The sequence below is a fragment of the Callospermophilus lateralis genome, chromosome 1 (assembly GCF_048772815.1).
Source record: "Callospermophilus lateralis isolate mCalLat2 chromosome 1, mCalLat2.hap1, whole genome shotgun sequence".
Taxonomy (NCBI): Eukaryota; Metazoa; Chordata; class Mammalia; order Rodentia; family Sciuridae; genus Callospermophilus; species Callospermophilus lateralis.
Window position 1 is genome coordinate 85,463,688 of NC_135305.1, and position 144,179 is coordinate 85,607,866.

Below are 144,179 nucleotides of genomic sequence, written 5' to 3' on the forward strand. Positions count from 1 at the left end.
AGAAAGGAAGAAAAGAAAATTTAAGTTGCTCTTTGATAAAAGAATTAAGAGAATTTATAAATCAAATTAAAAATGAATCATCTTATGTGGCCTATAGGCTGCCTGGTAAATGTGTAGTATCCCCTCAAACAAACCACCAAGAAAGAAGGAAGGAAGGGAGGAAGGGAAGAAGAAAGGCTAATTAAGCTGATTAAGTATGCTCTCTGTATAAGATTCCCTGCATATCATGATATCATGAACTGGTCTATCATTCCTTTTCCATCATTCTTTTTATACATAAGGTTTCTATTTCAAATAAATCAAAGCTGACTTTCCTCAAAGACGAGATATTCAAAAATCTCATCACAATTGTTATAACTTCATCCTTTCTTATGGGGTGATAATCAGCTCTTCTTATCCAATAATATTTACCAAACACCTTCAGATGCATCATATGAAAAACTTTTGTTACTTAAAAAACAAGGCGTTACAACTTGATTTCTTTATTGCACTTTTCACTTACTCTTAAAGGGAGTAGAAATTCCTATTTGTGATCCCAGAAGCTCATCAACCCCTGCTGTCAGGATCAATGTCAGAATCCTTTCCCTCCATCCTCTAAGTTAAGTCATGTGATCCTTCCTCTGGCTCACTTCCTTCGTGATAAACCATCTCCCCGCAATTCAGAAACTTGCTTGTTTCAAGGATCATTAATTTTTATTGATGAGAAACATTTTGCAGATATAAAAATATAATTTTCTTATTTATAAGACATTTTCAATTTTTGAGAATTTTCTTTTCACGGATTAAAGCTCCTGACATTCTCGTTTAGGAAAATAGTTGTCTGTCAATCATAAGGATTCCACCCTTTTCCAAAGATGAATCGATTGATCATGTCAAAAGATCTCAGAGGCTGATCCAAGGGTAAAATGTGTCCTCCACCTCGAACAATTACCTTCAAGAAGAAAGACAAGAAAACTTGAAATTTAAAGAAGCAGATATTCTAAGTAAATGAAAAGTTTTAATTTGGATCAGAGTGTTTAAAGTCTCTATAAAATCCAGAAGAGGGCTGGGATGTGGCTTAGTGGGATGTGGCTTAGTGGTATAGCTCTTGCCTTGTACTAGCAAGACCCTGGGTTCAATCCCCAGTACCCCCAAAAGAAATACAAATGTGAGAACATTTTCCACCAATCTGAGCCTTTGGATATGCGGGTCATCTTATTTCTAATAGTTTTAATAATAATAGGTAACATAAAGGTAGGAAATTTTTTAAATTGTGTAATTATTTGATTTGTATGAAATTGTGTTCATCTTTCATCTGTATAATATTTGAGGATTACCTCTCTTCTTCCTCTTGGGAGTGATGTGCCTGCCCCTAGGTCCCCCCATTTGGAGGTCCTTTGCTGTAAGTCTCACCTGGTGGGGCCTTGGAGGTGGGGAGTTCCACCCCAGGCCAGGTCAGCCTGCAACGGGGTACAATGCCTGCCCAATGACACCCTCCAGATAGCCAGCCCCACTGGCCCTCACACTGAGTGGCATCTTTCTTTCTAGCGTAAGACATTCTTGTTTAGGAAAATCGTTGTCTATTTTCTACAATAGACTCATCATTTGGACCAGTGTGTGCACCTGTGTCGTCCAAGCCCTCATCAGGCTGTATGAAGCATTCTGCTAGCGTTTCTAGTTGAGGTGAGTTCAAGTGGATGTGAGTTCCACCCCTTGAACTGGGCTCTATGTAGACAGAAAGAGTCTTGTTGGTCTCTTCACTCATTGGACGTCCAGTGTGGGTAAATATCTCAAGCAGAGGGCAACAGGAAGCCTCCATGAAGACTGACACTGAGTGTTTGGAGGCCACTTCTGGGAGAGATCAGTATGGCCTGAGTGCTCTGTCACACATGGGCAATGGAGAGAAGTTCCTAGTGGGTCAAGGGAATACACCTAGGCAATAAGAGGTCATTGCAGAAACTTCTAGTTGTTAAATTATAATCAGCATGCAAAGATCACTTTCACAAGGCCCTTCCCAAGAGTCTGGGTTCTTTTACATGCATCAATATAAGGGATCCGAGGCAGAAAAAAATAGTATATTTATTATATGAAAATATCTCCACCTCTCAACACTTATCTTCTCACAATCTTGCTAAGAGGTAAGTTGGGATCAAGGTTATAAGAAAAAATCTTACCCTGCTGCTCACAGTTATCCCTATATAATTGCAGGTAGCACCATTTACAGAAGCGTGGAGGTCGTGTGGCTATTTGGGGCTTTCGAGATGGTTTGTGAGTCACGCGCTTGTAAGATAACTAGCTACAACCCTGACATCTTATACAAACACATTGCTTTAAGTCGGATCACATACCTGCACAATGATTCTTCATGTTCCAACTGAACCCTACAGCTTAGTCACAGAAGTTCAGTGCCCGTTTCCCAACAGCCCTCTAATGGAGGCAGATGCCACTTTCAGGTGTGGGATGGGCTGGTCCCTGCTTCTACAAAGGGACACTTCTGCCATATACTCATTAGCCCTGTGGTCATTGACACTCTACTGCAAGGATCATGGATCCATCCACCATTTGTGTCCATGTTTGCATCTGGAGAACCAGTATGTGCCATGTTTCGTCACAGACCAAAAGTAAACATACTTGTGACAAGAGACCCTCAGGTAACTAGAGTGAAACCTTTACTTCCCCACAACCCCAGGCTAGAATTTTCTTTCTGCAGATTCTTATCCAAACTTCCAGCCAGGGGAGGAACTGATGAGGGATTTCTGTGCGGTTTCAGCTTCGCTGAGGACACTTAATGAGTCATTTGTGTGACAAAATACAGCTGCTTCAACTAGAAATGAGTTTGGCAGCAATGGTCTGGAACAGCAATAAACCGAGTACTCAAGAGCTAAAGGTCATCCTGCCTCCAAAATCAGAGCTATGGCTAATGAGGGATAACACGGTGCTTTATAGCCAGGGCTCGGGAGTCAGAGTGCAGGAGCGAGACAAGAGGGTACAGCAAGCTGTGTGACCTTGGGCAAGTAACAGCCTGTCGGAGCCTCCATTTCTTTGTACAATTGGGAAAAGACATATTAATTCTCAGAGTCATTGTGAATTGTGAATTGTGTAAGCATATAATGGAAAAATGCCCATGGAACACTTAGTATAGTGCCTGGCCTTAGTATTAAGCACGTATTAGTTACTAGTATTAGGCTTCCAACAATAATTCATGCTAAAAATCCAGGATCAAAACATCCACATTGACATTCAGGATTCCACATATTCATCTCAATAAACTTAAAGCTGTTATTTTAAATAACAGACTCACACTTAAACCTATGTAAAAATACACAGGCTCTCCAATTCTGAAGTTCAGAGAGGGGGCTGAGAACTGCATTCCAACAATTCTGAAGCAATGCTGATGCGGCTGGCCTTAAGAATAGCTGAAGAGAAACCCCAGAGAACTGTTCCTGTTCTGTGCTGAGAGGGGACTCGCTGATCCCACCAAGGGAGGAGATAAGCTGGACCTTATCAAGCCTCCTCATGCAGTCCCCTTGGTTCATTCACTCTGCCTGGGCGTCCACGCCTGGCTCGATTCACACCTCCCTGGACCTGGCTGTGACCTCTGTGATAATCGGGTGGAGAAGACTAGCTGAAGGAGGGTGGGGTCATCGTGTTTTCCCAGTGGCTTGCCTGCACTAGCTCTGACTGCCATCTGCCATCTGCAAGGACCCAGTGACACGGGAAATGGCCTCATCGGGTCAGAAAGGGGAGCTCCTTTAGGAAGAAAGGCCGTTCACCGCCCCCAATTCCCAAGCACGCATGTTCCCAAGCTGAGACCCGAACAGCATTTTACCAACATTAGCCTCGGAAAAAATAAATTTCTGAGTGAGGAACAATAACCCACTCGGTTGTCTATTTCCAAGCCTCACCACTCCCAAACCAAGGACACAAAGCGATCGGCAGCTCTCGGAGGTGTGTGAGAAACCTGGCAGGGTCGCGATTGCGAAATTTAATTGTGACAAGACTCATCTCAAGGCTTTCTGGATGGAGATCCTCTCATCACCAGAAGCTGTGCAGTGTGGGCGCTGCTGAGCTCATGCGTTCCAGATGTTTCTGGGGGTCACAAATGTGTCATGAATCAAAAAAAAAAAAAAGGTTATGCAAACACATAAACCTTCAAGCCGTTTCATTTTTTAGAAAAGGATCGCTAATTCCCCCAGGATCTAGAGGTGCAGGCCCGGTGCAAAGGCTTCCCAGATGTGCTTTTAAGATGGAGGATTCGAAGTTCACATTGTCCTTGCCGATGCAGACTTGTCAGGGGGCACTGGCAGGGAGTCTTGGAAGAGAAGGTCCTTGGATGGGTGGGGTAGGGATGGAAGGACGCCCCGCAGAGATGAGGAACCCAGTGCAAATGCAGAGGGCGGGATACTGCATGTACAGGCAGCAGGCTGTGAGCGTCTGTGTTCTTGAAGGAGTGGAGGGAAAACAGAAGGAGTTGAACCCGCGGACACAGGGGGACCACGGTCACCTCTGTGACAATCAGGGTCGGGGGAGAGCTGATCCCTACAGGCTGTGTGTGTGTGTGTGTGTGTGTGTGATAAAAAATACACTTAGCATAACATTTTTAACTATATTAAAGTGCACAATCCGGTAGCATTTAGTACATTCACAATGTTGTGCAACATCGCCCCTACCCAGTTACAGAATGTTTTCATCAACCCAAAGAAAACCTTCCCTGTTAGCAATATCCTCTCTCCCAACTCCCACAATCACTGATCTGCTTTCTGTCTGGATGGATTTTTCTCTTCTGGATCCGAGAGGGTTTTGAGTAGTGCTAACCTCAGATTTGCATCACAGAAGTTACTTAATATGTAATGAGGAGGCTGATTTAGAAGGGAGTGATACTGGGGCAAGACCAAGATCACCAGAACAGGGAGACTCCACCACATCAATATTGACAGCAGCTCAATTCATAATAGCTAAGCTATGGAACCAACCTAGGTGCCCTTCAACAGATGAATGGATAAAGAAAATGTGGTACATATACACAATGGAGTATCAGCCATAAAGAAGAATGAAATTATGGTATTTGCCAGTAAATGGATAGATCTGGAGACTATCATGCTAAGTGAAATAAGCCAATTCCCCAAAACCGAAGGCCAAATGTTCTCTCTTATATGTGGATGCTAACACACCATAAGGGCGCGCCCACAGGGGGTGGTGGGGTTGGTGGAAGAATAGAAGTTCATTGGATTAGACAAAGGGAATGAAAGGAAGGGAAGGGGTTTAGGAATTGGAAAGACAGTAGAATGAATCAGACATGACTTTCCTGTATTTATATATGAATACATGACCAGTGTTACTACACATCACATACAACCACAAGAATGGGAAGCTATACTCTAGGTATATATGTCAAAATACACTCTAGTAACATGTATATCTAAAAAGAACCACAACAATAAAAAAGAACAGAGAGAGGTGAAGTAGGCTCCTGACAGAGAGGGAAAGCAGCTGTGGTGGAACTAATAAAATTAGAGATCAATCAGAAATATAGATTTAATGAGAACCCTCTGCTACCTTTCCATCTCAGGCTTCTAACATGAGGAGATTTGCAAAGAGTGTACTATTAAGCAGAGCAGAGGAAAGACAGCCATGGGAGATACAAGTTCGGGAGGTACAATATATAGGTTTATGGTTCCTGATTTCCACTATGGAATGATGTGTAAGCTCAAGAGAATCTTGGTACTTGCGCTTTCTGATTTATCCTAAAACTCTTTTTCCGTTTTCATTCCACGCTGCATTTATTTAAACTTGCTTTTTAGCTTTCAGCTTTTAGTATGACTAATTGTTAGTAGAAATAAATGAATATGCACTGAAATAAAATATATTTTTAAAGAAAGGGTAATTGGAAATTAGAATAAAAAACTAGCCAAAGCTTGTTAACAGACATCTGTTAACAAAGAACAAGGCAAAAACAAAACAGAGACCAAGGCAGAATTGCTCCAGCAATGCACAGGGACAACTATCCTGGGGCTTTCCCACCGTGCACTTGTAGCCTACCTGGTGATTATCAAATAGCAGGCAGAAAGAGGCTTCTAGGTGCTTCAGGAGGCCCAAGTGCTGCCATCCCTGTGGTACACATTCCTGGTGTAGCCCACAGAGACCTTCGGTGCTTCTTGATTCAGTCCAAAAGGGCTTCCTGTATGTACCATCTTATTACCAGTTGCAACAGTATTATAATTCAGGATTTCTACTTCTTTATAGTAGCCTGTACCAAACTAACCTCACATTACTGAAAAACAACAGAAGCTGAATTAAAAAGAAAAGCATGCTTTTTAGAGAGCAACCAAGATTTGAGAGGCCAAAATCACGGAGAGAATTGTAGAGAAGTGAGCCTTACATCTAGTGCTGCCTTCCCTTTGAGAAATTCACTGATTCCTAAGATTCCTGACCAAGAAGCCAAGCAACAACTGACAGATTAAAGAATAAAATGCTAAGGAGAACTTTCACCAGCTTTATGGTACTTGGGGAACCAAAAAAAAAAAAAAACAAAAGAAAGAAAACCCCCAAAGAAAAGAAAATTTGAACTTGCAGACCTGGGAAGGCCAACTGACATGGGAAGACACCACAAGCTTTTGTTCAGGTCCATGAGAGCCAACACCCTACCAGTGATGGAGAACCAGAAACAGGTGAGTCTCATAGACTTTAAAACCCAGCACTCAAGATCCTCTCAGGCCCTGCCTGAATGAAGGTGATCTGTCCCTACTCTCACTGCCTTCCAGAAGAAATTAAATTCTCTTCAGGAAGAGATAAGGCCTTTCTTCAGACACTTTGTCCAGCATTCAATAAAATCTAGTATATGTGCCAAAAGACATAATCAAATCAAAGGGTTTTTAACCTTCCCCTACTGGAGTTACCAGGTGTAGATTTTTAAATAACTGTGAACAAAACATTCAAGAAGTTAAGGGGGAAAATAGAGAATTCACCAGAGAATTAGAAAATATAAAAAAGAACCAAATGGAAATTCTAGAACCAAAAGGGCATTCATTGATTATTGAAGTGAAGAACTCCATAGAGAGTTTTGCAGTAGATCAGATACAGTAGAAGAAAAAATATGTGAACTGGAAGTTCATATTTTCTAGATCTGACAAAAATATCCAGAAAGAAGCATGGAGAATACAAGAATGGAAAATTTAGAAAAGAGAAGGTAAAACTTGAAACTACAAAACATCTCACTTACATTGACCTGAAGTCCTAGAATAAAATAAGGTAGGAATGGGGCAAAAGTAGTAGCAAATTTACAAATGCTGACAGAGCAATTTCCAAAATTGAGCAAAGTCATTCAGCCACAGTTCGGGAAGCTCAGTGAATCCTAAACAGGATAAACAAAAGGAAAACTTACTGCATTTAAACACGTAATGGTACATTGCTGAAAGCAAAGACAGCATCTTATAAGCTGTCATGGGAAAAGAAGTTGACTACTCAACAGAAACAAAGAAAATTTGAAGACAGTGAAATGATATTACTGTGTGGGAGGAAGAAATTTGGGCTGGTGCTCCAGAGCATGGACTCGGGATGAAGCTGATCTGGTTTGAGTCCATCTCTGGGACTTTGCCATAGTGACTTCACTGCTTCTATTTTTCTCATTTGTAAAATGGAGATAAGATTTAGGGTGACCAGTTGTCTCAATTTGCCCAGGACAAAGGGGTTTCTAGAAATACAAAATTTTTAGTACTAAGAGTTAAAAAACAAAAACAAAACAAAAAACCCTGCATAGTCTGGATTGGTTGATGGCTCTAACAACATTTAGTTTTCTTTCAGGATCCAAAGTGACAATGCATATGAAGCATTACATGGCGCTTAGTCCCCAAATAGGTACTAACTTTGTGCCATAAGTTAGCAGAGGCAAATAGTAAGCATTAAACCTAATCATCCCTGCACTACTATCTGAGTTTTTATGGTCAAAAGAACATTTTTTCCTTTAATTAGTGGAGTAAGAGCAGACATTAAAATGGTAATAAATATGACATTTATTACTGTATTTTTTTTTCAGGAAAAAACAATTTTAATACATTTAATACACTTATCTCCCAGGTTTCTTTGATTTCCATATTGTGAGTCCTTCCTTCCCACGGGAAAGGTCCCAATTAAAGTAGGCAAGCAGCTTGAATGAGATGGAATCTCCATCCATATTCTCCACGTAATTGTACCTACAGAGTTTTACCTTGAGACTTGCCAACAACCATGATCCAGCCCATTCTCTTCCTCACCCTTCTCCCCCTGTCACCACACACAGTGCCAAACGCCCTCTGCTCCCTCACAGAAATGTCAGGCAGGCAAGACCTCACTTGTCTGGCCTCAAGAGCAGAAAGCTGTCCTTTCTTTCTCCCCTTTTAGGAACCCACTTTATAACACAGGATTTGATGCAATTAAAAAGTAATTGAGACTTCCCTTCCTCATTTGGTCATCCTGAGTCCAGGTTTCATACTTGATACCCACAGGAGGATTAAAAAGCACAATTCAGTTCATTATTTACCCTTCCCCGGTATCTCGCTTTGGGATCTACGCTTGTAGTTTCTTTTGGAGGAGAGAATGAGAGCAAGGGGTGGGGAGGGCAGAGGTTACAGCAATCAATTCTCTCTGCCTGGGGTGCTGCAAGGACTTGGCTCCTGGCTCTGAGCCTTTGGGTATCATGGAACAAGAGCCAGCCAACCTGCTGAAGTTGTACTTCCTGCAAACAGCCATGCAGGAAAGTTCTGGCAGGGGTGTGCTGGAGTTCTCTCTCACAGGATCAAAGAGGACGATTGCACACACTGCTGCTTGACTCCACAAAAACTAGTGTCGAAGTGTTAGCTTGAAAATGGTCAAGGTGAGAGTATTTACACGTGAAGCTGACAAACAGTTCAAATCCGTGTCTCTGACAAATAGTACAAATCCTTCAGGCCACTGATTCTAAAATTTTGTCTCTCCAAAGACAGTTGAAATGTTCTGGCACTGTTTCTCCTTTTCAAGATAAACCCCAGGGTTATAGTTTGGATATGAAACCTCCCCCAAAGACCCAGGTATTGAAAGCTTGGTCGCCAGCCTGTAGTTCTATTGGGAGTAGTGAAACTTTGGGAAGGTTGGACCTCGTCAAGGAAGACATGCCCTACAAGGAGATAATAGGACCCTTCCTGTCTCTTTCCTTCTGCTTCCTAGCTACCATGGGGTGAGCAGCTTTGCTTCACCATGTACTTCATGCCATGATGTGCTGCCTCAGCACAGGCCCCAAAGCAATAGGCTGACTATGAACAGAAAACCTGGAAAGTTGGGCCACAGTAAAACTTTCCTCTTGTTAAGTTGATTATCTCAGGTATTTTGTCATAGTGTTGGAAAGCTGCCATTCCACCAAGAAATATCGGTAGAAATTGATAGACTATTGTGGTAGAGCAAAATGGAAACTTAACAATATAAGAGCTGACAGGCTGTGGTTTTGCACACTGACACATAGAAGCTCTGCTTACTGACATTTAACTATAGAAACCTGCAGTGGTTAAAAGGCACCTACAACAGATATCCATGGTAGCAGAAGTAGGAAACAATTTGGCAGAGACAGAACAATCCCCCTTTAGGTTTAATCAAGTAAAAGTCCCTAAGCCAAATGAGCTAAGAGTCCCTAGGCTGTTGATAAGTTGTACCCATATAAAGAATGTAAGATGCACACTCTAATCATCCACACTCCATGGGTGGATGATTCTTTAAATTTTAGACTTCTTAGCATTTACTCACTTTCCACAACTCTCTAGCCTTGAAATGTATCCCAAACTTACTTATGTATAATAGTAAAAGCCCTGCTGTGCTCAGGGCTCAGACTTTGGGAATTATCCTTCTTGGACATGGCACCACTAATAAATTGTTGCTTCCAGATCTCGATGTCCTGACCCTCACTTTCTGCTACACTATAAGGTCCCTAAATTATCTGAAACTGTGGCTCAGGGAATCAGGCCAGATGTCAAATAATGGCAGAAAGGTGAGGAAGGCCTGTTACCTGCTTCCATTCCTGCCTACACCCCATCCCCACCCTGAGTTCTGGTATAATTGGCGATGACAGTGTTTCAAGACCATGCCATCTCCTGCACGAGATCCTTCCATTTGTATCAGAGCATGCTGAGGTGCTCCACAGCTGGTCTGTTCAGGAAAACTCCAGGGGAGACAGGGTATTTGGATTCAACTGTATTACTGACCCATTACTGAAAAGGCTTCCCAAACCGCTAAATGTCCCCAGGTCCAGGAATTTAGAATACAGACCAGGTCTAATGGCAAGACATCTTCATGAAGCCAGTTGATGGAATAAAACAGGACACACATTCTTTACTGCCAAACCAAAATCGGTGCCAGCTAACGAAAGGGCGATGTTTGAACACGAGTTTACAACTTTACATTGCTCCTTCCCACCTCCCAGGTCTCTGTTCCACTCCACTCTCTACCTTATTTATTTACTTTTTGGCTCTGTTTAACATTCCCACAAGTGATTGTGTGAGTCTTTGGTTACACTTCAGACTAAAACAACAAAAAGTTACTGTTTAAAAAGCAAACCCCTGTTCTCTTTGTTCCAAAAATACCATTAATTTTTAAAACCTATTCTCCATGGGTGGATAATTCTTTAAATTTTAGACTTCTTAGCATTTACTCACTTTCCATTTAATGAAATGGTTCTCTTTTAAATTTCAATAGATTATTAAAAACCACTCAACAGCTAAGAGAAAATTATGCATTGTTGCCTAGCTGTTATACTTCAATAAATAGATCTGCTAGCCAATTTATATTTTAAATAATACAATAAATTAGCTCACAGAGTATTAACTAAGTGCATATTTGGGTAGCTTAATTTAGAAGCATTCTTCTTATGCTAATTGGTCTTCTCTAATGAAATAGAACCACAAGAACTAAGAAAGACTCCTGGCAAATAATCAGAGTAAAATTTGGAGTTGCTATTGTTTATTATTTCCTTTGTTTTCAGGAAGCAAGCTGGGTAAATTTTTTTTTAAGCAAAGGAAACAAAACAAAACCAAAGAATTCAATTTTTTTTTTTTTTTTTTTTTTTTTTTTTAAGGAGAGGATGCTCCTCAGTTCTGGTAACTTCTACAATCACTTCCATGAATTTGTGTTCCAGAATTGTTCTCGTTTTTTCCCTCCTTTGGAACACAGAAAGGAAATACTCTTTGGTGGATGTAAAAATACAGCCTTTATTTAGATGGAGGTATTCTAGCTGCATGTCTATTTTCTCAGCATGTCTATTTCCTAGAACACAATCTGGTGTGTGCACATGGTGAGTAGCCATGACACAGTTAGATGTAGTACTAACACACACATGTAAGCATGCACACACACACACATACACACACATACACACACTCACACACACACAGCTTGCATGCACGCACTCAGAAGCATAGGATAGTGGCTTCTACTGCAGAAGCCCCTTGGATTTTAATTCCCTGAGCACTGACTTGGTGCCAGGAGCCCTGGTAATAAAATGATACATTGTTCTTGGCCTCAACCAGCTCAGTATCAAATAGTAAGGAATACAGTTAAAGAATTAAATTATGAGCCTGGCATAGCTCAGGAGGCTGAGGCAGGAGGATCATGAGTTCAAAGCCATCCTCAGCAAAAGTGAGGTGCTAAGTATCTCAGTGAGATCCTGTCTCTAAATAAACTACAAAAAAATAGGGCTAGGAATGAGGCTCAGTGGTAGAGTGCCCCTGAGTTCAATCCCGGTACCCACCCGCTCCAAAGAATTAAATTATGCAGCCCCAGTCATGCAATTGAACCTAGTTAGAGCTGCAGAGAAGATAATCTTGTGGGCAGGAGCATAGTGGGCTTCCCAGAAGGGGTGCTGGGGCTTAGTTTTGAAAGGCAAATGGGTGTCTTCTGAATAGAAAAAAAAAAAAAAAAAAAGACCTTCAGAGGCAAGGGAGGGGAATGGGAGTGAATTGCTATTGTGTGATGGGTAAAAACTGTTTTTTTTGTTTGTTTGTTTGTTTGTTTTTTTTTTGCCTTTTTCCTTAGGATTCTAATTGGGAAGGAGGGAGAGTAAGAGTTCAGATGGGGAAATGGAGCAGAAGCCAGATCAAATAAATATCTCACTAACCCATGTTCAGTTTAAACTTCATGCTGCAGCTGTCAAACCTTTGGAAGAGGCTTTAAACAAGGAAAGACACGACCAGACTTGCCTTTTGGGAAAAAAAAAAAAAAAAAAACAGAAAGGAGGGTGAATTGAGGAGGAGGGAGTGAAGACCCCCTGAAGAGGCTACTGGAAAAGGGAACAAACTAAAGAGCAGTGACTTAACATACATATTCAGAATGTTCTTGAACAGCATCTTTCAAAACACCCCGAAGCATAAATGATTTCATTTTGGAATTTACAGCATGGGACAGCCCTCATGTTTGTTTTTTTTAATGTCCCCAAATGCTGCACTATGTTTATTGGTTTGTATAAATGCAGTGTTTTTCTTTTTAAGTAGTTCTTTGTGGTTTCTATGACGAGCATTAGGAAATGAATAAAATCAGGCTGAGGAAAAGGATACCGTAAAGCAGATGTGACAAATTCCAGCTGAGGAGCTGGGTGGGGGGTGTTTACTGATGACTATTCTTCTTAATTTTTTAGTGAAACTCATGGCAAAGGAACTGGCTAACTCACTTTTCTTCCCTGTTTCCACAGATGAGTGATGGAAGTGAGAGATATTCTGCTAGAGAAAGATTCAGATTGTTTTCCCTCTGGTCTGGGGCTTGTCTGCAAATCCAAGGCATACACTGAAATCTGTTGATTGTATTAGTTGCTTCTTATTACTGAGCCAATATTAGCAGAGTTGAATTGCGATGGTGCTACAGGAATACATTTCTGACATTTTATAAACCTAGATGATTTGGTAGCCAACTTTGGCACGGGACATCCAGAAAGAAAAAAAAAAATGTACCTGTACCCACATAGCACCACCAAGATATGGGCATGACATGTCCACACCACTGTCACTGTGTGTGTGGATATTGGAGCCCTTTGATTTGATGGTATCAGAAAAGAAGACAGGAGAAGTGAGAGAAAGAGAAAGCACACCATGAATGTAAAGATATGGGAAAGGACATTAAGCCTCCTTTCGATTTAACAAGCTCAGGTGCAAGATAACAAGAGACAAGTCAAGTGTTTGCTGAGATCTAGGGATAACCAGAACTCTTAGGCATTCCTGCAAAGATAAAATCAATTTGAAAAACACATTATCTAGTGACACTGACAAGCACAAGGAGATGAGTGCAAGAATGTTTGCAGCCCCACTATTTGTAGCAGCAAGAAGTTGGAGACAACCTACATGTCCATCAGCAGTAGAATGGGTGAATAATATAATCACATCATGAAATACCATGCAGCAATGAGAAAGAACAAAGCCCAATTGAGCTTATCAGTATGGGTGAATCTCACAAAACAGTGTTGAATAGCGTAAGTATATTATTGCAAAATACATACAAAATAATTAAGATTAACACAAAAAGTAAAATGCTGCATATATGTGTCATAAAACTATTAATATTAGAAAGGGGTGGGGTGGAAAAGATGAACTACTGTTAGGTTTTATTTCTTAAACTGGCTGATAATTACAAGGACCTTCATTTATCATTGTTTGACCTTATAACTATTCTTTGTTATGTATTCAACATTTAGTTTAAAAAAAAAATAAAAGGAAAGGAAAGGAAAACTGCCTGTTGGTGCTGCCAAACTCACAAAATTGAGTCTTTAAGAGCTTTAACATGTTCTCTGTCGGGCTTTTTTTCTTTTCTCCACATAGATGATGAGACAGGGCCTATGGTTCCATCTAGCAGGTAGACAGGACGCAGAAGCAACTGAACAGAAACAAAGGCAAAGTAGGAAGTCCCCCTGGGCCAGCAGCTCCAGCACAACAGACCTGGTGCCAGAATCCAGACCCCGGGACCCTGGTTGCTGTGTAAAAAAACCAAATATCAGGAACAAAAATAAATACTGCATCTCCAAGCCTGACAGCAGAAGAGTGGTAAGTGGCCAGATATTTAGGTCTTTTGTTTTGACAGTTTGTTTTTAACGCTCTAAATCTAATCTCTTGTGTTTCCCTTCTTCTCTGTTTCCCTATGTTAGAAGCTCAGTGTACACACACACACACACACACACACACACACACACACCAAAAAAAAAAAAAAAAAAAACCCCACAAAACTTAGAAGCTAGATGCACTTGGTTTACTGGCAACAGGGACATTTGGGATGACTATTAAACTAGAAGGGACTCACCGTCATGCAGCAAAATGTGGAACACCTCCCTAGCCCTCCCTATGCCCTCTACTCAGCAAGACTTGTTCCCTGCTGTGGTGAAGTTAAAACTGGACACAATTATAGTTGCTCCAGGCCTACTTGATAAAATGCTACAGGCCTCATTATCCTATTAGAATTTTTAAAACTTTTGGCAGTGCTGGGGATTGAACCCAGGGCCTCTCACATGCTAGGCAAATGCTCTACCACTGAGCCATATCCCCAGCTCTTCATTATTTGAACTTTTAATAAAAAATGTCTCTTGAGGACTCTGTGAACATAGAGAGACTTTCTTACCCTGTGAAGATAAAATAATGCTAGGAGAGGTCCTCAAAAGCAAGAGGAACAAATATTTATGACACACTATAGGTGCCAGGTAGAGAGGCAAGTGGTTTATAAGCACCATCCCAACTCGCCCTTGTAATTGCTCCTCCTGTGAGAGCTGTGAGTGTGGAAGGTGCTACTTCCCCATCTACAGGTGACAATCTTCTTGGAGAGTTTAAGTAAGTTGTGGTTATGGTTTGGATGTGAGGTGTCCCCCAAAAGCTGATTCGTGAGACAATTCAAGAAGGTTCAGAGGAGAAATGATTGGGTTCTGAGAGCCTTAACCCAATCAGTGAATTAATCCCCAGACGGGATTAACTGAATGGTAACTAAAAGCAGGTAGGATAAGTATGGCTGGAGGAGGTGGGCACTGGGATCATCTCTATGGGGTATATATTTTGTATCTGGCAAGTGGAGTCTCTCTCTATGCTTCCTGATCACCATGGGAGCTGCTTCCCTTTACCACACTCTTCCACAGTGATGTTCTGCCTCACCTTTGGCCCCAGGAATGGAGCCAGCTGTCTATGGACTGAGACCTCTGAAACCATGAGCCTCCAAATAAACCTTCCCTTCTCTAAAGTCTTGTCAGGTCTTTCAGTCACAGCAGTGAAAAAGCTGACTGAAACCGTTGCTCAAAGTCACACAGTTCATAGGTGGTGGAGCAGGGACCCAAGTGCAGTACAACACAATAGCTATTCTCTCAACCCTACAGTATAATGTCAATAGAATATGGTGATAGTATCACCAGGGTAATGAACTAGGGACAAAATTCAAGTCTACCTGATAGTTTAGCTCATAACTTCTGTCTGGGATCATGCAAGATGGTCTGTGGTTTGGGTTGGAGAGAGACCATAAATTTTTTCCAATAATTCAGCATAGTTTAATGCATTGGTTTTGTGTGTGTGTGTGTGTGTGTGTGTGTGTGTGTGTGTGCAGTTTTTCTCATAATATCTTGAAATTTTATAACACACACAGTTGTCTCTCCATCCTTTAGCAATTGCAGGGGATTGGCTAGAGAACCCACCATAGTACCAAAATCCAGGGATGCTCAAATCCCTTATATAAAATGGCATGATATTTGCATATAACTTAAGAACATCCTCCTGTACATTTCAAAACATTTGTAGATTATTCATATGCCTAATATCATATAAATGCTATGTAAATAATCATTAGAGTGTATTGTCTAGGGACTAAAAACAAGAAAAAAAGTTTGTACATGTTCAATTCAGACCATCATGGGTCTAGTACATTTTCAATCTGCAGTAGGTTGAACCCACAGATAAAGAACCTGTGGATATAAAAGGCTGAATACACATATATATTAGATTATAAATGAAGCTGTTATTTTGAAACAACCAACATAGTAAAATATAAAAAACTGACCCAGCTTGTGTGTGTGTGTGTGTGTGTGTGTGTGTGTATTTCTACAAGAGCAACCAGTAGGTTGATCATCACTATGGTGATGATCATAAAAGTTTATTTCAAGATATCTATGACAGCATATGTGACACTGTATTTCATGTAAAAATATCTCTGTTTTCTATTGGCAACAAAGTCAAAGGTCCAGATGCCACTGTGATTTGTTGCCTATGTTCAACATGGAAGGAAAGGCTATATTTCATAATTCAAAATGGAAGGAAATGCTATTTTGGTAAAAGGTTAGCAAAAATGAAGATGTGAATTTTTCCCCTTGTAAGTTTACTAACCCTTTGAATTCTAACCAGAGAATGCTTACTCCAGATTAAGAATGCTTATTAAATAAGGGACTAAAAACAAGGAAAAAAAGTTTGTACATGTTCAATACAGACCATTATAGGTCTAGTACATTTTCAATCTGCAGTAGGTTGAAGAATTCAGCTGGGAGCTTGGCTGGAGCTAAAGAATTACCAATGGGAAAGATAAAATTTGTTCATGATAAGACTTTACACTGAACTATTTTTTTTAATTTGACATCAATCCATTATAGTAGTTGATCAATAATTGATATCCAGGAATGAGTTTACTGAGGCTGGTGGATGGCACCTTTGTTGAGAACCACCACTCTGGTGGTACTGAAAGCTGACACAACTTAACAGAGTTGCTCTGTTGGAAGGGGACAGACACACTGCTACGTGGTAAGAGCAAATTTTAGTACAGCATGAAACTGCTGAGAAACAGAGCTAATGCTTTGAAAAGACCAAAGAGTTTTTCTACAAGGCTAAGTTACCAGTGGTCTACCGGGGATTTGAGAAAACGAAGACCACTGATAAACTGATCATGGATGGCAGGGACTGAGGTCCTACATTTAGCATAAGATTTGGGCTGAGGATTTCAGGAATCTGGAGCTGTGGACATCACTTTCTAAATGTGATGCTTCAAGATCAGTGGCTACTCTATTAAGAGCAGAACTATGTTCTCCATTTCCTGTTGGCTCTGTAAGTAAGTAAAATCAATCAAGATTTCATGTGGTCTTTAGGAATTGGAATAGAAGTTTATCCACACCACACATAAGCCACATGGGTTTCCTAGAAGATGGAGGCCAATGTCAGTGTCAACAGAAGATCAAAAGACAGCATAGTACAGAGTGTTCAATCCAGCTGCATATTAGAACCCTAAAGAACCTTAAATACCAATGCTCTAGTTGCAGGACAGGAGGCCTGGGAATCCACATCTGCAAGGGTTGAGACACAATGGTTTAGGGAAAAGTAGTGGATTAATGAGGGTTCCAAATTCTTTGCCATTCTTGCCCCCAAGAGGAGTCTGACCTTACTCTGTGATTTGCTTCGATCAAGACACTGCAATGAAAATAACATTCTGGAGCTTTTGAGTGCAGGCCTAAAAGGGACTGGCATCTTTTGCTTCTCAGTTTGGGAGACCAGCCATCATGCTGTAAAGAAGTCCAGGTCCTCACATGACATAAGAGACTACAGGGAGAGAGCACTGGAGAAGAGGGGAGCAGCACCGACACCCAGCTCCAGCCAAGCTCCGAGCTGAATGCAGTCAGCCCATTCAAGCCACATAATTGTGAGAATTAATAAACTGTTAATTTCAGGCCACTAAGTTTTTCAGTGGTTTGTTATTCCACAATCAATAAATGGGAAAGAAACATATTTACAGACAATTTTTGGTTCTTTTTCCTGAAAGATAGGAAATTCCTACCTTGTTGAAAATCAAGGCCTGATCCATCTTTCTAATGCAGTAAGACAGAATTACACTGAATTGCTTGATCTTATGTCATGTGAAGGAGGACAGATTTCTCACCTGACCTTAGGCATGTCACTAGCTCCTGTCTCCCTGCCATTCCTGAGTATATGGATTACATCATCTATGTGGCCTTCCTGGTAGACAGAGACCAGCTCCTGAGATACTTCGTCAGAGAATGCAGTGAACAGATAGCCCCCAGCTATCAGCCCCATGCAGGGTAGCCTCAGCTACAGAGAATGGCCTCTAATATCATTCTGGGACAGCCTATATTTGGTGACCAAGTGGGTACATGTTTAAGGCCTGGGTGTGGTGGCCCAAAGTGGAACATTCTATTGGAAGATACTCTCCCCAGAATTTTCCCTGCATCATGATTCTCTCTCTCTCCCCTGGTCCAATCCTAGTTCCCCATTCCTTCCACTGGTGACAATCCCTGATAATCAACCTGCATCCCAAACCTTGCCTCAGTGCCTGCTTTTGGAGAACCCTACCGTGACGCTCTGGTTGGGAGGTAGGTCATGGTCGGATTGTTATGTTCCAGTTCCCTGTTCACTGATTCCTGTCAATGGACAGAAGGACTTTCTCTAGGTCTGGGAGATGGAGATGTGGACAGGGTAAATTAGGACACCTCTCTTCACAGAAAGTGACAGAGCTGGGGGGAATGGAGATGAAGACTGTTTAACAATAGCTGTAACAAAGCCAAAGCACTTTTCCAGGGAACTAACTGTATTTGGTGATCATTGCCTCAAATTTCTGTAATAGACACTTTCCTCCATCAGATATTATTTTTATGACTCCTCATCCCCGTGGACCAGGCAAACGCCAGGGTTGCATTTCTTGCTCTTAGCTTCCTCCCATCATGTCAGCACGTTCGAGGGCTTCTGAATACTTTCCTAGAGCCAACAGTTAATGAAGTTTAAAATTCAAAAAAATGAGTTGTTAAAAGAAAATCCAAGACAGGCAGGTGGCTCTCTGTCTGTGATGCCCTCCATGGATTGTCTGTAAGAAAGTTCAAGTCCTGGCCTGACAGTCCCTTCCTCTCAAAGGGCTATGCTCATTCTTCCCTGTGTTTTTGCATTGTGTGTAGTGAAGGGAACACACTGGAGTGAATGTCATTTTAGAAAGCTGTGTCTACTGTCACTCTGTCTGCATATTGTGCTTCTCCCACCTCCTTCCTGTAAGCAGTGCTATTCTTGCCTCTGGGGAACAAAGCAGCCTGTGTGGGCACTGCACCACGCACCCCTTCTGCTGGCCACCACTCTCAGGTATTCACCCCACGGGCAGGCATGCGGCCTAGGCATAGCCAACTGGAGCATTCTGGATCCTCTTTCCTTCGCTGCTCTCATAGGTACTTAGAGATACTGTGGTGCAATGGAAGGATCGAGATTTGCATTATCCAGTTATAGATACTATTCCTATTCGACGCCTTAGGCAACTTTCTTAGGTGAACTTTCTATTTCCTCGTTTATAAATTAGTTAATACCATGCCATAAATTACAGGGTAGCTATTAGGGTTTCATGAGCTCAACACACACACAGAAGCATGTGGCAGACCACAGCCCAAGGCCTCACAAAGGATGAATAATTGGTAGCTGTCCTTAGCATCTCCTCTGAATCCCTGCCAAGTAACAGTCCTCATTCACAGTTGACAGAACCAGTAACCAACCCACAGCCAGTAAATGGCAAAACTGAACTCACACTGGGTTCTTTTACCAACTGCCTCCATGACTATTCCCCAGAACAGAGAAGCTCCAAGCACACTGTGCTCCTTTTTCTAAAAGTAGGTTCTAGCTGAGGGTTGGATTCCTGCAGGAAAACAGCGTTTGGGGAGAAGCCCCTTGGGAAAGGGTGGCAGACTTTAGGTCTGGGGGCTCTATGTGGCAAACTTGGGTCAGGGTCAGGGTCAGGCTGGGGTCAGGGTCAGGGTCAGGCCGGGGTCAGTGTGTAAGTCTTGGTGTAGGACTTGTGCTTTAGGGCCTGGAGGTTCTTACTATGGCTGAGGAGAGGACCAGGGACACCAGCATATGGTTCTCTCCTGGAGGATCCCCAGCTTTTAAGGTGGTACAGATACAGTAAGTACCATCTCTCCAACAGGGAATCCGTTACTCACAGCTTTGACATTCCAAAGCTATGTCCATGTTAGGGTCTGAGAATGCAGCAGATAGACAATCTTCTCCCAATAAAAGTCCTAACCTAATATCCCGTTTCCAGGGTCTCTAGTTCTAAATTTATTCTATTGCTTCCATTGTAAACTTCCTAAACACCAGTTGTGAAAATGTGCTCAAAAAACCTTCTGTAGCTCCCCAGTAGTGACAATGGAATATGCACCCCTGAGGCCACCATCCATCTGATCCCCACAATCCCTTTCTGGGGTGCTTTTCCAGCTCCCCAAAGCTCCCTGCTGTGAACCAGAGGATGTGCCCTGTCCTGCCCTGTGCTCTCATCCATGACTCTGCCCACCCTCTTCTCTGCTCATTTTGCAATTCCAGCATGCATTCTTTCATTATAGTACAGGTTCTTAGATAAAGCCATAACTCTCTCAGCACCAGATGAGCCTGGCCATACCACCAACGATGCTCTAGTGTCTTTTTAAAAAATCTGATATTCTGTGTCTGTAGTGGGTGGTCACCTAGGATGGGACTCAGAGCTGACCCTGGATATGAAATGTATTACTTCTCATGTCTGATTTAATTGGAGCAGACACATACACAGGCTCCAATTCACCTGTCCCAGGGTACTGCTGTGATTCTGCCATTCCAGTGGTGGGTATACTTAGGAAGCAGAAAAAGAGGGATAGCAGAACCTCATCTCAGCAGGGACATGAAATATTTCGGAAGGAGACTTTGAGAAAGTCACTTAACCTCTGAGCCTCAGAGTCCTCACCTGGGAAATGAGATCTGAGATTTGTTCTAACTGTCAAATTCTACCTCACTGAGATAATCCATCCCGTAACTACTGAATAAACCTGAATCAATACTGCCACTGAAAATCTAAAACACAAGTCCCCATGGCTCATCAGGGAAATTGGATTTGTGTTGTTGTTCTTGTGGGTTTTTGTTGTTGTTGTTGTTGTTGTTGTTTTGTTTGTTTGTTTGTTTTGGCAACTATGCTGACATCCTGGTATGGTTAACAATACAGAGCTGGCATGAGCCAAGAACACAATACCAACCAGCTGTTGACTTCTGTTTTCCAGGCCGTGTAAGGCTGGACTAGATAACTAGGAGGCTACTACAGTGCGGGTGGAGGGTTGTAGATCTGTTGTCAATTTATGCAAAACTCACGATGGCAGAAGCAAGAAGAAGGAAAACTGACCAGTGACTCCAACCTTATTTCAATAAAAATATTTTCAGTAAGATAAAGACAAAATCGGAAATGACCCTGTTGCTTTCTTTGGGACATTTAGATTAATAAGGGTTAAGCCAGAAACATGCTTTTAAAGAAATTCATCCAATGTGGCCATAGTACTGATTAAAATGTCTTATTCCTAACTGTGGAGTCAAAATATCTTTGGGGCTGATACAAGGATTCAATGACCTAGGTACAAAAATGGTCTGATTTCTAAAGCAGTGTGAGAACATCAACACAGACTGGGACACTGAAATTTGGAGAAGGGCACAGGAAGATTCCAAAAGGAGTAGGTGGGTGGCCTTGACAGTGATGGCCACGGGCTGTGAACAAGCAGAAAGGATCAGATCTCTGGGACCCAGTGATAACATCAGAAAGAGCTCAGAGTCATTGCCAGTGTGGAGGCCACCCATGATCTTGGCTCCCTTAGCCTGAGAGTTGCCTTTAAGAGATATCCTCTCTGTGGATAGGAACATAAATAGATACATATACACATATACGTAAGTGTAGAGGGAATTATGATATGACCTTGCTGAAGGTCATTCTACTCTTCCACATTTCTTGTTGACTGAGTACCTCTGAGCACTCATGAAATAAAAGTTATTAATAAAATAAAAGTTATTAATAAAGGTTTCATTAGAAGTTATTTTAGAGATAATTCGTCTGAATCCTGCATTTTACCACAGGCTCAAAGAGTCTTTAGCTCCAGATTACATTACAAGGCAGGCTCTGATTCTTAGAATGGTACCCATACCAAAGACTCACTACCTTCCAGGCTAGAACCCACAGGTGAAACTAGATTCTTCTGATCTCTGAAGCCTGATTGGAGCTGCAGTTGGCCCCCCCGGGGCATCGTTCAACTCAAAGAGGTGGGGAAATGGCTCCTGCTCTGGGCCCAGGTTCAAGAGCGCTCCTTGAAGCGGATGTCTGAGGTAACCATCCGGAGACAAGACTCCTTTCGATTAGATTTTTTAAATTAAGAGCTGTGGTTTTAAATTTTTTAAATTAAGAGCGTTCAGTTTCTTTCTTGGCAGACACATTCACGTGCTTCTGTTTTGTGTGCTTGATGTTGAAAAGCAAGTCCATGGCTGAGGTCCGTTTTTTTTCATTATCAGATGCTTGACATTTGGACAGTGTTCCCGGATCCAAGCCTTACAGAGAATGCCTTTGTTCACACGGGAGCTGTCTCTCCCCACTCCAACCTCCCATCACCACGCACCCACGCTGCAGTCCACCGCTGAGGCACTACGGGGGAGGGTCTCAGCCAACATTTTAAAATCACCTACATAAAATGCAGAGCCCTTGCTGCGTGGTAAAACACTCCCTATCGCAAACATATGTGGGCCCTGCTTCTTTTGTTACCCACTTTTTTGGCAGTCAGAGAAGTGCCATTTCATCTCTAAATGTGTTTTGCATTCACAGAAGAGTCGGCAGGTTTAGTGTGATATTTGCCACTGGTTTCTGACTGGCGTCCAATTCCTTTTCCCACCTCCATGGCTCATGCTGCCCTGAAGCAGCAATCTGGCCTTCCAAGCTGGACGTTCTGTGCAAAGAGCCCAGCACGACATGTGTGCAATGCTAGGCACTGGAGCGTGTCGTGAGGCTGATCCGGGACCTAAAATAACAGGTGTCGGTGGCAACCCTCACAGAAGCTTGAGGGGAGCCTGTGTGTTCCAGGGAGCTCCTCATCAGGACCGGGAGGTGACATGTCCATTGGTCCTGGCAGCTCAACATTCATATTTACCCTGAATGGCCTCAATATTAACATTATAACTTGCCCTGATGGTTTGGTTTTAAATAAAATATTTTCCCAGATCCTTTATATATATATTGTAAGTGATCTAGGGTAAGAAAATAGCAAATTCACTATGTCAGGTAATGTTCTAACCTTATTAACTTAGCTGAATCCTCTCCACAGTTCTGTGCAAATCCCATAAAATACCATAGACCAGGTGGCCTCCACAAAAGGAACTTATTTTTAATGATTCTGGAGACTGGGAAATCCAAGATCAAGGTGTTAGGCAATGTAGTTCCAGGTGAGGGATCTCTTCCTGGTTCATTGCCTTTTTACTGTGTCCTCATAAGGCAGAGAGAACATTAACCAGTAAGCTCTCTGGTATCTTTTCTTGAAAGGACACCAAGGACATTAAGTCAGAACCTCATCCCTGCGACCCCATTTAACCTTAGTTATCACCTGTAGATTTTTTATACATTAGGGGTGAGTCATATTAGGGGTGAGGACATTAGAATGGGGAAAGGGTTGTGTACAGAATCCAGTCCACAGCAAGTAGGTTAAATGCATTTTTTAAAATGAATAAATGGGTTAAACCATATCTTAGACATAGCAATAAGAGAAGAACAAAGATCTAAATGAAAGTTCAACAGAAAGTCTCCAAATTGAAGCATAAAAAGCTATAAGGGATAAAATGAAAAGGTCTAGCATTCGTGTGAACACAGTCTTCAAGAGAAAAGAGTAGAGCACAAGAAATATTTGAAGAAATATATCTGAAGATTTTTCAGACACTAACAGAAGATACGGTTTCAAGAAGTTCAGAAACGCAAGTAGGATACATACATATATTCACTCTTTATAAGAACAAACAGGAAAATATCTGGAAAATGAAAATCTTAAAAAATAATCAGGTGGGGAAAAAAATCCCCAAACAAAAATAAAACAAAACATGGATCACCATCCAAGGAGCAACAATAAAATGCACTGCTCACTTCTCATTAGAAACGATGCAAATCTGAGGATAACAGAGGAATATCTTTCAAGTGCTTCACGAAAGGTGTTGCCAAGCTAAGATGCTACTACACGGGGAATGTCCTCCACAATTAAAGGCAACAGAAAGACTTTTTAAGAAAAAAAAAACAGAAAAAAATGTCAACATAACATTTCTAAAATAAATGCCAATGAGATTTCTATAGGTAAGAAATGCACGAAAAACTGAAGTGCAAATTTATGGGTAACTTCAGGGGCTCCCAGTATCAAGGGCTGCAAACAGCATCTTAGCATATGTAAACTAGATACGAACTTTACAAAGAATAATACAAAAAGCAGGAGCATTGTAGGGAAGATCAGTGTTCTGAGATTCTTGAATTTGTCTGGAAAAGTGACAAAATTCTAATATATATTAGGATGAAACAAGACTAGAATTTACATTGTACTGTCTAGGGTCATCACTAACCAAGATGAAAAGAAACCACAGCTAACGAGCTTATGGATGAGAAAAGTGAAATGATGGAAAACACTTGAGTAATAAAAGAGAATGTAATAAAGGAAAAGGAAAATACAGAGCAAACAGGACAAACAAAATAATAATAAAACAACAGATTTAGGAACAACTGGTAATTACACTGAATGTGAATGGAATAGTAGAATTAAGAAACAGTGTTAGGATCCATAAAAACATAATAAAACACCACACCACTCTATGCTGCTTAAAAGAGATTCCCCTAAACAAAAGGTTATAGAAAGATCGAAAGGAAAAAGTTGAAAAAAATATGTCATGTACATGGTTTCAAAAGAAAGCTCATGTAGTTGTGCTATTATCAACAAATTAGACTTTAAAGACAAGAAGCCTCATTATAGGTAAAAAAAAAAAATCAAAAGAATAAAGATTTAATACTAATAAAGTGTAACACGTCTATAATTGTATATAATTAATTAACAATATAAAATAAGGGGCTGAGGTTGTGGCTCAGCAGTAGAGCATTCGACTAGCAGTGCGAGGCCCTGAGTCCGATCCTCAGAACCACATAAAAATAAATAAATAAAATAAAGATATTGTGTCCAATTACAACTAAAAATAAATAAATATTTTTTAAAAACACAACACAAAATAAAGTAAAAATAGATATAAAAGGAGAATAGATATATCTTCAATTATAGTAAGATAGTAAGAATTGTCTTTTTGTGTGTGTGTGTGTGTGGTGCTGGGGATTGAACCCAGGGCCTTGGACACGAAGCAAGCACTCTACCAACTGAGCTATATCCCCAGCCCCTATAGTGAGAGATTTTAACAGGACTCTTTTGTTAACTAATAGAACAAGGAGAAGAAAAAGGAAAATAAAAACCATGGTGGGCAGGGGTAAGGATATTAAGAATTGAACAAAAAATTGTTAGAAACTGTCCTAATAGACACATAAAGCAGTATAACCAACAACTGCAAAATATACCTTCTTCATAAGTATACAAGGAGCATATACCAAAAATAACCATCTTGGAGGGCACAAAGTAAATTTAAAATAAACAAAATTATAAGGAATATGTTTTCTATGTGAATTAAACATTAATTAAACTATTTAAAAAGAAAAAAAAGAATATATTTTCTGAACAGGGTATGTTTCCTTATACTTGAAATAAATGCAAAAACAAATAAAATGTTGGGATACTAAGCAATACATTTTAATTAAGCAAGTCCCCTAAGTCAAAGGAGATAATACACCATGGAAATTATGACTTTTTAAACACTAATTAATTAGCTAATATTAATGAATGTTAAAATTAATTAACATTTTAACTAAATCATAATAAAACTATGACAAATTTAAGGTGTACTTAAGGATAGACCTAACAAACTCATCCCATTGAGTGTATACTAGAAATGAAGAAAGGCTTTAAATTTATAAACTAAGTAACTGAAAAAGTTAATAAAAATAGTAAATCATATATGAGGAAAATTATAGGAAGAAGACAACGAGATAAAGGCACAAATTAATAAAACAGAAAGTAAAAATACAATAGAAAAAATCAACAAAGACAAAAATGGTTCCTTGAAAAAATAGTAAATTTGTTCCACCTCAGGCAAGAAAATAGAAAATGTCACCATATATCTTAAGAGACATGAAGTGATGACATCACAAAAGCAATTTGATGTTAATGAATTTGAAATTTCAGATCAAATACAAAAATTCCTGAAAATACAGCCTATGGAAACTGATACAAGAAGAAATAGAAAAGGTGATTGCTCCCATATCTACAGAAATTGAATCACTTCCCCTCAAAGAAACCCTCAAGCCCTGATGAATTTGAAGAATTCACCTATGAATTTTCCTGACACTGAAAGATTATGTGAGACACCTGAAAGAGCAGACACTTCCTAATTCATTTGATGATGCCAGCAGATCCCTGACTCCAAAATTTAAAGAGGACATTATGAGAAAGGAAAATCACCAGAGTAACATCTGACCCATGAAGTGGAGGTCACACAGAGGTACCATCGAGAGAGCCTTAGGGCTCCATATGGAAATATAAAAGTGGGGTCGCATATCTTCCAGGGGAACTTATATTGACCCTTCCTCAAGTGATTTGTCAAGCTCCTCTTTGTTCCCAAATGAACTGTAATTCTTTGGTTAATGATCTGTCACTTTGGGCTAAGTATTCTTTTTCACTGCTCCTTTATCTCTTGGGCAGTGCCAATACTCTGTCTGCTTCCACATCAAGTCCTATGTCCTTTAACATGAACTCAGACCCCGCTCCTCTGTGGAAAGCAGGGACAGCCACACCCAGGCCTCATTAGGATTCAGACTTTCTTTTCAGTCCTACTCTCCCATTTCTACAACCTGTATGCTGCCACGCGGTTCCATACCTGATGGAAGTTTTCCACTTGCCGGACGTAACCAGCCACTTCATTATCAGATTTAAAGATCTTCCAGACTACTCTTCTTGACTTCTTGTATTTACGGAATCCTTTCCAGTTCATGGTCATCAAGGAGCGCTCTGTCAGGGAAGCTGCCACAATAATATCCAGTTGGCCATTGTAGAGAAGAACCTGAAATGAGACCGAGCTGTCAGTAAAGGGAATTCAGAAGGTAAGGATGAAAAACTTAGCTAGGTAGACCCAAAGAGCCAGTGAGAGGGGAAAGGCCACTTGAACTTCTTTGATATTGTGCTCCAAGAGTCCAGCCCCACAGATCAGAGTTCATGTCCTTCCAAGTAGGCACACTCCAACCACCTGTAACAAATTCAAGCCCTGTTTCAACCATTGTATCCTTCCAAAAGTTTGATTCTTTATAGAAATCTGCAAAAAGGCCTCACCTGGTTGTAAAAAACATTTGAGCTGTATTAATTACCCAGAAATATATGTTTATTTTGTGCGCACATATATATACATATACATATATATATATATATATATATATATATATATATATGTACATATATGCACAGAGAGAGACCATGTGTACCTGTGTATGTGTGTGTGTGTGTGTATCTGGGCTTCACATGGATGTCTGGTTCAACAACGACTGTGATTATGTTTAGTGGAACTAAGGAATACTGCACCCTGGGATTTCAAACGGCCTGTGTTTCATTAATTAGTGCTTTCAGGCACTGCTGGAGCTGCAAACTGGGCTTTTTCTCAGGTGCTGCTGATCAGTGCTGTTCTATCTTCCTACCTCGATTGAGTTCCTTAGCAACTGTGATTCTTGGAAGCAGACAGATGCAGGTGCCTCAGCTCTGTTAACTTGCTGGAGGCAGTGATGCCGGCCATGCTGTTTCTCAGGCTTCCTCTTGTTAAATAAGATGCCATTTGCCCACAGTGGGGACTGTCCTTTCTTCCTAGAAGGCAATTTCCCCCTGAGCTGATGGACAATATAGGAAAAACAACGCTGAGGCAATGCTACTCTTTTCTCCCCAATTTTTAACTTGTGTGAAACTGACTTAAAAGTACTGAGACTCTTCTGGCCCCGCAATCTCAGTTGTGGAGTGTACTCTATGCAAATAAACTCAAAGGGATGAATGAAATTTCTATATTCATTGAGTCTCATTATAATCGAGAACTCAAAACACAATCTGAAAGTCCTGTAATTGGTGAAGAGTTAAATACATAGGAGTTCTATGGGATGCTGTAAAGCCATTTAAAACGTTTAATGGAGTCACACCACGATGCAGGAGATGGCTTGTCATATAATTTTAAGTATGAACCCTGAAATTCAAATACAAGGTCTATCACGATTATAAACATAAAACAGGTGGACACATTCACATACGTGGAAAGTGTGATAATGTTAATACAGTTGGTTAATTTAGATGGTAAAAATCAGAGTCCTTTCCTCCCCTTGTTCCTTATTCTTCTTACGCTATTGACACTCTATCCAACAAAGAGGTTTCCCTCAACTCCATTCGACCTTTGAAGTATCTGGAGGCTTTGGCTGAATCCTCAAATTGGATATCAAATGTTTCACTGCATATGTTTCCATCTCTGCCTTCATGGCACAGGCTTCTTAAAAGGCTTAAGCATAATTAAAAAGCCCAGGACTTCACACACCCCAAATCCTCAAGCAGCGGCGAGACAGGATTCAGGCTAAGATGAAAGAGTCCTGGGCCTCTCCTGCAGGAACTCGGGGCCTTTCATGTTCCTCGGTCACCATCACCACCCCCACCCTCCTCCATAGAAACCCAAGGGAAAAAAATCCTGATAGATTTAAAACCTCTTTTAAAAAAATTCAAGTCAACTACAACAATAAAATATTTGCATTGTTTATACAAAGAAAAAGTGGGCCTCAAAGACCTTGAGTCCTTACTTCTGGCCTATGCAAAACCTCTACAGCTGCGTTGGCCAAAAGTATGGAAACAATTATATATGATGGGTACCAGCGAACAAGGCTTAAATACTTCAACATTCTAGGAAGGCCTGTTTATAGCTGATTAACAAAGATAATCCTGTATAAACTAACTCCTCTTTTAGAAATCAATGAAAAGATGCTGATTAACTAGCAAATACACAAGTGCAACTATTTATATTTGCTCTTCATGGCCCCATATGCAGCTTGCATCTGCTCCCAGAAGTGTTTCTTGCAGCTACCTTTACTATCATCACTTTCTTTCATTCTTTTGGCACAATAGTGAAATCCACAGATTATGGTGAAAATGGGCTTCAATATACCGTTTATAGTATATGTTTCCTGAACTGGAAACCCAACCTTGAGCAGTTTCCCTTCTTATTCAATACTCCTCACAAATAAGAGCACAAGTCTGTGGAACAAGGCAGTGAAGAACTGAATTTGTAATCTGGCTTGTGCAATGTGTAGAGGGAGGTAAATGGAACTACTGTGGGAGGTAAATGGAACTCCTTCCTTTGCAAACCAAAGAAAACATATGTTAACTTCTAAGGAGCACATAAGCCCAATGCAACAGGAAGGAAATCAGATTAACAATTGTGATGGCTGATCTTGGTTGCCAACTTGATTGGATGAAAAGTTGCCTAGAAAGCTGGTAAAGCACACTTCTGGATGTGTCTGCAAAGGTCCTTCCAGAGGCAGTTGGCATGTGGATCAGTGGACTGAGTGGGGAGACCTGTCCTGGAGATGAGGTGCACCATCCAATCGGCTGGGGTCCCAGATGAAACAAAGGAGCAGGAGAGGAAGTGTGCTGTGTGCAGGCTCCACCCTTCTTTGGCAGGTGCATTTTGTGGCTGCATCTTCCATGGGCAGCAGACTACATCAGACTCCAGATTCTTCAGCCTTAGAATGGGGAGTTGTGCCACCAGTTCTCCAGGGGGCTTCCAGCCTTCAGCCTCCAGCTGTTGCTGCATCACTCATCCTTCTTATTCTGAGGTTTCTAGCCTCTGAGACTCAGCAGCTATTAGTTTCCCAGTTCTTCAACCTACAGCCAGCCATCATGGGACTATTCAGCCTCTGATCATGTAGGCCAATCTGATAAAGCCCCTTCTATAATCATACATATGCTCTTGGCTCTGTTACCCTGAAGAACCCTGACAAACACAATGATCAAGCAAAGTGATTTTAGACCTGGTATTACAGGTGGCCAGCTTTCAATGTAAGATTCCCAGAACTTTTATTTTATCTTTAAATTCATTTTTTTTAGTACTAACCCAGGGCCTGTTTACCATTGAGCCACATCTCCAACTCTTTTTATTTTGAGACAAGGTCTCATAAGTTGCTGAGGGCTTCTCTCACTTGCTTCTCTCACTTGCCTCAGCCTCCCAAACTGCTGGGAATACAGGCGTGCACCACTGCACCTGGCCCCAGAGCTTTTAATTTTATCTAAGTGTCATATTTACTCCTATATGCCCCCACAGAAATATTCAACTGTGTGCCTCTGGGGTGGAGGAGTGGGTGAGATATCCCAGGATCCAGTGCCTCTGAGCTGAAGTGGCACGGCATTGTAGATGTGGTCCTGAAGCCAAGGACACATGCTGGCTATTCACACCCTGAGTCAGAGAAGGTCCAGGTCAGCACCTAAGCCCAACATGTTGGCCGACTACTAAAGATGGGCACCTAACTTGCACCAACTCTCCCCTGGGCCAACTCTCACAGTTCACCTGGACTGAGGAGTTTCTCAGGATGCAGGACTTTCAGTAGTAAAACTAGAACAATCTGGGGAAAATCTACCCTTGAGGCTTGTTGGCAATTTTTTAAAAAAATATTTAGGTGTAGATGGACACAACACAATGCCTTTATTTTTATGTGGTGCTGAGGATCGAACCCAGGTCCTGCCTGTGCTAGGTGAGCGCTCTACCACTGAGCCACAATCCCAGCCCCTTGTTGGCATTTTTAATGACAAGGTCTACAGGCAGAGAAGAGGCAGAAATGAATACAGCTTTTAGCTACACTTGCCTTACCAGTGGTGATCTGAACAACAACAACAAGCAAGCAAATGAAGGGCTGGTTGGAGGTGTTCACAGTGACCTACCAGACAGAGTCCCGAATACCAACTTTCCTCGCTTTCCCTCCTGGTCAGCTCTGGGGATCCAGCCAAGGAGCCAAGGCATTCCTTTGTAAGAACTTTTCTTGTGAGAGGGCTGGGTGCTTAGCCCACTGAAACTGATGGTTATGCAAAAATGCTTATTTTATTAAAAAAACAATGGAAACCTGTGATTCTACTTGTTTGAACTCTATAATTACCACATTTTAAAAAAACATTCTTCAAACTTGGGGCAAAATACATCAAAATACTAGCAGTTACAGTATTTAAAGAGTAGTTGATTTGTTTTAGTTGCACTATTTTCTGGGAGTTTTTTTGTTTTGTTTTGTCAATGTGGTTAGGATGCTTTAATAAGGAAAAAAATTGCAAAACCAACAATAACACTAAGAGGTTGGGCGCCTCAGTTTGAGAAGAGATGAGTCTTAGGGGGGGAATAACATGGAAAAATTCAAAAACTACCAGCTCTCAATTTTTAATAACAATTAGGTAAAAAACTTGACTTTAATTTATGGACAATCTTAAAAAACTCATCCCAGATCCAAGCATTTATGAGAGATGGCATTAGGTGATTTGGATCACAAGCATCTTTTTTTCCTTTTATAAAAGGCAGAGATAAGGAAAGAATTTTTATTTTTATTTTTTAACTCTTCAAAGTGCTTTCCTGAACATGTCTTTATTCTCACATTCCTCCACGAGGCAGGGATGAAAGGGACCACAATTGCTACTAAGGAAACTTTGATGCTCTGAGTCCTGGACCCTGGACTTCCAAACTTCCACCTAGAGCTCCTTCAGAAAGAGGCTCCATTCTTTCAAACCAACATGTACTTACTGATTTTCACAACTAAATGTTTATTGCTACCAAAAGCCTCTTGTTGGCTGAGTATGAGACATGGTTCCTATTTCCAGTTCTGGACTAACCTTGTCTGTTTGTCCAACTCTGCTGACATCTCTCATTTTTCACTTAGGTTCTATGGACAAAGATTGTATAAAGGTATTATTCACTCTCTGACTACACTGGGCCTGTATTTCCACCCAGCAAAATGGGCAGATATTGTACACTAGCTGTCCCCCTTGGACATGGCCCCATCTTCCCTAGTGTCCTCACACACCACAGAGTATGCTGCGGTTACCATTTATTCAACATCTGTGCTATTGTTTTTCTTAGAAGAGAAAAATATTTTTTTGTACCCACATCTCTGTCATGGGTTTAAAAAAAAAAGAAAAAAAAGGAAGATCAATAGGTCTCGATCCAACTCTGTTCATTTATTTTATTTCCTTCCTGGACCTGAAGGCCGTGAGTGTCACTTCCATCTGAAATGCAAGGGAAGCCGCCTTTCATCTGAGTTGGCCAAGAATGCATGCTTGCTTAGGTATGCAGTGTGCTTGTTTATTTGTTTGCTTGTTTAATCAACTCATGGGAAATAAAACAAATATTTATGGAGAACCTAGGGACAAAGTCACCAGAGAAGAGATATGAGAAGAAGTGACCTTTGTCTTTCTCAGGCTGCAGATTTTTAAAAAAGAAAAAAGAAAAAAAAAACTTTTCTAAACAGTAGACACTCAGAAGAAAAAAGGAAACTTTGCTTGTTCATTCTTGAAATGTTTCTTAGAAAAAGGACCAAAAAAAGTCACTTTCTATTAAACACTTAGAAAAACCTAGTCATTTTCACAATTCAAACTATGAACATTTCAGGTTCTAGATAGACATAAAACAGCAGTTTATTCATGGATTTAACTCTCTCACCAAGAAAACCTCTCCCTGGCATAGACCTAAGGAGCAGGAGTAGATGAGGATGAGTCAGGGTGTACGCCTCTGAAGGGTCACTGTTTCCAAGGCAGGTAGAGAGCACCCAATAGTGTTGACACAGAGGAGGATCCTGCACACCCACCTAGAGAGACTCCATGCCCACTAAACTTGGATTTTCACTTCAAACAAGTTAAGGAGTGCCACCAGATACTCAAAGGTTAAAAAAAAAAAAAAAAATGACATGCATGATTTTTAACAAGAGCCTATACAGCCTGGATAAAGGGGTTTGGGACAGGATTGCACATAAATGCATTTTGATATATTTTCATTGTTACCAGTATTAAAACATAAGATTGAAGATAAACCATGTCAGGTCTGCTTACAGATCTAAACTTTACCTATCTTTTTGTTGTTGTTGTTAAATGAAACAAAATACAACATACATTACTGACAGAGAACACAACCTTTTTCTCCTTATGCTCCGAGAATACTCCTCCACTTATTAGGAAAATTACAGAAAGTGCTTCAGGAGGTAGCCTCTGTCTCTCTGTATACACAGGAAAGCAAATTGTGCTTTTGTGAGAAGCCTGAATTTTTGTTGTTGAGTTTTTAGTCGAAAGATTTATGCTTATATTTTGGCCCATTTACAATACATCATAATACTTTGCAGACAAAGTTATGCTCTTTCCCCCATGATCTAGTGACCTTAATCTCTAACATTTTGTGGTTTCCTGTTTGGGGAAATGATTGAACAGCAGCCTAAGCTATTCCAGGCTGCATGGCATTCCCAGTTGGCCTCTATCTGTCTTACTTTTGAATGTTCTCCTGTTCCCTAATCAAAAAAAGAATTTTTTTTTTTAAAAAGAAACTTTCCCTACAGATGCTAAATCAATGAAACTCCTACAACACAGTCCTCCACACTTCCTCTGCTGACTGCTTTACTTATCATTCTTCTATTACAAACTCCAATGGAGCCAGGAGATTTTTATGCTTGAAGCAATTAGCATGACCCACCGGTGCCTTTCCTCTGAACAGAAGAGAATTGATTTCACTAATATTCCGCTTCACAAATGATAATTCTCCAGGGTTTCCCAAAGCTCACTGGCAAAAGAACTTTAAATCAGCTGAATAGAAAATTTCAGCAACGTTCCTGACTGAAGGCAGAATTTTGACCCTTCCTTGGACAAGGTCTTCCTTGCCCAAGACTCAAACCTTTGACCTTCCTTCTTCTGGTGATTTGGCAGGGATTTGCAGATGTAGTACTCAGGAAGCCTGAGTCCCCAGGGCTGTTTGGAGAAGACTGGAGCAGAAAAAATTATGCAACGACTGCATAAAACAGTAGTTACTTCTGCAACCAAGGTGTTCTTAAAGTGAGATATTTTGCTTCCAAGTTTAAGCAAAAGGGAAGATAAGGCAAGAGGGAAAATGACAGAGAATAAATAACCTCAATGTACCTGCCACCTCCCTACCAGGTGGTTGTGCCAACCTGTATGAAGAAAAATGGAAGTACATAATAAGTTTGAGTGGGTGTCCAGGAATGATACAAATAATGTCTTTCAGGCAAAAGAATTACGGCTACTTTCTTTTCTTTTTTTTTTTTTTTTTTTGGTATCAGGGATTGAACTCAGGGGTGCTTTTCCACCAAGCCACATCCCAGCCATTTTTATACTTTTTATTTTGAGACAGGGTCTTTTTAAGTTGCTTAGGGCCTCGCCCAGTTGCTGAGGCTGGCTTTGAACTTGTGATCTTTCTGCCTCAGCCTCCCAAGCTGTTGGGATTAGAGGCATGCACCATCACACAAGGCTTATTGCTGCTTTCTTGGAACTTAATGCTAAAAAAAATTTTAGCTGTTTTTAGAGAGAACGAGAAGCCAACTTGAAAAGGATCCAGAAAGCAAGCACTCTAATCTAGGGATCTTTGAAAGAAAAGTTCAACTACCTGGAACAGCACACTTAAAATGACATTTAATAATGACCCAGGTAATATTTTCTCTTTAGTTTGAATATAATAGTCTTGGAGGCCCCACTCCAGGGGGTCTTTAACTCTTCTTCATGTTTCAAGGTCTATTCTCATAGCTTCTGTCCCTCTGATCCCCTCAGTTCTTAAGCATCTCCTCTGACCATCATCAATAACTGGATTATAATGAATTGACAGTACCCCCTCCCCCCCACGCCAGGCAAACCTCTTCAGGAGAGTATTGTTCTTCTGGTCAATCAGAGGTCAGCTTCAAGGTCACACTCAAGGATCATCTCCAAAGACTATAGTGTACTTGCCACAATGTTATCACCCCACTAAAAGGCTGGGAGGAACCAATTTATGTCTCTTTTCACATCATTAAGTGTTCTTAATTAACAAACATACATTTGCACACAACCCAACCACTGCGAACAGCCCTATAGAGCAAGGAACAAAAATGTTCTATTGTATACAATCTATACTGTTTGATACAGTGGCTAGTGAGTACTTAAAATGTGTCCAGTCTGAATTAAGATGTGTTATAAATCTAAGATAAACTGATTTGAAGAACTAGTACAAAGTAAGGAATATCAAATACTCCAATAATTTCTTATTGTATTGCTTGCAAATTGATGTAATAATATTTTATGTATATAGAATTTAAGGACAATATTAAAAATATTAAATCTTAAAAATATTAAGTATTAAAATTGGTTGTACCTGCTGCTTTTATATTTTTAATAAGCCTCCTAGAAATTTCAAAGTCAGGCATGGTGGTGCATGCCTGTAATTCCAGTGGCTCCGGACGCTGAGGCACAAGGTTTGTGAGTTCAAAGCCAGCCTCGGCAATTTAGTGAGGCCCTAGGCAACTCAGAGAGATCCTGTCTCTAAACAAAATATTAAAAATGGATGGGGATATGGCTCCATGTTAAAGCACTCCTAGGTTCAATCCCCGTTACCAAAAAAAAAAAAAACATGAAAATTATATATGTGGCTTGCAATATATTTTTGTTGGACAGCCCTGGTACACCTTGGGTTTGGTATATCCTAGAAAGAATCAGTCTCTTTGTCAACAGTGCCCAAAAGAGAGAGGTAACTTTCAAGGACAGTCACTCTTAGCAGAGCAGTCTTCAGGTCTTGCAGCTGAATTAATGCAACTAGAAAACATGTCACTGTAGAGGAGCAGGAGATGCTCCTGTAGCATCTGTCATTACAGGGAAGTAGCCAGGAGCTTTGGGAAATGCCCCTCCCCTTCGCCCTCGCCCTCGCCAGCAACTCCCCTTGCCAGCTGTCTGCTCTTATATCACTATCACCATCCCTCAATTTCAAAATATAATAGCAATGCTAGAAATTGAGTGGATTCCCCAAAGATTATTGGAGGGGGCAAGGATGCCTCTTCCCAACTAGAGTTACCCTCAGCACTAGCAAAGAGCAGAGAGGGCCTTGCTGCAGGAGAACTGCTAAACAACTTGCAAAAGTACATGTAGAAGCTCACAAAAGGAACAGGGACAGTGGCAGGCGAGGCCCAGAGTGTTCAGTGAGCAGCACATTCGGCAAGGTGCATTCAGTCCACTGTATATCTGGCCCATGGGATTCCCTTCTCCCATAATGTATTTTCTTTCCAGCTTGAGAAAATACTAGCTGTTTGTGCATGAAGATTACTTTATCTTCCTCTTACAAGAGCACCTGAGAGTGACAGCATGGACGCACTCATCCAAAGAGCTAGATAAAGCTACACCCAAGAGTCTAATTCCCATCTGTTGTTATCAATCCCAAGACCCCCACGCAGGTGGGTAGCAGAATTAATGAAAGGTTTCCAATCAGGTCGATTTCATAAAAGAAGGCAGGTGTCTGTGGTTGCAAAGCTTACTTTTCCTCACCAAATTGAAAAGAGAGAGAAGACTAACTGCTGCTTTAATCTTTATGTTTTTATCTACACAGGAAAACCTGGTATCAAATCAGGTGTGATTCTCCGCCCAATTCTCTCAATGACTCTATTCATCAAAGCTTCCTCATTAACTTGCAATTAGGTTTTTTGGTTGTTTGGTTTTTTTCCTTCCCAAAACACAACAACTCCCCCCTGTTTGGAGAATAAAGCATCCTTTTCCCATTTTTTTTCCAGTGAATGTCAAATAAGCACAAATGGATGGCACAAATCACTGTAACAATTATGGGTACTCTCAGAGGTCTGCAGAAACAGACTGAATACACACAGTGACAAGTGTGCTGGGGGCAGGGGCAGGGAAATCAAGGCAGAGAGGTGAGGGATACCTACCTAGAGAGCTTTCTGAATGCGTCATTGAAGCTTCCAGCTTTTGTTCAGTTATGTGTCACTCAGCAATCCTGTGCAGTTGTGTTGACTGCTCCCCAACAAGACTTGAGAACAATACTCATAACAACAACAGCAACAATAATTATAATAATAAACAAATAGATGGCACAATCACCTTGTGGAAGGGGTGTGATGGGACAATTTCTACATTATAGGCCAGTCATATCCAAAGATGAGATACTAGGAAGAGTCTAGAAGTCCTAACCATGGCTCCCTTAGGTTAATTAACTATGGAATGCTGTTTTCTCTTTTTGACCAAGAGATCAGGGCCCATTGCCACAGCATAAGTCATTCATTCTCAGATAGAAGAAGAGGAAACTATCATGAAAAGAACACTGGACTTGGAGTCAGACTAAGAGGCAAATGGTTTTAAATGATGATGGTGATGACAATGACTAGGGGCAGGGAGAAGCCTGGCTTTGCATTCTGACTGTCCCGTCTGACTTGTGACCCTCTAACATAAATAGACTAAATCAGCATCCCAGGCCCAATACATACAATAAACATGAGTAAAGTTTGAGCAAAATTTATTATTTCCTCTTTTCAAAAATTTTAAGCTAGAATTTTACTTTATCCTTCCATACCCCCACAGATGGTGGTAGGCCCACACTGCTTTGAGACCACTGATTCCCAGTGGTCTAGATCTTTAGAACATTCCTGTGTTCTTTTTACATCTGATCCAGTTAAACTATGACACGATGAAAAAAGGCCCAGTACAGACTACACTGTGGTGACATTTATTGCATAAGAAATTCTACTAAATGTATCCAGGGAGGAACGGTCCCTCCAACATTTCCAATTTTTATATTTTCAATGTAAAGTCAACTGATGGAACTGCCCGTGTTTCAAGACAGTTGGATTTCATAGCAAGTGGATTTAAATATGTATTTCTTAGCTTATTGATTTTTAGTTCTCTGGAATCTCAAAAACAAATGGTATTGTCATTTATTATCTCTCTCTCTCTCCAAACTATCCTCACTCATCCTGCTATACTTGTATGACTCCAGATTAAATTCTACTTTTTCTGCTGTCATAAATCACAGCATACTTTTTAATGTTTTGAGCAGGAGTACTTCAAACAACAAAATAAAGCCCTTGAAATTCTAATGGTGTTTACCAAGCAAAACAATGTGAAACAAAATAAGTCGTGGGGTAGAACATCTTATCGAATGGCTTAATGAAAGAAGAGAAAATAAAAATATGCACTGGCTTTCATTTTCAATGTTCCTCAGTACAAATCTGAAAAACAAACAGGAAATCAAACTCCTTTGAAAATTATGGATCTTCTCTTTTTCCTCTATTCATTAAAAGGCTTAATTTTTTTTTAATTTAAAGCCTAGAAGAAGTACGCTTCATAAAAAAATAATTAACACTACTGTTGTACTTGGGTTATAACAAAAATAAATAGGAACTCAACAAGGACCTCTACAATATAAACTGGTTTTCAAATGTACACTATTTTTATTTGCCTGTGAAGCAGCAGCTACTTATCAACAGGCTAAAAATGACATAAAACAAATGTTCCAGGATGAGCTTCCCTGTTCTCAACCATGCTTCATTGGGCACAACTTTCTCCTCCCAGAAGTTTCCCATGGAACAGTACTGGCATTGCCCCCAAGGTCTTCACAGGGCTTGGAGAAAAAGTGTAAGCAAAAGTTCAGGGTCAGTAAAGTCAGACTCTTCCTTTGTGGCTGGGGAGAAGCACAGGTTCAACTAACAGTTGAAGAATTAGGCTCATTTAAGTGTTAAATTATTCTTAGAATGCTAGGCATTTATCAAATTTGGCTTTCTGGCCACTGGTACATTAACGTTTTACCATCAGAAGATGTTCATAAGGAAAATGCCACAAGCAATTAGAATGACTGCTAAAATGAGTTGAAATTACTAGAAATATCTGCCTTTCAAACTTCTGAGGCATAGCCATTAATCAAGAAGTGCCCATTCCTAAATGAAGATCTTTTGATAGCCTTGGCTGAGTAAATAAAACTCTAATGACCTGGGTGTTAAGATTTCAGTCTGGTAGTGAAGCTGAGGAACATTAAGATCCTGAATTCTGAAGATGCAATTAGGTGGAATTTAATGAGCTGTAGAATGATAAGTGACAGGGAAATGTAACTTTATATTTACAATTTCCTGACTACATGAACTTTTAAACACAGCATACTGAGCCCTATCCCAGGGCCACTGAACCTTTGAAAGCATAAGCATGTGTCAGTAAAAATTAGCATTTGGTGATGGTACCCTCGAAAACTGCAGTAGCTTTCCAGACAACTTTGTAATAGGAGTGACATCAAATCCAAGAGCACTTCATGGCTTTGAATCCAAATGGTATATAGCCATGGCTCTTATTTGTTGAAATAATGGTTTCAAACAGGAAATACACAACAACACACACACACACACACACACACACACACACACACACAGAATCATGAACACATAGTCTTTGAAAATAAATTCCATATACTTTTTAGGAAATCAAGAACCATGACCAGAAAAAAATGGAAGTTGAAAACACGTTCGGCATCTTAAAAAAAAGAAGAAGAAGAATAACAATAAAACTCTTTTATCACAAAGGACTAAGGGACCAGGGGACCTTACAAAGAGAAATTTCAAAGCCAATAGCTCTTAAGAGTATGGACTGTGTTTTCAAGATTATTAAGATGCTCTTTCCATCCACCACCAAATTTTACTACTTTAAAAATCAAGATATATTCTTATGAAGAACAGAAGAATGTACTTATACTTGATTTTTTTAAATACTGATAAAAAGAGGAAGGAACATAATATAGAAATAAAAGCAATAGTAATTAAGGAGGTGAATTATGTGCACTTGTTATGATTGAATATATTTATTGCAAAGACAGCTTATTGTAGAAATAGATAGGCATTTTATTTATTTCTGTTAGCTCTGTCTTTTCTTTCCCTCTTTTCCTCCCTTCTTCATTCTTTCTTCCAATTTCACTGTACAGTGCAATATGCTACTTGCTATCCTAGGCAACTCAATCAGCACCTTTGGTGGAAAGGGCCCTAATTAACTGTCTTTAAATCTCCCTAGGTGCTTCTACTGCAAAAGGAGCCAGGAGAACCACAACTGCGGTGAAGTGCATTTTCAGGATGACAAGAAAAGGAAGTAAAAGGAAGGAAATCGTATTAAGCAATGTCAATTCTCTGTCAAGACTTTTATCACTTTATTACAATGCCAAGTCTTCCATTTATTAAAGATTATTGAGTGTCTTCAATGTACCAGATTCTGTGCTGGTCCATCGATACAGAGTGGTGAACAAGACAGGTAAGATAGATGCCCTTGAAATGTTTATGCTTAAGATACATAGAATCTGGGGGATTAGAAAATAAAAGGGAGACTGGGGTTGTGGCTCAGTGGTAGAGCACTTGCTTAGAACATGTGAGGCTTGGGTTCAATCCTCTGCACCACATAAAAATAAATAAAATAAAATTATTGTGTACAACTACAACTAAAATAAATAAATAAATAGATATTTTTTTAAAAAATAAAAGAAAAAGGAAACTTCAAGTTCCAAGTAGTTTGATTTCTGATACTGAATGCACTTCAACCCAGCCACCAAGGAGATGTAAAAATATATCATGGGCCAGGTCCATCATGTGGGCATGCCCACCACTAAGCATGAAGAGGCAGACTCAAAAGATTTAATAATCTTTTGATTATTAAATCAAAAAAGCCCAGTATGGTGGCACCTGCCTGTAATCCCAGTGGCTCAGGAGGTTGAGACAGGAAGATCTCGAGATCAAAGCCAGCCTCAGCAACATAGAGGTGCTAAGCAACTCAGGGAGATCCTGTCTCTAAATAAAATACAAAATAGGGATAGGGATGTGGCTCAGTGGTTAAATCCCCTAAGTTCAATCCCTGATACTACTACTACTACTACTAATAATAATAATAATAATAATAATAATAAAGTTATTTGAGCCATCTGCTATTTTGGATGATGTCATTATTTTCTATCAGAGAGGAAAAGTGGCAGGATCTGTGAGAGCAGCTCAGTTTCTTTGTCCCCGTCCCCATGCTCACAATTCTTTGTAGGATATTGAGAGACGCTCAGGGCATTGCTACATATTAGCAGTCCAAATGCTCACAACAGACCCATGAAATCTCTGCAGATCACCACAACTTGCCTCCTTTAAATTTTTATTATGTATATTTGATGCAGGGAAAAAATATATTGTAGCCTATCTGTAAGTTTGGAAGCATAATAATGAAGACAACGGCAAATGTACCACCACCTTAAAAATGGCCTGCTACTAACAGCACTAAACCCACCCAGTGTACTTCTTCCCTGTCCCCATGCCAATTGCCACACAGAGGTGACCACTGCCTTAGGTTTAGAATTCCCTTCCTTGTGAAAAAACTTTTTAACATAAATATATGCACCTCATAATGGTATATTACGCATGTGCCAGTTTCCATGCATACTTGTGTTTGTATTCTTTTGGAACATGCTTTGTTCACTCCAGACTATATTTCTAAGAATCTTTGTGTTGTTGCATCTAGTTATAGTTTATTAATTTTCACTGATGAAAACTGAGAGCTAAAACTGTCAAACTCCCAGGAGTAAACACAGAACTAAATCCTTGTTAGCTTGGGTTCAGCACTGGTTTCTTAGGTATGACACCAAAATCATAAGCAATGAATGAAAACACAGACAGATAGGACTTCATCAAAATTAAAAACTTACGGTTCTTGCGGGACACCATCTGAAAATGAAAAGACAACCCAGAGAAAGAGGAAAAATATCTGCAAATCACATGTCTGGTAAGGGACTTGAATTTGAAACATGTAAACACAACTCAAGAGCTAAAAGACAAATAACCCAATTAATAAAGGGGCAAAAGATATAAAAAAGAACGATGGAAAGATGCATGACATCATTAGTCATCAGGGGAATGCAAGTCAAAACTCAGCAGGAAGGCACTTTCCCACTCCAAAGATGGATATAATTAAGATGTCAGACAAAACCAAGAGCTCACAAGGACATGGATAAATGCAAACTCATCCACTGGTGGAGCTGTAAAATGGTAACAGCCAATTTGGAAAACAGTTTGGCAGTTCTTCAAAATGTTAACTATAAAGTTAACATATGACCCCGTAATTCTACCCCAAAGTATCTGAAAACAAATGTTTAGACAAAATCTTGTCCATAAATGTTCATAACAACATTATTCATAACAGCCAGATAGTGGAACCAAACTAAGTGTCCTTGAACAGATGAATGCATGAATAGAATGTAGTATGGCCATACTATGAAATATTATTTGGCAAATATTATTTGGTATCCTGTTTAATACAAGAACAGAAAGCTTCTTCTAAGATTTTGGTAGATTTTTATCAGATCAAGGAAGTCCCATATTGTGGTAGGCTTAATGTGCTTGCCCCCACCAAAGACTTCCCTTCCAAAACCCTAGAACATGTGAATGTTGCCTTATATGGTAAAATAGAATAAAATGAAAGACTTTGAAGATGTGATTGCATTAATGATTTGGAGGTGATATATTATCCTGCATTATCTAGGAGACCCTAAACTGCAATCACATGTATCCTATAAAAGGGAGGTAGAACCTAAAAAAAAAGAGAAGATAATGTGACCCAAAGGGCAGAGTGGAATGATATGATCATAAGCCAAGGAATGCCAACAGCCACTAGATACTGCAAATATGAAGAAATGGAACTCTGGGAGGAGACTGGTCCTATCAACACCTTGATTTCAGCTCAGCAAAATTGATTCTGGATTTCTTACCTCCACATTTGTGAGTTAAAAAAAAAAAATTCTGCTGTTATCCCAGCTCTGTAGTAATTTGTTTTAGTAACTATAGGACATTAATACATATATTTCTAATTTGCTTAATGTTTATCCAAAAGGGGAACACATTTTATCAAATCCATGTTTTTGTGTCTTTTGAGATAAACTCTCTTTTAATATTTTAGTGTGGTAAATTACAGGATAGACTTTCTCATGGGAAAATATTTTTGCACTTATGGGTTCAACTCAACTTGATCTTTTTTAATCACTAGTAGATTAGTGTTCTTAAATAATATGTTTAGGATTTTTACATACATATTCATAAAGAAGATTATTCTAAAGTTTTCTTTGCCCTAACTTTTTTATCTGCTTTTGGTAATAATGTGACATACTCCTCCTGAACAGTTTGAGGCATTCCCCTCCCCACCTCCACCTTATTCTCTGTATAAGATTGAAATAATACACTTATGGAAAGTTTGGTGGAATTTAATATACAACCATTTTGATATGATGCTTTCTTTGTAGTAGAATTTTTGGCTATTGGTTCAATGGTCAAGGACCATTAAAGCTTTTGATTGCTTTTTTTTTTTTTTGATTTCTTGAATCACAGATTGTAAATTATGTATTAGAGAATTTTGTTCATTTTAGCTATTTGCTGGCATACTGTCCCTGTATTATCTTTTAGAATTACTGCTGTATATGTAGCAATCTTCCCTTTTTATCATGTTTTGTTTTTGATCTATGAGTTAAACAGAACTACATTTTTATTTGTACTTTTGATGCTTTTATATTTCTTATTGATTTCTAAGTTAATTGCATATGATCAGGAAATATGGCATGTATGATGCAAATTCTTTGAAATATTTGAGATTTGCTAATTATGGTACTCAAAGATATATAAACATTCAATAAATCAAGCTAATTATATTGCTCAAATATTTCCTATCTCTATTCATTTTATATGCTTGATTTATTAAAATTAAAGGGGGTACCTGACTTATTCAGTGTGATATTTATTAAGACCTACTCATTTGTTTTTCTCTATATATTCTGAAGCTAATAAAGTGTACATCAGTTTAGAATTTTTCTATTGCTTAATGAGATGAATTCTTTATTTTTATCATAAAGCTTGTTTTGATATACATAGAGCTATTCAGTTTTTAACTTTAAAAAAAATGGGAGGCTGGGTGTGGTGGCACACACTTGTAATCCCAGCAGCCTGGGAGTCTAAAATAGGAGGATTGCAAGTTCAAAGCCAATCTCAGCAACTTAGCAAGGGCCTATGGACTTAGTGAGACCCTGTCTAAAATTTTTAAAAATGTTAAAAAGAGATGGGAATGTGGCTCAGTGGTTAAGTACCCTTAGGTTTAATTTCTGTTATAAAAAATTATTGTTATTATTATTTTGCCTAACCCTTTACTTTCAATATATTTATATTTCATGCATAGGTCTTAAAATCTTTATGTAGCTTTAAATATCTTATCTTAAAATTTAGTCCATTTATATTTACTGTATAAAGTTTCCACCATCTTACCTTGTACTACTTGTGGTATAATTTTATGGTTTTCATTTTTTACTCCATGTCTTCCATCAAACTCAGAGTTGCACAATCTATTTCAATTGTTCTAGAGCATAACCATCACATTTAGGTTTTAATACCTAATAATATTCCAATCTGAAGCTAATAAGCACATTAATCTCTTCATAAACCCTCAAGAAACTTTCTGTACTTCAGTTTAAATTCCTGGGCTCTAAACTTATATGCTATTTTTGTTCTCTCTTCTTAAATGGCACATGATAAGCTTTTGAAAATTGGCTGGCATTCTTTAATGCTAGTTTAAGATTTTGTGTTTTAAAAATCATTAGTTTTTCATGTTAATATTTCTTCTCTCAGGTCTGCGATTATTCCTTTTTCCTGAGATATATTCTCAGAAGTGAAAACTATTGGTTCTAAATGCACTTAAAATAACTGGTTTTTGTTCAATCCAAAATTACTTTTATTCTACCTTATTACTTAAAATGTAGCTTTGACTAATCATAATTCTAGATTATTGCTGTTTTAACTCTTGGATGATATTACTTAACTTTTCTGCCTGCCACTATTGGCAGGGAATTGTCTTTGTCAGTCTAATTGACCTCCTTTTAAAGATGGCCTTTAATTTGTTCAATTTTATTAAACCCAACTTAAGTACTAATATTTTTTCTCTCCTCTCTTCTACTGCTTATTGTGCTTGTGCTTCTTGTACCTGTGGATTAATGATTGTTATCAAGATATGGAAAATTATCAGCAGTTGTTTCTTAAAAATTGCTTTTCTTCTTTCTATTCTTACCTTCAGTGATTCTGCTTAGAGAGAGATTAAATATCATCTCCTCAATGTCTATTAATATCCCCCTTTAAATTTAATATCTCTTTTCTTCCTGTGTTCCATTTTGGTTAATTTCTTCATAACTACTTCCTGATTCAATAAATTTATCTTCAGCAATGCCTAAACTGTTTATATACATTGAGTTTTAAATTCAACAACCATTTAATTTTTAACTGCCAATTGATTCACTTCCAAATTGGCCTCCTCATATTTGATAGTTTCTTGTTTAATGCTTATTTTGTAATTCAATTTTTTGTCTTAAAGTATTTTGCATATAGTTATTTATATTCTAGACCTCATATTTTTTACATTTTAAGTAACCATGGTCAAGCACATCTGTTTTTAAGTGTTTTTGTTTATTCTCAGTTATGGTAATTTGTTATTTAGGTGTCAGGGAATTTTTTTATTACTAACTTACATTTTTTGTTGTGAAAAATCTGAGAGACTAAAACACCTCTGGGTTTTTCGTAATTGCTTCTGCTGATTGTAAGAGAGCACAGGACCAGGTTAGTCCTTCCACTGGTCCCAGGCCTGGTGCTCAGCTCTCAAATCAGCGGCCTCACTTTGCATGGGTCCACAGCACCATCACCAACTGCAGAGCTGGGGACCTGGTTCTCAGGGCAACCCAGCCTTATTGCTTCTGCTCCACAGGATTTACTTCACTGCCTTTTGTTTTTCTGGTGGCTTTTTGGATTTCCCTTTCTTTTGTTAGAGGCATTACAATTGCATTTGTACTAATTTATCCTGGATTTGGTTGTACTTTGGGGGTCCTGCAGAGTGTCTACCATCCTCCTAGAAGGAGAAATTGAGTTCATCTTTTATCAAACTTACTGACATCTACCTCTTTCACTGGGAAGACAATAAAGTTTTGTTTTACACAATAAATTTTAGTTAAAGCAGTTTTAGATTGAGAGCAAAAATAATCAGAAAATACAAATTCTCATACACTTTTTTTTTTTTTTTTTTTGGTACCAGGGATTGGATTCAGAGGCACTCGACCGCTGAGCCACATCCCCAGCCCCATTTTGTATTTTATTTAGAGACAGGATCTCACTGAGCTGCTTAGTGCCTTGCTTTTGCTGAGGCTGGCTTTGAACTCGCGATCCTTCTGTCTAAGCCTACTGAGCCACTGGGATTACAGGCGTGCGCCACTATGCCCCACATATTCACATACACTTTGTATCTCATTCTTCCAGAATATTTTCCTTGGTACATTTATTCCAATTGATATGCCAGCATTGAAACATCATCAAATCACCCCAAATCCATATCTTACATTAGAGCTCACTCTTGTTATAGTCTGTGGGTTTTGATACATGTACAATGACATGTATCTATCACTGTAATATCCTACAGAAAAAAATTCTCTGTATTCTCCCCATCATTCCTTTCCCACTTAACCACTGACATCCATTACTATCTCTGTAGTTTTGCTTTAGCAAAAATGTCCTATATCTGGAACTGTGCAGTAGGTCACCTTTTCATATTGGCTTCTTGTACTTGACAATATATATTTATGTTTCCTTCAAGTCCTTTTATGCTTTGGTTGCTCATTAATTTCTAGCACTGAATAAAATTCCATTGTCTATCTCATAGTTTATTTTCCCATTCACTCACTGGAGGATATCTTGGTTACTTCCAAGATTTAGCAATTGTGAACAAAGCTTTTATAAACATCAGTGGTTTTGTGTGGACATAAGTTTACAATACATTCAGGTAAATGCCAAGATGCATGACTGCTGGAATGTATGTAATCCATGTTTAGTTTTGAAAGAAACTGCCAAACAGTCTTCTAAAGTGGTTGTACCATTTTGTATTCCCACTAGAACATGAATTCCTGTAACTATGCACATCCTTGTCTGCATTTGGTGTTGTCAATGTTTGGGGTTTTGACCTTTCAAATAGGATGATAATGGTATCTCATTGTTCTCTTAACTTTCATTACTATAATGACCTATACTATTAAACATCTTTTCATGTACTTACTTATTATCAGTATATATTCTTTGATGAGTTACCTAGGTCTTTCACCCATTTTTTTTTTTTTCATTTTTACAGGGTTGAGCTATAAAAGTTATTTGTAAATTCTGGATAATAATATATTATCAGATGTGGGTTTTATTTTCTCCCAATCTGTGGTTTATCTTCTCATTCTCTTAACATTGTCTCTTGTAGAGAGAGTGACTAATTTTAATAAAGTCCACCTTATTAGTTATTTATTTCATGAATTGTACCTTTGGCTCTGTATCAAAAAAGCCACTACATCTGGGCATAGTGGGACATGCCTGTAGTCTCATCTATTCTGGAGGCTGAGGCAGAATGATCACTTCATCCCAGGAGTTCAAGTCAACATAGCAAGACCCTGTCTCAGAAAAAAAAAAAAAAAGAAAAGAAAAAGAAAAAAAAGTCACTGCTAAACCCAACGTCATCTAGGTTTTCTCTTGTTATCTTCTGTTTTACATTTAGATGGATGATCCATTTGGAGACCATTTTTTTGTGAAGGGTGTGGACATCTTACTCTAAATTCTTTTCTCTTTTCTTTCTTTTATTTTTTTTTTCATGTCACTATCTAGTTGTTCCAGCACCATGCATTGAAAAGATACCATTTGCTCCATTTTATTGCTTTTGCTAATTTGTCAAATACCTGCTGCATATAGTCATATGGGTCTATTTTGGGGCTTTTGATTCTGTTCCATTAACCAATCTGTTTATTCTTTTGGCAATGTCACAATGTGATAGGTAGCTTTATAGAAAGTCTTGAAGTTAGATGCTGTCAGTCCTCCAACTTCATGCCTCTTCACTATTACATTGGTTATTCTGAGTCTTTGCCTCTCCATGTAAATTGTGGAATTGCTTTGAGCATATCTACAAAATAACTTGCTGAGAGATTTTGATTGGGTCTTGTTCAGGTGGGGAAGAACTGACATCTTGGCAGTTCTCCTCCTATCCAGGAACATCTGTTCAGTTCTTTGTGATTCTTTGTAAGTTTTGCAGTTATCTTCATACAGACCTTGTATGTATTTTATTGGATTTGGAGTGCCAATGTAAACAGTACTGTGTTTTAATTTCAAACTCCACTTGTTTATACAGGAACAAGTTATATACCCATATGCTGATATAGAGGAAAGTGATCAACTCTTGTACATTAACCTTACATCCTGAAATCTTATAATTAATTGCTTATTCGTTCCAGAAGGTTTTTTTTTTCCTGGTCAATTCTTTTGTAATTTCTACATAGATAATCATATCTTCTTCACTTCCCTTCTTTATGCAGATCCAAAATTTCTAATTTATATTGTTTTCTGTCTCTCTAAAGAACTTATTTTGACATTTTTTGCAAGACAAGTCACTGGTACAAACTCCTTCAATATTTGTCTGTCTGAGAAAGGCTGGAAGATGATATGCCTGGTTAGTTTTTTGGGAGTTTGTTTGTTTTGACATTTATGCTTGGTTTTCTCTAAGCTTCCTGGACCTGTGGGTTTGGTGTCTTGACATTAAATTGGGGAAAGTCTCAATCATTATTGCTTCAAATACTGCTTCTATGTCTTTCTTTTCATCCTCCTTTTGGTAGTCACATTATGAATAGGTTACATCTTATTTAGTTGTCCCAGAATCTTGGGTATTCTCTCTCTCTCTCTCTTTCTCTCTCTCGCTCACCACCCCCTCCCATCCCTCTTACCTGGGGTGGGTGTTCCTTTTGCCTCTCAGTTTTAGAAGTCCTTTTGTCATATCTCAAGCTCAGTGCTTCATTCCTCAGCTATGTCTAATCTATAATAACCCATCAATCAAAAGTGTCATCATTTTTGTTACAGTGGCTTTTTTGAGGGAGAGGGTACTGGGGACTGAATTCAGGGGGACTCAACCACTGAGCCATATCCCCAGCCCTATTTTGCCTTTTACTTAGAGACAGGGTCTCACTGAGTTGCTTAGTGGCTCACTTTTGCTAAGGCTGGCTTTGAACTCGCCATCCTCCTGCCTCAGCCTCACAAGCTGCTGGGATTATAGGCATGTGCCACCATGCCCAGCTTCAGGTTACATATAAACTCTTTCAGACTTTTTTTTTAGATTCTGCTAATATTTTTTGAATATTATTTTTTTAATTAATTAATTTATTTATTTGTTATACATGACAACAGAATGCATTTCAATTCATAGTGTACATATGGAACCCAATTTTTCATTTCTTTGGTTGTACATAAAGTAGAGTCACACCATTCGTGTCTTCATGCATGTTCCTAGGGTAATGATGTCCATCTCATTCTACCATCTTTTCTAGCCCCATACCACTTCCCTTCCCCTCTCTCCCCTTTGCCCTATCCAGAGTTCTTCCATTCCTCCCATGATCTCCTCTCCCCAACTATGGATTCTCAAAGAAAATATTCGTCCTTTCATTTTGGGGGGATTGGCTAACTTCACTTAGCATGATATTCTCCAACTCCATCCATTTACCTGCAAATGCCATGATTTTATTCTCTTTTAATGCTGAGTAATATTCCATTGTGTATACATACCACAGTTTATTTACCCATTCATCTATTGAAAAAACATATAGGTTAGTTCCACAATTTAGCTATTGTGAATTGTGATGCTATTAACATTGATGTGGCTGCTTCATTGCAGTATGCTGTTTTAAGTCCTTTGGGTATAGACTGAGGAGCAGGATAGCTGGGTCAAATGGTAGTTCCATTCCAACTTTTCTGAGGAATCTCCATTCTGTTTTCCAGACTGATTGCACCAATTTGCAGTCCCACCAGCAATTTATAAGTGTACCTTTTCCCCCATATCCTTGCCAATACTTATTGTTGCTGGTATTCTTAATTGCTGTCATTCTGACTGGAGTGAGATGAAATCTTGGAGTAGTTTTGATTGGCATTTCTCTAATTGCTAGAGATGTTGAACAATTTTTATACATTTGTTGATTGATGGTATATCTTCTTCTGAGAAGTGACTGTTCAGTTCCTTAGCCCATTTATTGATTGGGTTATTTGTGGTTTTGGTGTTAAGTTTTTTGAGTTCTTTATATATCCTGGAGATTAATGCTCTATCTGATGTGCATGTGGTAAAAATTTGCTCCCATTCTTTAGGTTCCTCTACTCACCTCACTGATTGTTTCTTTTGCTGAGAAGAAGCTTTACAGTTTGAATCCATCCCATTTATTGATTCTTGATTTTATTTACTATGCAATAGGAGTCTTGTTAAGGAAGCCGGGGCCTAATCTGACATGATGAGGATTTGGGCCTACTTTTTCTTCTATTAGATGCAGGGTCTCTTGTCTAATAGATTGTACTGATAAATACTTCCTAAGCACCAGGCACTTTTTAAAAGTATTTTACAGGAATAATCTCAATGATGTCACAAAAACTCATGCATAAATATTATTTCTATTCCCATTTTTAGCTAAATCACAGAGAATCAAGCATCTTCTCCCAAAGGAACACAGTAGCTGAGTGGTAGAACCAGCCCTTAGACTCAAAATGTATGACTGGAGAGCATGCTGTCAATCACTATGCTCTTGTACAGATCAGCTCTTAAAAGTCCTGATAATATTTTGACCTGATGTAATAAAAAAAAAAAAAAATTCAGATAGTCAGGGTTGGGGTTGTAGCTTGGTAGTGGAGAATGTACCTAGCACATGTGAGGCACGGGGTTCAATTTTCAGCACCACATAAAAATAAAGAAATAAAATAAAGGTATTGTGTCCATCTACAACTAAAAATTTTTTTTACAAAAAGAATTAGGGTAGTCTAACACATTGTTTCTCATTCTAGTTATTTTGGAAACTTGCCGATACAATATTTCCATTTACCATCTAAACATCTGAAATTACCAAAAAGAAAATGATCTGGACTGTGCACCTCCTGTACATCATTAGCAGAAGAGAATTTTGTTTTCATGTAGTTTACACAGAAACTACACAAAAATGCACCAGATGCACAGGAGGATGTTCCTGGTCCTGTCAGAGATACTACATATTGGCTAAAATGATTCTAGTGCTGGAAAGACTTCAATGTTCCTGGGAACAGAAACAGGCGCACTGCTCTGGATGACAAATTAGAACTGAGTTTTACATAAATAGAACTTTAAGGGTACTAATGTCTTAAGCCAACTTACGTTGTTCTGGTTCCATTATACACACATTGAGGTTCACCATCAATAGCAGACAAGCCAAAGATAATTGCTGCCCGCAGGGCTGTGCCAGCTGCCCCAGTGAACACACTGCCTGTTCTGTAGCAGCCACCTAGGGTCTGCATGCAGATCGACTGCATAGTTTGTCTCTTCCTTTATGTAAATGTGGTTTATCTGCATCACTAAACTTTTCTATTTTTCTGGAAATGAATTCAGAGTTAAAAAGTGTAGAAAATACTCGGGTTTCAGTGGAATTCATGATGGTAGGTGTTATGGTCTGAATGTGTCCACCCAAAATGATGTGGGGCCGGGTAATTAAATCTGAGGGTGGAACCCTCAGGAACAGAATTAATAGTCTTATAAAAGAAACCAAAAGGAAGCCTGTCTGCCCTTCTAAAAGCTGGTAAAGATGCAGCAAGATGGCACCTTCTATGAAGCAGAGTACAGCCCTTACCAGATGCTACATTTGTGGGCACCTGTCTTGGAATTCCCAGTTTCCTGAACTATGAATGATAGATTCTTATTGTTTATAAGTGACCAAGTCTAGGGTATTTTTGTTAGAGCAGCCTGAATAGACTATGATAGTGGGTTTGGGTTACATGTGCAGCAAGGACAGAGGTGTAGGATCATCTCTAATCAGTATGTTCTATTTTATCAAATGGTGAACAGTCTGTAGCAATTAGTCAACATTAAGAGAATTTCTGACATCAGCTGAGCTCTATACCGCACCTATCCTCACATGGCTGAGGGGGAATCATATTCTAGTTAAATTGATACAGTGAGCCAAGGGCACAAATAATGTACATGGGAAATTTTTTCACTCAACAAAACCACATGGCATCTCTCAATGTTATATTAGATATTTTTTGTCTTAAAACACAAGTGCTAAGCTCTTTTTGGTTAAATAAATTTGTGAATCATAAATACCTCATGGATTATGGACACTCTGTTAGATATATTCTTTAGTGTAGCACTGACCTTTCTTTCACTCATTCCCTGGTCATGGACATTCGCTCCTAGCTGGTGCCATGATGGATGACAGGCTGAGAGCCCATGATGGCAGGACTATGTGCCAAGCATAACCATGGAGGAGACCTCAGAGAAAAAGAGAGGCAGCAGTGCTTTGGGGAGTTGTTCAGAGAAGGCTGGAAGCAGGTAAGCACAAAGGGCCGCTGCATTTCCCCAGCAGAACCAAACCCAAGAATGGCTGCAATGCTGGCTTGATCCAGTTAGATACTTACTTTCTTTCCTAGAAAGTATTCCATCAAGTTCTGTGGGATTATAATGGGTGTGCAGTCTCTGTGTGTCACTGACCATAGATGATTTTAAACAAGTGTTCCATGTCAAACTCTGTATGGAGGCAGGATCAGAAAAGTGGACTTTCCAGGGTTGCCATGATCTGAAACACACTATACTAAGGATGCATTTGAAGCGATGCCTTGAACAGTAGCACAGCTTGTGCGTTGAACCATCCTGAGGCAAACCGTTCCTAACAGGCATCGTAGAAATGTATATTCCTCATGCCGGCAAATGGTAAAAAAGAGTCAGGTAGTTGGAAATAAAGCATCTTGAGGATGAATTTTCTTTTCCTGATTCAGAGGTATCTTACAAGCTACTGGCTGCTCTGATTTTTGTTTATCCCAAGTTCATTAGCCTTGTCTCTGCCATATTAAAAAAGGAAGCCCTGCTGGTTGTCTGTTCTATCATTAGTACACTGGCCCCATAGACCATCCCCGTGACAAACAGCAGCCGTCCTGGGGGATCAGAGCAGGAGGGGAGACAGGGGATGGGGACAAGATGACTTCTCCTCCTCCCTCATGGGGAGGACACCAAGGGCCCATGCCCCCTCCGCCTGAACCTGCAGGGCCGCTTCCTGTGAGTTCATCTCCTCTCCTGTCTCTAGCAGCTGAGCAGGCAGATCATCTCCAGGTGGAAACACAGAGCCGGACTCGTCGGGCCTCAGAACAGGACCTTTCTCTTCCGCTATTTCTGCCTGACAGCCGGGCAGGGCATCTGGTTAAAGCAGATACTGAAACAGCTACTGCTGAGCAAAGTGAATGCACACGATTATTAGGAAAAATGCATTTTTGGAATAACCAGTTACTGTCCCGTATCCCTGACTTCACTGAGATTCATATGATACGGCAAACACCGAAGGAATTGGCTCAGGTACACAAAGCCAGTCATTTTATTCTGCTCTGAGAGTCTCTTCCCAAGAAAGAGTGAGAGCTGGCAAGTGCCATAGGGAATTTCATTTTAAGGAATGATTGGGGAGGGGGGTGGGTTAATTAAAAGGAAAGAAATCTTTTCATATAAAGAAATCCAACAAACCAGAGATTATTTATGTTTGCAAACAGTATAAATTGTTGTTGTTTGTTTAAAGACAGAGGCAAGTTACAAATAATAGAGTCAGCTCTGCTCTGGGAAATCTGAAAAGTTCTTAAGAGACAGTAACTGCAGTCACCTTCTTACCTTGTAGTTGTTATTCATGATCTCCGTGAGCCAGGTCTTGACCGACTTCATCGTGTCCTGTCGCAAGTACTTTTCAACATCAGCTCCATCACTGAAGGTCTGGTTTCCCACGTGGATGGCTCGTCTCACTTCTGAGAGTGACAGAAACTTCCCATAGTAAGTTTGGTCCCCAGGTTCCTGGCAGAGGGTGCATCAGAAAGATATTAGGAAACAGCATGCCGGGGAAAGCTGTGGGTTTCTCATAGCACAGAATACAATGAGTAAGAGAGGACAGGTCTCTTAACGTGACCCCACTCTGGAAATTTTTAAAAAGAAGTTTGTGAGGTGGTTTAAATGAAATCCTCTTACTAAGGACAAATCAGGATGATCTGACACTCTTGGAGCCAATATCCAATTTGCAAGTGTGAGATTTTCCTTTTCAGAAACTAATCTTTTGCAACCTGTGACTCCACTTAGAGGAAGAGACAGGGAGGGCAAAGGGAAGGGGTGAGATGGTCTATATCAACTGCTCCTTGTTGGTGGCTCCATGGAAAAAAGGTGAAGTAGCTCTTGGAGGCCAGAGGGGTGGTAGATTAAAAGCTAAGGATTTCTTCTCTATGTTCTGCTGTTTATTAAAGCCACACAAACAATACCAGCTGAGTACAGGGGGAAATACATCAGGTGTAAAAACAGATATTTTATGAGGAAGATAAAAGAAAAGTAGTTCATGAGTCTTATTTTAAAAAAAATTCCAACACAACACTGCATAAAAGCCTCTGTAATAATAATTATACTGAAAAGGAAAAAAAAGAATAAGGGCTTTAAAAATACTTCAAGTTACAAAAGGATAAAAATTGGGGGGTTTGAGTGTGCCAATTTTCTGCTTTGTTAGCAATTTTTGTTAACTGTGAATATATTATGTTGTAGAGAAAAATGCAAATCACAAATATTGTTTCTCTCTTCCCCACCATATGTTTTATTCGTGGTACAATCTAAACCCCAAACCACTGGATAGACAAATTCTACTGAAATTGACTTTATAATTAATAGTTCACAAAATGTGATCATTTAAAAAACAGAACACATTGTCAGACAAAGATTATATAAATCCCAACCCCCATTTGGCTCCCTTTCTCTTTCTTGGCTAATTCTACACAAAAGACATGACTCTGGCCTACTTTTAGGAAAGAAACTACTTTGGTACTTTAAGAAATATTCTACAGGACTTGAAGTAGGGCTGAACTGAATGCACTAAACACCTCAAGTTAAAACGAAGACAAAGCAAATATTTTCATACAGGCTTTGGTAGCTTTGATTATCCAAGCCATCTTAAGTACAGAACAAAGAATGTGGGCATTTTCAAGAGGTTCATAAACAGGCTTGAAACTCTGAGACCTCATACCCAGAGCTGCAATCCCAGCTTCTACCCTTTCCACAAGCTCTTCTGCAAAACAAGCTCTGGAGGGGAAACCGCCCCATCAGGAATTGCTCTGTGTGATATAGGATATCACACATTGTGGATGGTCAGATTATAACACATACAACATTGGTGGGAAACAGACTGCAATCAGTTTAGGAGACCAACTCAGGCACTCCACTTTGGATATCTTTGTCTAGTAGAAAGCCAGCTACCCTATTTTAAAAATCAGAGGAGGTTTGGTTTTGCCAAAAGTTTTAAGCAGACGTGACTACGGTTTGAAAAATGTTATTACCGTGCACTGTAAAATGTTGTAGTAGTTAGAACATCCTGTCACATTCTCAAAGTAAGAAATATCACTTGTCAAGTCGCCATCCAGTAGTCTATCCAGTATCTGGGTTGAGAGGGAGGGAAGAGAGAAGGAAACATTTGGGTTGGTGAACACACACAGGTATTTGTCATTCAGCTTCTCATTTCCTTTACTGTTTTGTTCCTTGAGCATATACTACACATCTTCTCTGTGCAAAAGGCTGTCCTAGGCATTGGGAAAACTTCAGTGAACAAGACAGACCAAGATGATATTCAAGGGGAAACAAAATCCCCAGCATTGTTAGGTGAAATATGCAGTATGTTAGAGTGTGCAAACTCTATACGTTAGGGAATGACAAAGAGAGGTGTCATGGTTATATGCACACGTCCGTAGGGGACCCTAAAGAGAGGGCATCTTTTAGAAGATAGCACTTGATTTAAGATCTATTGGAAGGAAGAAAGCCATACAGACAAATTGGGGAAAAAACATTCTAGACAGAGAAAGGAGCAAGTTCAGAGGCCTCAACTGTATGAATGAACCTTGTGGGAAGGGCTGCCTTAAGATGGACCGTGGACCACTCGCCACAGTACTAGGACAGAGGACAGAGGGTGTGGGCATACATGCAGGTGCTTGGAACTGGTAGAAGTTACCTTGGGATGGCTGACATTAAAAACTTGGTCATCAGAGGAGGGCAAGAGCAGTCAGCATGGCTGGCTGGGTGCTTTTCTCCAGCCAGGTGCAGCTGCCTGGAACAGGCGTGGGGTGCAGGGAGGTGGAGTCAGTCAAGGCTGTGGTTTAGCAAGAGGAGCAGGAGAAAGTGCTAAAGGGGTTCAGGATTCCGGAAGGTCTAGACCTTGGTATTAAGTTTGGTAATTAGAGAAATGAGGACCATAAAGGGTTAGTTAGATCATGAAGAGTCAGTGGGTTTAGAGACCATGGGGCTGCAGGACTCCTAGCACTGGCATGTCAGCACAAGTGAGCTGGAAGGGTAGGAGGTCGCAGTTGGAGAAAGCTGTTTAAATTTGAGATTGTAAGAACTCAAAAAACTTAACAACAAAAAACCCCAAACAACCCAATCAGCAAATGGGCAAAGGAACTGAATAGGCAGGCACTTCACAGAAGATGAAATACGAATGGTCAACAAATATATGAAATATGTTCAACCTCTCTAGTTATTAGGGAAATGCAAGTTAAAATATACTAAGATTTCATCTCACTCCAGTCAGAATGGCAATTATCGAAAATTCAAGTAACAATAAATGTTGGCAAGGACGAGGGGGAAAAAGGCACATTCATATGTTGCCGGTGGGACTGTAAATTGGTGCAACCACTCTGGAAAGCAGTACGGAGATTGCTCAGGAAACTTGGAATGGAACCACCATTTGACCCAGTTATCCCACTCCTCAGCATATACCCAAAGGACTTCAAATCAGCATACTATAGTGACACAGCCATATCAATGTTTATAGCAGCTCAATTTACAATAGCAAAGCTATGAAACCAACATAGGTGCCCTTCAACAGATGAATGGATAAAGAGAATGTGATTATATATACACAATGGAATATTATTCAACCTTAAAGAAGAATGAAATTATGGCATTTGCTGGTAAATGGATGGAGCTGGAGAATATAATGCTAAGTGAAATAAGACAATCCCAAAAAATCCAAAGGCTAAATGTTCTCTCTGATATGCAGATGCAAAACACAATAAGGGAAGGGGGGAGAGAATAGAAGTTCATTGTATTAGACAAAAGGGAATGAAGAGAATGGAGGGGATGGTGTGAATCGGAAAGACAGTAGAATAAATTGTAGGTAACTTTCCTATATTCATGTATGAATACACGACCAGTGAAACTCCACATCATGTTCAACCACAAGAATGGGAAGTTATATTCCATGTATGTATAATATTCAAAATACACTCTACTATCATGTACATCTAAAAAGAGCAAATAAAAAATTTTAATTGAGATTGTGGAATGCCTGATGGCTTTTGGTAATAAGGAATGAGCAGCTGAGTAGAATGTGATTGTTGCAAAAGAGGAGGCCAAGGGACTGAGGGATAGAGGATAGGGATAAAGGATCATCTATACAAACACCATGGTCACCAGGAATCCTAATGAGAGTCGCATGATCCTTGTCTCTGAATACAGAGCATACCTGAACTTCCCCCAGGTTCTCTAGCCCTCTGGGTGTCTGAGGCTGTTGGGCCTCAGTCATCTCCCTTTCTTCACACCTTTGGGCCTCTCAAATGTTCTTGCTCTTGACACTGCTGTGTGCTTTCAAATCACACTAAACGTCTCACGGGAAAATTGGTCTTATGCCACATAAAATTAATAATTCTAAATTCCTTTTTGTCCTGTTCAACTACCAACAGTGGAGGGCCTAAAACCAATCTTGAAAATATTGTCACGGTGGGTTGGGGCGTGATCCTACACATCTCTGAGAGAATCCCTCTTCCTTCGCATTCCTTCCTATGATACAAAAAATTCTGAATCCACACTTTGCAGCCACGTCTGGTCCCAGAAGAGGGAGTCCATAAGCATGACGCTGGATGGCTAGGACTTCTCTATCTCAATCTGTTTGCATAGGTTGCCGCCATCAGAATTCATAGCAAGAGTGGTCACTGCCTTGGGTGACTTCAGGTAAGTGTCCTAAAGTTTGAATGTCTCCCAATTTGATCTGAACAGGCTGATCTGGAGTGTCCAGTAGACTATTAATATCAGGTTTCTGCCTTAATAAACCATAATGAGTCCTAAAGTCCTCAAAATTCAGTCCTTGCCTCATCAAACCAATATGTCAATCAGGATGCCTCTATAGGAAACATGACCAAAAGCCCCAGGAAAATTGTTTACACACAGCCTTTGTCTGCAATTGTCCCAAACACCTAACTTCCCATATCGTAGTTTAGTGTACTCTTATGTTTTAAATACCAAGAAAAGGCTGAAGAATATAAGCATATTATCAGATTTCCAAGTTTACTTTTAGAGGAGTAACATCATCATAACTACAAATACCAATGGCTCTTTGCAACAGTCTTAGATCACTACACTTCATAATCTCTTGTTCCCGACACATGGGAACATGTGCTGTTTGTCAAGCACTGTGGTCACTTCTCCAGCTGAAACCCTGTCTGTGGACATAAGCCTTCTAAATGGTGTTGCACACATGTTGAAGTTTATGCATTTACTTCCGAGGTTGCCTTTCTTCTGATTTCCATATGATAGGAGAGGCCTTTAAGTCCCACACAGCATTTAAAGAAATCAGAACAGTTCATGAACACACAGCTAGACAAACACTCCAAGATGACCTCAGGCTTAATACAGCCAAAGTAAATTCAAAGAAACACAGACAGACCGTTTCTGCACGGCGTGCCCACTCATCTCTCCAAGCAGATATTCCTTCTCTCATAAAAACGCCTGAGCTCCATGGGGCTTCACTGACCCCTCCTCTCCTCAGATGGTTTTAATTGCTTGAGGGCAGCACAGGGCCCCAGAACTCACTTCAAAGGCCCGTAGCCAGTTCTCCTCCTTGATGTATTTTATACACTTATTGCACTGCTTCTGGAAGTACTTTCTCTGCCTCTCATCCAACAAGCCAATTTCGTAGAGGAATGGCGCGTAGCCCTTTATAATCTGAGGACAAAAGAGACACACATAAGTGCCAGACACTGAGAAGGAGAGAAGGCAGGAAGCCCATTTGCTTTGTGAAGTCACACTTCATAATTTTCAGTCTGGTGCTAGAAATAGCCAGATAGGACAACTGTACACACACACACACCTACAAAATACACACATGCACACATGCAACACACACACACCCTACAAACACACAAAACCCACCCAACACAAACACACAACATACACAACACATACTCCACAGACACACAAAACCCACCCAACACAAACACACAAAATACACAACACACATAACAAACACACAGCACAACACACATAGTACAACACAGCCGGTGTGGGTTGGCAGAGCAAGTTGACTGAAACATGGTTAAAAAAAAAATGGAAGAGTTCAGTCAAAAGGTCCATTGGTATTGCCCTTTATCAAGTGAAGCCTTTAAGGTAAAAGGAGCTCATGCACCTGGCCCTCTGATTAAAAAGAGATCTGATCTCATTAAGTTACAAAAGGGAAACAAACATCGTCACACTTACGGATTCAGGGTCAGAATATGCATTTCCAAGAGCGATTCCTTTCAGGTGGATCTTGACCTGCTCCTTGGGGTTGAGGGCATGGATGTAGTGCGCAAGCGCGGGTACGTACTTCCCTGCGTAAGACTGAGGAGGACAGATATTGAAGGGAACAGTCACAAATTGAGGCTAGTACAGGTACACATGCTTATGCTGATGAAGTAACAATGAAGCTTTGATTAATTCCATATAAGGTTTACCATGGATTTCTTAACCTCACGTTGAAACCCCCAATAGAAAGGAGTGTATTTGCATGCACATATTTTCTTTCTTCCACTCCTTCCTTCCTTCTTTGCTTCTCTCTCTCTCTCTCTCTCTCTCCCTCCCTCCCTCCCTCCCTCACTTTTTTGGTCATTACCAAATAGCACCCAAGTGACATGCCAGTCAGGGACAGGTGCACACATACAAAAATTAACAACAAACATGTATTAAGGGAACATTCTAATTTCCTTTCGAAATAAAATAATGTGGACCAGTGAACATGATTCTGCCATCAGTCAGACTTTTCTTACCAGAAAGTTCTATTCAAAGCCTTAACTAAAAGGGAAAAAAAAGTCTCGCATTGAAACTTAAGACTTAAAAGTCTGTATAATGATACAGATTTTGAAATCAACGTGCATTAAGGGAATAGAAGAAGGGGGAAAGGAAAATAATGCCTATTGGCCACTAAAATTTTCACTTAAATATATCTTTATTTCCAACCTTTTCCAGCACAGGATCTTTTTCCAAAGTCAAAATATCTTGTAGACATCCTTTCACCTAACAAACATAATAGTTCTTCTTTTAGAGTATGCTGAAAAAGTGCTATGTTGACTCAGTAATATTTTGAAAACAGTTCCTGTGAATTTTCCATTGAGAGTTACATTCCTTGGTGCGGGGGGGCAGTACCAGGGATTGAACCGAGGGGTGCTTAACCACTGAGCCACATCCCCAGCCCTTTTTTATTCTTCTTTTGAGACAGGATCTCACTAAGTTGCTTAGGGCCTCGCTAAGTCACTCAGGCTGGCTTTGAACTCATGATCCTCCTGCCCAGCCTCCTGAGCCTGATTACAGGTTTGTGCCATTGTGCACAGCCAAAGTAGCCTTCTTAACATCTCCACTTGTTATTAAACTTGCTATGTTCAAAATGAAGCCCAAGTCGCCAAACCTTCCCTTTCTTCCAAGTGCTCAGACCAAAAGTCTTCAGGCATTCTTCATATCTTTTCTTGGTGTACACCCCACCAGAAATCCATCAGCCAAGCTTGTCAACCTTACCTATTCTATCAAAATGTGTCTGGAGTCCATGTCTCCTCATGCCCCCACTCCTCACCTTGCTCCTGGTCACCATCATATCATCTCCTGCCTGGATTACTGCAGGAACCTCCTCAATGGTCCCCTTAGATCTATTTTTAGACAGTGGACCTGTGAGATCTAAACCAGATCACGCCAGTCCTTGGCTCAGATCCTTCGATGACTTCTTCCAACCCAGAGTAAAAGCAACAGGCCTTTTTCTGGGGCATAAAGGCTGGCAAGATCTGCTTCCTTCCCCAACCTTCCCCCTATCTTCTTTCTCATTGTTCCCAGTCCTTCTGGGCTCCACAGTGTTCCTTGCACATGCCGCCCACATGCCAGCCGGGGCCTTCACGGCAGCTGTTTCCTCCACCTGGAAGGATTCTCCCCCCCAGACTCCCTCCCTAAGAGAGGCCTTCTGAGCTGCCCTCCCTGGCCCCCCTACCTGAATGTTAGCATCCCTTCTTTTCCATTTTATATCCCCCCTCTCTCCTTCCTCTTCCTCTTCATCCTTATCACCATCCAACTTTAATTTTTTATCTTGTATATTGTTATTTTTGCACCCATACTACAGGATAAGATCCCCAATCTCAGAGGTATGGTCTGTTTGGTTTATTTGTGTCCACTGTGCATTTGTATTGTGAAATGCTGTCCCTTTGTCAGGGTTCAATAAACGGTTGTTGAATGAATGAATTTACGTGTATTTGAAAAAGAGTGATGCATGCATGTTCAAAATAGACCAGAAACCTTATGTGGGTACCTGTGTGTCAACAGGTCCTTTACAATATCTCCAAGGCTCTCCAGAGGCAGGGAGCTCCTGAGGGCTTTCCTTTAATCATAACATAATCACAGGGAGACAACTATTCCCTTTTCAAGATAGGACACCAGGCAGGATTGAGACATTAAATAGTACAGCCAGAATTATACCTGGTCCAACCTACGCTAAAAACCTCAACTCCTTCCAAGTTATGATAAAAGAACATAATTTAAGTAATCTATGCACGACCTCCTTACTGATGCAGGCTTCTTATGCAATAATAATTATTTAGGCAAAAGTATTGAATCATAGTAATTTATTCATAGTAATTTAGTCATGAGTACATTTAGCTGCCTTGTGGTAATATAGAGATGTGTTTTCATGTCAGAAATTCAGTTTATTTTATAACTGTGCTATATTATCATTAATGGCAATAAGTGAAAATTTATCAAATAAAATTTCTGTAAAATGACAAAAAAAGCACATTTTCTTGAGCGATCATTTTACTGGTAAAGATATACCACATACTCTTTATTCAACAGTGGCATTTTGAGCAACTCTGCTGTCAAAGTCATTATGTAGATACTTGAACAGACACAAAAATGAGCAGGCACAAGACTTGTCCTTGTAAAATTTACAGTTTCTTTTGAAAATACATTCTGAAAATTTTGCCTCCAATGTTCAGAAAGTTTACCATTTCATGAATTATTATTCCCATAATATATGTATATTGATCGGCATAAAGGAGATACATAAAAACATACTTGATAAATGAACAACCTATCTGGCATGACTTCTAAATATTTTTTCCCTCTGGAAACTGGTACAAACGCTTAAAAATATATGTTCTAGTGATATTGTTATTGAAGTTGTCTTATCGTGAGCCTGGTAATAAAACTCCTCTTTTCACCTCTGAGATGGAAGGGCACAGACTTTAAGTTGTTCTATAGTGATGACAAATTAAGTCTAAAGCACCCACATTTTTATGGCACCTTCCCCATGTGACCATCTAGGATATCACCAGGCAGGAAATTAAGAAGGAACACACATTTGACTTTTGAGCATCTACTTATACACCAGGCTACTTCACCTATTGTAATCTGAGTCCATTTACAGTCAACATTATTTTCCTATATTTTACAATGATGAAAATGAGGGTTTGGGTGTCTCAGTCACTTGTCTAACTGGAATTCCACCCAGGCATGGCCCCTGGCCCGCTCTCATTCCTATCAAATCCCATTTCAGTCAGGGGCCCTGGAATGCCTGGGTCTCTGGCCCCCATGCTGGGACCCGATCTTGTTTTCATCCTTTCCATGTGTGCTCTGCTGACCATTTGTGAAAAACCTGACAGCAGGATGGGCAGTACTATAATCATTTCCAAAACCAGATTCTTCAATATTCAGTCCACATCTGCTAACCTCACAGTGATGATGTTTATCTCATTTTTTCTGCTTCTAATGACTATCACACACTTCCTTGCTTTGTGACAGTGTGACAAATCCTTCATTGCCTTTTTCATTAATCATTCCACTGGTTGAGCGACTCAGGCTGTCACACAGTAGACAATTATAGGATTATTCTATGGAAAACAGACACCAAAACATTATAATGAAATTTTCAATTATTTTCACCTTCCTTGTTGAGATATATTTCTTTTTTGTTTGGAAAGCAGACTTCTTATCCTTGAATCATTTATTTCTCAATTGAACAATTTTATGACCACCACCAGCACTTCAAAAGACAACCAGACAATAAATCAATTATGTTCTGTTTTACCTAGGTTTTCACTTCCTGTATATATTTTTAAATAGAGTAGAAACTCATGTTTGGGGGGAAGCTTTAGATGTGACTGCCTAATGGACTGTGATCCTGATTCTAAGAATTCTTGCTCCTTTTCTTCTGAGTTCTGCCCATACTTATGACAACAGCAACTGCAACCAGAACTCTTGTCCTGTGGTTTCTCTGACCTGCCCACGGTGCTCAGCAATGTGGGCAGCAGCCAGTCAAGGAAGGCCCCGAAGTCTGCAAATTAACATTAACCTTCTAGCATCAGATCAGAACCTGGCCTCATAAAAGCTCAAAGCAACATCAAAGCAATTATAAGAGGAAAGAGAAAAAGCACAGCCAGAAACTGTCTGATACGTATTATTTCAGAGTTTGGCAGTGACCTTCAAGTGAGAAACTCAGCCAGATAAACATATATACCTTACACAACAAATAGGACTAGGTTTGCAATTGACACATCTGGATTTTAGTCTCCCCTTATTATTCCTTTCTGATATTTAAAGGAGCTTTAAGCTGCCAACTCTAGCACTGCTCTTGTTTGGTTAATTTCTCCCTATTTGAACACACCTCCAACAAGAGGGAACAGAGACACTAGGGTGTGTTTGTACATACTTCTATTTGCTGGAGCTTAGAGAAGCAATAAACTTCCAATTCTCCTACGACATCAGAAGGATCTCAGAATTCAGTTCTCAATTTTTTATTTCCCCCATGAGAATAAGACCTCCACATCATAGCTGAACTGTAGTTTTGACTCTTGGTCTGCAATCATTCTGAGCACTTAAATGATGTTTGGAACAGCCTAATGCAAATCACATGAGGAGCATATTGTACTTGTAAAAATAGTCTAGAGAGAATGTAATGTTTGGTTAATTATCCAGATATTTAAAAGTACAATGAAATTAGACTTAAAGAAACTTGTAATTGTGTGTTCTCAGTCTCTCCCTTCATACATGTTTCAACAATATCCACTGCTGACTTACTGCACCCCTGCAGCCCAATTACTTGTAAAGGAAGGGAAAAAAAGAGTACATATTTAAAATCCAGTTTCAATCAACTCCTCCAGAAGGAGGGGGAAAAAAGAAAGAAAAACAGTGTCAGAGAATAATATTATAATGGAAACAATGTTCTCTTGCAGAAATTTCACATATGTTCACAGTTACTATTCTTTAAGCTCTTCTCAGCCAGCCATATATTTCTTACTGAGGTTTAGTAGAAAAAAAAAAATATAGTTAGACTCCTTCTCTGCCTTGATTCTCCATATACATTTCATGGGAAAACATTCAGAACTTTATAGGTGATAATAAGCAATGGCTTTGGGAAGTGAGGCACACCTCAACCCGGACACAAAGATCCCCCATCCACAGCTCCTAACCTCTGCCTGGCAGAAATAGGCAGGGGGTGCTGTCAATGTCAGCAATGATGTGTTGAGGATGCTGAGGGACATTCTGAGCCCCTCTGCTCTGTCCCCACTTCCTCAGATGCCTCTCTGAAGAATTCTTAGCTGGATGGTGAGAACTCCTGTCACCTGAAGGAAATGAAGTGGGCTGCCTTCAGGAAGGAGCTGTATACATGCCCTGCCATCCCACCCTTCCCAGCAGACTGTGGTATAGCCACTCCCAATAATGGTGGTGGGCCAGAGGGAAGAGGAGAATTGCAATTCCCTGAAGAGAATTTCATACACCCAGAAAAACACACAGAAAGCCACCAAAAATGGTGAGAGCCCTAAGTGCGATGGTGGTAACACCAGGTAGCAGCCAAGGATTAGGCTAGGGCAGCGTTGACTTCATCTAGCCTGAGGGTAGCCAGACTCTCACATCACTCAATACCCTTATTTCCTCCGAGGAGAGAATTGTGTCCTTCGAATGGCCAGTTCAGAAATTTAATGAATGAGGAAAGCTGGAACTTCAGTGTTGTGGTAATCTCTACAACTTCCTAGACATTTCTAGACCATGCGTCATCTAATTTCGAGACCACATTGCTGCAATTAAAAAAAAAAAAAAAAGCCTTCTAAGAAGAATATGATTTTATCAAAGCAGCTATTTCTCTTGAAAATGAGCTTAAAAAGACTCTTGCAAAATCTACAGGCACAGACACATAGCAAGAAGATTTTGATCTGTAGCCAACTTTTAGTCACATAAACTGAAGCAAAGGTACGTGCTGCCTTCTGAATGATATATTCTCTTTTAGTATTGAAAGGATGCTTCTCTTAAATAAATATTCACCAGGGTCAGATATAGGTGAACAAGATGCACCCTCCCCCCAACTTACTCTTTTTTTTTTTTTTTTTTTTTGGTGCCAATTTGGAGCAACCAAGCTTGAAGCCAGGTGATTCAAGGAGATGAATAAACTCTTCTGTTTAAAATGGAGAAGACAGTTAATTTGGCCTTTAAATAAAGAGAAGGAACACTCTGGGCCACAGTCAACAATTGGAGACCTTTGTTTGCTCTCTGTAGAGAATTCAGAAGGCTAAAGCTGAATAATAGATGTAACTTAACATTTCCTGTCCCCAACCTGGACATCTCATCCACTCAGGTACTACTGATGTCGCTACACTGCTCAGTCTGTGTAGTAGTTCACTGCAGACAAAGTTTTTCATGATTTCTGATTCCCTTCTCCATGCAACTAAATCAATATGGTAAATACGTATTGATTTGATTTGGATTTGCTCTCCCAAAGCCAGCGGCCCAACTTGCAAACATTTCCATATGTCTTTGTTCAGTTCTTTGGGTTGCAGCTAAACCTTAATTTTTATAATATTAAACTCATTAAATAGTCACAAATCCGTTTTCAATTCTAAAAGAAAATATTGGCAAGTGCAGATGGACATAATTGAAAATAGACATTTGTCATGGGCTCAAGAGTTAAAACAGCTTGAATGCTATCTAATAAAATTCAGCAAGTTCCAAGCCTTGAGAAATAATTGCATTCCAAGGACTTCAGGTCTTTATATCACTTGAAACTTCCACTTAACTCTATAAACCTTTATGATCAAAGCCAAGTCTTTGTGATTAAAAGTAAGTCTTGGCCAGAAAGACAGAGACATTCAAAGAGCTAAGGAGCTTCTTTTCTGTTTGTATAAGGTTATAACCCTAGAGATCTGCAGGAAATATGAAAGTGGATGTCTGACTCCCTTCCATGGAAAGAGGATCTGCTCTGCAGGGAGAGGCAGGTCCTGGAAACCAATGTGGTTTTGAGGAGGGGGCCCCAGCTCCATGGAGCATCTCCCCAGGCAGGGCTCAGCCAATTCCTGCAATGCAATTCTCAGGCTCTGGAGTCCAAACTTGCAGGCTTCAATTCTGGCTCCTCCACTTTCTAGCTGGGTTACCTTGGTAAAGCATACCTAACCTCTCTAAGCCTCAGTCACCTCACCTGTAAATAGGGGAAATAATAATATCATTGTTATCATAAGGTGGCTGTGGGACTTTAATGAAGTAACACATGAAACCATACTCGGAAAAACGCCCACCATATGATCCATTCTAAATAAATATCTTTTATTTTAATATGAGATTTGCAAATAAAACCTGTGGTTGAGATGTTCTTAAAGCTCTCTTTTAGCCACCTAATTCAAGGAACCCAAGCCCAGACTAACAGGATAATGATATAGGTCTACAGAGCATGATTACTGGCCTATTGCAAGTAGAGATCTCCACTCCACCCCTCTGCTTGCACTCAGTGCTATGAAGTTCCTATTACAAATACCTTTCCATGGGCAGGTGCTGTCCTCCATTCAAATGCAGACATGTTGATAGTATACCACATTGGCTTCATTTATCAGATCTTGCTAATGGACAGTAAGCTAATAAGTCAAAGTGGTGACAGACCAAAGAATAATTACAACAAGGATGGAGAAAGTTGGAGAATTAAACCTGAATATAATACAGTCAAGGCAAGCAGGGCTGGGGTAGGAGGCTGGGCATAAAATAAGCCTAGAAAATAAGAGTAGGAAGGAGAGTTCTGAGGGACCAGAACATAGGAGGGCAGGGAGGCATGGTCAATGAAAGGGAGATGAAAAGATGCGGGAGAGAAATAGCATCGATATTTTAATTTGATCTAATGACAACCTTTCATGAAGCCACTCTATATCATTCATTAAACAGCATGCTTAGTATTGCATGATGCACATTTTTAAAACATGGTTCCCACATACAAGTAGCCAGCTACCTCAAAGCAACAGACCACTGTGATCTCAATGAAGGTCATTCGACATCATGCTCCCCACAGACCTTCACCCGTGTGAAGGTCCAATTAAGTTCACTAACTACTATTTAAATAGCTTAAAAATTCTGCCTGTATTGGCCTCAAATTAACCATGCCTGAAAAACTGCTTGTAGAGAGACTCTGCCCTTCTCTGATGCTGGAGAAGCAATGCCAAGGTTGACCCATCTGCCCTGCCATTTTGGATGGGCTCCCATCCATCCATCACCACTCAGGAGCACAGCCGCTTCCCTGGGAGTGGCTCAAGGAAGCCACATGCTCAGGGATAATGGGCCATCCCTCCGTCTTGCCACCTTTCTCCTGCATGAGGCTGTTCGCTTTACCATCTAGCTGGGCTCCAGTGACTGGAGAGGACTCTACAGTGTGCCTGTGCTTCAAGAACAAGGGCAGGCTCACTAACAGTTACTGGCTTGGGAAGGATAACACTTAAAGAAAGTTAATTATGGGAATTAAACGGAGCTTGTTTCTTTTTGAAGTACATTTTTTTCATGCCTTGAGGAGGGTGATTTACAGACACATTTGTCTCTCTTTAGAGAAAATTAATTCCAGTTGGTGTTCTGGGCAGGAATAAAGAGAAGGAAAGGGGACAAAGAGGCTTCTTCCATCTCCCTCACACCCACAGCAGGCTCCCTCTGGGGTGCCACACCTGGTGTATACTACAGGGGCAAGGAGCCTGGGGTGGATCCTGGCACATCTGCTGCTATCCATATGAAAAACAAATAAACCCAACCCTAATATCAACTTCTAAGCTCTGTCTTCATCTTTTAGATGAAGCAAGTTATTTCTTTTAAAAATGATTTCAGCTATCAGTGGTAGATCATCTGCTCAGAATGTACAATGTCCTGTACAATGTCCTGGGTTCAAATCCTAGTGCCATACACACAAAAAAAAAAAAAAAAAAAAAAAAATTTAAAAAACATAGAAAAGACATTGCCACGTCCCAACAATAAGAGGCAGAGTGTAACACTCAGCCCCTGTCTACATGCTTTGGGCCATATGCTCTGGAGCCATAATAGATTAATCCAGCTTTTCAACACGGATGGTAATAATAGGCATCAATGTTGGGTGATTGCCACAGCTGGTCACTATGCTAAATATCTGAGGAGGATTACCTAATTAAATGCTCAAAACAGTGCTATGAAGTAGGTACTATTATTATTTCCAGACTCCCTTCCACCAAAGTCAGGGCTCTGAATAGCTGCTCCAGACCCTCTGAGCATGGCTTCCCCCATTCACACACTCACTGCACCCCCCACCCCAGCACACAAGATGAAGGGTTTGGGGTCTGGGGCGTGTGCACAGAAGGCAAAAGACCACTTCTGAATTTATGCATTCATCTTTCAAGGATGATTCTACAAATTGAACAACAGTATTTGTTCAGTCTCTCTAAGAGTGTGGGCAAATTAAGAGCTCAGAAAAAAAAGGGGTTGTTTTTTTTCTTGAAAAATATGTAATGATTTGTTTTGGCAACGGGGAGCTGAGAGTGGTGAGAGGAAGGATGGGTAGGCACTATGTTAAAATTGCAATTATATATAGATGCTAGAAGAGTTAAGTGTAGATAACCACAGTTCCACTTTCAATGAAGCAAAATATCCCTAGAAGTGATCTCATTTAAAAACCAACCCCTCTGATTGTAAGATTAAAAGCAGAAGCCCAGAGAAGTTAAAAAGCTTTCCCAGAATCATCCGGTGAGGTCCCGAGTCTCCTAATTATTGATCCAGAATTCCTTCCACATCTTTATTCTGTTTCATGGCCTTAAAACAGATGACAGACCAGATGAAACCAACTAGACTAGAGAAACAGACCATTGTAATAATGATAGACCATCATGGTGTTATCATCTGGTGCTCTTCCTTCTGGAAAGAGACGGACCCTCAGGCAGAACAGACCCCATGTCATTCATTGCTACCTAGCAACCTGGAATCTCTACCTCGGGCCTAGCCTGCCCGCTTACATCTTCCTTCATTGACTGGAAGGTACAGGTTCCCTCAAGTGTATTCATCCTGGCAGCACAGAATGTAAAAAGAAAACTGTCCTTTCCCATACACATTTGGAAATTACATGCATAAAACCACCAGGCAGAAATAAAATAGACAAGTCAAATTTTTCATCCGGGATTTGGCAGCTTTGCTGAGCATTCAACATCATAGTTGAAAACATTGCCATATTACTTGCAAGACAAGGAATTACACATTAAACAGATCGCTCTTCTGTTGCAGAGGGAGAGAGGGCATTTTCCAGGGCTGCTGCCAGATGACAGGAGTGTCACAGCCTGCCCCATCCTCAACCTGCCTCTAGGACTGGTAAAACAAGCAAGAATGAGAGGGAATTATTGGTAGAGGACTAAGTAATCTCAACTGGAGAACTGGCTATAGAAACCCTGAAGCACGGTGTGAAGCAGTCCATATATTCTTTCTAAATGATTAGAAAGAGAGGAAAGCAGGCTTTAAAAGAAAATGTTCCTAATTCTACTAACTTATCATTCCCTTGGAAAATGGACATTATATTTCTCTCTCTCAGTCCTTTAGTGTGTACATTTGCAGATGCTCTTGCTCAGCATCCTTGTAGCCCTTCCTCTGGAGCTCAGTCATCCCCTGTAAGCTCAGGCTGTAAGCTTCAGAGGGTGAGGACCCCAGCATGATCCTTCCCCTCTCAGGCATTTGGGATCAGCCTTGGGCTCCATACTAGCCAATCTGCATATTCCATTCCTCCAACCCAGTTACTGGTTTTCAGATGGACATGGGACCCAAATGCATCACATGTAATTCAGGAATATGGATGGAATTAGTAGGAAAGAAAAGTTGAGCTTGCAGGCTATGTGAAGAGAAGAGACAGGGACTTCAAGTGAAAAGAAATTACCTGAGAATGAAACCAGGGAAGTGCAAAGCCAAGTGAAAAGATCAGGAGAGAATGAGAGGCAAAGTCCTGATGAAAGAGACTTAACAGGTTTCTTGTTAGCCATACTGATATAGGAATTCTGAAGCTATGTTGGGTGTATTGTAGGACTGCAAAAAATGAAGCAAACACGCAATGCTATTGGGAACCATGGTCCGTGGTGTGGGAGAAGGCATATACAAATAAGTAATGGGGAAAAGGAGAAGAGAACTCTGTGGTGGGAAATTAGAATTATGGGTCTTGGTGTGAATTTTACTTTTCTAGCTCTGCCCATGGACAAGATCTAATGATACCCCAGTGGCCATAAGCCAGTGGCAATGAGCACAATAAGTGCTCAGGACTTGGCTTTAATAATATCTCTCTGCTACACACACTAAAAGGAACCAGGTTTGAGTAAATGACTGATTCCAGGAGTGTTAGTCAACTTTCTGTCACTGTGGAAAAATGCTGTATTAGCTCTCTGTCATTGTGACAACAATACCTGACATAAGTAACTTATGAAGAGGAAGTTTTTATTTGGCTCACAGTTTCAGAGGTTTAAGTCCTTGGTCACTTGGCCCTGTGGCAGCGCAGTATATCGTGCTGGGAGTGCACGGTGGAGGATGCCTATTCACCACATCATGGCCAGAAAGCAAAAAGAGAAGAGGAGGGGTTAGGCCCCAATGTCTCCTTCAAAGGCATCCCCCTGTCACCTAACTTGCTTCCATTAGGCCCCACCTCCTAAAGGTTCCATGGGCCAGGGACCAAGCCATCAATACATGAGCCTTTGGAGGACAGGCCAGATTCAAACTATAACACAGGAGATGCTTCTGGAATACTTATTTGAGCCAAAAACCAAGGAAGTATTCAAAGACAAAAGGACACTGGAGCCATCTTGTTGGGGCTCTCAGTGAACAGAATTAAAACAATTTAAGCATCAAAACCTACAATGATCACAAAATTTTTTGACAGATCAAATAAAAATAATGATACCTTTAAGTATATAATAGAAAGGGGTTAGGGTAAAGATGGCTACAGAAGGATACCAGAAAAGCAAAATGATTCCTGATTTCAAATACAAAATCTATTGCCAAAGAGTTAGTTTTGAAAAGTCATTATATTCATGAATAAAATCACCATTTTATAACCCCTGGGTGTAATAACAGATTAAGATAGAGATCATCAATGGATGTTAAAAGTATTGACAGACAGATTCAGGAGAACAGATGTTCACATGGTCTTGGATTATTTATTAATTACAAACAGAAACAAGTATGTTTACAATGGTGAGATCCAGCAGAGACCACCTTGGCCAAGTGATCAAGTTTAGTATTTCCATAAGGGGACAAATTGACATCCTCTGCCTCCTGATGGCATACCACAGAAAATACCACATCATCTCTGCACTGTACTTGCTGGTTCTAAGCAAAAAGGGCAGAATCCAACAAATTCAGAATATGGAGTACTCTGCAAGACACTTGGTCTAAATTCTTCAAAATCACCCTTAATAACCAGGCGAGATAACATAATCCCAGAAGCTTGGGAGGCTGAGACAGAAGGATCGTGAGTTCAAGCCAGCTTCAGCAACAGTGAGGTGCTAAGCAACTCAATGAGACCCTGTCTCTAAATAAAGTGCAAAATAGGGCTGGGGATGTGGCTGAGTGGTTGAGTGCCCCTGAGTTCAATCCCTGGCACACCCCACTCCCTTAATGACAACAACCAAAAGGGCAGATGACTAAGAAATAACAAACCAACACTAAACCTAACACATGAATCTTTATTAAGCCCTGGATTTCAAAATATGTTATGGAGGATCTTTGGAAGATAGTTGGAAAATTTTGAGTATGGGCTTACTCAATCTTTAAATGTACACACACACACACATGCACGTATTTATACATATATGCATTTTTTAGATGAATATATCATCTACCACAATAGTCATAATAAATTTCAATCTTGATGATGTTTAAAGCACACAAGAAAACATGACTTTGACTCACCTCCCCAGTGGCATAAAAGTCATTAGTTTCATACTCAGGAAACAACTGGAAAAACTGAACTAGTGCACTGCAAAAAGAGGAACAACAAATACACAATTGAAAATGGAATCAGAATCATTTCAGGTGATGCCACCAAAACTAACTCTTTGGCAATAGGTTTCACACTTGAAATCAGGCACCCGTCTGCTTTTCAAAGACTCATGGACATAATAACACTGCATTCTATGTGGATGGTTAGAAAATAAATACGTATGGGCTTACATTGAGATACTAAGAAGTTTGGACAGTACACATCAAAACTTTGGGCACATTTCCAAATCTCTGGGTTACCACTTTGGATCACTTGGCTTGAGGGGACCTTGATCCAAGGATACTAGGCTTTCACCTATTACTTAACATTCTTATGCGAACCTTAGGACTCCATTAACTCAGGTTTGTGGAGAGGTATGGGAATCTGAGTTCCTTACGAACCTCCACTGTGAGAGGCCCTAAATATTTCTAATGGAACTCCCAGAATTTTCTAGTTTTAATAACCAAAAAAACAGAAAAGCTGTAAAAGGACCATAATTTAAAGGGAAACCAGCAAATGACCACAAGTATTGAAATAAATGTACAGTGGCCTTTGAGCTCAAAAAAAAGAAAAATCACATTTCCTAAAGAGTGCCAGCAGCCGCAGAAATGAACAACATGAAACAGAGTTAAGTCAACTCAAGGAATTATTTAAAAAGAAGCAAGAAAAGAGGAGATGTTTGAATGATTTCCTACTTGACTAAAATCTTCCCCAAAAGGAGGGGAAAACTTATGACACTCAGATATTTTATGAATGTTCTGACCCAAACTGCAATGCCTGAGATGCTGGGGACGGCTTCTGTCCCAGCTTCCTGAGGGACTGAAAGCCATGAGCCATACAGGGAAGATGAAAGGCAAGGAGACTCTAGGGAGGGAGGAAAGGGAGAGAGTTCGAGGGTTACCAAGGCAAAATTGGGTCATTACAACCACTATGATCTTGGCTATACTTAATTTTCAAAGGCTCCATAAAAATTCAGCATGAGCCACTAGTGCAGAGTTTTGGTGTTATTTCTCTATTTATAATTTATAGTGGCCTCTGTAGCAACTCAATCTGGGAAGCTGCAATTTTATGGCCTCCATGTTAGTACTGACAATAAACTGGCTTTAGAGCAGGGATAAAAATAGGAGTTCATCCTCCACCCTTCCCTCTCCAACCTTCAGGCTAAAAACTGCTTCCCTTGCTCTCTTCCTGATTCTTGGAATGGCAACAGACAATGGAACAGAGTAAATCTCAAATAAGCCTTTTGCTTGAGTTGAAAGCTTGCTTCCTTGTGGTGCTGGCTAGAGAGTTGTTAGGGTTGCCAGATTGAGCAAGTAAAAAATATAATATGTCCAATTCAATTTGAAGTTCAGATAAATAAAAAAACATTGTTTCAGTATAATTGTGTTCAAATATTGTCTGGATTATACTTACATGAAAAATTATTCACCACTTACCTGAAATTCAAATTTAACAGGGCATTCTGTGCCTCCTCTGGCAATCTCAAGTGAAGGAGCTAATCTCTCAAAGTTTTTTAATCAACTGATTTTTTTTAAGTGAGCCCTTGATAAGTGAGCCCTTCACTCTTAAGTGGGAGTGAAGAATGGAAAAGGTAGATTTAGTAAAAAGCTATATGCAATTGCTTATTTAACTGTATTTTTACTCAGGGATATTCTTATTACATGGTGAGGGTCTGCTTAAAAATAGAGTCTAGAAAATGTCTGTATAAACATACAGATTTGAGAGACAGAAATGCTAAAATATACATAACACAAACGTGTGTGTGCATGCACACATGTGCTCCATGCATTTATTCGGGTGGAATTATGTGGCATAGAAAACATGCATCTGCTATGAGATTCCATTTTGCAACTTTACTTGTCTAATAAATAGAATCTTAGCTAAAGGCTATGTGCTGGCAGAAAGATATATTAAAGGACAATAAGGATAAACGGAGATTGCAAGGAAAGATAACCAGGAGAAAATTACTCCTTTGATAAGTTTTTTGAAAAGGGAAGTTGGTGTATGTAGAATAGAGAAAGTGGATGGAAACGATTAAGCACTATAGACCTAAAGAGAATGCAGGAATCTGGTCAGTTCTGGTGGAGCCACAGCATAATACATACAAATGACATTCAGAAAGATTGAGGTTCTGATCATCTAAGTGGGACCATCATCTCACTAAAGCCAAGCAGGAGTTTTGACAGACACTGACAGTGGACAGAAACCAACTCAGAAAGGAGAACTGTGACTGTGTAGTGGTGCTGGAGAATACAAGAGCAGCCTCTTCTCATTTATTTTACATCCAGGGTGACCTTGCTGGGATCCTCTCCCCGCTGCATGGATCACTATGTCCTTCTTTCACATATGAAACCTGCTTCATGGCGGCATTGCTGGGAATTTTCGTGTGGCCAATCAGAGCATTTCCCACCAGAAAGCAACATGGTGGGCAGAACAGCAGCAGCACATCCACTTGGCTGCCAAGGTGACTTCAGGCACCCTCCTAGACTGCACAACAGGAGGGCAAGGGCTGCTGCTGTATCGCCCGCACCCAGAACAGAGTCCTGCAGACAGTGTATGTTCCTGAATGGAGAGCAGCACGACACTGGCCACTCTATCCAAGTGCAAGTGAGCAAATGTATTACATTTTGGTGATTTTATTTTTTTCTAAGCCAGAGAAGCACTAAGGCTCTCTAGCACATTCCAAATAGTGAAGAGAGAGAGAGAGAGAGAGAGAGAGAGAGAGAGAGAGAGAGAGAGAGAATCCTAACACTTTGTTACTGAAAAAGTTTTATTTGCAAACACACACAAAAGATGCGCAACATCAAAGTGAATAGTAAATACCTCTTTGGGAGGCTACTCCTTCCAGACACACACTCTTAATAGGAAAAAGGAAAGGGACTTTCAGAAGAAGGAAAGATAGTCTTCAAAGGGAGAGGAAGAAAGGTCTACTCTAAACCCTCAGTAGCCCATTTTCAGGTTTCAAAGCGACCTTCTTATTCCCAGTACCCATCTGGAGAGCTGGACAGAAGAATGCAGGCACAAAAGGAAACGAATAGTGTAAACTATAAAGGAAACAGCTGAAATCAGTTTTCTGCACTACTCTTGATTAGCTATTTTCCAGTTCTAAGAGCCTGAAGCAAAAAGAACTAAAACAGCTATAAACAATGGATGCTTTGAAATAGGTTCTCTTTACATGTCATGCAAGTGGAGATGTACCACATGTCAGCAGTAAAGATCCACGGGGAGGGTACTGGAAGCTGGGAGCTTCTTCTGGGAAGGGGAGGGAGGGGGATTTTGCAATGCTGTGTCTTCCAAGGGACTGACACATTTCTTTAATACAGAACCTCAGCCCTCAGGGTGTTTGCTAGTTAAACAATTGAGCTTGTTTGGGTTTAAGCCAGAAGGGGTTGGAGTCAGGTGGGGGGTGAAGGGTAGGTTCCTATCAGAAGAATGAAATCTCCAGAGACAGGGTGCTGGAGGAGACTTCTGAGGGCAGGAGGAGAGAGTGTCTGTGGAGGGAGGAGAGAGTTTGGGAACTGGGGTGAGGGAAGGGGACCATTTGCAAGGACCGGTTACTATGTTCCCAGGATCCACTGTACCTGGGATCAGAGGTATGGGGACCTAAGAACGCCCATGGAAACTGAGGAAGGGTTAAAATCATAAGATGTGGAACAGGAAAGTGAAGAAGATGTACTCTTTTCAGGGTCAGCAGAGGAAAAGAAAATTGCCTTTGGGGAAAAGGCCAGGAAGTTTCTTTCTTCCCTCCACTAGCCATCTGCCCTGGGGAGAAAGAAGAGTAAAACGGAAAGGTTTTATCAGAGATCAGAAAACTCTGACTTCTCTTAGAGACACTTTCTCTTTGGGGACTGGTGGATTTTGCTCACCAAGTAATTAGCAGCTGGATGGTGGAGGTGGGGTGGGGAAGCACCTAGTGATCTCCCCAAGCCACTAGGGCTCTTTTAATAGATTACCATGATGCAGCAAGTGCTCCCCTAGTGACCTGAAAGGACTCAGAACTTGATCTCAAGGAACAATTTATAGACTGGAAAAATCTGACCAAATAAGAAAGGTCGCTTACAATTTTTTTTAATGTGCTAAAAATAGCTATAATAGATGTGAGTAAGAAAAAGGAAGAAACTCTATGTGCACTGTTTAATCAAGCTAAAAACTTTATATTTCCCCTCTCCTCTTTTTAAAGCAAAATAAACATTTTGTAAGAGGAAGGGGAAAGGGAAGAACGAGCTAATAAGCTATTCAGCCTGAAAAAATCATGAGGGAGAAGCAAGAGAGTAAAAACAAATGTGTATGAAGGAGAGATCCTGGGAAATAAGACCCACCCCCGCAAAACAAAACAAAACAAAACACCAATTCTCGGAGAAGATGCTATTTCCTAGTAAATGCAAAGTTAAAAGATAATTTTTGGGGAAAAAAAACAACAACTTTAAGGCATTTGGTTGTAAGGTTTAAAAATAATCTTTGGTTGAAAAATTCTGACTCTTAAAGGATTTTTTTTTTTAAAGATTGGTATTTATTTTATTCATTTATTTTTATGCGGCGCTGAGAATCGAACACAGTGCCTCATACATGCCAGGCAAGTGCATCCTTTCTGAGCTCTTTATGTTCTCTGCTGGCCAATTATGCAATTATCAATGATGAGATAAGAACAGAAAAAAAAAAAAAAAGACTACAAGTGTGCACATGTGTGTGTGAGTGTGTGCGGCCCTGCGTAGAAATTCTCCCAATCTTTCAGAAATTGGACAATAAGGACCCATCAATAATAATTCCAGCACTGGAAGGGGTTTTCCTGTTGAGATAGAAAAATGCTTGGTCCGAAGAGGTCCAGAGAAAGCCTACACATCTTACCTGTACAAATTGTGGGCCACATCATCCTCATTGACAGCATATCCCTGGGAATTATTGGTAAAACTGAAGCCAGTGCCCACCTGAAGGGGGAACAGATCAGCAGGTGAGCAGGCAGACACACACTCCCTGCGGATCTTCAGGTGGAATCTCCGCTGGGGGCAACCTTACTTACTCCACAGGCCAAGCCTCTGACTTCAGGTTTTTGCCCTCACCTAGGTATGTTGACGGTCCTCACAGGGGCACACTGGCTTCACTCATCCCCCACCCCAACACAATAGCAGCAGGAGCCTTGCCCTGGGGTCCACCCTTGGGGGCTGGGCTGTCCCAATTCCTCAGTGGGGACCTGCCCTTCATCATTCTTTGTCCAGCCACAGCATCAGAAGATCCAAAGCAGTCTCCTTTCCCTGAAGGGTGTGCGGCTCTGTCCTGCCGAGAAGGAGCTCTCTGGCTGGAGAAAGAAGAGAACTGGATGTGTTTTCTTCTTCTTTTCTTAATTTGTGATAAATACGGCCATCACTCCATCTCATTTTCAGTAGGTGAGCTTTAAAATAATTAAGACTAAATCTAACCCAATATTGTCTCTGCCTAAGATTTCATAGACAACTGAGCTATCAATCAAAAGAAGAAGGTACAAGTGAATTTGTGTCAATAATTTGTGTAGGAATGCACTCCCCACTAGTTGCAAAGATTTTTTTCATTTATCCCGCTGCTCCCAAACACCCAAGATAACACATTTAAATCACCTCCTGTTTAAATATGTAATTATAGACTAAGGAAAAGGATGGCTGACAAAGAATCAAGGACAAGTGTGTTGACTTTTTTTTTTTTCCTTCCTTATTGTTTTCTCCTTGGACCCTCTGAAAAGAGAGAAACGTTTTGAGATTTTAGTAAGGGGGTAAAGACACTTTGAATCTGTAGAACCAGACCCTGAGCCAATGTCCTATTTTATAGTTTATTGAAAACAATTTCAGAAAACTTCTAAAGAAGAATACCCATTTTTGTCCCCAAATGAGGCATACTGCTTCTCCTGATAAGGGAAGGAGATTAGTTTGGTTTTATTTATCTAGAACTCTATAGGACAGATTAGGAATTCTGATACTAAACAATAACCTATACAGGAGCATCCTATACCATCCAAAAAAAGACACTAACCCCTGATCCTCAACAGTAAAAACCAGTGAACAAGATGTTTTCTGGGATTCAAAACTAGAAAAGAGAGCAAGAAAAATTCCCCAACTCTGATTATGACAAAACATGCTATGAATCTCAAAATAATTTTCATTTTTATAGATTAAATTCTATTTTATTTATTTATTTATCTTAGTTACAGATGCACACAATATCTTTTATTTTATTTATTTGTTTATCTGGTGCTGAGAATCAAACCCAGCGCCTCACACGTGCTAGGCAAGCACTCAAACACTGAACCACACAACCCCAGCCCTAAATTCTACTTTAAAAAGAAAAAATATCTCTAATGTTTAAAATGTACAGTCATGATTGCTTAATGATGGGGGTACATCCTGAGAAATAATGTATCATTAGGTGAATTCATTGTTGTGGGAACATTACACAAATCTAGAAGTTGTAGCTTACTACATACATGCACTATACACATGTACATATGTATGTATAAAAACACAAGTATATATAGTATATATTTATACCACAGCCCTTGCTCCTAAACTACAAACCTATATAGCATGTTACTGTACTGAATGTGACAGGCAATTATAACATAATGGTAAGAATATGTGTGTCTAAAAATACCTAAGCATGAAAAAGGTAAAAATATTATAGTGATGGGAATTTTTCAGCTCCATTAAAATCTGAGGGGACCACTGTCACATATGTGGCCCATTGTTGACTGAAGCACTATTATGCACATGACTAAATTTAATAAAATGTAAAAAAGACAAGAGAGGCCAGCACAGAGACACTTCATAGACACAGACATTTCATTCACAGGTGGCATTGTACTCACCGGATTATCCATATAAAGCATGGACAAGGTGGTGGTCCAAGGGAAGTTTCTGGGCAGGACTGTTAAAACAGAGGAGGGGTCTGAGTCTGAGTTGCTATCAGAATATACCATGTAAGGCCCTGCTGCAGTCAGGAGTCCAGCACCCTCCTCCCCCAGGAACACTGGGTGTGCCTCTGATACAGTATCACACTTTCACAGTGGGGACCTGGCCCCAGCGCCCTGACCTCCTCTCCTCTCTTTTCTTTTTCTATCTAGAAGGATTCTACATCTAAGACAAAGCTTGAATACAGAACCCGGTACAACTGGGCCATGAGGAAATACCCAGGGACCACCCATGTGATAATTCCCATCTGTCCAGTCCTATAAGTCATCCTTAACAGTCCAATCCTCTGAATTCTCTTCTGCCCACCCAAGACCGAAGAGAACAACAATTTCAACAAGCACAGAAGCTTTTTATGAGTCACAAGTGGGTTCATACTCTGAATTCTGACCCAGGGAAAGTAAACCATCTCTCCAAAATAAGACAATGACCTGGAGATGAGCCTGGGGTGACAGATGTTGCTTGTTCTCCATCCTTGCTCCACCACAGCATCCTGCTTCCAGGGTAACAGGCCGTTTAAGTGACTGGAACCATAAGGTGTTCAGTTTGTGTGAATAATCCCCCCATTAGGCCCATGCAAACGAGCTCTCCCAAACGATAATAAATACCAACTGTTTCTGCAAGCCGAGAATGCTTGAGTCAGCCAGCAGAGCTCTGAGAAAAGAGCTTAGAACCTTTCACCCAAATTTCAAGGGAGAAAGTAGGCCAGTCAGGACACTCACCCCAGTGGCTCCTCCTTGGACAGGCATTGCCAGAGAGCTATGTTTTTATAATCTGGAGCTGTTAAAACTATTCCAAGTGACTCAGTGTCTACCCTAAGTTAGTTCTGGATTAGATATAAGGCCCTGATGAAGGACTCTCCATGGGAGACACAGTTCAAGCCACACTTACCAGTCATATTACTTGTGATGACATAAGGTCCATGTTCCACAAAGAGTCCAAACATGGATGAGCCTCCCGGCCCGCCCTGTAGCCACAGAACTACTGGAGCAGTCGCTGGTTGTACCTAGAAGGAACAGAGAAGCTGGTGACCACACAGAACACTCACTAAGGCTGCAGAAAGCCTGTGTGTCTTCCACGTCTAGACTACATCCCATTAAGTCTTGCCAGACCCCAATGAACACATTTCAGCCATGAACAAGGTACTGGTTATCTCTTGTTTTGCATTAGTACTTGCCACATATGACGGTGTCCTCTTCTCTTGCAAAGAGATAGAAACCACCCTGAATGTGGAGGTCTTGCTTGTGTATGCTGCTAAACACTTAGCACTCTGCCTGGAATCTGGGTTTATTTTTGCATCTGTTTGAGTTGGGGCTAGGCGGGCATTCCATTGGACCTGCATATTCCCAACAGAGGCACAGCAAAGAATCCATCCTCGGGGATGGTCTCCCCCATGACTGAAAGCCCAAACTGCCAGGGATTAGAGCAACTTCATTCAACATGGGAGAAACTGAGGAGCTGTGGACAGGCCTGGAGTCATTCAACCAATGGAAAGAGCAATAACAAACCCTAAGCAAGGAATGGGTTTATTTAGGACGTAAGAGACATGAATTAGAAAGGGGCATGGGCAGAACCTGGATGTTGACCATCAGGAACTGGTAGTGGTGTGGATGGCATCAGCTTCAATTGCAGAGGGATTTTCTATTCTTTGACTCAACATATATTTACTGAGCACCTAATATGGGACAGGGTATAGGAGCTAGGAACCTGGTCAAGCAGTGAGTGACAACAGAAGATTCCGCATTCTTTTGGAGCTTACGATTTTGTGGGGAATGAAGACAGAAAATAAAAAAGGAAAAAAATAAATCCCATGATTAAGGATTGTGAAAAGAATATAAGGATGATATAAAGAGGATCCCTGAGGGCCCGGAAGGACCTGGGCTCAGGGAAGACCTGAGTCCTGGATGGAGACCTGGAGGCAGAGGAGGATCCAACCACAACAGAGCTGGGAGCAGAGCTGCAGCTGGAGAGAGGAGAAGAGGTTGGGCGGGGGCTCCCAGCGGAAAAGAACTGGATGCAGAGGGTCACATGGCCCTAACGTGAGTCCTCCACAGCCTGGGCTCTACAGGGCTCAAGCAGCACCCAAAAGTGGGTCTTTATTTGATGTCCTGGTTCTCTAGATGTCTGGTGCACAAGGCATTCCAAACAAGGACGCGATGGAATGAGATAAATCCTGCATCCTCCAAATGTAGCCCAGCCCAAACCGACCAAGGCCAGTTCCACTGAATTGGAGCAGGGAGCTCCCTCTGTCTGGAGGATGTGAGGAGGCTTGACTAACTCAGGAGAAGACTGGGATGCCATCCAAGAACCCGGAGGAAGAGCTGATGGGACTGAGTTCTAACTGCAGTGACAGAGGGCACACAGGCACTTCTCCAGTCACCAAAAGTGTGATGTAGGCTCCTGCAGCGCTCTAGAAAGGGGTCCTGGGGGTCTTGCTGGGACAGAGTGCTGGTTGGCACAGCCATGGGCTGGAGAAGAGCCCCTGGGGCCCACTCCCAAGCACGATGGATTAAGTGACATCATCAAAGCCCTTGGACAATGCCTAATGTACAATGAAAGCATAATAAGTGAAAATGATTGTTATAATTAAGGAAACAGGTAGTCATAGTAGAAGCTGGAGTCAGCCTGGGACCTCTGACTAGCATAGCTGTAACTACAGGAGCCAACTCTATATAACAGGTAAATGTGTGCGCTCCTGCCGCAAAATGATTAGATGTAAACCTGGGCTTCACTATCAGCCAGCTGGGTGATTTGGGGTGAGTTGCCTAAGCTCTCTGGATCTCAGTTTCCTCACCTGTAACATGGGGAGTCAATCATAATACTTACAACAAATGCCTGGCTATTGGGAGAATTGAATGAATTCCTTTTCATAAAGCCCTGCAAGTGGCACCAGGCATGTGTTCTATAAATGCTAGCTACTGCTGTGATGGAAAAAATACTAGGGATTCATGGACAGTTTGAACACAAACCACCTATAAATGGAAGAATAGGAAAGTGTGTGTTTGATGGGTTTTCCTTGGCCCACATCTTTCCTGATCAGCAGGAAAAATAACATGAAATACAGCTCTTCATTTTTTTTTTTTTAAAACAGGGAAGCAAAGCGAGCTGTAGAATTTGGAGCCAGGCAGATTGTGGCTCTACTTGGCCACACAAGAGCTAAGGTATCCTGGTCCTCCACTTCTTCGGGCCTCAGTTTCCTTATCTGTCAAATGGGCATAGCGCCTACCTCACAGGCTTGCCCGGATGTTCTGATGAGAAGAGGTATGAGCAATGATACCATAAACTCTAATGTGGTAAATAAGTAGAATGAGCTCTGCCCCAACCTACCTGAACACCTGCTATGGGTTTTGTTTGAACATGTGATATCTTTTTCCTCTCAGACCCTCTGTCTTCCTATTTAATAGCTATTTAATATTTAAACTCAGAACCATCAGCTCTTCCTCCAATACACTGAGACCGACTTCTACTTGTTTTCACTCAGTGGGAGTACATTATCTATTTCAAAAGTTAGGTAAAGCATAGGATCTGGAAGGAAGCCATCCCTGATCTTCCCCAGCCTCCCAGCTATGTCCCATGCTTCAGGTCCACTGATTCCAGGGCATGTCCAGCCTCCACTTCCTTCCTTATGTCCCAGGGAAATCCCAAAGGCCCCACTAAGCTGGGCCTCACATGAAAATAATTGGGAGAGCTTTTAAGAAATACTTCTGCCTAGACTCAAACCCCAGAGTTTGCCATTCCCTTGGCCAGGAGTGGGGCGGGCACCCTCAGTCTTTCTCAGAAGCCCCCGCATGGCTCTCAGGGCAGGGCTGAGCATCTGTGAGCTGGATGTGTGCCTGAAGTTTCTGGTCTCCACTGGTCCTCTCCTATCCTCCACCCTGTTCTTCCCTGGCTTCCCGTGACCCTTCCTGTGACCTGGCACAATGAAAGGAACCTCTGGACTCTCAGAAAAAATAACCTGACCCTGAGAGGCCACACTACAAAGTCAAGTCAAACACCTCAGTGCCAAACAACTTTCTTATGCAACTGTGAAGCCCAGGACACTGCATTCTTGAAATGCTTAAATAATAAGAGATCTGCACACACCTCCAACCTCAGCTGACCTGGCTCCTCAGTGTACTTTCCTGAAGGAGGTGACTGAGGCTCAACAACCCTTGAAGAAACTGTTTTTAAAGAAAACCTCATACATACATCTTTGAACCAACCAGCCTGTGAATGAATATTGCCCTGACCTGGGATGGAACGCAAAAGTCAGATGCCTGGAAATAAAGGTGTACACGTTTAACGCCAAAAACCCAAGAGTGAGTCGATTCATGCTGACTTTTGCAATATAATGTAGCATCATAACATCCTGATACATAATATTATGTCCACAGTGATGGCATGGAATCTATAAATCTATAAATCTATCATGTGGTAGTCTTTAAAATAAATAAATCCGGCTCTCAATTGTAAGAATGCAGCCCATCTCCCATTCCCTAACCCTTACTCAGGCAAGCATAAAAGTAAATGAAGAACAAAACCACATTGCAAAAGTTTGGGATCAAATGAAACAAGAAGTAACTACTTTAATTTGTATCACAGTGATACAAATTCAGAACTTTAAAAATATTCATTATACTGAAGCTATGATTCAGGGTCCATGAAATAAAAGAATGGGTTCATTTATTGTTTTCAAAAGCTTTAAAAGTTTTCCTTAAAAATTTCCATCTTGCAAAAAGAGACTACTTATTTTTTTCTTTTGATACCAGGGATTGAACCAAGGGGTGCTTTCCCACTGAGCCACATCCCAGTCCTATTTAAATTATTTTTCAGGTTTTTTGAACAGGGTCTTGCTAAGTTGCTGAGGCTGGCTTTGAACTTGCAATCTTCCTGCCTCGGCCTCCCAAGTGGCTGGGATTACAAGCAGGTGCCACGGTGCCTGGCAAGAGTACTTATTCTTAACTAAAGCTTTTTTTTTTTTTTTTTTTCAACTAGGGGTATTTAATCCCCCTCCTGCACCAATCTTACCCGCTAAGGATGATCCTGGAGAAGTTTACTCTCCTGGGTATTTCCCTGTGCTCCCCATGCCATTGTATATGTATCTTGGAGCTCTTATATATGCAACATACATAATTTTTTATTGTTTTCAAAAGCTTTAAAAAGTTTTGAAAAGTTTTTCAAAAACTTTTAAAAAGTTTTCCTTAAAATCTGTCCCTTGCCTCTCAGGTGGATATGTCTCCCTTGGTTAGGAGGCCTCATCTTATCCAACATCAGATCCTCTTTCAAAAAAAGGATCAGGCTCTACCTAAACTGGTATATTTGCTGTGTTCACTTAACAACATGCTGTGGACATCTCTTCACAGAAGCACATGTATCATCAGTTGGCTGACCAGCATCACACTCGATCAATTTACCACAATGTACTAATTCATTTAACATGTAACACCACCAACTCACAGGACATGGTCTAGGGCTGTGAGTGCAGACCAATTCCTACTCATGGTTAGTTAGAATACTTAATGGATAAGAACATAGATTCTGGAGCCAGACTTCCAGGGTTGAAATTCCAACTAAATTATTTCACAGCTGTGTGTGTCCTTGGGCAAGTTACTTAGCTTCTCTGTGTCTCAGTGTCCTCTGCTTGCAAATATGGGTAATAATAATGACTCTCTCATAGGATGACCATGTATATTTAAACAGTAGATGTATGCATACCACTGAGAACAATACTGAGCACATCTTTTATGTGTTATTTCTGATTATTTTTTCTGGTGGGGTGACAGTAACTAACTAGATGGATAGGTGATATGAAAGAGTAAATGAGTACTCAAAGAGGGTCTCTGAGGATGAGGTTACATTTGAGCTAAGACTTGAAGGATGCGTGAACCCCCAACAGTGAACAGTTATATATCACTTAAGAAGAAAATCATCTCTCTGTTAATGACTATAGGTCAGAGTACTGTGGCAAGAACTTATGATCAAAAAGAAGAAACAAAGAAATTCTGAGTCTTAAAGAAGGGACAAAGGGATCCTAGGTCTTTAGGTGGAACAACTCTCTAGCAACCTAAGAGGGTGGGCCAGCCAGCAGGGCAAAACTGGACCCTTCCTACGGGAACAAGAAACAGCACTGGTTTTGCCTCCAAAGCCCTTTCAATTCTCCTGGCGACCCCTGGTGGTCAATTCATGAACCTGGCCACACCTGCCTCAGGGTTTGTTCCAGAATGAACAGCCCTGAAGGAGGCAAATGATTGGGTCTATTAGAACCTCCTGCAGAAGAGAATTTCCCCGCCTCCACGTTAGCAAGTTCCAAAGGATGATAAGAAAATCCAACCTCTGTCTTCATGAACTGTCATTCCAAGGAAGCAACATTCAATGCAACTGAAGTAGCGCCTGTCTATCCCTTGCCTCTCTGGGTGGATATGTCCTCCTTGGCTAGGAGGCCTCATCTTATCCAATATCAGACAGACCCCAGGTCCCCTTTTTCCGAGAGAGAAATGTGGAAGCAAAGACAGTGACAAAGAATAGAGAAAACCTTCTACCCAAAGCGCACACTGACACTGAAATAGTGAGTTAAGGTATTACGGTGGGGGCTAAGCACTTGACAACTTCAGTACTTTGAAGTAAAACAGTTTACACAGTGTCACACAGAGGACCTGATGGGGTGACTTTAGGGAATTCTAGATGCCTCGCCACATGCTAGGGCAATGATTTGGACCAGGAAGTCACTCAAAGCAGATGGGCTGGATGTGCCTGTAAGGCCCGACACCTGGTGAGAAGCAACAGCAACTAAACCACTGAGAGACCCAAGTTGAAGTTGCCGCTTAAGATGCACAAGGGCAATTAGTAAATTAATGAGGGCCTTCTTCACACTTCTATATGCAGAGGCTGAACATTTGCTTGGTTTAAGTAACGTGTTCTGTCTTAATTGAAGTCATTAGTACCTCAAGTAAATGTCTTTAAATTCCCCCAAGTATGTTGAAATGGACTCCCACTTTGCCATTCAGATCCCAGTTCTGCTGATACTACGGCTGCCACACTGATGGTGTTAATCAAGGCAGAGCGTTTATTTAAAGCAATTAGTTTTGTGACTAGAATTGTTAAATAGGTATGTAATGCCATTTTGATTCTACACACATACTCCCAACATATACGAACAACCTGCTTGCTTACGACATCTGTGTTTTTCAAAGGAAACTTACTCGTAGTGTTTGGTGTTGACACTAAGTCTTCCTTCTCTGTGATCATTGCCACTGTCTTATCATATAAAAAATTAACTTTCTCATTTTTTTTTTTCAGCTGGAAGAATCCTTATGTCATTCCCAAACTCCCAGATTCTCATCAAGCTTTGACCCGTCTCTTCAATTTGAACCAGGTTCCAGCCTGCTGGAATCCTCCCTTCCAACCTCCTCCTGGTTCTCCTACCTGAATCAGTCCTTCATGAGGCAGTTACACGTTCTCTGTGCCTCTCACCAGAAAGATGTGTCTTAGAGGGAATGGGATGGGGTAGGTGGAGAAGAGGTTTTATCTTTGCTTTCTGATGCACAAGAAGAAAATGGCTAAAGAAGATAGTTACTTTCTTTCTTGTGTTTAATTTTCATTCCCCAAAAGGAATCTGACACCCAATGGTTTTTGCAGAGTTCGAATGTACCTATGAATGGAGTGACCTATAACACCATTTGTAGTTATTGTGTTTTGTTTCATATATACTCTGTTCTTCCAGATCCCTGATGCTATAAGAATACAGCAAAGAGAAGATAAATAGGGAAAGCTCTCTAATGGTTTGTTTCATTGCCAAAGGATTTGCAGCCACCTGAGATAGACAAATTTTAAGAAATCTGTCCGAGCCACATTCCATCTTCTAAGAACTGACTCTCCATCAGGGAGAAGGTCCATTAGTTATGTTTATATCACATGACATGGCACCCTCAGCCTTAGCTGATAGGTTCAAACTGGGCCAATAACACTGTGCCTGTAGGAGAAGGGCTAGTGAATCCCTGTGGGTTGATCCAAGAACAGGTAAACTGGAAACTGTAGTTTGGCCCATTCAGCCAAATGCCTGGAGAAGCAGAGAAGTTGACCAGCCAAGAGAAGACTGGAGCTCAGATGGGTGATCCTGTGGCTACGGATAAACAGGGCAGAGCCAGAAGTACTGGCTTCTCTGGTTCTTGAGACCTTTCTATTTCCTGGCTCCTTGGGCCGGCCCACTCTGCCCTGGGTGCTGCTGAGCAGAAGAGAAAGAATGAGTGGCTAACTCACTTAGGGTCCAATCAGAAGATGGAAACCACATGTAATTTTCACTTTATAATTAAGCATTCATTTTTTCAGCTGGAAACATCAGCCTTTAATTCTGCTAAGTGTTCCAGTGTTTGCTCTCCTCTGGGTCAGCAAGAGTGTCAGATACCCTGGGGCAAGAGGAGGAGGATCCACCAGCAGTCTTGCTCCTCCTTGAGCCACATCTCAGTGACAGCCAAAGACCAGCATGGAACAGTTCACCATGGAACAGAGGAATTTGACTCTAAAGAAGTATAACTACAATAGGAGATTAACCATTGGAATGTAAAGAGACCTCTAAAGAATACCCTGGGCTAAGGGGAGGGTGCTCATGGATGGCCATGCCCATAAGGAGGGGAGCAGGTTCTTCCCAAGGCTGAGGTCCAGACCTCATTGGAGGAGGCATGATTGCAGCCTACTGAGTAGCTCAGTTCACAGGTCATCTGGCTCAGGGTTGTTCAGGCCTGGTGAGGGGGCTGCAGAGAGAGCAGGGCTGTTAGGAGCCTGCTGGCAGGCAGGGCCTGGGGTGCATGTGTCCATGTTGGAAGGGCTACAGCTGGTCAATCACCTAACCAGAACTAGGGCTATCCCCTTGTTGAGAATCTCAGTGGTCTGGGTGCACAGATACAGCAGAGTGCCGCTGGATGTTCCCACACACATACTGCTGCAGACTGGGCAGCCGGGCCAAGAAAAACCAAAACACAGGATTGGGAGGAGGAAGGGAAGCCAACTTCCTCCTGCAGTGTCCCTCCAGCACCCTCTACTGACAAAGCTTAATATTATATTCAGTGTATAGGGAAAATGCTTACAGCTCGGATCTCCTAGAGCAAGTAAGAGGGAGATTTGGAGGCAAGAGGCAAAACAACAACAACACAAACAAGAATTCCCAAGGTTCCCATCCCATTGGGGTAGGGAAAAGAGGCTGGCTGCCACAAGATACACCCACAGCCCCAAAGTTCCAGACAAGGGCCTATATTAGTTATCCAATGCTGCATAATGTCTCTCTAAACCTCAATGTCTTAAGACAAAAAATGATATCCCTTATGCTTTCTGGGGTCAGGAACTTAGGGATGTCTGGCTGTATGGTTCTGGTTCAGGGTCTCTCATGTGGGTGCAATCAATATATCAGCTTGGGCCGGTCATCTGAAAGCTTGACTGGGACTGGGTGTACCTTTCCCAGTGTTGGGTCTCACTGGGTCTAGTTTCTCCTCCATGTAGACTCTTCCAGGTGGCTTCTTTGGTGACCTCCCATTGTGGTGCTTGGCTTCCCATGGAATAGGATGCAAGAGACCAAGGTACAAACAACACCGCCCTTTATAATATAGCCTGGAAGTCACACACCACCATTTTTGCTGTGCTATGGTAGTCACAAAGTCTAACCTTGGTTCAATATGGGAGGAGACCACACAAAGGCACATGTACAAAGTATCATTGGGGATGATCTTAGAGGCTGGCAACCACAGAGGCCACAAATCTGAGGCTCGTTCCCTGAAGCCACACTCTGGTTTGGAGTTTTCGGATGTCTTTATGCCTTAGGTAGCACATTAAAGTATGTCTCATAGGCAAGCTCATTTGAACTATGGAGCCATAGAATGTAAGAGTGGAATAGGACCTTAGACTTCAACTAGGTGGAACATCTTAAATGCCCATCCCAAGTTATACAGCCAGGAATTACAGACCTGGAATTAGATCTCCGGATCCTGACGTCCCGTTCTCTTTTCCCAGATTCAAGCCCACTGCCTAGGTACACTGGACTCACTGTGGAGTGTGTTGGATACACTGATCCCTGGGCCTTCTCTGATCGGCGGCACCAGAATCCCTGATGACAGCAGCCCGGTGAGGGAGTGCTGGCCACTGAGCAGGGACGTATCATGTTTTTCAATCTCCCTATTGTATTTTTCAAGCTCTCAAGGTAGTGTGGATGAGGAGCATTAAATTGGGAATCCCTGTCCTCTACCACATTGACTAAGAAGTTCAGACTTCAGAGCAGAGACCACATGACATCACGTGGAGGCCCAGCAGGTCCTGAATCCACACCTACCCTCCTGGGACAGGGTGTCCTGCTGGCCCCTGGTGATGGTTTGGAATGTTCTCTGCTATCACCAGGAGCATCAGAACAGTTCCTATGCTCTTCACTGAATTCTTGATTCAAGGTGCTGTGTTGACCTTATCCTGGGGTCTTCCTGGGGTCTGATGAAGCAGGGCTGACCTCCTGATCAGTGGCCCCAGGTGGCAAGCAGCCTCACCAGTCACAGCCCTTTGCAGGCACCAAGTATACCAAGACTGCAGGAACCCTGGCCATTCCTGGGCCAGAGGAGCAAGATGGAGCTTTCAGTAAAGGGGCCTAGGCCCAACTCGGAATGACTTGAGTTTGGGCTCTGTAGCACCTGAGGCAACTAATTTGCATATCTTGCTTAAATGAGTCCAGATTATCTGCTCCTGTAAGACAATGTCAAATACTCTCAGAATATCTCTTTCTAAGGAGAAGGATGATAATTTCAATACTAATCTATATATTTCCTATCTTCTTAGATTTGACAAGTCCCAATTTCACTTAGTAATTTCCTCATCCAGTAGCAATTAATCTACATTTTTGGCTAGTGATCAGGTCCCTCTGATTCAGAATTTCCCTCCATTTCTGTCTTCTTTAATCTCCGAAATTGTTACTGGGTTTAGTTCTACACAGTATTTGTGTTAATAACATCCAAATGAATCATAACCATGTTGAAATAACAATAGCAACTCCACTTACCTGTGTATCAGGCACTAGTCCAATGACTTTGCTACATTGAGTCTTCTGTCTGAAAACCACTGCCAAGTAGCTATTTTAATCATAGTGTGTGTGTGTGTGTGTGTGTGTGTGTGTGTGTGTGTGTTAGGTCCTGAACCCAGTACCTCAGGCAGGCTAGTCAAGTGCTTTACCAGCTGAGGTACAGCCCTGTCCTTGATCCTCCATTTTAAATGAAGGAAACCAATGCTGAGCAGCATTAGGAAATGTGTCCAAGGTCCCAGGTGGCATAAGTGGTGGACCGCAATTTCTACCCAAGCCCGACTAACTCAAGCAGCTTCTGACCACTGTACTCTGGAGCCTCCCATACTACTTTTATCAGGATCTATGATACATGATGGGCCAGAGCAAAGATTTCTAGGTCAGATACCAAAGCTTTAAATTCCAGTTCTTCCCGTTTCTGGTTGAGTAACTTGGGGCAAATTATTTACTCTTTGTCATACTCTCCATTTATAAAATGAGGAAAACAATTCTTTTCTCTTGGGGTTCTTGGGAGAATAAGGAAAAGCAGGGTGCTTAGCGCATCGCTGGTGTTCACAACAGCCATTCTAGCTGAGGCCTTTTCATTGGCTTCATTATACTTTTAGCCCGTGCAGAAGGCCCAACTCATTTCTCCTGCAGTATTCCCTCTGCACACCAATTTGGAGTTCTGGGATTCATTAGGCTCTGATTTGTATACAATAACAGGAGAATCTCAGCAAAATAACAGGAAAGCAAACCTAATTTGAGAAACAGCATCCGAGAAAATGACTCAGAGGACATGACAAGGGTGGCATCCTTCCTGGATCTCTATTTTTTCTACCTGCAGGTTTTTTTTAAGGGGTCATTTCTTCCCTGATGAAAATGTCAGCTGCTTCCCCTGCGACAGGCAAGGAACTCATATTTCTGCCAAATGAAAGGTAGTCTCCCCTGTCTCGGTGACCAATGCTTCTCCTTCTCCTCTTATGCTTTATCTGTTTCACCCAAACTGGTCCTGTTCCATACTTCCAGCTGCAAGTCTCAGGTGCTGACTCCACATGTAGGCTTCCTGGCAGGGAGATCTTGGAACAATCTAACGCAGTGCCAGGCAGTGACACCTGTCTGTGTACTGTCCTTTCATCTCTGTACCCTGTCCCTGAAGCCATGTCTATCATTTCTAATAGAGAACTGTGCTTAAAGTTCTCTTTCCTAACTTTCCTAAATAGGAAAGAAGTCATGTCTTCCAGAAACATCTTTCTGGATAGAGAACTGGACCCAAAAGAACATAATTGGGTTAGAGGATGCACAGTAAGGTTTTCATTTAGTTAAGGGTGGGGGCACTTATAACCAACTGTTCCACCATTGTTTAATGCAAGGAGTTTCCAACCTCAGTCTTGCAATTGGCAAAGTATGCAGAACCTGAGCAGCTTCATGCTCCTAGTTCTTTCCCCATATTCTAGACAAAGCCATGCTAGACAAAGCCTGATCAGAGGCAATGGAAGAGAGAGAGAGAGAGAGAGAGAGAGAGAGAGAGGGTTTTTGTTTTATTTCTGTCTGATCTATTCCTTCACCACAAATTGCTGTTTTTACAAATCTGAATTATTACCAAAGAAGACTTCACATTCAAAAATCAATAAGGAACTTACTGGTATAAAAACAGGTAGTAAAGCAAAAAAAGAAAGGAAGGAATCAGGTTTCTTCAGCTGGGGGCAGAGGGGAGGCTGAGACCCAGCCACTCTGGGTGAAATACCAAGCAGGATTAGGAAAGCTGACCCCTAAAGGTTGCACTTGACCTTCCAGATCCCCATTCTAACCTGCACTCCACCTGAGGAGGCAAGGGCCAGCACACCCCTCCATCTGCTCTAGACATTTCCTTCTGGTAGAATGTTGGCCACTTTGGGGCCAGGAGCTATGGGCACAGGGCAGTGGTCAGTAGGCTGGAGCACTGGTTTCACAAAGCATGGTCCACCTGGTAACTCTGAAACTTGCAGGTCTCTCTCAATTTACAAGACAGAATTTCTGGGGGAAGTTAGAAATAACTGTTTTTTTGTTTGTTTGTTTGTTTGGTGTTTTTTTTAGTTGTAGATAGACATGATACTTTTATTTTATTTATTTATTTTTATGTGGTGCTGAGGATCAAACCCAGTGCCTCACACGTGTTAGGCAAGCACTCTACCACTGAGCCACAATCCCAGCCCCAAAGTAATTCTTATATAAAATAAAATGTAAGAATCACCAAGAATGAACATAAGAAGCAGCAATCTAACAAATTTGTCAAGTATTCATTATGCACAAAATAACGGCTCCCTGAAGATGTCCATGTCCTGATCACCCGAACCTGTGACTATGCAGAAGAAAAGGGAATAAAGGTTGCCAATCAACTGGACTTAAAATGAGATTAGACTGGATCATCTAGATGTAAACACAAGAGTCTTTAAAAGTAGCAAGAGGCAGAAGACAAATCAGAGAAGTTCAAATGATGAGAGAAAACACCAAAGTGATGCAATGGGAGAGGGATTCAACCTGCCATTACATGCTTGAAGGATGGAGGAAAGGCTGCCAGCCAAGGAATGTGAATGGCCTTTAGAAATTTCCAGAAGCAAGGCCCATACCCCTGTCAATACCTTGATCTTATTTCACTGAGACCTGCACCAGACCCATGACCTACCAAACTGAGATCATAAAGTCTGAGTTGTTTTAAGTCTAAGTTTGTGGCAATGTTTTATAGCAGCAGTATGAAACCAGTACAAAGAAGTTAATAGTAAACAATTACATTCAAATACATTGATAGATGTGATATAAAAAAATGAGCATGTACAGAATTATTTCTGAAATGCGTGAGGTTTAAGAGACTTCAAAGAGCGCAGGCCCAGGCTGATTCCAAATCTTGGCTAGTGTGAGGAGTTGTTATAGTTTGGATCTTGAACGTCCCCGGAGGCCCACTGTGTTGAAGACTTGTTCTCCAGCCCTTGGCACTATTGGGAGGTGGTGGAACCATTAGGAGGTGGGGTCTAGCGGAAGGAAGTCAGAGCATTGAGTACATGCTCTTGAAGGGAATATTGGGATGTCAGTCTATTCTCCCTTCTCTCCTGCCCTCTCTTTTCACTTCTTGGCAGATTTGGGAAAATATTCATCAATGGTTCTAAGTCACAGTTAGGAGAAGTAAGTTCATACATTTCAGTACCTGTAACTTCCTCCACCTCCACAATCAGACACTCTCTCCATGATATCCTGTGCTGCCACAGGCCCAAGACAACAGGGCCAAACAACTATGGACTAAAACCTTTGAAACTGTGAGCCAAAATAAACCTTTCTTTCTAACAAGTTCATAACCACAGGTATTTTGTTATGATGACATGAAGCTAATCCGAGAGTGCTGCAATAAATATGTAAATGCAGTTATTCTTCAATATACTGATTTCCTTTCCTTTGGATACATACATACCCATTAGTGGGATTGCTAGATTGTTATAGTTCTATTTTTAACTTTTTGAGAAGCTCCACACTATTTTCACAATGGCTATACTAATTTACATTCCCCAAAACAGAAGTGGAATCAACCTAAGTGAATATCAACTGATGAATGAATAAAGAAAATGTATATATTAAATACATATATGAATATTATTTGGCCATAAAAAGGGATGAAATCCTATTATCTATGACAACATGGGTGGAACTGGAGGACATTATATAACTACATTTTTATATTTTTGCAGCATTGCTATATGCAAATAATATGCAAATATGAACACCACCCTTTATGAGGATAAATTTTTCTTTGATTTCCCTGGCTTCTAAAGCAAATCCCATTTGGAAAAGAAAAACAGAAAATTACTCTGTGTTGGGTTAAATTTTTTTCATACATTTCAGTACCTGTAACAATGCTCCCAATGGCACCCCTAAGCTTAAAGTACCTTGTTCATGCATAAGAATATTGTGAACTTGAATTGAGTTAGATAGTACTAGTGACATATAAATAAACCAGGCACAGAAAGACAAATACTATATGATCCTACTTATTTGTGAAATATATAAAAAATTAACTTATAGAAGTTGATAGCAGAACAGTTGCCAGAAGATGAGAAGAGTAAAGGGTGAGTAGGCAGATTTGGGAAAATATTCATCAATGGTTCTAAGTTACAGTTAGGAGAAGTAAGTTCTGATCAGTTATTGCACACTAGTGTGCCTATATATAGCAATAATGTACTGTATATGTCAAAAAAGCAAGAAAAAAGATTTTGAATATTTTTAACCACAAAGAAATGATAAATGTTTGAGGAGATAAAATACACTTAGCATATTATACAATGTATGCACATATTGGAATGTCACATGGTACCCATAAGTATGTCCATTATTTATGTGTCAATTAAAGTAATTTTAAATAAAAGAAAAAATAAATATATCTTTTTATTTCCCCAGATAAGTGTGACTTAGGGATTTGTGATATAAATAAAGAGCTGAATTAACAATGTGTAAAAAGAAGAGATACTTATAAATGCTGAAGGTAGAAAAAAAGGTGATTCTGAGAATAAAAATTTGCTAGAAATTGGATCTGAGTATAAATCTGAGGTCTGAAATAAAATCAAAATTGAAAAAAAAAACCAACAGAAAAATTCCCACCTGTTAGAATGAGTTCATATTTCTAAGTCCTGATTTCTATCAAGCCTCCTTATGACAGCTGCACTGGTTATTTCCATGTTAGCTTCTGAAGGTCCACTTCCCACCCATTTCCCTGAGGCTCTGTGCTTGGTATAGGTTTGTGGATGGCACCAACTCCCCTACCTTCTTGGAGGCAGCTGGGTTCCACCAGAGGGCAGCACCTGCAGGAGACTGGAAGGCACTCCTGCTAGGGGCTGACCTTGCTCTGGTTCCACCCTAAAAGGGTATCCTTAAATTTTATGCACTAGGCACCTCCCTTGCCTCACTCCACAGTAACACCAAGGAAGAAATAAATTCTATCTAGGATCCAGGAAAGTCTTCCAGAGAAGGTGGCAATTTGATGACTACTCTGAGTATCTACAATTCTCATGTTTTTCACATAACCGACTCCCACCCCACCCCACAATAGACTAGTTTGGATGAATTACATCCAAATTCACATAGTCAGGATAGCAAAAATGAAGTCATGAAAATATAACCTGACAGTACTGCTGAAAACAATTTAACTTCAAATGACCCTGGATTAAGCAATTTACATTATTATTATATATATGCAACATTGTTATATGCAAATTATATGCAAATATGAACACCACTTTCCATAGGGACAGCTTTTTATTTGATTTCTCTGGCTTCTAAAGCAAATCCAATTTGGAAAATAAAAATAGAAAATTACTCTGTATTGGGCTAAAATTTGTTTATGCATTTAAATGCCTATAACAATACTTCCAATGGCACCCCTAAGTTAAAAAAAAAAAAAGTGCCTTGTTCATGAAGAAGAATATTATGAACTAAAGTTGCACAAAATGGTACTGGTGAATGACAAAGATATTTCCATCTGTGTCTATAGGGACTTGAGCAGGTGAGTAACCCAACCAGCCCATAGGCAAGGGTGGTCATGATAGATTAAATTTATATATGCTTACACATGAGTTTCCTGCTAATTTTGGTAATTTCTCATGCCTTACCCTCCTTGGGATCTTGAATGCCCATCTTAACCTCAAATATTTTTATGAAAAATATAATAACAAAAGCATATGAAGAAGACTGTGGCAGAAGAAGGTGGTAATATTAATGTTCCAAATAAGGCTACAAGAAATTCAGAAGTGGAACTTCCTCCACCTCCACAAGCATTTGTTTCCTGCCCATAAACAGGAATGCCATACAGTGTTGCTTCCACTTATTTTTAGAAAAAAAAAATGTAAAAAGATTTTTTAAAAATAAACCCCATGGATCTGCAAGCTAATGTTTCCACTCTCCAGTGAGCAGCACAGCCAGCTTTGCTTGTTTGTTTTGATTTGTTTTTGTAATGGTACTGGAGATTAAACTCAGGGGTGCTTTTCCACTGAGGTACATCCCCAGCCCTTGTAATTTCTTTTCTTTTCTTTTCTTTTTCTTTTTCTTTTTCTTTTCTTTCTTTCTTTCTTTTTCTTTTTCTTTTTTTGAGACAGGCCCTCCCTAAATTGCTGAGGCTGGCCTCTAACCTACAAACCTCCTCTTTCAGCCTCCTGAGTTGCCCATGGTGCCCAGGTAGCTCCTGAGCATCAGTGTTCCTTCTGGTGGCTACCTTCATAGGCCTACCTGAGCCGGGAAGAACCAGAAGAAGAGGTTGCTGTTGTAGGTCTTATTCACAGTGAGGTAGCCAGAGTAACTGTGTATGTTCAGTCCTAGAAAAGCAGTGACCGAACTCAGTTTTCTTCCTAGTGGGGAAAAAGAAAATTTACCCAAAGATTAGAGAAAAATATACAAGGTGAGCTATCTCAGTCTTGGCGAGACTTCACCTAGGTACCAGATTGGGGATGAAGTGAGCAGAGAATTCACAAAGGATTTAGCAGACAGGTACTTAACTCAGCCAATGCCAGCTTCCGCCACCCGTCCCATATATTCCACATACACAGTTTAGCCAGGAGCAAGTGAAAATTTTGAACCTTTGCTGAGGGAATATTTTGAGTTGTATAAGAAGGAGGAGAAAAGAAACAGCTATTATCACATTGTGAGTAAATCAAGGTGTTCACACTGGGCCTCATGGAGAGGAGCAGGATAAAGCTACCTGACCCCAAAGAGTCAGATGCAAGAAAAACAACGTGGTCACACAGGTCTCAGTCCTGGGAGCCCTATGTTCTCCACACTCTGGTTCTCATGAAGGCAAAGATCTGCCATGTCCATTCAAGGGAGCAGAGAGAGGCCTACAGGACCAGGGGTGGTTGCAGCTGGAGGGAAGAGGCAGTCAGGGAGCCTGGTGGTGACTTATGGCTCCTCAGGGAGAGCCAAATAGGACAATGGGGCAGTTGTAGAAGGCAGAGTTCCGGGGTTTAGTATCAAGCAAACAGACAAGGACAGGAGCGGGGAAAGAGGGAAGGAAGCTCAGACAGCTGAGGACACCCAGGAGTAAATACTTGGAGGAGTTAAACCCTTCTAAGGCAGTGGTACCAATGTGGGAGTTTTTTACAGATGAGAAAGACGAAGCACAGAGAGGTTAAATAACTTGCCTGAAGTCACACAGTCAGTGTAGGAGAGCTGGGATTTAGACTGAACTGCAGGGTTTGTTCCTTCCCACGCCCTACTACAGGGCTGCTCAATAAGTTAGTGAGTAGGTGTAAGCAGCAGGGAGCAGAGGAGAAGCAGTGATTAGGAAGGGCAGGGAGAGGGAACAGAAAGTGGGTATCAGGGTGTGGAAGGAGGAAGCAGAAGGGGATATCTGAGTGGAAGATGAGAGTCCTTCAGTGGCGATGTGCAATAAAGATTAACTACTCCAGAAAGGCTCTTAAGTCTGAGACAAGACAAAGAATATGTCCAATAAAAGTCAATGAAAGGCTATTTATATCTGACACATACAAAGTTAGAGGCTGGTTAGGAAGTAAGGAAGCTTTACATGCCACCAACTAAAGGTGGCTTTGGTGGAGGACTAGAGCCCATAGGCTCTGGAATGCTGAGTGCTCCATCCCCACATTCAGCCACATCACTGCCCTGGTGAGAATACTTACACCCAATGGAATGGGTGCTACAAATCAGAGCCCTGAGCCCCAGGGCGGCTGTTGACCTTTCACCAGCACAAGTGGCTCTGAGACCGCAAGCTCCTCTTTTACAATGAGCACAGCTCCCAAAGAGGAAACTCATCTTGCACACACAGTTCTTTTTCCCTAGTACTTTGCTGTTCCTAGCACTACTATTGGGCCTGTTTTGTGACCCCTGGAGCAGCCATTTAACCTTCCTGTGCTTCATCTCCTCCTTTATGAAAGATGGGCTCCAGATGGTATAGGAATACAAGACTCCCCATGTGCAAAACCTGTGGGGAGGAGCCGGCATGCAGCGGGCACAGCCATCATCTGCTAAATACATCTGCTGCTGAACAGGAGAACCTGGGAGCAGAGATCATGGTGGGGACAAGGGAAGTCTCCAGGGGCAGTTGCCTGAGGGTCCTGCTGGGCTGGCACAAAAGAGGAGGATGGGTTTCCAAGTTGGCCACCCCTGGGTTTGTATCCTCACTAGGCCCCTTAGCAAGCTGCTTCATCTTGGAACCTCTTTTCTTTGGTGCAAAATGTGGATAAGCATTCTGTGGCCACAAGCTTTCTGTGAGCCTCTGATGGAAAATTTGCATTTATAGGGGCTAGGGTTGTGGCTCAGCGGTAGAGCGCTCGCCTCGCACGTGTGAGACCCTGGGTTGGATCCTCAGCACCACATAAAAATAAATAAGTGAAATAAAGGCATTGTGTTCAATTACAACTAAAAAATAAATATTAAAGAAAAGAAAAATGTACTTACAAACATGCCCAGCAGGGAGCGGGACACAAAGAAAGTTCTGTTCAATGGGAGGCTGGGTGTCCCTAGCCCATGGACCATCCCAAAATGGCATCTAGAAGTCTGGAAGACCTGCCTTTTCCTGGATCAGCCCAGTTCTCCCAAACTCTATGTTTCACAACATTCTCTTCTCGGTGAGACCTACTCCTCCTGCTGTGGTCTGAACGTTCCCACCAAAACTCATGTGGAAATTTCATCCCTTATTATGAGGTATCAAGAGGGTGGGAATTTTATCTATGTATTTGAAGGTTGTGACTTAGTAGGTGATTATAGGTAAATGAGGCCATAAAGGTGAGGCCCCAATCCAGTGGGACTTTAACTTTAGAAGAACAGAATGAGAGACCTGAGCTAGGACTTTCTGTCTCGCCACATGATCCCTGGTAACATCCTGGGACTCTGCAAAAATCTTCACTAGCAAAAATGACTTCACCAGATCCAGCTCTGCACCTTGAACTTCTCAGCCTTCAGAACCCTGAGCTGAATAAACCTTTATGCTTTGTAAATTACTTAGTCTGTGGTATTTATTATAGCAGCAGAAAACAGACTAAAGAAAAAGAAAAAGCCATGTTGGGGGTAGAGAAGGGCTGTAGGAGAAAGAGATTTCTGGGAACCAGGTATTTGCTGGCCCTCTCTTGACCCCTCTAATCTTCCCCCTAGCTGTCATTTCCTCCTCTCCACTACTTCTACTCTCCATTAATCCAAAGAAAGCTCACCCTCCAGGGTTGGACAGCCTTTAAGATGCTTTTGAAATATTTTTAGCAAAACTATTAATCTCAAAGTCAAACAGAGACACCTCTCCCCCAACCCAAAAAGAGAGAAAGGAAGAGAACAAAGACATAAAAATTGAACATTTGGAAATGGGTGAGATGTGGACCAGAGAGAGGCAAATAGTCAGGAGGGGATTTGAGAAAGAAGACAGAGAAAAATGAGAAGGGTCAAAGTATAATGAGAAAAATAGAAAATATATAATGGAAAAGAGCTGGAGGGAATGGAATATGGGCGCGAGATGATTGAATCAATCTGTCTTGAGGCCAGCACAGCACAGGGTCCACTGGCCTGTTCAGGGAAGGTTCAGAGACTCACCCCTCCCTCCCCTCCTGGGAACACCAAAGTTGCTCTCTTGCTACTTTGTCCTTAGGTCCATTTCATGGTTTCCCTCCTCCATTCCAAACTGCCAGAAAGCAGGAAATTCTCCCTATTTCTCTTCATATCCCCTGGGATTTAGCATCCTGATTCACAATCTAAGACACTGAATAAATAATTCTTAATGAATGCACATTAATGAGTAGGTGGATGAATGAGAAAATAAATGTATGAACTATACCAGGCCGCGTGACACCACACTAGGATTAGTTTACTTCCACCCCTGTAATCCCAGTAGCTCAGGAGGCTTAGGCAGGAGGATCGTGAGTTCAAAGCCAGCCTCAGTAACTCAGTGAGGCCCTAAGAAACTCAGTGAGACTCTTGTCGCTAAATAAAGTTTTTTAAAAGGCTGGGGATGTAGTTCAGTGGTTAAATGCCCCTGGGTTCAATTCCTGGTTAAAAAAAAAAAAAAAAAACTAATGAAAGACAACTTCATTAGTATTTGAAGACACTTAGAAGCCTTCCCTGTAGTCTATAAAAGATGTGTTTGGCCCCTTTCACATCTTAAATTCCTGTTCACCAAATCACAGTAAAACAATTAAAATGTCTTTCAACCAATGGGAATTTTTATATTTTCAAAGGTCCCGTTCATCCTTCCAGAGTCTATTAATGGAATGTGGAAAACAACCCACCAAGATGGAGGAGTTTTTATCTTTCTGGCACCATGACTCACCATACAAATGTTTAAAAACAGTTTTTCAAAAAGGAAGAGGTTTTCTTTGAAGTGATTTCACTTCCTCGTTGGTATTTACTGCTGTCACAGTGTTTGTGATATTAACACTTAAGGAAGATCGGAGTGTGGCCAACGCAGGCTGGATCCAGCTAATCAGGAAGCATGTCCTGTTCACCAACACTCATCACCACCTAGAAGAGATTCGACCAGCCCATAAGGAGTAAGAGGACCCAAGAGCAAAATACCCTTTAGAGTTTGGGAGACGCCCTGTTTGTAAACATGCTAAAATCTGTCTTCTGCATTCATCTTGTTTCAGAGAACAAGGATTTATTCTAGCTGCAGAGAAAGTAAACATGCAATTACAATTACATAAAACTAAGCCAGCTAATTGGGGATTAAAAAAATAAAAATTTCCCTTGTCTTTTTGTGAACTACTGTTTATCTCAAAAATGCTCAGTTGTGATACCAAGACTCATGTTCCTAGGGTTCTGGCAAACTCGATAAACAAAAGGGATTTAGGGGAGTGATCTGACCATCTGTCCAGAGCTTCCTGAACTTTCAGCAAAGCGGATGAATAAAATTATCCTTAATTATGTTGTCAGGGCTGCATCTGAATACCCAGATGTACCAGCTTTTGGATCAGCCACTTAAAATTCCATGCAAAGATTTTGACTGCATAACATAACTTTAGAAAGTGACATTCCGTACAGATTCAGTGTCTTAAACATTGTCACTCATAGGGTGAAGATCTACCAGGGTTGGTGCAGAAGGACAGAAGACCAAACTATACCCCCTGGATTCTTTCTCCTCTACTGCTCGTACCCAGAACTGTGGAGGGCTCATAGGCAAGAAAATCAGGAACAGGTGAGATGTGGACAACTCGATATTGTTTTCACTTGGTTCTACCAGATTTATGACACAGACACACCAAGGTCACTTTCACTGAATGCCTTTGTTTAAGCTATCTTCCTCATTCAAAGGGCACAGACCTTTCACTATTTACTCAAATTTTCATACATACCCTCAAGTCTGGAGCTGATCATGCAGCACAGGGTTTCACAGCATGGGGTTCTGGGGTTGGCAGGCACAGGTTCTAATTCTGGTTCTGCCACTAATGAGTTTTATAGCTCTGGATAGGATACTTCGTTTCTCTGAGACTCATTTTTCTCATCTACAAAATGGTAACAATAATTATGCATTCTTATTATTTTTTTTGGACCCAGGATTGAACTCAGGGGCACTCAACCACTGAGCCACATCCCCAGCCCTATTTTGTATTATATTTAGAGACAGGGACTCACTGAGTTGCTTAGCTCCTCACTTTTGCTGAGGCTGGCCTTGATCCTCCTGCCTCAGCCTCCCAAGCTGCTGGGAATATAAGCGTGCGCCACCGCACCCAGCTCACATTCTTCATTAAGATTGCTCCAAGGACTAAATAAGCTAATGAATGTAGAAAACAGTGCCTGACATGTGGCTGGGACTCAAATTTAAATTCATGGCCAGGCACAGTGGCATTCACCTGTAATCGCAGCCTATTGGGAGGATGAGGCAAGAGGATGGTGAGTTCAAAGCCAGCCTCAGCAAAAGTGAGGTGCTCAGCAACTCAATGAGACCATGTCTGTAAATAAAATACAAAATAGGGCTGGGGATGTGGCTCAGTGGCTGAGTGCCCCTGAGTTCAATCCCCAGGAACGAAAAAAAAAAAATGTTTTTCAATTTGCAAATATGTACTAAGTGCTTAGGATATACAGGTACTATGCTAGATACTGGGGCTATAATGACTAAATGTTAATTATTTATTATTTTTACTAATATAACTACCATTATCATTTTCTCCCTAGATTATGTCCACCAATAGCTTCCTTCTTCAATTTTAGAGCACACCTAATTCAGATGTGATGCTTCAGTGTGCCGTGCCTTAATTATGTCATGTGTGCACATCTGGTCACTTCAGAAAACCCCAAGCTTTTAAACAAAGGAAAATAACTACAGCAGGCAAAACACAGCAGAAGTCAGAAGATTTGGGCACTACACCATCTCTTCTAGCCCATCTCTATTACCTGTACCCTCTTGGGTAAATCATGTCAGGTATTTGAGTCTCAACTTCCTCATATGTGAATTGGAAGAAATCCTACCAAATTGATTATTATGGTTATTCAACTCCTTTTTAAAAATATATTTAGTGTAGATGGACACAATAGCTTTATTTTATTTATATTTTTTATGTGGTGCTGAGAATCAAACCCAGTGCCTCACATGTGCTGGGCAAGCTCTTTACTGCTGAGTTACAACTCTAGCCCCCAATTCCTCTTAAGCGGTTTGCTTTGATTTATCATTAGTGAATGTAGCCTAAGTCATCAGTGTCCAGTAATGAAGAGAGCTGAAGTATAGGTATGTGATCCAATTTTGGGCTTGGGTGAATGATTTGATGCCTCCTCACACACTTCCTAAGGAATCAGCCTCAGGCAACAATCTTGTAGCTTTTCCACATCAAGTGAAAATGAGTCCTTTTTAGAAATATACTGAATACGCTGTCAAAGTTTTTCCACCTTTCCTTAGGAAAGAGATGGTGAAACCTGGAGCCAATGTGCATTTCAGAAAAGGACACATAAGCAGAACTTCAACCCTTAAAATCTGAGAACATCTGGATTTTAAAACAAAAAATGATGACATCCTATTGGCTGAAAACATTTCAAGTGAAAAGATAATTGTTTCCTTTTAAACTTCCTTATAGAATACTCAGATTTATTTTCAACCTTTAACAGTTTTCCTTAACTTTCCAGCACCATCCATACCCATTCCGTCTACCAGCACAGGCAGAGACTGAGCCTTAGCCCCTGAGACCAGGGATGAACATGCTCCACCAAGGTCTCTGCTACTTAACCACAGTCTCCACCAAGGGATTCCTCGTGCCCCCCACCCCAGCTCCTGCTCTCCTCACTTGTGCATGTTATCCCTGCCTACTTCAAGCAGCTTCCTTGACCCCATTGCTTCCACTGACCAACACCCCATCTCTCTGCTTCTCTTTACAAGCAACTCCTCAAAATAGCTGCTTGTAAGCTACTTCAGAGTTCAGGAATCTACTGAGATTAAATCACTCATCTACACCTTGATTTACCTAAGTGCAAAGAAAACATAAGGGGAGATGTGGGTCATCACTTTTAGTCTCTGATAACATCAAATGACATCTTTCTTTTTATTAACAATAATACTAGAAAAAGCCACGATCTATAAAATAAATCTATTCACAAACATTAGTGTTTAGAGGGCAATTTATAAGATCAAAGAGTTTTCAGGTGCTTTTTCTCATTGAATTCTCATAACATCCCTGCAAGTTGGGAGAGTTATTAAATCTCCATCTTATTAATGAGGAAACGAAGGTCTAGGCTGGGTGGGTCACTTGGAGGGAATGGAGGTGACACCTTGGTTACCCAGTGTCTATGTGAACCCTGGTAAGTCATTGGAGCCCCTTCTGCTTTAGTTTTCATGTGTACAAAGTAGGAACACCTCCCTGGGTTGCTGAGTTCAAGCAAAATGCTTGACGGACAGGTAGTAAGTGTTTTTGTTTTTTTTTTAATATTTATTTTTTAGGTGTAGATGGCACAACACAATGCCTTTATTTTTTTTCTTTTTTATGTGGTGCTGAGGATCGAACCCCGGTCCCGCCCATGCTAGGCGAGAGCGCTCCACTGCTGAGCCACAATCCCAGCCCCCAGATAGTGAGTTTTAATGTGAACAGCAGCCTTGTCAAGGGCCCATTGCGGGTCAGGCACCCACTAGTTTTAGAAATGCAAATGCTGCCACTCCACCATATAAATAATCCAGTTCTAACTCTCATTTTAGCTAAAAATTCAGACAATATACAGCATCAAGTCACTAATATTTGACATAAAACAAGTAAAGATTTTGGAATGTGTTTTATGTCCTGTGGGATAATTGTTTAAAAAGAAAGGGAAAAAAAAAACCTCCCAAACTATTCAAAGTATACCAGTGGTTTGCTGATTTAAACTCACCTTCCTTGATCTTTCCAGATTCAATATAAGGGGTAAGAAATAATGGCTGTCCTGTATCTCCCCTAGGAGGCTGGAAAACCCGGGCACGTTGGTACAAGGAGCGAAACAGCCCATCACAAGGGCTGAATGTAAGCAGGGCCAACAAAACAATCACCTTCCACATGGTGCAACCTGGTCCTTCTGGGGTCTAGGATGAATGAAAACAGTTACATTCCACAAATGAATCCAGAGAGTAAATATTTACCTAGCTTTTTAACATGCAAGAAAATTCATTTATTCACGTAAAAAGAAAATGCCGTTGTGTAGAAAGACCGTAGGCTGAGCAACTTAGACATCACCAATGAATAAGACAGGCCCAGTCCCTGCCCATCCTGCTCTGGCCATTTACAGGGGAATCCTTCAAGGGATTTACAGTGTAACTGGAGGACAATTTACATTTTTTAAAAAGTTCAAGGGAAAATCAGCTAAAGCATAAAGACAAAGGCTTCATAACTGTCACCAAATAGGGGTAGAGAACGTTATGCCACCACAGAAGGGAAAAGGATTGCAGGCACAGGTGACATCTTATCAAAATTGACATGAACAAAAGGTGGGTGGAACTCAGAGAGGTGGGACAAATATGGAATTTCACTAGCGCGTGGGACAGCTGAGCAAAGCCCAAACCTTGGCTGTTCAGATGAGCTTTACAGGAAAACTAAAATAAGCAATGAATTTCTGGTTGTCTCCTCCATCTCAATGAATCCTTGAGTTTTGTATCCAAGAACACAAAAAGTAAGAGAGGGAGGGTCCTGCCATTACATCCAAGTGTCTTCCCTTTTGTTACTTGATATGCAAACTCAAGAAGTCAGGCTCCCAAATGTATTAGTCACACAGCTTGCCAAGGATCTTCAAATCTGATATTAGCTTAGAGTACTCACCTGGGCTAGCTATCATGGTATATATACTTAAACTCATACATAAACATGTAAATCATGTTTATAATGGGCTTTCCCTTGTATTTTTAGCTGATTGAATCTCCTAATAACTCCACCAGGAAATCCAGGATTATTTATTTATTTATTTGGTACTAGAGATTGAACCCAGGGGTTCTTAACAACTAAGCCACATTCCCAGAAACACTCCCCTCCTTTTTTTTTTTTTTTTTTTTTTTCTTTTCTTGAGACAGGGTCTCACTAATTTGCTGAGTTGCTAAAGCTGGCCTTAAATTTGTGATCCTCCTAGCTCAGACTCTTGAACCACTGGAATTACAGGCATGTACCACCATGCCCAGCAGAAATCCAGAATTATTATTGCCAATTTTAGATATGGAAAATTGACTCAATTAAGTATCTCATGCAGAGATATGAAAGTACAGAAACCAGGACTTGACCTAGGTCAGGGCCAGGATGGGGGAGAAGGAAGTGAGGTATAGAAGCAGGGTCAGAAAACATCTTTATCTGGAATTTTGGCTTATTTTTTTTTTTTGTCATGGATTTTTTTGGCCTTATATGGATTGTTTTCAAATATTGCAGTAATATTTATATATTTAAATATTTATATTTATATATTTAAATATTTATATTTAAATGTTTATATTTATAACTATTTATCTTGATTACTGAGTTTTTCTGATACTCTTCATCTTTCCACCAGAGGCAGATTACCCTCTTGTCCCATCCTAATCCCAACCCTGCTGAGTGTATTGTGATAGCTACTCCAGCACCATCACATTACCCTGCTGCTATTTAAGTATGATCCAAATCCTTAGCTCTAAATTCTAAGTAAAGTATTTTAAATGAATAAATACTCCATTCACTCAGCTTTCTGGATGCAAAATGAAATATACAATTATGCAAATACAATGGCTGCTTTTGATTGTTCAGTGCTTTAAAATGCCGAGCCATTTAGAACATCTCAAAAATACAAAATGTGTAAAAAATCTATTAACCACATGCTTAACACAATCCAATTTGGCATAATATGAAAATACTAGTTGTTGCAAATTTAAAATGTTTTTCAGCCACATTTTCCCATCAACACAAAAGTTTATAATCATAACTTGATTGAATATATGACCCTTGTCATGTCTCTCAGGGTTAACCTAATAGAATTCCCCACACTTAATGTAAATAAGTCCAACCCAATATGGTATGGAGTGAAAAAAAAATGTTTTTGCATCTTATTGACTATAATAAGGAACAAAATGAATTTAGAAATTGAAATTAAGTTTGCAAGAAGCTCAAGGGTAATGACCACTAAGGCACAGTTAAGACATTTTTAAAAAATGTGTGAACTTGTTATACTGATATTTTAATAGGATAGCTACTAAATGCCTGAAATCCACTATCCTATTCTGATGGTGGCCAGGGGTATGATGCTAAAAAATAATGGAAAACATCTCTTCCAGTAAGAGGTATTTTTCCTGGGGGCAGAAACAAGAAACCAATCCTGCCATCTATTCTCAGTCTTATAGCTGTAAACCTCCAGTCCCCTGTAATGGAAATTATTAATAATTAAATAACCACAGTAGTCACGGTAGAGCTTCCCTAGCAAGCAGAGGTTGACTCAAAGATGCCAAAATATGATAGAGGTAAAACTGGTCTTGTTTTAATTGACGTATATCAAAGACATAAAAGTAAAAGTTAGGTCAATTTAGTAGGTCTCATTAACATTTAATCAAATAGCTATTTGAGTCATAATTTCCCATGTAGGTGAATTAAAGCAATAAGATACTTCATTTCATGGTTCTCATAGAACAGTCACAATTCCTCAATGTACATACCTGTTATCTCTCCTAATGAAAATGAATGCTATTATGAGAAGTAGAGTGGGTTTTTAAAAAAAAAAAAAAAAAAAAAACAACATACCCTTCTCTAATGCTTTTGCTTACCCTAATTAGCCTGAATATTTTTCTTTATTAAACATTTCTTGAGCACTTTCCAACTAACAAACCCTGTACACAATAGGCTATCTCCCACAAAAAGTGATAGAAAAAAATGTATTAACCATACACATCATCTCTGCTTGAAATAATAGGAAAACATTGTGGCTACGTCCAGTTCAAGTCCATCATCTTGAAAGATTCAGTCCAAATGGTCCTCTTAAAAAATATTTAGAAACAGAATAAAATCTAGGTGAACTCCAGAGATACCAGCAGAATCCAATAAAGTTTGAAAGTATCTGACTTGCTAAAATTGTCTTATTAAATCTTAAATGATAATTGGAAACCATGTGTCCAATATGCAATTTTAAAATATTTAACCAAGCTATTTATCCCAGAGCTCTTCAGAAAAATACAAACTGTCAACAATTTAAACTTTCAGCAATAAGACATGAGACAAGTAAGTTACTATACACCAAAAGGATGGAATTATATACAGCAATTAAAATGACTTTACTGGGAATGCTTTAGAAAATATAATCAACTATTAGGTAAAGAAAAGAAGAACACTAGGTTAGATTTGTGGTATTTTCTCCTTATTTAATAGTTTCAAGTATTAAATAAGTTTTCTATAATAATTACTCTTATAACTAGAAAAAAATTGTTTTTCTGATTTTGCTTTATCTTAAAGTGAAGCAACTGATAGACATGGCAAAAATGTGCTTGTTCCCTATCCTTTTTACTACCTGGTTATGACCTCTTGGGTTTCCTAGGAATAAGGTTCTGTTTGCTCTTCTAGAACAGGTTGCTCTTTCTCCAACATTCTGTTAAGATGTGTCCTGATCTCCTAAACCCACAGAACCTCAAAGACTCAAGATCATGTTTCTTCTTTGGGAAATTAGAAGGCTCCTCATAAAGGTGAGATGCTGCTACATTAATAATTAATAGTATACTTGTATTTAATTCTGCCTAGAGTTCATAACAAATATTCACATAAGTGGCACTAAATAAATATTTGTTGAATTGATGGGTCTAAGTAATGAACCACAATATTTTAGGCCTCAATGAGACAATAAAATTCTTGTGGTCCAATTCCTTCAAATGATGGACTAGAAAAGTAAAGCCAATCAAGTTGACATCACTGGTGAGTGGCTGGACCACCCCTCAAAGCCAGGATTCATTTATGGCACTCAATCTAATCTTATTTCCATTGTCCCATCTTTGGTTATTCAAATATTCTGACTCTTACTGACTTATTGAAGAATAGCAGCCTGTAATAATCCCTTTGATAGATAAATAAACTAACAAGAAACAAAAAACAGGTAGACTTTTCTAGAGAAGTTTGATTTTTAGAAACAACTCTATAATAATCCAGGTTCAGTACTATAATATATTAGTGTACCCTGGCAACACAGCAACTTGTCTGAGTCACACTTGGTGTGCTAGAGCCAGCCCAAGAAGAGGGGCCTGAAAAAGTTTCAGGAACTTTGCAAACCAATTATTCAATATAACCATTGTTAAATATTAAAACATAAAGACTTATCCTGGAATGAGTTGTATTTTTAAATGTGATTTAATAAAAGTACTTGAAAAACTCATCACTTTCTGGTAATCTTTATACATTTTAGCATGCCCTATGATCTGGAGTCGTGATGTTTGCATCTGATTGGCATACAGTTACAAATAAGTTTGCTTATATTACAGTTTGCTTCTGCACATCCTTGTTCAACACTGCATCCAGAAGCAATGTTGGTAGATCAACATCTATGATGATGGCAGTATTTACATCACAGAAATCAGTAAACACCATGTGTCAGGGCTTTTCCCCCCAGAGATCCAGCTGTTAAACACCTGCCTGCACATATTGGCCTCGTGTGCATTATTTGTAAAATGAGCTGCATTCTACTTTCCGTTAGCTCACACTCGGATCCCAACTGGGATGGCCAGAAGGGACACAGGAAAAATCCTGCCCAGTTGTCCTCTATGTGTGAAGCAAAGGTAAAATACTAGATATGAAGGCCTCAAAAAGAAGCCTGAGTAAGTCACTGGAAACTGTGCATTCTATCAGTGAAAAAATAATAAGAAACTACAGGACAAGGACAAAGAAACCAAGGGCAAATATTTTAACCAGCTTCTGTTCTCCCCCTTTATCTTCATCTCCAATTTAGATATAGCCTACTCTAATCAAGAGAGTAATGATGTTTCATGCAATAAACATTATAGCTACAATTAAAATAGTTATTTGGTTTTCCTTACATTTTTAACTGCTTTAGATCCCACATGATAAAATATTTTTTAAAATAAGCCAACTAGTAATAGACATTTCCATGCATTCTGTAATAAAACGGCACACAAAAGTAGTTCTTCTATTTTAAAAAAGATGCAGTTCCCCTCTCAAGATTATTCAAGCGCATCCAAATCATTTGAATTCGGCAATAAAGGGCTATTGTGTAACCCTGAATTAAATGCCAGCCCAAATCCCAACTCCAGCTATTTTGTGAAAAGAATTTCCATACAAACAAATGGTAAAAGAAGACTTTTATTCTGAGGGATCCACTATTCATCTTCCTGAAGACATCATTTTAATTTCTAAAATTGATATTTGAAGCACTCTTCCCAGAGAGGACATGTCCGTGACACACAGGTGGAATGCGCTGACACTTACAGGCCTATCTGCTCCTCACAGGCCACACCTCTGGCATGAGACCGTGGTGCCTAATCTCTCTAATGAATTAGTGTCACTATCTCTGCAGCGGTATCCTTGGGCTTGTGGGCACAGGAGACAAACCAGAGTTATCTGGCAGGCAGAGAATGTGAAGAACCAAGAAGACAAGAAAATAATGTGACCTGGCACTACTGTGAGGACCTTGGCCTCGACATCTCACACCATCCAGAGGAAAGGAATGAGAGGGATGGCAAGTGAAAGCAGTCATAGTTCAATATGTTAGGGACAGTTTTGAGCTTAAAAGATCATTCTCATGCCAGGTACAGTGGCTTACACCTGTAATCCCAGTGGCTTGGGAGGCTGAGGCAGGAGGATCATGAGTTCAGAGTCAGCCTCAGTAACTTAGCGAGGCCCTAAGCAACTCAGTGAGACTCTGTTTCTAAATAAAATACCAAATAGGGCTGGGGATGTGGCTCAGTGGTTGAGTGCCCCTGAGTCCAAACCCCAGTACTGGGGAAAAAAAAAAAAAAAGATCATGATCAAAGATACCATCACAATAATAACAGCAGTAATAACTACCAACTACTGAACACTTTCCATGGACAAAAGAACTGTGCTAATTGCTTTCCCTGTTTAATTCTAACCCTTACCAGGTAGGCACCCTTATCATCCCATTCTGTAGATTTTAGGAAACTGATTCTAGGAGAATGTACATTAATTATCCAAGTTCATATAAGTAGTAAGTGGTAGAGCAAAGAATTGTGGCTCAGGGCTCAGAAGGTGACATCTTAAAATATGGCACCTGGGCACACTGACTACTCTAAGTGGACATAATTGGTGCAGGAAGGTCTCTGACCATCTCCCACCCTTCACTCCTGAAAGCTGATCAGAAAAGAATTTCCTGACTCACTTTGCCTGAAAGTAGGTCACAAAGACCTTCTTTCCAGACTGGTTCCAGAAGAATGCCAAATGGAGAAGCCCAAGGGATCTGGACAGGACTTGCCGACTCCCCCAGTCCCCCAATTTATTGCCATCAGATCCTACCCTTCTGCCCTCCAGTCATACCTCTGCATGACCATCCATAAAAATAAACAGCTTTCCCCACGTCTCTGGGTCATCATTTTCTGAAGGTTCCTTTGTCACTTAAAACTTTGTTAAATAAATTTTCTATGCTCGTCTCTTGCTCATCTATTGTTGTTTATATGATAGGGGGTCTCAGCCTTGAAACTTGTGCTGGGCAAGGAAAAGATATGACTTTGTCCTCCCTACAATGGCCAGTCCTAATCAGCCTCCAAAGACCAAATGATAACCCCCAGAGGAGGATTTCCCAAAATGTGCTACTGGGGTCAGGTAACTTTGTAATTACTACATATATATCCCCACAGAATTAAACTACTATGTTTCTGAGGAGTCCTACTTAAAGCCCAGTATTTCACAAACCAACAACATTTGACCAGGAAAGTCTTTCCCCGTGCAATCTTTTTTTTTTTTTTTTCTTTTTTCTTTTTGTACCAGGTATTGAACTCAGGGCCCCCTCGACCCACTGACTCACATCCTTAGCCTTTTTTTAATCTTTTATTTAGAGACAGGTTCTCACTTAGTTGCTTAGGGCCTCACAGGAAATGCATTTTCTAGTAGAAGGCCTGGGAATGGGAAGAACCAGCCTTGAAGAAAGTGTCAAGTCCTTCAGTTACAAACAAACTTGCTTGCTAGGGCTATTGGGAGCACAGCAAATGGAAGAGGGGGATACTCATGATAATGTGGGAGAGAGGGACAGGGCTCAAACTTATAGGCTTCTGTGTCTGCATGAGGATTAACAATGGGAGACGACTGGAGAGTTATAGCAAAAGAGTAATATTGTCTGATGCACTTCATAAAGTGATCAAAGTGGCTGCTATCTGGCAGGGAGACATTAGAAGAATAAGAATGGAAGTAGGGCACTGACTAGGAGTCCAATGAAATGGTTCAGGAACGATGCAAGAGGGTGGGGCTGCTCCAGGGAGTAGCAATGGAGCTGGTGAGAAATGGTCAGCTGCATTTTCAAGGCAGACCCAGCAGCATTGGTTAGTAGGTAAGATATAATGACTGAGAGGAAAAGCAGAGATGACAACTGTCTTTGTCTATCAAAACACCTGAGACTAGATTATTTATAGAGACTGGATTATTTATAAAGAATAGGAATTAATTGGTGACTCTGGAGGCTGGGAGGTCCAAGGCCATGGCACCAGCATCTGGTGGACATCTAGGAAGGGCCCTCTTGCTGCATCACAACATGGCACAGGACATAGCACTGTCAGACAGAGTGAGCAGGTTGGCTTGGGTCTCCCCTACTCTTATTTTTTTTAATACCTTTATTTTATTTATTTATTTTTATGTGGTGCTGAGGATCGAACCCAGGGCCTTGCATGTGCTAGGCGAGTGCTCTACCACTGAGCCCCAGCCCCAGCCCCTTTCCTACGCTTCTTCTATAAAGCCTTAATGACATCACAGGAGCCCCATGCTCATGACTTCATCTAACCCTAATTACCTTCCAAAGGCCCCACCTCCAAAAATCATTCACATGAATTTAGGGATTAAGTCTTTGAATTTTTTGAGAGACATTCAAGTCATAGCAAAAAAAAAATCTAACTTCCCCCCACCTCGCAAAGAGACTGCATCGTTTATGAGTTAAACTGTGTTGTTAGGATGAGGTGATACTGGAGTGGGGTGGAACTTCAATTCAACATGATTCATATCCTTATAAGAAGCAGCAAGAAATATAGAGAACACCAACAAAAATGGAGTAGCACAGAAGAAGACAACAGCCACATAACACAGGCAGAGTCTGGAGAGGTACATCTACAAGCCAAGGAATGCCAGGGATCACTGCTAAATACCAAGGTAAAAGAAGCAGAAAGAGTTTTCCCCTAAGGGTTTCAGAGTGGGTGTACTTGCTGACACATCATGTATGGACTTCTCCATAGTCCAGTATTATAAGGAAAGAAATTTCTGTTGTTTCATGTTGCCCAAATTGTAAGTCTCTAGTGAAAGCAGCTCTAGGAAACTAATACATGGATGGTAAAGCCACTAATGGAATTTGGGGACACCGTGCATAGAGATGGGATGGAGGGGGAAGATACAAAGCCCCAAGAGTTCTACTTTAAGTTTCCTGTTAGGCATTTAAGTGAAATTTTTGAGTGGTTAGCAAGAAAATGGAAAAGGGAAGAGAGACTGATTGCTTAAGTAAGATATGTCTGGCCTTGTTGAAAGCCAGGATTTCCCACAAGGTTCTTTATAGAAATCTAGTACAACAAGATAAATGAAAAATGTTTGAGAAATTCTGAATTAAGTAAAATTAAATGGGTTTCAGCAATACAAAGCATCTTAGAACTTTTCATCATATACTCAAATGTATTGACTTCAACTACTATATGCAGAATCTTAAGTCTCATATGGGAATGATGAGGAATAGTTGGGCATGGGAAAGGAACTTTAAAGCCAAACCAACCAAAATGTCTACATGTGCCTAATCAAAGGGCATACACTTATTGAATCTCCTCACTGAGGATTTTAAAATCTAACATGCAGCTATCCAAGATGGAGACAAGAGAACAACCCCACAGACTGGTTTGTCTGGTTCTTGAGCCACTGAAATAATTTCTAGTATTGCTTTGTCAGCAGTTTCTGAAGAAAATATATATACTTTCACTGTTTCTTGCTGCCTTCTAACAACTGTCCATAACATCTTGCTATAATCTAATTATTGATCATTCATATGATCTCCATATTTCCAAATTCAAAACAAACATTTCAGCCTATAATTGACTTTTCTGACATGTTCCCATTGCCCCTGTTATATCTCTATCACTGACTTGTCTTCTGTTATCTGTGCTTTCATGGGTCTTCTAGAATTTTCTCTTTCATAGTTTCCTCTTTGTCTACCTTGCCTTTAATTATGGAGCCAGGTTTCCATCCCTGTCCACAGCTTATCTCACCCCCCACACACTCTCCAGGGTGGTCATCCACTAGGACTGTCTGCTGATACCACTCAGATCAGCTCTTCTTTAAAGCTTCAGGTTCATCAATCTAATCGCCAGCATGACACTTCCACCTGATGTCCTGAGGGTTTATTAAATTCAACACCTTGAAACAGAACCCAATCCTTCTGCTAAAACAGTGAAATAAATGCACTTATTTATTTCTTTTCCCACATGAAACCTCCCTAAAATGAGAGTAAAGACATTTTTAAAAGGTATAAAGCAGGGCAGGGGTTGTGACTCAATGGTAGAGCGCTTGCCTCGCACGCGTGGAGCATGGCATTCGATCCTCAGCACTACTTAAATAAATAAAATAAAGGTATTGTGTCCATCTACGACTAAAAATTTTAAAATAATAAAAAAGGTATAAAGTCCATGAACCAAGAAAACAGGAGAGACAAGAGTAAATGAGGCAGATCAAACTTTCGTTGTTAGATGGAAAGTGAACAAATGGTTTGTAGAGAATGCAAGCAGAACGTAAATGAAACACAAGCCAGTTCACATTGCAGAACAGCAGAAAGGCTCAAAATGGAAAATACTGGACACTGCAAAGTGCTAAGTGAAGCCTGAAGCCAGAAGCAGAGGTGACTGATGGTCCTCAACACTGACAGGTCCTCAGGGCCTCTCCTCCTGCTAACAGAACAGGGGAACAACTTATTCTATAGAAAACTTATTCTTCAGAAAATTCAACCAGAAACAGTCTGGACTGTGAGAAATAGTGAAGAAGAGGCAACCCTCCTGAAAACTAAACCTACACACCAACATCCCCCAGCCTTGGAACGCGGAGTGCTAACTTGGCAACGAGGACCATACACCTCCTCCTCACCCTATGCAGGATTCCTCCCTTCAAGAGCTGGATCCTAGAAATGCAGACATGGGGTCCTCTGACGAAATGCGTTGGACTCCAACAACTAACTGCTGACAGGTCCCTTCAACACAATGGAGCTTCCAACCGGCAATTTAGTTTCTCACACTTACATAAACAGATTGCAAGGAACCACAGGAAAACTGCCAACTTGGAAGAAAATGCAAAAGGAACTACATGGGGGAAAAAAACTCAGAAGTAACAGCAATGCACCAAGCAGAATAACTTGGGGGGAAAATTACATACATTCTTAAGGAGGTAAGAGAAGTTGTTGCATTTAGTAAACAGCAGAATGTCATTTTTAAAAAGCATTTGGAAAAATCCAAAAATAGGCAGTAGTAAAGAGGGTATATTAAAACGTACAAGAAAGGGATTGCAATTATAGTAAGCTACTTGGCTCAGCCATGAGCAATATTTGCATAATAAGGTGAGCATTAGATATTGACTTGGCAAAAAAAAAAAAGAAAGAAAGAAAACTCTATAATCAGGGTAGGCTGGAAGATAAAGTACATAAAAGTGCTAAGTTCTCACCTTGTTGAATAGGAAGTGAATAGAAAACACTTCAAAGTAACAAAAAACACAATTTTCTAACAAGGAAACAAGACTAGGCAGGTTACTTAGAAATTGGAGATAAATTGCATGCATGACTTAGACTAGGGTGGGTAGATGGTGGTACCACCAAGATCTCCAAGTACTAGATTGTGTCATGAGTTTAACTAAAAGGATGTGTTCTGTTTCCTTTTCGCTGATCTGTAATGTGAATTGGTTTGTGTTTCATTTATGTTCTGCTTGTATTCTCTGCAAACCATTTGCTCACTTTCCATCTAACAACAATGAAAATGGCTCAGGAGGCTGAGGCAGGAGGATCTTGTGATTCAAAGTCAGCCTCAGCAACTTAGCAAGACCATAATCAACTTGGTAAGACTCTGCCTCTAAATAAAATACAAAAAAAAAAAAAAAACAGGGATGTGTCCCAGTGGTTAAGTGCCCCTGGGTTCAATCCCCAGTAACAAAAACAAAACAAAACAGAATTTGGAGATAATTACAATGACAGGTAAAAGCACTATAATAGGTGAAAATATAGGAGGAAGTCTCAGAGATAAAGGAAGGATGGGTTTATTATGAGAACTATTACTCGGATTTTCACAGCATATATATAGATGTATTGTATTGACAAAGATTAAAAGTAATTAAGAACTCAAAAACCAAATGTATTATCTTCTTCCCTGAACTTATCCCTCCTTCTCTGTTTTCTGCCTTGGTTGGAAATAGCCCTATGCTGTCAAATCCTAAAGCTAGGAACTTAGGATTTATTCCTGACTTATCTATTTACCCTTTGCTGCTTCTCACAGCAATCACCCACTGAATTTCCTACATGTTTTTCAAACCTACCGGCTTCTCTCTATCCCTACATCTTCAGCCTAATCCAGTCCTTGTCAGCTCTTGCCTGAACTACTGTAAATCTCCAGGCAGGTTTCCAACCTTGGTCTCAACTCCTAGCCAAGTGAATCTCGCCATTCCCCTCATTTGGTGTTATTGTTCTGAATTGCAGAGGTGGGGGGATGGATTCATGCCTTTTAAAAAGGTGTTAGGCAGCAACAGGTAACCAATCCAGAGGCAGGACACAACACATGGAGGAAATGGAGAAGGAGCAGAATGGAATCTAGAGGAGTCAATGGAGAGCTGGTCATGCAGAGTCTTGTAAGATGTGCTAAGAAATTTACCTTTTTCCTTAGTGACTAGGAACGGTTGAAGGATTTGACGTTTTGAAAAGAATATCATGGCCATAGTGCAAGAAAAGGCCTGGGCTGGAAAGTTAACAGGCTTCACCATGATCCAGAACAAAGATGATGGGAGCTTGAATGAAGGTGGGGAAATGGCAATACCACAGGATGGTCAGGGCTGGTTGGAAAATACCAAGAAGGGAGAACAGGTAGAGCCCTGTGAGTGATGAAAAGGGACAGCTGAAATAGAACAAAGAATCTGCCTGACTTCCATCTGACTTAGACTAGGGTGGGTGAATGATGGTACCACCAAGATCTCCAAGTACTAGATTGTGCCATGAGTTTAACTAGCATCTACGGGATCTGGGTGAGTCTGTGTGTGTGTGAGACAGCGAGCGAGCAAGAGACAGACAGACAGAAACAAAGAGAGAGGATAAGATCCCCAAGAAAGTACAAACTGGACTTGCTCCTGACCAGACTGAGATGCTCCTAGCAGAACACTGCAGTATTTCTACACAATCAAGGTCACACTTATAAAATGACTGGCAATCCTTTCTTCTGAGTTACTGCTGTTTTCTTACCAATGATATAGGTTTGATGTTCCCTCCCACATCCTGAACAGAGACTGCTGAGAAAGTTAGTTGCCCAACTTCCCAGGCAACTTGTCATCAGCCAATTCCCCCGATGGATTCCTCCCTTGACTCTCATAGCATGCAAGGCCATACCTGGAGGAGGCCTCCTCCTAGCTCCCCAAACCTCAGGGTCTGGGAGCTCCTTTGTTGCAAAGGAACTAAGAAAACTAACTTTATGCCATTACAAGTGTATTCCTAGTGGTCTTTGATCAGTGAGCTTTAACATCCCACTTGAAAAGTGTACTGAAAACACCCGAAATGTTAAGGGAGGACCATAAAATATACAGAGAAGAGAAAATAAAGTCAGACCATGCAGGGGAACTAAGGCCCTCCATATTGTTCTGAGACACGCAAGAAAGCCCTCTGCCCCAATTCCTGCCCGCACACCAGTTCAAGTCTCAGCTGTGACTGTGTCAACAGGTGTATCCTTGGGTCAGTCAATTTGTTCCTCCCTCTGGACTGCAGTTCCTGAATTTGTAAAGAGGTTAGATGGGCAGTATAATTCTCAACATCCTCTCCCAGCTTGGAATTTCTATGATTTAAAACAGCAGCCAAGAAGATCAGATAAAACTGCTGTAGAGTGTGAGTCATAGTGCTGATTTGTGCAGGCCACCCTGATGAGAGAGTGAGCTCCAAAGCTCACTCTGAGGCCTTGAACCCATACACTTGGGTCAGTATATATAAAGCCAGGTACCTAAGAAAGGCTATTTTGGGGTCTGTGCCACAAAACTGGTTCAATTACATATATTTTGAGCACAGAATTTTAAAACACCAATCCCTATCAGCAAATTCTCAATCAGTGGCTTCCAGCCAGTTTCCTTTGAAACAAAGTCTAGATTCTTCAGACTCTGACACTTAGGTACATGTTTATGGTGAACTGAGGAAGAACTCCTGATGTCACGGCAAGCACTGCCTTCTGCCAGTTCAGGAAGCCCCTGGGACACAGTGGCACAAGAAGGTCACTGTCTTCCAAGCCAAGTAAATTCCACAAATACTCCAACACTGAGAAGGGGAGAAACAAAATAACTTGATACAAATTATTTCCAGTTGATTAGCTGCTTGAGAATAATATTCTTCACCAAGAAACTCAGTCAGGAATAGTCTTCACTTTCAGAACTGATTGTGGCTGCTATTTTTCCCTTGTGTCAAATGCAAAACTCATGGAGTCCAGATGTGCCTTTGACTTTCTTCATTTCTTGCTGCCTGACTTAGGAGCTAATGGGCTTTTGCCCAGCCAGGTCTTTCCCTGCAACCTTCCTATCCTCCCTCAGCACTGAACAAAAACATCTCTTGGTCCATTCAAATAACAAGGCGCTTCCATTTTTTCGCCATGAAAGTTACTTTATTTTTTCCAACAGCACTCAGTTCATTAGAGATTCTCTGGGCATACCTATAGGGTGAGGTACTTTGCCAGAATTATGGGAAGTCACAGATGAAAAAGAGAGAGCATCTACTTTCAAGGTGCTCTCGTTCTAGAAAAGATGGCAAACATATGCATAAAACCCAGTAACTCCAGGCAGATTGGGTAAGTGCTATAATAGGGCTCCAAGGCTTCTCTCTATAACCCACTACCCATAAACCCTGCTCTTGTTAACTCCTCATTGGATCATGATCCCACTAGAAGTGCAAACCCCATTGCCCATGATACAACTGGCAACCTGTAACTTAGCAAAGAAGAATTGAAGAAACAGCTCAATTCTTATATCTACCAAAGTCTATTGAAGTGACCTTACTATGGTCCCACATTCTGTCCACTCTCCTTCCAAAATCCTCACATGGAAGGGAAAATAAATAAAAGAAACAACCTTAAATATGCACACACAGAGGATGCCAGGGGGAAAGACATGAGTTTGGCAATAAAAAGCAAATGACAGAAATTAATTTTTCTCCATTTCACCCCTCAAACAATGAGGATTGAAGGTATGAGCTCAAGGAAATTAATGAAGTACCTATTATGCTGAGAGAAGGAGGAAGGTTTCACAAACATATCACTTTTAGGGGGTTGGCACTTCTGAGAGAGGTTAGTCCTTTGGGCAGAGTTTAAGAAATTGGGTGAAAATAATACAGGACAAGAGGACAGACATCCCATAATAAGTAATTGTGCAATTTTGCTTTGGGCTTCCTTGTTGAACCATCTCCCAAACCAGGGTAGCCCCAGCAAGGAAACACATGTGCAAACGCCCAACACAGTGCCTGGCACAGAGTTGGGAAGCATTTGGAAAGACAATGCAGGCCTGGCATTTCTGAGAGAGGTCAGTCCTTTGGGCAGTATGAAGGATTGAGAGTGTGCACACACTACTTCAAATGTGTTTTCTGCCACTTAAAACCCTGTGTGTTTAGGTAAAGTACTTGCATTCTGAGTGGAAGCAAACTGCCTTTCATTGTAATGGTGAGGGATTCATGAGATGATACATATATATTTTTTCTACTACATAGTAACAAAAGACAGTCCCTGCCCTCACCATATACTTGAGATCTTGGAACAATCCTTGGCAACACAACAGATTCTAAATAAATCTAATCTCACTTGTCTTGCAAGTGGCAATTATAATGAGTTTACAGAGCTGGATATTTTTTTCAACCACACTGCTTGGATTAAAGTGGAAGGGAAGGAGGACTTTAGGTTACTTACTGTTTGGACAAAGTATTGGTGATTGTGCATCTGGAATAAAGGTCACACCTGAGTTTTTTGGAAAATATGATGCCATCAGTTAGGCTGCTATGATTCCAGATAGAGTGGTCGTTGTCTTTTGAAAAGATAAGACAAATTCATTAAATTACCTGACTTCCTATTTGGAAGTGGTTTACATGAATAAAGCACTACATACTCTAAAAGTCCTATATTTAAAAAATTAGCTTTCTTCCTTCCCCCTCCCTCAGCTTTTTTCTGCACCTCCTATAAAGGAGAGGAAAGACTTATTCCACTCTATTAGCAGGGAGGTTTTTTGTTTTGTTTTGTTTTAGTTAGTGACTGTTGTAAGTTATTAAGAAGAATTGAACACTGCCGACAGAAGAGTCATTAAAATACTGAAAACTGAACACCTGTACTTTTTCTGTTCCAAAAACACCATATAATCAGTTCTTATCCTTCTTTCCCTCTTTCTAAATATTCTCATACCTGAGCACTAATTGCTAGTTTTTTTGTTTGTTCAGTCTTGACACTGATGTCCAGCATTTCAGGACAATATTCTTACTCCAAGCAAACCCTGGAATCCCACAGTGTCTATGACTTCCTCCTCTTCTGACTTCTTTATATAGGGACCACACCGGAGAGACCCCACTATTACCGCAGATGTCCTAGTTCTGACACCAATAGTCCACACCTCAAGTCAGTCCTGAAGTCCCACCAGTGTTCTTTATCTTCTCTCTGCAACCCATTCTATTCACAACATAACCGCTGCATTTGCAAAGCCTCCTAACATCTCTCAGACTTCAGATTCTCCTAATGCTGACATTGGAATGAGCTTTCTAAAACACATGACATCCTCTTTCTCAAATGCCTTCAATGGCTCCTAACTACACCCGGAAGGACATATAAACTTCCTGTCATAAAATTCAGTGTCCTCCACAGTGAGACTCCAAACTTTCCAGAACAAAGTCACATGACCCCTTTACAAATTATGCTTCAGTCCAATTAAAACCTTCCTCCTCCCCTGACCTTACTCTGCCTTTTACATCTTTATAAAGCATAATTTTAGACCAGTAGGAGAAACTAATCAGTAGCAGTTGACCGATAATGCAATCTAGGTGGGGTGGAGAGAGTAGATATATACTGTAAAATTCTTTCAACTTTTCTGAATGTTTGAACATTTTCATTATCAAACATTGGGAGAAATATTGGTTAAATGAATAAATGGGTGAGAGAATGAATCTCTCGAGATCAAAGCTACCTCCTCCCCAAAGAACCATACAGGTACAAAATTATGCCAAAAAGTCTTTTTGAAAGATGAGTAATGGTATATGAAGTCTCCAAAAGGAAAGAAAAAGGGATAGCCCCAGAATGCCTAAAAAATTATTTTGACCAGTAATCAAACCTGGCCAAGTTAAAGACAACCACTATCTAGAATTAGACTACTGTGAAAAGGTTAAGAGATAAGCCCCACCTGTGTTAGAAAGATAAGAATTTGCTTCTTCCTAATATTTATTCTAAGAACATAGTCACTGCCCTCTCCATCATTACTACCCTGTCTTGTCTCCAGGCTTTGAGCTAAAGCAATAAAAGCAAAGCATGTGATTTCACAATCAAGGCTATACCTGCCAATAACTTCCAGAGAAGAGAAATCTCAGTACCCTGAGATTTCCTACACTTTTGTTTTGTGTAGGAGCCTAAGTTTTACAAAGAAAGGGCCTGATGGCTGTCTAGTAAACTCAGTCAAGTATTACTTAAAACTTCAAACTTGCAAATATAGCATAAAACTTCAAAAGTTCAAAAAGGTTCTTGGTTTTGACAATAAGGTACAGTACAGTTCTGACTTTCTGTCCAGCTTAACCACTCTCCCAAGTCAATACAGATTTTTATTTGTTTTTTGCATTGCTGGAGTATCCAATTCAGAGCCTCACAAATGCTAGGCAAGCTTCAGATAGACAGATAGATATTAATGACTTGTTATTCTAGAGGCACCTTTCTGAGAAACTTCCCCGGGTAAGTTCTTTCCAATGTTCTTAGTTTAGCCCATAAACCCCACATTATAAAATTATTGGGAATAATAATCATGTTTGCATTTTTAAATGAACCATACTTCCTATTAAGAATGAGTCATTAGTGATTTATTTACCTTGGATATTTGCATGCTAATAAAAGGGTATCTAATACTATCTGAGGCAAAACCTAAGCTCTTCCTCTCTCACTTTGTTCTGTGTATATTGGGGTAGTAGATTTTTCTCTAACAAATCATATGCATCTCCAAACAATGACAAATTCATTAACAAAATCCAGTCATACTGGATGAACTCTCCTAAGTCATTCAAACTGTCAGTCCAATCCAACCCCACCTACTTTTTAGACTATTTAAGCCTAGCTAGACAATTCACAGTAGTCAAGCTATGGAACCAACCTAGGTGCCCTTCAACAGATGAGTGGATAAAGCGAATGTGGTATATACACTCAGTGGAATTATTATTCAACCATAAAGAAGAATGAAATTATGGCATTTGCTGGTAAGTGGATGGAGAATATCATGCTAAATGAAAAAAACCAGTTCCCAAAAGCCAAAGGTCTAATGTTTTCTCTGATATGCTGGAGCTAGTCTAAAATAGAAGAGAGAGAGACAGGAAGGGAAAAAAGGGCAGTGTTGGGGGGAATTCCATCAAAATACAAGAAAGACTGGTAGACTGGTTAAAGGGAACTAAGGAGGTGGGAGAAGAGGAACAGGATAAGGACAGAACAGTGTTATGAATCTAGCCTAACTTTCCTATGTACATATGTGAATATACCACAGTGAATCTCACCATCATGTATCTCTGCAAGACACTAAAAACACAAAACAAAACTGTAAATAAATACCAGAAAGATCAGGGATGGGGTTGTGGCTCAGTGGTAGACTGCTCACTGAGCACAGGGGAGGCACAGGTTCGATCCTCAGCTGTGGGCAGCCAGTCTGAATGATTTCGCATTCTCCTTCCCTGAACAGAGAGGCTCTGAATGTTATCGCTACATCTCATAGTGACCTGGACATTGCTCTGGTCCACGAAGTCTTCTGACTGAGGTGTGTCACCCCATGGGTCGAGCTACGCTTCCCTGTTCCTTTTTGATATTACCCCTTTGCCCTCTTTGGGATAGTATGTTCCATGGAGATGCCCTTTGTGTGTCCCCTTCTCTTGCTCTGCCTTTGGGTGTGGCCTTTCTGGATGTCAGTCAACCTGCTGACAGCAGACATCACTAAGCTAGACTCAACCCCCTGAAACCTGACCCCTTGCCTCATTTGAATGGCTTCTCCTCAATAAAAAAGATTCAGCATGTGCTATCTCGCTCTCTTTCTGCAGACCCTTAAGGTCAGAGGAGCCACCACAAGACCCCCAAAGAAAAAGGTATCTCTGTCTCTTGTGTGGTTATTTCATGTAGCCCAATTTCCCTGGAGTGATCCTGAGTGTTTTTGTTGCAAGCACCACATAAAAATAAATAAAAAATAATAATAGCAGAATGGAGTAAAACATTTTTTTTTTTAAATAGAAAGATCAGTAGAATAGAGAGAAGGACAGAAGGGAGGGAGGAAGAGAGGGAAAGAGAATTACTGGGCACAGAATTAGAGCAAAATATTTCCATACTTTTAAAATTATGTCAAAATGAAGTCTGATATTATGTAAAACTAAAAGGAATCACCACCACCACCCCCCAAAAAAGAAAACAACTGGGGGAAAAATAGCCTAGCTAGAATCCTACTGTAGGGCTGGGGATGCAGCTCAACGGTAGAGACTTTGCCTTGCATGCACCAGGCCCTGGTTTCAATCCCCAGCACTAAAAAAAAAAAAAAAAAAAACAGTTTTTTTTTAAGCAGGATTCACATATATTATAGAGCCAATTATGGCCCTCCCAAACAATCAATGCCTATAAAAAATGAGTAAAAACATTTTTTTGCTAAGAACAAACATTACATTGTAAAGAATTTCCATTGTACCTCCACTAGCCTGGGTACACAGTACAGTTTAGCAAATCCAGTTAGCTGAAAGATCTTGACAACTGTAGAAACTTTCATATGCTAACAAAAGTCAGTGTACTGCACTTTTCCAAAAGTGTTCCAATTCTCATTTTGAACAACTTTCTTATAAGCTACTTATCATGTTAGTAAAAATACATTCTCATTGGATATTTAAAAAAAAAAAATCTCCTTTTATCTCTATGCTTATTCATTCCACAGGAGAAAAAAAAAAGTTAAAACTTAGGCAAACGTTGAAGGGGAAGAGGAAAAGCAAAGAAGAGTATCTCCTTCCTCATTTACTGATGAGAAAATTGAGCGTAGGGAAGAAGTAATGTCCCAATGTCACCCAAGTGGTGGGTACTAAAACCAGCATTCCAGCATAGCCTTGACTAGCTCCAAGACCCAAGCACATTCTACTGGGACCCACTGAAGCTGGAAGGAAAGTAGAGGATGGAGAGGTGACTGCCTGTGAATTATGGGCAACCACAGTCTTTATATGTCCTGAGTTTGGAAGATTTGTCATCACTTATCATAATGCATAAGGAAGACTGCCTTTCACTGAATAGCCAAGCACTGTGCTAAGTAGGCACTTTCTATTTGTTATTTCTAATATAACAATTCTGTATGTAAAAAGAAGTGAATATGGTCTCTGCTTTCCAGACAAAGAGACTGAGGCTTCATAAGCTAAGTTAAATGCCCAAGAGACAGACTAGCGAGGTCTAGAGCTGGGGTTCTAATCCACACTTATGCCCAAGCCCGATTTTTTCCCCCATGATACCAAGCTGAACTGCAAGGTCCCAAGGACCAAATCCACTTGGTAGGGAGCTGCTACTTCTTGTCTCTCCAAAGCCCATGTTTTCTCCTAATCACACATTTCCAGCATAATAGCCTTCCTGATGTGTTCTCTTTTCTTTCCTTAAGCTACATCTCCTTGTTTGGGGTACACTGAAATCCAAGATGCTTTCCACTTCCCCTCTTCCTCAGCATCCAAGAAATCAAACTGCCCACAGAGACACATTGAGGAAGAGAGGAATGTGTCCCATCCCCTCTGGCCCCGGCATTGGAGGATGGGGGCCCTCTGCAGCTTGGCATTCTGTATAAGGGCTCCCGGACTCGAAGTTGCATTCTGGCATGGAAGAACCCTGGCTGCAATTGCCTGGAATTGTGCCTGGAGCCTTCTGGAATGTTCTCCGGCTGGAGGCACAGAGAGCCCTTAAGTCTCCCCCAACTGAAAAATCGGACCTGACCAAGACCTCCCCATTTTTTCTCCCCTCTTGTCGCTGAGGGCTCCTGAGACTTCTGGCCTTGCACTCCCTGGGTCTGGTGCTCAGAGGCTAGGCCCATCCCTTAGAGGCGGCAGGACACCAGCAAGGCAAGGGGGACTCTTCTCCCACCGGCAGGTGGGGGTCATTCCTGTGCGCAGTGTGCACAGCCTCCAACTGACGGGTCCCTGGGGAGAGCCCTAGGGCAAGTCCATCCCTCTGGTCACCCATATCCTGTGCAAAGCCCACTCTTAGGAGGAGTGCTCCTCTAGGGTCATGTGACCTAGACCTATAAGCCAAAGGTGTGTCCCCACCTCCAGGTCCCTAGCCATGATGAGTCAGCACTTTCCTTACTGGAAGAATCAAGCAGTCCCAGACTGAAATCTTAAAAATAGTAGAGAAAGCATGGCTGTGGTGCAATGCAGTTTGGTTTGTTCTTTTCTTTGTTTTTGTTTTGTTTAATTTTATTTTCCACTTTTTGAAAGCTGCTGAGAATTTCACCCCTGTATTTTAAAAGTATTTCCCACTCCAATACTTGCAAGAGGCATGTTTGTCTAGAAACCAAGCGGTGTTTGTTCCTATTTTAGTCAGCTTTTTCACTGCTGAAATTAAAGGACCCCATGAGAACAACTGTAGAGGAGAAAATGTTTATTTGTGGGCTCATGGTTTCAGAGTTCTCAATCCATAGACAGCTGGCTCCATTCCTCAGGGATCCAGGTGAAGCAGGACATCATGGTGGAACACAGTGGTGCAGGAAAGCAGCTCACATGATGATCAGAGAGCAGAGAGAGAGAGACTCCACCATGTTAAAGATACAAAATATATACCCCAAAGCCACATCCCCAATGCCCCAGCTGCCTTTAATTACCACTCAATTAATCCCATCAGGTGATTAATTCACTGATTGGGTTAAAGATCTCACAACCCAATAATTTTCCCTCTGAATTCTCTTGCTTTGTCTCACGTGAGCTTTTGGGAGACTTCTTACTTCCAAACCATAACAGTTCCCATTATTTAAAAAAATCAGCATGCATTCATTGATCACGTTAATAGTGAGCAGTGATGACATTACTGCAAGGACTCCTTCCTTATAGGAACCTTAGAGTAACCTGATGTGTTCTGTACCACACTCATTGAGACTTCTGTTAAGTAATCCAGTTAGGGTCACATTGCTTGGGAGTGACCTGAGTATGTATCATTAACCACCACTAGGTCCTGGGTACTAAGCCTGACCAGAGGGGGATTTAGAACCTAAAAAGGGAGGAGGTGCAATGGTAAGTAGATAAAAGAAAGTCAAGGAAGGTCTCAACACCAACAACACCAACTGGGAGACAAGATAGACCACTGAGGACCTTCTACCTTAGCCCATTCTCCGGCTAAGTGTGGCTGCATGAGTGAACCCAGAGGAAATCAGCAATAGAGCAGCCCAGTCGATCCACCAAACAGGAAAAAAAAAAAATTGTTTCAACCCATTCTCAATGTAGGGTAGTTTGTTATGTAACTAAGACTAACTGAAGCACAAGCTTTGTGGCCTGAAACAAATTATTTAATATCACTGAATCTGAGTTTTCTCCTAAGTACTTTCTCCTAAGTACTACTGGGCTGTTGTGAGGACTAAAAGAAAAACTCCATGTAAACAATGTAGTCAGTGATTGCAGCCATCATTTGCCATCATCTGCCATCATAAATAATGCATGAAAGTATTTTTACCCACCAATCCTTTTATGGAAAAAAAATTATTGGTGGGAAAAGAATTTTCCTTTAAAGGCCAAGATCTGTCCACCTTAAATATTTTCAGGGTCCCGAGCAATAGTACGAATAAAGGTTCATAAACCAGTTGCCTAAATATTTAAAAGTTCCCAACTAAGTTAACAAACTATTAGGCACCACAGGTTTCATCTTTCAACCTTGACAGATAATATCTTCCTAATGATATGAAAGGCCAGGTTCAAACTCCTAGATGCTCTGTACTTAAATGTGGGGACAAAGGGAGAGCTGGTTTCCAAATCCTGGTCTGTAGCCACCTCCTCCCTTCCCACAGGACTCCAGCCAGTAGGTGAGAGCTCAGTCCAGCTCCCCCAAAAGTATCTCCCTGCCCCCTGCCATTTTCTTGGGCCTTGAAGTATGAAGGCCAGAATAAGTATTGTCCGCTCACGCTAGTGTAGTCATTGAGAGGCAACACTCCTGCTTGTACCATTTGGGGAGGGAATTTGGGGATCCTGGATACTCAGAACAATATTGGGGGATTATGGACTTGGGGATGAGGGAATACAATTAACAAATTCCCTTGGACTCCTCACCCTATTGGGAAGAGTACAGCCAGTCAAGACACAGAAGAGACTTCCAATGGATGAATTCTAGACAAGGGCCCCTTGGGCCTAAGTACCAGGACAGCTACTAGCCCACAAATGCCTGTCTCCCAAATGAAGCCAATTAAATGAAAACCAAACTGGATGTTATAATAAATACAGAACAAACCATTCTTTGGCATTGTTATTTAAAAACAGAAGGATAAATACTGTGGCTTACAAAAACATCAATTGAAAGTTTAGATTGATTTCACGATCACTTTGTTCTGTGACTGTTCAGTAATACCTGGTTTCATTTTAATTTTTATTTTGCTTCCCCTGGATGAAAAAATGACACACATTCACTAAAACAAAAAAAAATACAATTACATTTATTAAGATACAGCCATGTAGTGCATAACAGTGACAACAATGGGACACATATATAGTGGTGGTACCATAAAATTATAATGGAGCTGAAAAATGCCTATCGCTAGTGACATCGTAAGGTCATAGAAAAGCACATTACTTATGTTGTTTGTGGCAATGCTGTATAAATAAACTCACTGTGCTGCCACTGGTATAAAAGTATAATGCAAATAATTATGTACAGTACATCATACTTGATAGTGATGATAAATGATTACTATGGGTTTATGTTAATGGTTTACTAATATTATATTTGTATTATTTAGAGTGTGCTCCTTCTATTTAAAAAAACACATTTTGCCATGTTACACTGGCAGCAGCTTTGTGAGCCTTGTCATGCATCTCCTGATTGTATCATTTTCCCTTGCACTTGATTTAGTCTCATATTGTGTTGTTCATCATGGCTCCTAAGCATACGGAATCTGTTACTAATGCCGCCAGGAAGAAGCAATGTCCTGATTGCCATAGAAACAAAATTAAAAGTTATTCCTATAAAGCTGCAAATTCAGTGATGGTCATTGCTCTCCAGTCAGGCATATCCCATTCTGTTATAGCTAAGATTTTGAAGAACAAAGTGACAGAAGATGGTGAAAGATCTGCATCATTGAAATAACAAACTAACAAAATTCAAGAAGGGCCTGTATCAAATAACTTCTAATAATCTGGATTGAAGACCAGATGCAGAAGCAAGTCCCTTACAGCACCACAACAATCATGGCCAAGGCCAAAATCATGTTTGCAGTTTGGGAAAAAAAAAAAAAAATACTGGACCCAATTGTGAGGTTGAAACTACTGCTGGCTCTGGTTGACTTAAAGGATTAAAGAATCATTATTCAGAGCTGGTTGTGCTGGTACACACTTGAAATCCCAGTGACCAGGAAGGCAGATGCAGAAGGATTACAAGTTTGGGGTTAGCCTCAGCAATTTAGCGAGGCCCTCAGCAACTTATCATGACCCTGTCTTAAAAATAAAAATGAAAAAAAAAAATTAAAAAGAGCTGAGGATATGGCTCAGAGGTTAAAGCAGTCCTGTATTCAATTCCTGGCACAAAACTAAACAAAACAAAGAAACAAGAATCATTATTCATTATATAGTGTGAAAGTGAGTGGTGAGTCTACAGGTGCTGATGTGAAGGCAGCTCAAGAATTTGGGGAAATTTAAAATAAGTTGACTGTGGAAGAAAATGACTTGCCAGAACAAATCTTCCATATGGATAAACTTCCCTATTCTGGAAATGGATGCTTGGAAGAATTTTCATCCATAAGGAGACCAAGTCAGTGCCAGGTTTCAGGGCTTTTAAGGACAGAATAACAGTCTTGTGCTGGGGCAGTGTTACAGGTCCTTTGTGATCTGGCACAGCAAGGACCTGCCGGGGGGGGGGGGGGGGGGGGGGGGGGGGGGGGGGGGGGGTGACGAATGACTTATTTACCTTGATACAGCAGGAATGGAAGCATTTTATTGTAGGATCTGAGCAATATTTATACATTTTACAGAGCTTATCTAATTAGCATAAAATAGATACAGCAGTCAACCAATAAGGAATCTCCATACTTAATGGCTTGCTTTTGTTTCTTCATATACCACTCCCTCTGGCATTTTGCCAGGCTCCATCCAGACTTGTTTACAGACTCTAACACTTCTCTGGCAAAATAACAGGTGCCAATCTGACTTGTTTACAGGCCTTAACATTTCCCCCTTTTGTTTAATTTAAATAACGGACCATAGTGTTTTTTACAGAAACACCATAAATAACCTGCTAGAAACAGAAAGGGAGGATACAAAATGTTACAATACCAAGCCAATTGATGGCTCCATGCAAGAAGCCCTTGGAAAAATTATACCAGCAAGGACCCCCAGTAAGAAGTCATGCATGATCAATTTCACTTCCAGTTCTTCCTGAACTGCTGTGCTGGCCAAGTAGAGAAGTTCTGTTGGAGAACAGCATACCTTTCCAGAGCGTGTTTATGGTCGACGACTGTCTGCATAGCCTCCTTATATTGGATCTTTATCCCAATATCAACGTGGTGTTTTTTCCCTCAATGAATCTTTGATCCAGCCAGTGGATGAAGGCATGACAGCAGCTGTAAAGGCCTGCCCCCCCATGAGGACCTCTGCTCAAGTTGCTGCTGCAACTAAGGAGGTGACTGTGAATACACAGCTGCCTTTCTGGAAGGATTACACATCTGTGACTGCATCAAGAGCCTTTCTTGGGCTTGGGGTGATGTCACCAAGAATGTCTGAATAATATCTGGAAGAAGACACTTCAGACATTTGTTCATGGGAATGGCCAAAACTCAACAGGCTGAGGTTGAGATGAGAAACACCTTTACCCTGCATGTGGGTGAGGGTATCCTCAAGGAGCTCCTGGAGGTGGATCCTAAGGAACTGATTAGTGAGGAACAGGAACAGGGACATGTAGCTGAAGAATAGGCAAGAGAAAGGGAAATTTCAGGAGAAGAAATAGTTAATCCCCAAAAAAAATTCATAGTGAAGGGCAGAACAAAAGCTTTGCAGGCCACAGTAAACTCTTTAAAAAGTGTGAAAACATGAACTGCAACCCTGAAAGATTTTCAAATATAGAGAGGAATGATCCTCCCACATTATCTGCTTACAAGCAAATCTATGATGAAAAAAAAAAAAAAGCAAACCCCCATGGACATATTTCTGAAAAGAATAACACCTCAGGCAGGTGCCGCAGGAGGGATCCCAGAAGAAAGTGTTGAGGCCATAAGAAATGACAGCTGTAGGCATGTTGCTGGCCCGAAGGCCTCAGTGGGACAACATGTGGAGGTGGAAGATGGTGACATTGATGATCCTGACCCTGTGCAGGCCTGGGCCAAAGTGTGTTCATGTCTGCACTTTTGACAAAAAAATAAACTTTAAAAGTGAAAGAATAAAATATATTTTTAAATAGGGGAAATATAGAGAAAAGATATAAAGAAAGGAAATATTTTTATGTATTGCACAATGTGTGCTTTAAGCAAGGTGCTGCTACGAGAGTCAAAAAGTTTTTAAAACTTAGAAGTTTACAAAGTAAAAACATTATAGTAAGCTAAGATTACTTTATTAATGAAGATTTATTTAAATAGATTTAGCATAGTCTAAGTGTGCAGTGTTTATAAAGTCTTACAGTAGTTTACAGTGAAGTGCAAGGACTCCACTCACCCACTGGCCCAAAGCATCTTCCAGTTCTGCAAGCTCCACTTATGATAAACGTCTGAGATAGGCGTACCCCTTTTTATCTTTTATACTCTGTTTACTGTACCCTTTTTCAATATTTGGATATGTTTAGATTTACAAATACTTCAACTTGTGAAGTTAGATTTGCCTACTGTACCCAGTACAGTAACATGCGCTATGTGGGTAGCCTACGGGCCATGTACTGTGTGCCAGAGTCTAAGTATAGAGGGCGATATACTATTTGGGTTTGTGAAGTACACTCTAGGATGCTTGCACAATGGCAAAAACAGCCTAAAGACAATTGCTCAGAATGTGTCCCTATCATTAAGTAACCCAAGACTTATAGTCAAAAGAAGTAAACCTCAATGCAGTTATGTAAGTTTGTAGCATTTATATTTCTGAAGTTAATAAAGCTTAAAACTTCACTTGCATGTTTGGGACACACTGTATCTGTGTCTATTGTATGTTAGGTTTGTGCTAGACACATACACACACACACACAAAAAAAAAACTAGTCTTCTTTAAGAAATTTGCAGTTGAGCAAAGGGAGGAACTTAAGTTAATCCCACCATATAATATGATAAGTGCTGTATTTGGGGCCCATAAAAGAGTGCCTTGGGATCATAGAACAGGGAATGAGTGCCTGCCTGAAGGGCCAGGGGCATGTCACCAAAGGAGGTGACATGAAGCTGGACATTGAAAACTAAAATACCATTACCGAGAAAGGTAGCAGTTCAAGCCAAGGAGCTGTGTCCTCCAGCTGATGCTGTGTTCTGGGAAGGATGGACATTTCATGCTCCATGTCCCAGTGGAGCACGGCATGGCTCTACTACCACTGAACTTAGGAGCTCAGACTGATGTGAGCTTGGAAAGGCCTTTACTGCTGAGCTGTGGAGGCTCATTCAAAACTGATCATTCACAACTAATAGATTGGGAAATGTGTTTTCTTAATGAAATAGAACAGAACAGAGTAATAAAATAAGTGTTAGTTTCCCAGGCGTACTATAACAAAGTACTGAAAACTGGGTGGCTCTAAACAATAGAAATTTATTGTCTTGCAGTTTTGAGGATAGAAGTCTGAAATTAAGATGACAGGGCCATCTTCTCTCTGAAACTGACAGGAGAAGGATGCTTCCCTTCCTCTTTTCACATCTAGTAGCTCCAAGTGTCCTTTGGCTTTTGACAGCATCACTTTCTCTCATCTTTACAAGGTTTCTCCGTACACCTCTCCATAGCGTCTTTCCTCTGTGTTCCTGTCTCTGTGTCTCAGTTTTCCCTTTTAATAAAGACATTAATCATATAATGACCTCATCTTAACTTGTACCTTCTGAGATATTGGAGACTAGGACGTCAATGTGTGTTTTTGTGGGACATAGTTCAACCATGGTAATACAAAAGAAAGTACCAGAGTAAATCATATTTTGCAAAACTTTGTTTCATTGTGTGTGTGTGTGTGTGTGTGTGTGTGTGTGTTTGTGTGTATACTGGTCATTGTATACAATATATTTATAGCTTAAAACAACACTGGGTCAGAAATCAAAAATCAAGGTGTTGGCCAGGCTGTGTTGTTCTGGAGGCTTCCAGGGAGGATCTGATTCCTAGCCTTTTTCTTTTTCTAGAAGCTGCCTATGTTTTTTGGTTCTTGGCCCCTTCCTGCAACACTCCAGTATCTCACCTTCATCCTCACATCTCTTCCCACTCATTGTGATATTCCTGTATCCCTCATAGGAGCGAAACTGGAGTTTCTCTGCTTCTGCTGGCAGATGGGGTCTGTGTAGGCTGCAGATTCTGCAGCCAAGAAACAGTGTTTCAGCTCTTAATGGAGGACTGTGCCCTCTGGTATTGCCACAGACCCCAGCAGCTCACCACACATTTCTTCTTTCTGGGTTTTTGTCTCTGAATCTGAAGAATGAAACCCACAGACGACAGAAGGCAACAGCGAAAGGAATAGGTTTTATTCAAGGAAACAGAATTCTCCCAGAATGAGAATGAGAGGTGCGCCCAGCAAGAGGGGTCCCAACAGGGGTTGAGTGTGCTGCTCTAGGGATTTATACAGACGTGGGTCAATGGCTATTGGTCCAAACTTCTGCTAATAAGGGTTTGAAAAAAGAATCAGTACTAATTAGGGTTTGGAAAAGTATTTCCACTGGTAAGCTCCTAAATCCAAACTTCCATTCAGGTCATTTCCATTTTGTGGCTGCTATTTTGTAATCCCAGCTTCCTGAGAGGTTGCTATCAGCAGATCATGCATGCCCAGGGGTCCGGAGTTGAAGTGCTTGATGGACTGGGTGTCAGGGCCTGGTCAGCCAGGGCGGGTTGACAGGTGGATGTGTACTGGCTTGCCTCAGCCCTCACCAGTAGTGGGATCTGCTAGCTGCAACCTGTGTGGATGCACAGCACCCAGGACTCCTGCTCTTTTCTCTTTTTTTACCAGGGATTGAACCCAGAGGTGCTTTCCAACTGAGTCCCTTTTTAATTTTAATTTTGAGACAGGATCTTGCTGAGTTAATTAGACCTCACTAAGTTGCTGAGACTGGCTTTGAACTTGAGATCCTCCTGCCTCAGCCTCCTGAGCCAATGGGATTATAGGTGTGCGCCTCTGCACCCAGCAAGACACCCACCCTTGCTTGGAATAAGGGCAGTAGCAGGTAGTCCAGATGCAGCTGGCCCCCGGTGTACTCTAGCCCTCCCAGGCTGTCATTCTGCCTGCTTCTCCACTCTGCTACTCCAGTGGACAGTGGACAGGCTGCATGGTGGTTGGGGAGGTGTGTCATGAGGACCCTTGTGAGTACCTGGATAATTTTGTATTCTCTCCCCATCTCAAGATCCTTGACTCAATCCATCTGCAAAGTTCCATTTGGTGTGACTCTGTTCATAGATTCCAGGGGGGAGGACCTGTACAACTTTTGAGGGGGGCATTTTCATACTTTTACAGTCACAATGCAAACTATATTTCTTATCATGAGATATGGTCGAAAATAAATTTAAATAGCTTTAAAGTTTGTACTGGAGCACTTCTGAATTTGTTGACTAAGCTATATTGCTTGTTTTTCTTATTAAGAACATACTATATAACTATTATAGAAATGTGAGGATGTGTCAAAACATCAGATAAAAATTCCATTGCCACTCCTCAGAGATAACTAGAATTATATATTTCTGTCTAATCTTTTATCTATACAAACATTTATTCAAAATTAAAATTGTGAAGTTGTTTATGCTGCTTAAAAGCAGCAACATTTTATTTTCACAAGTTGTTAATTCAAAAACATAATTTTAATGGCTGTATAATGTTCAATTCTACAAATACATGATAATTTATTCAACTGTTTCCAATAGTTGGTCATTTGGGTTGCTTCCAATGTTTCCTTATTAGTAATTCACTGAGAAATATTCTCATGTAAAAATTTTATGTGTATCTGATTATTCCCCCCCCCAAAAAAAAATCTAGAAATCAGAATTGCTGAGTCAGAGGGTCTTTGAAAGGTTATCCTGTTTTAAAGGAAAAGTGTGTTGGCAAGTTAAAGCACAGTGCAGGGGTGGGAGGGCACTGAGAGGAGAGTGTAGTCAGAATAATCCCTACCAGCCAGGTGCAGTGGCACATGCCTATAATCCCAGCAGTCTGGGAGGCTGAGTGAGGCAGGAGGATCACAAATTCAAAGCCAGCCTTAGCAACTTAGTGAGGCCCTAAGCAATTCAGCAAGACCCTGTCTCTAAATAAAATACAAAAAATAAAGGGCTGAGGAAGTGACTCAGTGGTTAAGTGTCCCTAAGTTCAATCTGTGGCACTAATCATCATCATCATCATCATCATCATCATCCCTGCCAAAGACTAAAAGACAATGTGGGCTTGGACCAAGTGTGGGGTAGTCCTATGTTAGTGTCCTAGGAGTGCCATAACAAATCACTGCAAACCAGGTAGCTAAAAACAATGCAGACACAGTTGTGGAAGCTGCAGTCAGGGTGTTGGCAGGGCAGTCTGGAGGCTCTGAGGGAGAAGCCTCCCTCGCTGCTTTCCTTGAATCTTAATTCCTAGAATCTTCAACACTCCTTGCCTTGCAGCTGCATCACAGCGATCTCTGCTTCTGTCCTTACATGGCTGCTCTCTCTGGATGTGTGGCTACACGTCTTCTCCTTTTCATACAAGGACATTAGCCACTGGATGTAGATCTATATTCGACTCCTGTATTGACCTCTATCTGCAGAGACACTGTTTCCACATAAAATCACCTTCTGAGGTTCTGGGTGGAAATGAATTTTGGAGTGATCCTCTGTAACACACTATACTCCTTATGAAAAGGATGATACAACTTGGATATTTGGATGCATTAAGAGAATTTGGGGGCAGCTAAACATGGTGCTAGCAAAGAGGAATGAGTCTTTATTTCCATTAATTCATGAGTGCCCTGTCTTTTATAACATCCATGCTTCAAAGAACTGTGGCTTCTGAAGAGCCATATCTGGTAACCCTTATAAGGAATCCTGCCTGGAAGCCATAATGCATATAGGAGATCACCTATAAGGCATGCTTCCTGCTGGCCATTCAGGTAAGTTGGGCAGGAGCCTGGGAGTTGGATGATTTGGGTGCAGTTCTTTCCCTAGAGACAAATGAATTCCTTCTTTTACCTGCTAGCATCATTTGATATAGTTGGCAAATATTTCTGATGGTTTAGAGGGGTGTTTCCAAAATATTTGTCCCAAGAGTTGATAATTATAATCAACTTAATAATTGAAGAATCAGATTGATGTAAGGAATAATAACTTTAGCCTCTTTCTTACATTGAGAATACTCAAAAGGTGGGCAAAAGGGTGGATTAGCAAAAGAGATTGGTTAAGTTTTCTTCGCTGATTGCCTTTTCTGAAAACAAAAACTTAAAACAGGTTAATCAGTCCAGTTGAAGATTTTAGGGTTCCCCCCAAGCGCCTGCATATTCTTTGCACCTGCATATTCCAAGGAGTTCTGGTTCAGCATGCATTAAAGTGTGGATCAGACCCAGATTTGAATCTAGAATCTGCCACTTGGTGACCTCAGTGAAGTCACTTAATCTCAGTTTATCATCAAAGCACGGTGAAAATAATATTAGCTACAATTCAGTGCTATTAAGAGGATAATATGCGGTAGCACATAGAAAATTCATGTATATGAAGGGCTCAGTAAATGATAGCTCTAACAATAATTGTGAGCATGCCAATCTCTCAGAGTCCAGGCCTGTGACTGCAATGCTTTCAGTTGTCTCGATTCAATATACTGAATTGTGTCTGGATTCCACTCCAAAGCACCTCCACCTCCCTGACCTATGGCCAGTGCTTTGCAGTACTCTTATTCCAATTAAAAAGACACAGGGAATAGCTTGTTTACATGTCTTAAGCAGGTAAATACAATTCCAATTGCCTGGGTGTAGAGGTTGGATTTTTGCATTTGTAGCTGCTGCCACCAAGATAAATGTGGTGCCAGAATGAAAACAAGGGGACTTGATTAACCCTGCAGGCAATCATGCCCCTCTTGGAAATGTCTGTGTCTCTCCCTACACTTGTCAAGGCTTCTGCCATTGCTCCTTTTAAGTATCGTCACCTATCTTCAAAGGAGCCTCCTCGCAGCTTGAAAATGCATCTCAGAAGCACACCAAAAAGAGAGGATCACGGCCTGCACCATGTAGAAACTTGCTCAACAAACACTTTGCTTTAGAGAAGTCAGATGTGTCACACCCACGCACTTGCAAAAAGGCACAGTGCTATTAAAAGGGTTGGGGGTAGATCCAGCTGGAGAAGCCCCCACTCCACAGCTGTTCTGCATCTCAGCCATGAACACCCAGGGCTTCATCACGTGAGAGGTAGACCAGGTGGCAGAAATGCAGCCCTAAAATGTATATGCCCTGATCAACATATCTAAGCACTTTAGTCTCCTCACACTTCCTAAGGAAGGGGTACCTCCTAAGACTAGCCTCAGGCTACAGACACCAGGGAAGTTGTGGATAATTACATGGTAATTATTTATAATAAGTGCTTCCACTCTCAGCTTGATTATCCTTCCCTGGGTTGCTTGCCTCTTTATGCCTGGTTTATGTAGGGAAACAATGTCCAAATTAATCTACCTCTTTTGTAAGCAAGTCTATACTCCTCTGACGATCCAGATGGTTTAGTGCCCTTTGGCAGCCGGTGTTAAGTCTTTTTACAAAAGGCATATTTTCTGATTCCCTTTGGCTATGCAGTAAGCCGGGAAACAAGGCTTCAATGGTTTAAGGATGAATTATAGGATTCATATAGACTTGGCCAATAAGGACAGCAGAGCTAGCCCTGTGTAAAACTGCAAGAAATAATCACAGCAAAACTTCGTAGGGGTTTATGGTTTGCCTAACACTTTTTATATATTCCTCTCTTTTAATTTTCATATCGACCCTGCAAGGTATATGCTGATATGATAAACGTGCCATTGTGCGCAGGTTAATATCTGATTAAGGGTAAGGCCTTAGGAGTAGACTGCTGGGGATTGGAATCCCAACTGAGCCACTCTTTAGCTGTGTGACCTTTGTTGTGTTAATTAACCTCTCTAAGCCCCAGCCTTCTCCTGTATAAAAGGAGGATAACACAACCCTACAGAGCTGCTCTGGACTTCATGGGACAGCTAGAGGACCTGTTCACAGGATACCCGGCCCATAGCAAAAGGGTTTTTTCATTGACTGAAGAAAAGACATTTACAAATGATAAAAAGAGATCAAAGAAACTATGTAAGTGAAATGGTGTGGCCCACATCTCCGTTGGGCCACAGAAGTAAGGCCACTCCGGGTGAAGTGGGCTGACAACAACAACAAAAACAAAAAAAAAAAAAAAAAAACACACACAAACACAAACATGAAAATACCTTTTTCTCAATTGCAGGGGTCAGGACAGCTCTGTGACCTCAAAGATGAGCTCCCACACTGGAAAGAGGGCAAGGGGAGCAAGAGAGGCAAGCCAGAGAGAGAGCATACCTGAGACTACCCTATTTATTGGGGAAAAGCCATTAGTAGACTATTACACCCAAATAAGACAAGGGATTGACATCTTGGAAAGCCACACCCATCTGAGGTGCTGTGTGGGATCACAGGCAGAGCAAGAGAAAAGGCACACATATGTGGCACAGCCCAATCAGGCAGCAATGTCAGGCTAGTCCCCTCATAGGCTCAAATGCACATAGCTCTCACACACTGCCCCCATGGATGCTTAGGACAAAATGGCATTTCATATCTCCTCTTTTTCTCTTGTTTAGGTTTTCTTCTCTTTTCCTCTAATGCAAATAGTGGTTAAGCCAGGTGTTCCGCATATTAATAAGATATTGTGCCGCCCATGATTAGTTGCATGATCCAAAGCTGAGTTGATTTAGAAACGTGAGTCTCTGCCCTTTTGGTTCTGTAAACTCTCAAGGGCAGGGAAGAAACCCAAGAACTGTGTAAGGTCACCAAGCAAAGGAGTACCCATACCATGGGTGAAGGGAAGTTGTGTGCAGGAATGCTTAAGCAATCACATAGAAACAGACATTGATTTTATCCATGGCAGCTGGAATGGAACTACTCGCACCTGGTACCTGGCTCGTTCCTGTGGACTTAAAGGACTCTCCCTGGATTTTGAGATGATCCTGCGTGGCAGTTGGTAAGAGAGGAGGCTCTAGATGACAAGCCCCTAGGTCTCTTCCTTCTCTGCTCTCTGTCCCTGGCTAGAACTTTTCCTTCAGGCCTGGTTTCCTCATTTGAAAATAAAGGTCCTGTCCACTCATCTCTCCACCCACCCTCACTACCCTCCTCCCCACAGAGGGTGGTGATGACTGATTGAGCTGAGGAGCAGCGTGGATGCACTGGAAAGCCACACAGGTGCTCCATGTGCCATGTGTGAGACTGTGACCCCTCACGGAATATTGACTGCCTGGGCAGAGCATCTCCCCTACACCCGACTCGGGGGTCTATCAATGAGAAGAACAGAAATGAAATTTTGCCTTCTTCTCAGAAGAGGGACTCAACACTAACTTCTTAAATTCTGGCCTCCTTTGTCCTGGGTTGGTTGGACGAACTCATAACTCCAGTTGTCCTCTTTCTGTGAATTTATTGTTCATATCTTTCAGGAAATTTTTGACAGGAAACAAGTAAACAAGCCAAACACAGTCAATCCTCATTGTTCATGGTGTCTCAGTCAGCCTTTGGGTCACTGTGACCAAAATACTTAACAAGAACAACTTAAAAGAGGGAAAGTTTGTTTGGGGTTCATGATTCCAGAGGTCTCAGCCCACAGACAGCCAACTCCATTGCTCTGGGCCCAAGGCGAGGCGCACATCATGGAGGAAGGGGGTGGTAAAGGGAAGTTGCTTCCCTGTGAAGCAAGGAAACAGAGAAAAAGGGAGAGGGGAGGGACTGCAGGAAGAACAACCCTTCCAGGGCACAAAGCACCAGTGACCCACCTCCTCCAGCCACATCCCACCTACCTACAGTTACCACCTAGTCCTTTCAAACTAGGATGGACTGATTAGGTTAAAGCTCTCACAGTCCAACTGTTTCACCTCCAAAGTTCTCTGCATCAACAGGAGATTCCAGGAGAAAGGGGGTTCCTCATATCCATATGGAGTCCTCATATCCATCATGGATTCTGTACTTGCAAATTCACCCCATGGTTTGGAGAACAGGGACCTTCCCTACTCTGATGTCCATACGCCTGCTGCCAGAGTCTGCATATGTCCGTTAGATTAAATCCTTCACAGGGCTAGCTGTGGAGCTTAGGTATGCCGAGTGGGGTGTGCAGAAGCAGAGAGGATGTAAGAGTTGTCCTTCTACACACCACCATGCTCCAGGGCAGACCTTCCAGAAGTCTCAGAATTCTAAACTCAACCTTGGTTTTTCAGGTGACTCTGAAGGTATATCTTTTAAGGTAAAAGAGTCCAGCACATTAAACAGTTTGTTACCTCGAGTTATAAGTTTTAAATATTTAGACATATGATATGTAGGCTTCCATTTGTACTCTTGCCCTAGGCCTAGCAAGAGAGAAGATAAATGTTTGCTATTGTAAGCTACTAATAATACTTGAGGCCTGTTTGTTACCAGATCATAAGCTAGTTAATTTTGACTGTTTCCCTGGGGGAAGAAGGCGGTAGGTCTTTCAGTTGCAGAGCCTCTGAATACCTACCATCTGGTACAGGAATTTCTGCATAGATGCCAAGAGAGGCTCTACTCAACAGGGAGTCTCGGGGTCTCTGAGGATGCGCCTGTACCCATGTGAGGTCTGTGGGAAGGACCTCTGTAGCCTGCCTGGAGTCAGATGCCAACAGACAGATGAGGAGCACCAACCAGCTGCTCCAGGAAGTGAAGGACCAACAAGGCAACAAGAGGCTGTGGGCACAAATATCAGGGCCTTCCCAATTCCTACGCAATGGATGAGGCCCTATGCACACGCTCGTGCTCGCTCGCTCTCTCTTTTTCTCTCTCTCTCTCTCTGTGTGTGTGTGTGATCTAAACTGGAGAAAGAGCTTCCCCAACCTCCTCCTACCCCACCATAGATTTTATACCTCCTTGCCAAACCCAGCAGGTGTGAGCTCTAACTGGATTATTTTTAAAAGATATAAAAAGAGATGGCATTTCTTCCACTCCAAGAAGCATGAAACAGTTCACGTCTGACCAATGGATGAAGAATTATTATTATTATCATCTAAACTTGCTTTAGACCATTTCAGATGAAAAAAATATATACTTTAACAGCCTAAGTGAAAAATATTTATATCCATCAACAAATAAATCTCTTTCCAAAGCTACAAGAGAAGACAAGGACCAGGGGAGAGAAAGGAACTAAAAGGTATTGTGTCCTTCCATCAGCCAAAGCCAGCTCAGGCTGTCTTGCAGTTTACCTCATTGAGACCTCCCCATACCTCTAAGGTCATGGCTTATTTTATAATGGAAGTAACTGAAGAATAGCAACATCTGATCATTGGTCCAAGGTTAAAGAATTTGTCCGATCTGGAATTCAAATCTCGTCCCCAGATCCCTTTCTTCTCATGTCTCTGTCTGGCAGTCTCCACCTGGAAACTTGAAAGACTTCAAGTCTTTCCTCCGCCTCCCCAGTTTTCAATCCTGTCCCTTTAGTAAGATCAACCAGATCCAGTTTTTCCATCTCTGAAGGAGTATAGGTTGATTGGAGAAGACCAGTTGACAAATCTCCTCTTTGTGGCGAGTTTCTTCTATAGGATGCAGGGAAGCTGGGGAGGTGAGGGCAGTAGACAAGCTTGAGGGGGCACTTCTTAAACATCCTCTGTCCTTGCAGAGAAACTGGAGCATTTGTCCAGGTCTGACAGCTGGGAGGCGGGTCACATGCCCCTACAGAACCCAAGTACTCTCACCCTTTGACTGTTAGCTAGAAAACTCACTCCCACCATCTCTTGTTTTGGTCCCCTTAAATCTAAGAGGACCAAGGGGTAGAAGAGCAAAGCATGATGAGACAGGGGAAAGTTTAGATTCTGCGTGCAAGGTTAGGCCTCAGAGAGGGGCAACTTAAGAAATCATGTGTTGATTTTGAGTTTTTTGACATGGAGCTCTTTTCCATACTCCCTTCCCCCAACGGATGAGTCCATCCTTTTGTCTGTTTAAAAACATCTCCACGACATTTCACCTTCCTTGCAAACCTGTGGCAAGGCAAGCAAGTGTCAATAGGAGGTTCTGACAGGGAACAGACAGACGTGAGCGGTGGGAACACAAGATGAAGGGAATCATTCTGTAAAATAGGCCTACTGTGCTGAACCCCTCATGCTTTCACTTTCAAAAAGCAATATACCTGCAGCTGTACCTGGCTTCAGTCCACAGAATATGTTACATTCCTCAGCAAACCACCTGTTCTCTGGAGGAGAAATGCAGGCCCTGAAATGCCAGTAAGGACACAAGTTACCCTGCAGGTGGAAAATTCTGTCACCCTTACCCAGACCAGATCCCAGAACTCAGGGAAGTAAGGATAACCGCAAAATCTGTAAGAACAGGTCCCAATTAGGGAATCTCTCAGCATGGGCCAAAGTGACCTACAGCTGTCATGGCAGGGACAGCTTGAAAGTCGGATGTCATCCTACTTTCAGTCAAACGTCAAGAGGTGGACCTGGACAGGACTCTCTGGGAACTTCCCTGTACCCCCAGTAATAATGGAGGGCAGGAGAGGCACGATGTCCCTCTCCTCTCTGAGAGGACCCACCCTCTCCTTTGAGAGTGTCCCCCTTTTCCCTTTCCCATCCCGTCTAATAAACTCGTACCTGCTACTCTGAGTGACGTGTCTGAAATCTTCCCATCCTGTTGGGAAGAATCGAGGTTAGAAAGGGGGTCTTTACCCTTCCCCAGTTTCCAGAAGGCCCAAGTCTGCAACAGCTCCATGTTCTAAAACTGTCAAAACAAATGAGTGATTAGGTACTGCAGATTGTTACTTTTCTAAAATTGATAGGAAGGATATGAATATAGTTCAATTAGAAATTATAAATCTGGGGCTGGGGTTGTAGCTCAGTGGTTGAGCTCTTGCCTTGCATGTGTAGGGCACTGGATTTGGTCCTTAGCACCACATATAAATAAATACATAAATAAACAAATAAACAAATAAATAAATAAAATATTGTGTCCATCTACAACTAAAAAATATTTTAAAAATAGAAATTATAAATCTAACCCATTGTATCACAAAGCCACCTCCAAAATCCAAAAATCTCTCAAAAGCTCTAACCTTGAAGGTGGGAGGGGAGTTAAATTCCATTGAGCTTGTTAGATAACCAGCCACATCTCATCTCATTTCTTTTGGGTTGAAATTTTGCCCCAAGAGTAAGTCAGCTATAGCATCTCTGTAAAGGTCATCTTTGAGAGAACGTTTGTTATTTTTTCCTCCCTGTAGATGTCTATAAACTAATTAAATATGCAGTTATTGGTGTGATTTTGACCAGAGAGCTTTTTCATTAGTAGAAGTGACTATTACTCTTTGACATGGCTTGAACAAGTGTCATGCTATATTATCAGACTTTTCTGTTCTAACTACAGATAAAGTCCAGGAAGTTATTGTTCTTTATCAAAACTGACAATTGTTTTATGCAACTGCAAATTTTGTCTAGGGAATGCCATCCAGCCTTTTTAGTGTTCAGATCCTATGACTGCCAGTAACCAAGACAGCTAATTTTAACACAAGAAAGGATGTCTAGCAAACATCAAAACAAAAGCTACCCTTTGAGCCTAATTTTCATTTTCACACATTTGTCCACTCTACCCTCTCTTGGTGTCAGCAGGAAGTAATCTCACCTATGGAAAGAAAGCCAGCGTCCTAACTGTGCTGACAAATTGAAATGAAAAGGCTTGGTGATTGCAGAATTTTATCCTTACTTCCAAAAGAATAATGAAGAGCATTCTCTTCTCTCACTTAGCATCCCCACATCTACAGTTCATACAGCAGCCATCCACACCTCTGTATGGGAAGAAGCAAAAGGAATGAGGTTCAACCCTCCTGCTCCTGGCCACACCCACTGGAGCCTTAACCTCCAAATTGCAATCCTCCCACCCCTGTGGGTTTAGGGAGCTACATAGCTTGTGGTAAACTGCTATCCATTATTCCTCTATATTTAGAACTTTCGAGAAATGGCATTATCTCAGTCACTAAGCTATAAGCTGTTTAAAGTTAGCTCTTCACAGTTCTTTATTCACAGTTGCATGCACCCTTCATTCACCTTGCTTAAAAAAAAAAAATAAGTTGAGATTGATATGCAGCTACAGAAATGCAAACCACTGAAACATCCCCTTACAGAAAATTAACTGTGATTTGCATTGTGCTAATGTTGAGGGAGGTCAAAATGTTATTTCTTTCCTCTCCATAACGTTTTCAGTGGAGATAAATTCTACTTCCTTCCACCAGTGAAAAGCCACTCAATGACCTGAATATGATCTGGTGATAGAAAACATATTTTCAGTAATAGTGAACTCATTTTTCTGCCAGAAC

The 144,179-nt window shown here is 40.8% G+C and overlaps 1 protein-coding gene and 1 non-coding gene across 2 annotated transcripts; both read right to left on the reverse strand.

Annotated features, from left to right (window-relative positions):
- Window positions 1-666: 666 nt before the first annotated feature.
- On the reverse strand, window positions 667-104,832 carry Cpvl (carboxypeptidase vitellogenic like). Its single transcript, XM_076863608.2, has 12 exons — window positions 104,670-104,832; window positions 96,624-96,742; window positions 80,273-80,387; window positions 79,282-79,340; window positions 77,298-77,377; window positions 72,383-72,449; window positions 59,441-59,563; window positions 58,778-58,909; window positions 55,258-55,356; window positions 53,567-53,743; window positions 26,712-26,894; window positions 667-931 (listed from the first exon to the last, which is right to left on the reverse strand). The coding sequence occupies exons 1-12, from the start codon at window positions 104,830-104,832 to the stop codon at window positions 824-826; spliced, it is 1,425 nt and encodes a 474-aa protein (XP_076719723.1). The 3' UTR covers window positions 667-823.
- Window positions 14,421-14,492, reverse strand: Trnaa-agc (transfer RNA alanine (anticodon AGC)). The gene has a single exon. It is a non-coding gene; the product is annotated as a tRNA-Ala (tRNA).
- Window positions 104,833-144,179: the final 39,347 nt, after the last annotated feature.

Bases quoted from the DNA above. Each gene is read 5' to 3' on its own strand.
- Cpvl (XM_076863608.2), bottom strand. From the start codon at position 104,832: ATGTGGAAGGTGATTGTTTTGTTGGCCCTGCTTACATTCAGCCCTTGT. The intron at 59,564-72,382 runs GTGAGTCAAAGT...TGTCCTCCTCAG, and splicing joins ACTTTTATGCCACTGGGGAG to TCTTACGCAGGGAAGTACGT. The intron at 58,910-59,440 runs GTAAGTGTGACG...TTTTGTCCTCAG, and splicing joins CATATTCTGACCCTGAATCC to ATTATAAAGGGCTACGCGCC.